We start from the raw sequence: 142,108 nt of genomic DNA, 5'->3' as shown, positions 1-142,108 counted from the left end.
TCATTTCTGCACAACCTGCAAACCCTGGGGGCTGTGGGCACCTGGGCAATGCCCAGGGCTCATAAACTAAATTATCCTTTCATTTCTGCACACCCTGGGACCCCTGGGGGCTATGGGCACCCGGGCACTGCCAGGACTCAAAATCCAAATTATCCTTTTATTTCTGCACACCCTGGGGCCCCAGGGATGCTGGGATGAGCCCAGGGTGTTTTGTTTCAGTTTCCAAAGGGTTAAAGGGAGCTGGAGCCTCACCAGGGAGGAGCAAGGAGCACCCCTGGAAAATCTGAGTCCCCCCAAGCTCTGGCTTGGTTTGGGCGCTGCTGAGTTCCCTCCCCACTCCCAGAGTGGTTCTGGGCTCAGTCCTGTTATAAATCCATATTCTGATGTTGGTTTTCACAAGCATTAAGATTAATATTATATATTATATGCTTTTGCTACGTCTTTTTCTCCTGCTAGCAAGTTTTAGGTGTAGGTCAAGAAGAATTTTGGGCACTGGGGCAATGTCTTGTCTGTGCAAAGCCAGAAAACCTCCAGGGAACGGGTGATGGGGCCCAGGCTGCTATCAACACTGACAGCCTGTGGAAGAAGGAAATCAGCCCAAATAAAAAGAAGAGAAATGAGAAATTAAAAACAAACGCACGTGCTCTAAACAGGCGGAGCTGGGGAGTGGCCATGCAAAGTAGTTCTTGGAAAAGTTTGAATATGCATTAAAACCCTACAGCAAAATGGGATAAAAGGGGTATTCCAGAGACACCAGGTGTGCTCCTGGCACCTGGCCATTTTAACCCTTCACTTTATTATCCTTGTCTCCTAATTGACTTTTTGTTTATTTTAAACCTTTTAAAATCGATCAAGCGGGTGAACCTGGTTTTCCACAGTCCCCAGCCTGGATCCCCTCAGGGATTCAGGTACAATCCCACCCCACTATTCCTCAAGTATTTGTCTGCTGTTCCTTAAGAGAGTTCTGCAGCCTGAGCAGGAGTTGGGATTTAATTCCAAACGCCAGGAATTGTGTGCTCAGGTCATTGAAGGCCCTTCCAGGGCTCCGTCAGGAAATGCCAGCTCCAGTCCTGGGAGGCAGTGGGAGCTGGGAGAGCAGAACAAAACCCTGAATTCAGCACAGCAAAACCCAGCAGGGCAATTCCAGCGAGCCTGGATAGCAGGAGAAGATTTTGTGGAAAGGCCCTGTACCCTCAGCAGTCGCTCCGTTGTAGGAAGCTGCTGCCAAATCTTCAGGAATTTCACTTGTAATTTGCCTCAGGAGCGTGGAAGCTGCTCCCAAACCTGTCCAGAGTGAATTCCAGAGGGGGAAAGGCAGGAATATCCCTGTGAGGTGGCCAGGGATGGCACTCTGGAATTCCTGGGAAACTCAGGAATATCCGTGTGAGGAGGGCAGGGATGGCACCTCTGGAATTCCTGGGAAATGCAGGAATATCCGTGTGAGGAGGGCAGGGATGGCATCTCTGGAATTCCTGGGAAACTCAGGAATATCCGTGTGAGGTGGGCAGGGATGGCAGGGATGGCACCTCTGGAATTCTGCCGTGCTGGGGGCACCAGCACAGCTCTGGCTCCTGCAGGTTTTGGCACCGCCCTGGACACTGGCTTTGGGCACTGCTCAGTCATTAACAGCCTCCTTTAATTACCCTCCTCCTCCTCCTCCTCCTCCTCCTCCTCCTCCTCCTCCTCAGGTGCTCTGGGGGAAGGCGCTGATTAAAATTCTGTGTCCTTCCCTTTTGAGAGCAGGGCTTATTAAAAGTGTAATTGTTCAAGGGGAGATGGAGCTTTGGGGATTCTGTTTATTTATCCAGAGAAGTTTTCCATTCATCTCCGTGGCTTTTGCCTCAGGCCTGTAAATCCAAGAGACAGCTCCAAACCCTCTCCATTTTTTCCCATTCCAGGCCACGTTGAAGGGCTGGGAGTGCTCCCCTGCTTTTGTGTCCAACAGGAAATCCTCAACAGCTTGGGCAAAACCAGATGAGACAAACCTGCAGTTATTTAAAACAGGGATTTAGAAAGGGCTGGAATTCTGGAATACAGATAATATTGGGAGTTAATGCATTTGCATTCATTGCTCTTCCAGGTTTTAGTAGCTTTTTATTAAATATTATTATCACATGGAATAGTGAGGAAACAGAGAAATAATGAAATTAATTCACTTTAGTTTCCCATTGTCCTCCAGACAAGACTGGATTCTCCCTTCATGTTCTTCCCCCCACCCTTTTGCCAATTTTGGGAACCTTGGCCATTGTGTTTTTTCTAAGAGAGGAGATTTAATCCTGGTTCTGTCCCGTTTCTCCCTGGCTGTGTTTTCCCCATTTTCCATAAGGTGTTTTGGCTGGCACTCCGAGCTGTGAAATAACAGCTGTAAAATCTCCTTGGTGACATTTCTGCAGAGGGGAAAAAATAAATCTGTCAGGGAAGAGATGCTCAGAAACACCAGCTTTGTCCTGGCTGATTCCCCCACGGCATGGGCCAGGGCAAATCTTCTGGGATTTGGGAATAGGAGACTTCTCCCTGTTTTATTCCCAGCCCCAAAGTGAATCTGCTGTTCCCCCCCTGGTGCAGAGCAACACAAACACTGCAGTTCCTGGGGTTGCCTCTCCTCAGCCAGGACTGTCAGACCTGGTGCTGTTTAAGGATTTTGAGATAAATTTTACCTCTGGGAAATCTCCAGGTATTTCATTACATTTCTGGAATAATTGTCCTCCCCTTTTGCTCATTTCTAGGGGGAAAGATAACACCTCTCTTTCATTAATGAGCCTTCTTTTATCTAAATCATTTAAATAGGAGGCCAGGTCCCTGCTCATCCTGCTGCAGTATAGGAGCCCTATCCTGGGCTAAGGACACTTCTAAATGAGATTTAATAATATAGCAGGACATTTAGCATATATTAATTAAATATCAGCAGATGGTGGGGAGAGCCCTTGCTGGGAGTGAGCGCAGAGGAATGGGAGAGCCACGTAATTACCCAAACCTGCAGAAACAATGGAGGTGCAATTACTTTTTTATTAACACATTAGACTAGACGAGGAATTTAATTACTGCCCAACTCCGGTTCTGCTCAGTGACAGAGCTGAGGGGGAGAGGAAGGGTGGGAAAGGGTCTGGAATCTGCTCTGGGACAGCAGCTCTGGCAGCCCAAGAGCTTGGAATGAATGCTGGGCATGAGGCTGGGAATAAGGCTCTGGTGGTCCCAAGCTGCACTCGTGGAGTGAACACGAAAATTGGTGTGAAATCTGGAAATATCATCAGCACAGGAATGTGAAATCTGGACATTTCTGAGTGCATCAGCACAGAAATCCCTGTGTGAAATCTGGACATTTCTGAGTATATCAGGACAGGAACCTCTTGTGAAATCTGGACATTTCTGAGTGTATCAGCACAGAAATCCCTGTGTGAAATCTGGAAATATCATCAGCACAGAAATGTGAAATCTGGACATTTCTGAGTGCATTAGCACAGAAATCCCTGTGTGAAATCTGGAAATTTCTGAGTGCATCAGCACAGGAATGGGAAATCTGGACATTTCTGAGTTCATCAGCTCATGAATACCTTGTGAAATCTGGATATTTCTGGGTGCATCAGCACAAAAATGTGAAATCCAGACATTTCTGGGTGCATCAGCACAGGAATGTGAAATCTGGACATTTCTGGGTGCATCAGCTCAGGAACCCCCTGTGAAATCTGGACATTTCTGAGTTCATCAGGTCATAAATCCCTTGTGAAATCTGGACATTTCTGGGTGCATCAGCACAGGAATCCCTGCTGGCACCATGGTGGCAGCCACACATTTGGAGTTCTTCCAGGTCAAAGAGGGAATTTTGTCCTTCCCTCCAAGCCAAGGTGCCCTCAAACCTCATTTGTGCCCCCCAAGTCCTTCCTGAGAGTTCCACCTTTGGCTGAACCACAAACATCTTAGGATTAAAATTCAGCTTTTCCAAGGATTGGCATAAAGCCCCTGGAGGCCTGGCAGGATTTGGGGTTTCCAGCCCATTTTCCAGCCCAGAGCTGCAGGCAGAGTCTGAGCACCACAGAGCTCCTGTCAGGAACCTGCTGAAGGATTTGGGATTCGGGTTGGTGGGGCTGCTCCTCCTGGCTCGAGAGGTGGGAGCACTCAGGATTGCAGCAGCTGGCTGAGCTGCCTCCCCTGAGACAGCAGTGCTTACACAAAAATAAATTAAACCCTTAATCCTGCAGACCTTTTTCCCTGCAAAATCCTCATTTGTGCCTTTTTCCAGGGCAAAGCAATATTTAGTGGCAGAAGCGGCTCTGTTAACTTATGTTGGTGGAGTCCCTGGTATATTCAACCTGACATAAAATGCCAAGAAATGGCCAAGAATGACATTTAAATGCATGGAATCGACAGCCCTACCTCTAGGTGTGGGTTTGCTGGAGCTTTTTTTTCCCTAAATAATAATGTAAAGCTACATTTGCCATCCAGTTCTGCTACCTTAAAGTACCTTGTTTGACATTTTACTGTGATGAGTGAACCTTTAACAAGGTCATTAGCTTTGAAGGATTTTTCTCCTGGGGCTGTGGCAAGCAGTTTATTCTAAATAGCCAGGAAGAGAGAATAAAATATAAATAAAAATAACACCATGTAACTGTGAAAGATTTCATTTGTAAAGAACATAAAGTGGAAGTCTCCACGAAATAATCCGGCCCTTCAAGAAGCCAGCAGTCACTGAAATGAATAAATCCAGGCACAGCAGAATAACTCCATAAAAATAACAACAAACTCCTCCAGGTTTATGGGAGAGGAGTCCCTGCACGGAGGGAGCTGGGGTAGGTCTGAGCCGTGACCATTCCTGGAATTGCCACTCAGCTGGAGAGGGAATGGGAGCAGAGTGAGGACAGGAAGGAAAATGCTCGGATTCTCACCTGGAAAGGGAATGGGGTGAGATCCTAACCCGTGTGTTTCTCGAATTTCTGTGTCTGCGAGCTCAGAGCTCCCCATTCCCAGTGCTTGGATTATGGATCAGGGAAGGCCAGAGGTGCTTGCTGTGGGTTCACCCCGAGCTGCAGGGCTCTAATGCTGACCTCACACAAACCCTGTGTGCAGGGACCCTGCAGCAGAGGGTTAAAATGAGATTATCCAGAAGCAATTCCAAGGGAACGATGTGGGAATTATAATATTATATAACATCCATATTATTCTATAATATTATATATATCATTATAGCCATAATATTTTATAACATTATATATATTGTAATATCCATAAGCAGGTCCAAGGGAATGATGTGGAAATTATAGCATTACATATTATATATGATAACATCCATAAAATTTTACAATATTATATATATATATTGTTATATCCATCATATTGTATAATATTATATATATTATAATATCCATAAGCAGGTCCAAGGGAATGATGTGGGAATTATAATATTATATATTATATATTATTATATCCATAATATCATATGTATTATAATATTCATAAGCAATTCCAAGGGAATGATGTGGAAATTATAGCATTACATATTATGTATTACAATATCCATAATATTGTATAATATTATATGTATTATAATATCCATAAGCAATTCCAAGGGAATGATGTGAGAATTATAATATTATATATTATATATTATTATATCCATAGTATTATATATATTATAATATCCATAAGCAATTCCAAGGGAATTATGTGGGAATTATAGAATTACATATTGTGTATTATAATATCCATAATATTGTATAATATTATATATATTATAATATCCATAAGGAATTCCAAGGGAATGATGTGCTCATCCTGCCTGGCTGTGCCTTCAGGAGGAACCAGACCGTGCTGCTCCATCCCTCCGGTGATTCCCTGACTTTTTCCCTGTTTTTTGCCCCGAATGGGAGAGCCCAGCTCCCGCTGGGGACCAGAGGGATCCCATTCCCAAGGCAGGGAAACACCGGCTGTCGATTTTCCTGGAGCTGCTGCTCTCCCAGGAGCTCCGTCCTTGCTGGAGCTGCCCCCAGACGAGCAGAGACACGAGCACAAAGGCGGATTTCAGGCAGGGAAAGCAGCAGGAATTCCATTTCCCATGTGATGCTGGCAGTGATTCCATGTGTCCCCATCCAAACAGGACCTGCCAGGCACCAACAGCTGAGTGGGACATCAAGGGAAGGACCCCAGACCTCGCCGTCACCTCCCCAGCAGCCCTGAGAGCAGGCAGAGAGCACGGCCTAATTAGCTGGCATCTCGTTAATTGCACTAGTTAGTCAGTGCTCATTATCACTGAGCATGAGGAGGAACTTTCAGATATTTATTTGCTGCCTGTAGCACGGGAAACAGCTCCTGTTTAATACACAAATATGTTGCCTCTTATCTCTGGTCTCACAAGGGATTTGTTTAACCAAGGCTCCGGCTGATACGAGCGGGCTTTTAAATTGAAAAATTGCAATTCATCCCCCCCCAAGTCTGATACAAGTCTTATCAGCAGGAGGAAGTGACACAAACATATCTCTTCTCCACGGCAGAGGAAGGATTAGAGCAGCAGAGGAGCCTCCATTGGGCGTCTCAGGAAGGGGAACAGGAGGAAAGCTCCGTCCTTCATGAGACAAAGAGCTGCTGCTGGGCCGGGCTTTGCAAAGCCGGGCACATCTGGGCTCCTGCTCAGGCCCAGATCGCTGCCGAATGTCAAAAACAGGGTCTGGACTCTTGATGGATGTTAAAAAGGCAAGTAGCCAAACTGTCAAAACCAGGGTCTGGACTCTTGATGGAGGTTAAAAAGGCAAGTAGCCAAACCCTTTATTTGATAACTTCAAAAAATACCAACAGGAATTGGAACCCAGGCTAGCCCGAATTCCCTCGATTGAGAACCCAAAGAGGAGAGCCCCAAACACGGCTGTGCACGAGGTTAAATACGGCCCGATCCCGGGGGAGGGGACAACCAGGGTCCAATGGGGGATCTCGGGAGGAGGAGTGAGGAGAGGCGGGTTCACTCTCGGGGTCTAATGGGGGATCTCAGGAGGAGTGAGGAGAGGCGGGTTCACTCTCGGGGAACAATGGGGGATCTCAGGAGGAGTGAGGAGAGGCGGGTTCACTCTCGGGGTCCAATGGGGGATCTCAGGAGGAGGAGTGAGGAGAGGCGGGTTCACTCTCGGGGTCCAATGGGGGATCTCAGGAGGAGTGAGGAGAGGCAGGTTCACTCTCGGGGTCCAATGGGGGATCTCAGGAGGAGGAGTGAGGAGAGGCGGGTTCACTCTCAGGGTCCAATGGGGGATCTCAGGAGGAGGAGTGAGGAGAGGCGGGTTCACTCTCAGGGAACAATGGGGGATCTCTGGAGGAGTGAGGAGAGGTGGGTTCACTCTCAGGGAACAATGGGGGATCTCAGGAGGAGGAGTGAGGAGAGGCGGGTTCACTCTCGGGGTCCAATGGGGGATCTCGGGAGGAGGAGTGAGGAGAGGCGGGTTCACTCTCGGGGTCCAGTGGGGGATCTCAGGAGGAGGAGTGAGGAGAGGCGGGTTCACTCTCGGGGTCCAATGGGGGATCTCAGGAGGAGTGAGGAGAGGCGGGTTCACTCTCAGGGAACAATGGGGGATCTCAGGAGGAGGAGTGAGGAGAGGCGGGTTCACTCTCGGGGTCCAATGGGGGATCTCGGGAGGAGGAGTGAGGAGAGGTGGTCACACTCTCGGGGTCCAATGGGGATACAATGGAGGTGGGAATGTAACATAACCACCAATAAAATATCAAAGCAGGAATGGTGGACATGGAAGGGTCTGGAAGAAGAGGTGGGGTTTACAATGATGGGTAGGGGGTAGGGGCAGGGTTAAGGTGATTGATAGGGAATGTTCAGGAAAACTAGGAGGCGTCTACATAATGGACAACTGGGGTCAAAACCAACACAGTTAATGGGGGGAACAAGAACATACCAACAAAACCAACAATTACAATCATCCAAACCCTAGTAACACTATATAAAAGAGTTCATTTAAAATACTTATATACTTATAGGTTCTGGGGGGTGAAAGGTGTGAAATAACAGGGAATGCAGAGGAACAGGAGATCGGGCATTTTCCATGTGGAGCCACCCCTGGAATGTCCTTGGGAGCCGCTCAGTTCCCGGGAATCAGGCACAGGAGTCCCCAGAAAATGGATTTTGTTACTTTAATCGCTTCCCCTCAGAATCCCCCGCTGGTTACGAGGGGTTTTAATGGGAGGACACTGGGAGGAGGAACAAAGGCCATGTTTGCTCCTTGCTCTGCTTTTTGATTGAGCTCCAGGCCCAGTCAGGCCTAATTAAGGCCCTTTGTTGCTCTCCGTGAGTTCTGCTGCAGGCCCGTGGGTCCAGACTCGTGATTTAATCATCCCAGGGATCGATGGGGGGATTTATGATTCGGCTGAAGGGAAACTTGGCAGAATGATAATGTGAAATACTCTCTGATAATCAATATGTGATGGGAAAGGGCTTGAAAGTGCAAAACTCTCCAGATCAGCTACAAGCAGCTGAATTTAGCAGCTTTTCAAAGGGATGGTGGTAAATATTCAAATCAAAAAAAGGGGCTCAGAACACGAGTTGCTATCTAAGACCTGTCAGTCTGAACTAGCTTTACATTACGTGGAGCTTTGAACTTAATTCCAGCTCCAAGGTGTACCACAGCTCCAGGGTGTAACATTTCCATGCCCTTGGACAGAAAACAGTAAATTCAGGGTCTTAATTACCCTGATAGACTTTGAGTATGGAGGGAAATTTATGTGAGATCTCTATTTCCCACTTAAAATTCCACGCCTGCACTTAACAGGGGAGTGGAATCATTCCCGGGTATGGAATTGCTTCAATCCATCCCAGTCTGGATCAGTTTTGCTCTCCTTGAAGGGAAGAGCAGCAATAACTCAATTAAAGTGACATTGTGCTCATGGTGGCTCGTGCCAGCTAATAAATACTCAGAGCTGTCGGTGCCACGTTGGGGCTCCTGCGCCGTGTTTGAAGAGCGGCACAATTTGACATTTCGTGTGCGCTAAATCTTCCCCGGCAGGCACCGTGAGCCATGAATGAAGTGTGGAAATGGGAACGGTGTCCTGGGGAGGAGGGGGACGTGTCCCACTCCTTGTGCCGAGTGCCTGCCAGGGCTGGTGGCACTGCGGGGTGGGCGCAAAGCCCCCGGGCCACACCGAACTGCGCTGGAACTTGTAATTCCTTGCAAATGGCTCTTCCTTCCAGAACAGTCTGCCTTATTCTAAATTAATTACCGGCACCTTTGTGATTTAATACCCTGTGTGAGGAGGAAGGTTTCCTTTCAGCCGCCTTCACTCCTCCACGCGGAATCGCTCCGCATCCCTGCAATCCCAGAATGTTTTACAAGCGGCCCTGCTCTGGCACAGACCTCCCCATCTGTTTGCTTGAATAATAATCAGCATTTCCATTCCGCCAGTGCCCTTTGTCCTGCCTGCTCTCTGCTCAGAACCATCTGCTCGCAATTGCAGGAATTCCAGGGCTGGAGCTGTGCCTTTGGCCTGCCTGGGGAGCCAGGGAGGTTTTTCCAGCTGTTGCCCGAATTCCTGGTTTGTTTTGCCAAGCAGGAGCTGGGTGTGAGCTCCCCTATCCCACGTGTGGGCCTGGCTGAACATCAGGGAGGGAAATCCCTGGATTTCAGGGCTCTGGGCTCTTCCTGCTGGTGTTTGGCTCTTCTCCAGAGGGGGAAAAGCTCCACGTGAGCAAAGGGAAGATCTCAGTGCCTGGGGCAGTCCTTGCCAGGAGCTGGTGCCAGCCAGGTGAGAACAGCGTCCACTGAAGGAATTGTGTGGGAGAACAATTAATAATTAATAATAATTATAATATTATATCTTATAATTAATAGTAATGGTTTTATGAACACAATATGATATAACAATTACATATTATATCATATCATATCATATCATATCATATCATATCATATCATATCATATCATATCTCCTATTATATCCTATTATATCCTATGATATGATATGATATCACATTATATTATATTATATCCCATTGTATTATATCCCATTGTATTACATGACATATTATACTATATAATATATTATATAATATAATATATTAGAATAATATAATAATAGAATATAATAATATATAATATTATATATATTATAATATATATTATATATATTATATATATATTATAGTATAGTATAGTATAGTATAGTATAGTATAGTATATTATAACAATAAGAATAATAATATTGTATTCCTGTTACTATTATTATTATTATCATCATCCTCCTATTTACATCCAGGCTTCCCACAGACCTTCCTTTGGCTAAATTCCATTAATCCTGACAGAACCCCTGGTTGTTTCCAGCTTTCCCTCAGTGTCTGGAGGTGTCTTTGCTGTGGCAGCAGGAAGGGTCACTGTGGAGCTCTCCCTGCCCTGGATCCTGCTCTCCTGTTCCTCCTGTGCCTTCCCTGCAGAGGGAAATGGGGAATTGGGAATTGTCGCTGTTCCTGCAGTTCCTGCAGCTCTCCGAGGATCCATCCTCGGTTTCCAGCACCAAACCAATTTCTGCACAGCTGTTTGTGCCTGGCAGTCACACCCTGAGCTCAGCGCTCTCCTCACCTTCTCCTCCTGCTCCCAGCAGGGTTGGAACCTGGGCTTCCACCTGGGGATGTCCAGAGGTGCCTCCCCAAGGAATCCTTGGATGAATCCCTGATTCTGCTCCATCCCAAAGCTGTGGAGGCCCCTGGGAGCGGTGGAAACCATTCATGTTGAGCGGGCTGCAGCCATGCTTTAAATGGAGAACAAATTCTCCTAATTGGTTTTTTTGGCAGATTTTCCGTGATAAATTATTCTCTAACTTTACAGCTCCTTAAATTGGGGTTTGTGGTGCTGTTTACAAACCCGCAGAAAGTGATGCCTGAGCAAATAGACAATGAAAGGGATCTTGTAAACCGCAGTTGTGTGTAATTGCTGCCTGGGAAGTGTTCATGGGGGAGAGAAAAGCCTTCCTCGCTCTTCCAGCTTTGACATTCAGACTGTAAATGTTTGCAAATCTGCCTCTCCCTGCCCTAATTATTTGTTGTTTGTGTGTTTGGGAAGGTTTGCAGGGCTGGTCCTGGTGTGACACCGCTCAGAAAATCTCTCCTGTCACAGCCCTGGGTCCTCCTGACTTGTGGGGGGAATTTGGGATGTTCCAGCCTGGGGGGCAGTGGATGTTTTTGTGTTTCCAGAGCTCTGTCTGTGCTTTTGCTGTGTTTCATCCTCGGAACTCACCGGCTGGAGCTGCCTCTGGCTCGGTTCTGCCCTGGGCACCCTGAGGTGAGGCTGGTTGTTCCTGCCCCAGCTTTGAGAGGAATTTGGAATGAAAAATGAGGATTCCCTGCCTTTGGTGTTGGGGTTTTGGGGCAGAAATGACCAATATCAGTGAAGTTCTCAGCCCTTCCTGCAGGACCCTGCTCCCTGCGGTCCCACAGGTGAGAGGGGACGGCTGGAGGTGAGTGGGGCCACCCGAGGCACTCCTGGTGTCACATCTGTGTCACATTTGTGCCACATCTGTGCCACATCTGCAGCTGGGAAACCTCCCCTGCCCAGGCCAGGGCCACGGCCACTTCCCAGTGGAGCAGAAAGCACCGGGAATGGGAAATCCTGGGAATGTCTGAGCCTCTCTGGGGCACTGTGGTGGGGCTGGGCTGTGCTCAGGACAGGGCGCAGGTGAAGGGACAGGAGCAGCAAATTCTCCTCTCTGATCCTCTCCAGGGCCTTTCCCCTTTGGTGTGATCCCACAGCTCCCAGACCTCCTCCAGAATGGGATCTGCTCCCGGGATTTGCCTGGGTTCTGCTGGGACACGAGGAGGGAGCCCCAGGCAAGGAGTGAATTCCCAGATTTATTGGGAATTCAGGGTTCTGCTCAGCCATTTCCTCAGGCAAGGAGTGAAATCCCAGGGTTTTTTTGGGAATTCAGGGTCCTGCTCTGCCATTTCCCTGAGCAAGGAGTGAATTCTGAGTTTTATTGGGAATTCAGGGTCCTGCTCTGCCATTTCCCTGAGCAAGGAGTGAATTCTGAGTTTTATTGGGAATTCAGGGTCCTGCTCTGCCATTTCCCTGAGCAAGGACTGAATTCCCAGATTTATTGGGAATTCAAGGTCCTGCTCAGCCATTTCCTCCGGCAAAGAGTGAATTCCCAGATTTATTGGGAATTCAGGGTCCTGCTCAGCCATTTCCCCAGGCAAGGAGTGAATTCCCAGGGATTTTTTGGGAATTCAGGGGGTTACAATGAAGTTATCAATGGCTTTGCATCTTTCCCCACAGCAGGAAAATCCCAGTCCAGCGCTCCTAAACCCCTTTTAAACCCTTTAAAAACCCTTTTAAACCCTTTAAAAACCCTTAAAAACCCTTTCTGAGCCACTCCAGGAGCCCCAGGGCTGTTCCCAGAGCTCAGCTAGGCTCTGCCAGCCTGGACTGACCCCACCCATGGCCAAGGAGCTGGAATTTCTCGACAAAACATCCCTAAAACCTCCAGCTCCCCTGGGATCCCAGCCCATGGAGCACTCCCAGGGTCAGGGTGAGACCAGAACAAACCCCAGCAGCTCCTGGATCTGCAACAAAACCCAGCCCAGGAAGTCTCTCCTGTGGGCAGAGAGTGGCAGGGCTGGTAATTTTGTGAATTGTATCATTAATAAAATATATTTTATTCTATTTGATGCTGGCTTTGGAAGGTTCCTGTATGATTATTACATTTTTAAGCATCGGATTTTTTATTTTTTTTCTAAAGGCTTTACTGGAGGCTAAATTGAGATCTAGCAGAAAATTCAAAGAGGTTCTGCTGAAATGCCATTAAAATTTTAACTTTATGTTCTTTCAGGGCTTTAAAAGTTATAGAGGCAAAGCAGTACAAGCCAAGAGGAATTTAACTATCAGATTTCTGCCTTCTGTAAGGGGCTGAGCTGCCAAAAAAGAGACAAATTCTCTGTTTTCTGAGAAAGATTGGGTAAAAGAAACCTCTGAGGAGCGAATCCTTGCCCATCCCTGACTCCAAGTGACACATCAGTGTCTGTGAGTGTTTAGAGCATCACAGGATGGGTTTAATTCCTAATTCTGAGCTATCAAAACCTGGGGAGAGAGATCCTTGCGGGCTCCTGGGCACCAGCATTCCCATTTAACACCTGTGCCCTGCTCACCGCTGGAATTCTGGCTGGAGCCTCTCCCTGGGCACTTCTGCTGCATCCAGGAAAAAAGAGGAATATCAGAGGCTGCAGTTGCTCCCCGCAGCGATGGCACAGGGCTTTTCATTTCACTGCTGGCCGCTGAAAAATTGATGAAGGAGCTTTTCTGCTGCCTCACGGAACTTCACTGGTGGCAGGGAAACGTTCCCTGGCTCTGGGAGGAGTTTGGGTGAAATCTCTCTGCTTTTAGCTCTTATTTAAGCCAAAAAAAAAGCACTTTACAGCGACCTGTGTGATTCTGTGCCATTGTTTTGTGTCGGTTTTGGGTTGTTCTGGGTTGTTTTGCATTGCTTTGGGTTGGTTTTGGTTGTTTTGGGTTGTTTTTGGTTGTTCTGAGTTGTTTTGGGGTTGTTTTGGGCTGGTTTTGGGTTGTTCTGGGTTGGTTTTGGGTAGTTTTGGGGTTTTTTGAGTTGGTTCTTGGTTGTTTTGAGTTGTTTTGGATCGTTCTGGGTTGTTTTGGGTTGTTTTTGGGTTGCTTTGAGTTGTTTTGGATTGTTTCTGGGTTGTTGAGGGTTGTTTTGGATTATTTTGGGTTGTTTTGGGTTGTTCTGGGTTGGTTTTGGGTTGCTTTTGGTTGTTTTGGGTTGTTCTGGGTTAGTTTTGGGTTGTTCTGGGTTGTTCTGGGTTGGTTTTGGGTTGCTTTTGGTTGTTTTGGGTTGTTCTGGGTTGTTCTGGGTTGGTTTTGGATTGCTCTGGGTTGTTCTGGGGTTGTTTTGGGTTGTTTTGGGGTCTTTTTGGGTTTTTTTGGAGTTGGTTCTGGGTTGTTTGGGGTTGTTTTTGGGTTGTTTGGAGTTGGTTTGGATTGTTTTGGGTTGTTCTGGTTTTGGGTTTGGGTTGTTTCTGGGTTGTTTTGGGTTGTTTGGGGTTGTTTGGGATTGTTTCAGGTTGTTTTGGGTTATTTTGGGTTGTTCTGCATTGTTTTTGGGTTGTTTTGGGTTGGTTTTGCATTGTTTTGGGTTGTTTTGTGTTGATTTTGCATTGTTTTGGGTTGTTCTGGGTTGGTTTTGGGTTGTTTTGAGTTGTTTTTGCTTTGTTCTGGGTTGATTTTGGGTTGTTTTTGGTTGTTTCAGGTTGTTCTGGGGTTTTTTTTTTGTTGTTTTGAGTTGTTTTTGCATTGTTTTGGGTTGTTTTGGGGGGTGTTTATTCACTCCTGGTTTTTTGGATGGAGGAATCAGCACATCCAGGAAACCCTGAGTGAGTGAGAGCAGGAGGGGCAGGAAGCAGAGTGGGAATTCTGCTCACTGTGCACAGCACAGGGCTCAACAGGTCTGAAAACATTCCTGAATCCAGGGCTTTTCTGGCCCATTTTAGAGCTCAAACAGAATTTCCCTCTCTCCTGCTCACTCTTTATGGGTTTTGTCCTACTTGTTCACACAACTGATTCTGAAATCTCAGCATCTTTGTTTTGACAGGGTCGAACATTCCCCTGGGGGTTCCAGGCATTCATGTGGAAAAGGGAACAAACAGTTCCTTGCTGCAGCAGGAACAACCCAAAATTCCTGTGGGCACTGCAGATCCTTGGGGTGCCTGGCCTGGCTCTAAACTGGTGTTACCAACTTGAATTATTGCCACCAGACAACAGGCTGAGTCTTGGAGTCATTCGTAATTCTTTTGTTTTCATAACAATAAAATGTTATAATAAACCAAAATTTTTGGAGAAAGGCAGTGGGAGGGGAGGCACTGGGATGGGGGCACAGGGAACTGCTCTTTGTCCCCTTTGGGTTTATTCCTTTTGCTGCTTCACATCTGCATTCCGTGGAAAATTGAAACACAAAACACATTTTTCTGGCACAAAATGCTCTGGTGCCGAAGGCAGAGCTGGATGAGCAAAGCCCTGAGTGCTGAGGCATCAAACAGGAGATTTTGCAATATATATATATATTTATAAATGTTACATCATACATCCAATATAGACACAGATCCTAAAACTGGAATTCCTGAAGCTCTGAACTCGTCATTTCCTGGCCCTCTCCTCAATGACATTCAACTGCTTCTTTACCTTGTCTTGCCCTTCAGCTGGAGCTGAATGGATTCTTGAATCCTGAAGGTTCGGGTCAGTAGGGAATCATCCTTTCCAGACACTGGTTTTTTTTTGGCAAATCACCAACAAAATCCCAGACTGGTGGTAGGTGAGGAGTTTTGTAGAAAACAAAGGGAAAGGGTCGTTCAGAGCCTTCCATGGGAGCACCGGGGACAGGGGGTCTGCAGGGGACTCTGTGCCACTGCTGCCCACAGGACCCAGCTGGGCAGGGGTGAACTGGCAGCAAACCCAGGGATTTACCCAGGAATGCTGTGAACTGAGCTGTGAACTGGCAGCAAACCCAGGGATTTACCCAGGAATGCTGTGAACTGAGCTCTGACCTGGGGTGGGACCTGGTTCCACCTCGGAGCTCATCCTGACATCACCCAGCTCCTGTCCACACACCCAGGAGGGAAACTGGGGCTGCTCCCAGCTGAGAAACCTTGGAGAGCTCAGAGCTGAGGAGCTGCTCTGCCTCACCCTCACCCAGCACTGCTGAGGCTCCTGGGGCTGGGTTTGTCAGCTCAGAGCTGGTGAAATTCCTGGTGCTGGGGCTGAGTTTATCAGCTCAGAGCTGGTGAAATTCCTGGTGCTGGGGCTGAGTTTATCAGCTCAGAGCTGCTGAGGTTCCTGGTGCTGGGGCTGAGTTTATCAGCTCAGAGCTGGTGAAATTCCTGGTGCTGGGGCTGAGTTTGTCAGCTCAGAGCAGTGAGGTTCCTGGTGCTGGGGCTGAGTTTATCAGCTCAGAGCTGGACCTGGCACCGAGTGAGCTCAGAGGAGCCTCCCTGATCCCTCCTGGCAGAGGTTTAACCTGGCTGAGTTTAACCCCAGTGCCTGTGCTGCCCTGCTCTGGGGACAGCTCTGGGGAGAGCAGGGGACAGCTTCAGCTCTGGGGACAGCTCTGGTGAGTGAGGGGACAGCTCTGGTGAGAGAGGGGACAGCTCCAGCTCTGGGGACAGCTCTGGTGAGTGAGGGGACAGCTCCAGCTCTGGGGACAGCTCCAGCTCCTGGGGACAGCTCCAGCTCTGGGGACAGCTCTGGTGAGAGCAGGGGACAGCTCTGGTGAGAGAGGGGACAGCTCCAGCTCTGAGGACAGCTCCATTGCAGCAGGGGACAGCTCCAGATCCTGGGGACAACTCTGGTGAGAGAGGGGACAGTTTCAGCTCCTGGGGACAGCTCCAGCTCTGGGGACAGCTCTAGTGAGAGCAGGGGACAGCTCCAGCTCTGGGGACAGCTCCAGCTCTGGGGACAGCTCCATCACAGTAGGGGACAGCTCCAGCTCCTGGGGACAGCTCCAGCTCTGGGGACAACTCTGGTGAGAGCAGGGGACAGCTCCAGCTCTGGGGACAGCTCCAGCTCTGGGGACAGCTCCAGCTCTGGGGACAGCTCTGGTGAGAGAGAGGACAGCTCCAGCTCTGGGGACAGCTCTGGTGAGAGCAGGGGACAGCTCCAGCTCTGGGGACAGCTCCAGCTCCTGGGGACAGCTCCAGCTCTGGGGACAGCTCTGGTGAGAGCAGGGGACAGCTCCAGCTCTGGGGACAGCTCCAGCTCTGGGGACAGCTCCATCACAGCAGGGACTCAGGGACACCTGGCAGGGTCCTGCTGTCCTGGGGATGAGGCTGAGGGGCTCTGATGTGTCTCTAACCCATCTCCCCCTCCCCAGCGCCCGCCCCGCGCTGTCTGAGCGGGCACGAGATGGATTTCCTGCAAATGGGATGCCAGCTCCATCGCTAAAAACCAGCTGCTGCAGGCGGCCGGGGTGAGATTTCCCTCCAGAGAGGGTTTTGTTCCAATTAGTGGCTGGAATTGATATTTTTTCCGAACATCTGTTCCCGCCTCTGCTGCCCTGATGCCGGTGGTGAGAATGTCGAGTGCGGCCGCCCAGCTTTTCCTCACCCAACTTCTCCAAACCTTGGCCACGGATGTTGTTTATGGCTCGCTCTGTTTTTCTTCTCCCTTTTATGGAGTCGCCTTTTCAGGCGTAATTAGAGTTTGTTGATGCAGATTTCTGGTGAGCAGCTGTGTCGGTTGTTTTGGGAAGTTCAAGGCTCTGCTTTGCAATGGGCTCCTAATGTTCATTAAAAACCTCAATCAGGCCAAAGGGAAAGGGATAAAAGGCAATTAAAACCCAGCCACGTCCTTGGCCAGGTAAACAAGAAGTGTGGTGAGACCTGGAAGCCTCCAATGGCTGATGGGCAACATTTCTTCTGAATCCCTGCCAAAAAGTTCATGTATAAAAATACTGAAATGTGCAGGGGATGGCACCTGCCTTATCTTTGTGAAAATTCTACACGATTTATTTCTGCTCCCTGTGTTCCCCAGCCGCCCTGTACCTGTGACAGGGCTCTGCTCTCACTCCGTGGGTCCTCAGCTTCCTGAGGAGTTTTTAAATGTTTATATTTAAAAGAATTCAAAGGCTTATTTCAAAGGCTTTCCATTTAAAAGGCTGGGGTTTGGATACTGCATCTGGGTTTATAGAAAGGGGTGGGAGGTTTCCCCTCTCACTCTGGAGCTCTCAGGATGGGTGAGTTCACATCTTGCGGTGTGGCTGAGGCAGGAGCTGGATTTAACCCAACATCTGGGGAGGTTCCTGGGGCTGCTTAGTGCAGAAAAAAAGGACTGAGAGCTCTGAAACTCTCCATGAGGAGAAGCAAATCCGTGCCTGGGGTGAAATCCGGGCGTGTTTTGTGTCAGTTCCCAGCCCCAGGTGCGGTGACACCTCGGATCTGCTGCTCCACACGAGGCTGACACGGAGATGATGAAAGCTTTGCTTTCAGACAGGAGCGTGTGCTGGCAATAAATCGTGTTCAGGGCTTGAACAAGGCAATGGAAGTTTTCTTCTTTTCCAGCTCCTCCACACTGGCAGCCCAGGCTGCTGTGAAATGCCTGAAATTCCCTTTGGTATAATTACATATTATAATATTGGTTATTCACAAATATTAAAATGAATGTTATGTGTATAAGGTTAGAAAACTTTGTTGTATTAATATAGTTCCTCCTCTTTCTGTTATTGATGAAACTCAGAAATAGTGATATAATACATATATGTGTTAGGCTATAACATGATATTTAAGCAAAAACTACTTTTGTTTGTATAACCCAGAGACTGAAAAGATTGTCAGAGACCCCCCTGCATTGTGAGATTATTTTATCCAGATTATTTATTTTATCCAGATGAAGACAGCGGTGACCAGAGCTCTGGGGGAGGAATTTATTGAACCTCTGTTACCAGGGAATGTGAGACTGAATGAGAAGATTGATCTATTGGGAAGGGGGTGAGTTAAAAACCAGACAAAGAAACATCTGAAACTTAAGAGAAATGTTTGAATCATGCATGAGAATTTGTGGATATGTAATAATGAATATGTAATAGGGTTCTGTTTTTAAGGGACAATCCTTCGTTAGTAAGGTGTGCTGAATGCAGAGACACCCGGCTGTATTTGTACATTTTACTTTATTTCTATCTCCTAATTGTCTATTATAGATACATATCATATTATTGGCTATTCACAAATATTAAAATGAATGTTTTATGTATAAGGTTAGAAAACTTTGTTATATTAATAGAGTTCCTATTTCTATTACTGATAAACTCAGAAATAGTGATATAATACATATATATGTTAGGATATAACATGATATTAAAGTACAAACTACTTTTGTTTGTATAACCCTGAGACTGAAAAGATTGTCAGAGACCCCCCTGCATTTTTTAATTGTCTAGTCCAGATGAGGACAGCTGTCCTCCAAGTCCTCCAGGGAGGAATTTATTGCACTCGCTATTGGAAAATGTAAAACCCAGTAGCGCCAAGAAGATTGATCTATTGGGAAGGGGGCAAGTTAAAAATTAAACAAAAAAACATCCAAAACTTAAAAAAAAGCCTGAATATGTATGAGAATTTATGGATATGTAGTAGGATTCTGTTTTTAAGGGACAATCCTTTGTTAGCAAGGTGTGCTCTCTTGGCTGAATGCAGAGACACCTGGGTTATTTTTACATTTTACCTTATTTTTATCTCCTGATTGTCTTTCTATTGAACATTTTAAATTCTATATAATAAATATGTGAACCTGGTTTTTCCTACCTTCCCAGGAAAAGGGAATGGGGATGGATTGTGGCCTGAGTCAGCCTTGCAGAGAGTCCAGGGAGCCCTCGGGGAGCGGGAATGGGGATGAGCTGGAGCAGCTCCAGCTTTACACGGCTCCTTCAGCTGCTGGAGTTCAGCTCAGAATTATCTGAATAATTGGAATAACCCAAATTATCAGAATTATCAGAATTATTGGAATTATCTGAGTTATTGAAATAACCTGAATTATCAGAATTATCAGAATTATTGGAATAACCTGAATTATCAGAATTATTGGAATTATCTGAATTATTGGAATAACCAGAATTATCAGAATTATCAAAATTATCAGAATTATCAGAACAATCTGAATTATTGGAATAACCCAAATTATCAGAATTATCAGAATTATTGGAATAACCCAAATTATCAGAATTATCAGAATTATTGGAATAACCCGAATTATCAGAATTATCTAAATTGTCTGAATTATCTGAATTATTGGAATAACCAGAATTATCTGAATTATTGGAATAACTGGAATTATCTGAATTATAGGAATTATTTGGATTATCAGAATTTTTAGAATTATCAGAATGATCTGAATTATCAGAATTATCAGAATTATTGGAATAACCCGAATTATCAGAATTATCTGAGTTATTGGAATAACCCGAATTATCAGAATTATCAGAATTACCCGAATTATCAGAATTATCAGAATAAACTGAATTATCAGAATTATCGGAAGAATCTGAATTATCGGATTTACCTGAGTTATCTGAATTATCTGAATTATCTGAATCCCAGCCCTGCAGAGGGTGTTTCCCTGTGTTCCCTGCATCTCCCGGGAGCTGGGCTGGATATTTTGGAGCCTGGAGGAAAATTCAGCCCCATCCCACAAGGGAATCTCTCCCTGCTGGGATCAGATCCCCGCACCCACACACAGATCCCTCCTTTTCCTCCCTTTCCCTCTTTAATTCCGCATTTTAGGCGCTTCTTCAATTCTTCAATTCCTTCAGTTAAACCCTGCAGGATCCGGATCCTGGATCTCTCCCGGCTCCAGGCAGGTGCTGGAAGCTGCTGAGGTCCCCTGGGACTTTTTGGGGAGATAAGAAACTCTGAATATCCCGGCTAATTATCCCGTGGGAATTGCGTTTATCTGCCAGCATCCAGGCAGAGGAACCCGTGAGTTCTGTAAAGCCTCCCAAGCTGAAGGTGACTGGTTTCGTTTTGGAGCACCAGCAGAATTCTCTCCTTTCCATAGCAACTGGAGCTGAACAGCAGAAATGGATGCTTGGTGAGATGTTCAGCTTTGCTTGAAGATTTTTTGACAAAAAAAAACGTGGTCGAAATGGACAAGTTTCTTCGTTTGTGTTAAATAATATCAAATATTAGTTCGGGACAGCCCGAGAGAAAAATCGCAAATATTCTTTGTTGTATTTTCTGTGCCATACAAATTTAGGGGTGAGAGCAGAAGAAAGGAATGGTTGGTGTAAGAAATCGCTGGAAAACAACAATGGAAGTGTGAAAGCAGGGACATTCACACCTTCTCGTGCTGCAGCTGCCAAGGAAATCCTTCCCAGGCACCAATCCAGTCCCTGGCAGCCCGTGAACTCTGCTGCCCTGCCTTGCAATATCACACATATTTTGAGATGATTTGGAAACGAAGCGTCTGCAAAATACAAGGGCTGCGAGTTCATCTTAAGGGGATTTTTTTATTCTCGCTCCTACGTGATGGCTTAGAAGAAAACGCTGATAATGACAGGAGCTGGGATGCCAAAATCAATGAACCGGTCTGGAGAATTTGGGATTTGGGGGCAAATGTTGTAGGGAAATACCTCTGTGGGAGGAGAACAAACCCACAGCACCTCAACAAACCCACAGCACCTCAATTCCCTCAAATAAAATAAACCCACAGCACCTCAATAAACCCACAGCACCTCAATTCCTTCAGTTAAACCCACAACACCTCAGCAAACCCACAGCACCTCAATTCCCTCAGTTAAACCCACAATATCTCAATTCCCTCAGTTAAAACAAACCCACAGCACCTCAACAAACCCACAGCACCTCAATTCCTTCAGCTAAACCCACAGCACCTCAATTCCCTCAACTAAAATAAACCCACAGCACCTCAATAAGCCCACAGCACCTCAATTCCCTCAGTTAAACCCACAATATCTCAATTCCCTCAACCAAAATAAACCCACAGCACCTCAACAAACCCACAGCACCTCAATTCCCTGTTAAAACAAACCCACAGCACCTCAAGAAACCCACAGCACCTCAATTCCCTCAGTTAAAATAAACCCACAAACCTCAATTCCCTCAGTTAAACCCACAGCACCTCAATTCCCTCAGTTAAAATAAACCCACAGCAGCTCAACAAACCCACAGCCCCTCAATTCCCTCGGTTAAATCCACAGCACCTCAATTCCTGAGTGTAAAACGCATCCACAGGGCCTCAGTTCCCTCAAAAGCACCCTCAGCACCTCAATTCCTCCGTTTAGAACGAGCCCACAGCACCTGGATTCCCACAGATTCTTGGTTCTAGGGCACCAAGGCCACTCAGATCCTCTCAATCTCCCTCCTCTCCATCAATAGATGGAGCTGGTTCCACACAAATCCATGGGAAGTCAATCCTGGGAGGCCTGACGGGCTCCTGCTGCCACCAGGATGAGAGGAAAACACATCAAACAGATCTGGCACCCCTTTTAAATCAGCTCTGTAACTGTTACCCCATCAAAATACACATGGATTGGAAGAAAGGGGATTTTTTAAGGACAAATTCGTTAAATTCTGATGAATTTCCATCACATACCTGCTACAGTGCTTGGGTTTATTTGGAATAATGTTTTTATCAGCTGCCAACTCCCTTTGGTGATTTTCTTTCATGATTTTTTTTTGGTTTTGAGATAAAACAATGCATTTTGGTGACTCTACTGATGACTCTGACACTTGCCCAGAAACCCTTCTCTCTTACAGCTGCAGTTTGAAATGTGTTTGGGGTCTGGATGAATTCCTCCTGGTACGATCCCACCATTTGTTGCTAATTTAATCACCACTACTGGTGTGAAACATCATGAGTTCATTTGGAAGGGTTGAATTCCCAGAAATTTTGGGTTGTCTCTCTATCCCTGGGTTTTTATTCTGAGGTCCCAGGAGCTGAGGTGGTTTTTGGGGGAGGACAGGAACAGCTCCTCCTGCTGCATCAGCTCTGGGCTGGACAGAGACACAGCTGGGCACATCTGGGCTGGCTGACTGGGAAATCAAAGGTTTGGTGAAAAAACCACTGAAATTGGATAATCCCAGGCTGGGACAGCTCTGCCTCACCTGGAACTGCTGCACAAAGCCAGGAGCCACCTCGGGCTGTTTGGGATGGAGGATGGGATCAAGGAAACCTCGCTGTGGCAATTCCCTCCCGCGGGCGGCTCCTGTTCCACGGGAGAGCATGGAACCAAATCCCAGAGCGGGTTAACCCTCTCCTCCCCACATCTCGGGAAGTGGGAGCTGGTTTGGGGAAGGAAACACCATCTTGGGAAGTGGTGGCTGTGTTTAGGGAAGGAAACACTCTCCTGGGAGGTGTTGGCTGTTTTGGGGAAGAAAGCACTGCCCTAGGAAGTGTTGGCTGTGTTTGGGGAGAGCAAACACCATCCTGGGAAGTGGTGGCTGTGTTTGGGGAAGCAAACACTGTCTTTGGAAGTGGTGGCTGGTTTTGGGAGAGCAAACACCATCCTGGGAAGCCTCAGCTGTTTTTGGGAGAGCAAACACCACCCCAGGAAGTGCTGGCTGTGTTTGAGGAAGCAAACACCATCCTGGGAAGCCTCAGCTGTTTTTGGGAGAGCAAACACCATCCTGGGAAGTGCTGGCTGTGTTTGAGGAAGCAAACACCATCCTGGGAAGCACCGGCTGTGTTTGGGAGAGCAAACACCATCCAGGGAAACCTCGGTTGTGTTTGGGGAAGCAGACACCATCCTGGGAAGTGTTGGCTGTTTTTGGGGAAGGAAACACCATCCTGGGAAGCCTCAGCCATTTCTGGGGGAGGAAACACCATCCTGGGAAGTGTTGGCTTTGTTTAGCGAAGCAAACACTGTCCTGGGAAGTGGTGGCTGTGTTTGGGACAGGAAACACCATTCTGGGAAGCCTCAGTTGTTTTTGGGGAAGGAAACACCATCCTGGGAAGTGATGACTGGTTTTGGGGAAGAAAACACCATCCCAGGAAGCCTCAGCTGTGTTTAGGAGAGCAAACACCATCCCGGGAAGCGCCGGCTGTGTTTGGAGAGCAAACATCCGTCCGTGGTTTTAATGGACCCTGCGGGCAGGTCCCCAGGAGCCCATCATCCCCCAGGAGTTCATTGATTCCCGTGTTTCTCCTCTAATAAATTGCAGCAGAGGAGCAAAACTTCCCTGGGTGAGGCAGCGGCTGCTCCTTCTCCCCGTGTGACCCCGGGAGAGGAAGGATCCTCGAGTGTGGCTCTCATCCTGTGCCCCCACAGCGACCTGACGGGGTTTGTTTAATAACATCCCCTTTGCTCTGGCAGGTAATCATGGGCTGGCCCAGATAGCATCACAAATCCGCTGCTTCCCGGGATCTTTATCAGCAGCACACGGCCACTGCCAGGACGTGGCTTTAATTAAAATGACAACGTGGGACAGCCGGGGTGAGATTCCCGGCCTGGCATCTCGGCAGCATCAGCCTGGAGAGGGACAGGCTAATAAATGGATTTTATCTGGGAGAGGGAGAAGGGAGAGAAGCGTTTTGCTGATACATTAATCAGCTGTTGCTGGATGGAACTTGCACCACACTCGAAGTTCGAGGGGAAGGGAGGTGTGAGGAACCTGTGGACTCTGCTGATGGATCAGCAAACCTAAAACTTAAAGCTAAAATGGAATGGGAGGCTAGAACTGAAACGGGACTGTTTACACCTCTCCTTTTGGCCATTAGTGATGGGAATTTTGGGTTTTGTGATGTAGAACATCACAAAATACCCCAGGGTTTTGGGAGCACAAAGGCCCCTGTGTCTGGGCTGGGCTGGTTGGGGCCTGGCTGTGATCTCACCACAGAAATGAGGATTGCAGCATTCCCAGGGCTGGTTTGGGAACAAAATGGGGCATTCCTGACTCACAGATCGGCAAATTGGCGGTTCAGGGATGAGGAAAGGCTGGATTTGCTCAGCCCTGGGAAAACAGCAGCGAGGAGAGGGATGTGCTGCCCATTCCTGCCCAGGACTGTGGCCCTGCAGTGCTGGGGCTCAGGAGGGATCTCTGAACCCTCCCTGCCCCAAATCTCCAGCACCTCTGGAATCCCCAGATCCAGGGGAAGGCTCCTCAGCTTCGTGCTGCTGCCAGGGAAACCAGGACAGGGAGGGAGAGCCTGGCCTTATCAGCAGCACGAGGCTGCTTATCAAAAACCCCACCTGCCCTCCAAACTCCACTGCCTCTGCTCCCACTCCCCAAATTCCCCTCGGTAAGAGCTCACTGTGCCTCCCTTTTCCAGCAGGATCAGCAGGAGCTGTGGTGATGGAAATGGGGAGGGATGGAAATGGTGGTGGTGGGTTCAGAAAAAGCCTGGGGATGCCACGCTGGAATTGATGATATCAGAAAAATTAATCCACAAGCACCAGAGGTTTATGTCCAAAAAGGAGACAGGAGTTCTTTTACTTTATTCCAATAAAGGGAGAGGCCATGGGCCATTCCCCTGGGGTCTCTCAGATTTTTGGAGGGCGCAGCCTCCTTTTTATCCAATTTCCCAGCCCATTGTCCCTTTCTCTCTTTTCCCATGGGCTGAGGTACTTGAGAGGTCCAGAATTCCCAGAACACCTGATACCTGGGATACCCCACAATGCATAATCCCTTCTTAATTCTTAACCCTTGTGGAGTTTTATGGTGTCAGTGGAACCCATCCCATCGTTCCTGTTATCTCTCAGTGATATCAGAGTGTTATCTCTCATCTTATCAGCAGCCCCACAGATTGTTTGTAAAGACAAACCTCCTTCCTCTCAATGAGGAGGCTCTGGGTCAGAGGTTGGACTCGAGGATCTCAAAGGTCTTTTCCAGCCCTGTTGTTTGTGTAAATTCTGTGAATTCAGGGGTCCCTGTAGGACGGGGCTGTGCAGCCGCAGCTCTCCGGGGCAGGGAGGTGCACAGGAGGTTCCCGGCTCATTTTGCAGCTTTTGAGGTTTCTTCCTCTCATCTGGGGCCGTTGCCAGCCTTTGAAGGTGTGGGGGGAGCTCTTCAAAGCAGAAGCTGCCCCCCAGCCAGTGCCAAAAGTTTTCCAGCACTAAGCATCTTCTAAATTGGAATTTCGTTCTCTCGGCGCCAGAACGCAAGCACGGAGCTCTGTGAATATCCCAAAGAACAAGAGATGACAATGGATGAAAAGGCACCGGGAATCAGCTGACTTAAGGGAAAATAATTACTTTTACTCAGCAAAGCTGAAGTTAATATTTTTGAAGCACTGAGTTGCCCGATAGAAACCTCCTCAGAGGATTTTTTTCCTTATTAATCTTAGCACTTTTTCTTGCTTTGTTTTATTCCTTTGCATGTATTCTGTAGCTTTTAAAAGCTAAATGAAAGTGATTTATATCCTGTCAGGACTGGCTTTGAAGTGAGAGGTTAAAGGAGATCTCTGCATGGCTGATATTTTGTGGGGTTTATTCCCTTGCTGGGGATCACGTTCTGAAAGGCTGATGTGATTCTCTGCCTCGGTGATATCACAGAACACAGCCGTGGGATTGGCTTGGATTTCCTTTTTCATATCAAGGTCGTGTCACTTGCAGTGCAGATTTCCCTGACACCACGCTGGCAGAGCTGGGTTCGTGTCTTACCCTGCAAAACTCCTGGATTTATTAAAATATGAGTGTTTACCAGCATGGGAAATACAAACTTCCTACTTAAAAATAAAATCCGTATTTTGATCTGAAAGCACCGGTGTCCTGAACTGGAGCCCTGCACATTTCCTGGGACTGGGAGAATTTTATTGCAAATCTCAGCTTGGCTCCAAATCCAAGAGCAATTTCCTGGCAGTCACATTCCCACCTTAAAATATAGTCCTGGCTTAGAAATGTGAGTCTCTTTGTCTTAGTTCATTACAGCCACCCTTTAAATAACCAGTAATTACCAGCCTTTAACCTTTCGTTCTAACCCGAGACAGCAGTTATTTAATATTATTTTACCTTAAGTGTTGAGGAAAGGAAAAAATCTGTATTTCAAAGCAATTTAGTCTTACGGTTTTATCATATGATCTGGGCTTTTAACAGCTTCATAATTATTCTTACCTGGGCTGTCTCCTTCTGCCTCCCTTCCCACAAATCTTCCTCACAGCAGGATCAGGGAATTGTCTCCTTCAGCTTCCTGGGCACAGGGCAGGAAGGGGAGCTGAGGCATGAAAGGGGACTCGGGGCAGAAAGGGGCTCGAAGCTGAAGGAAAAACTCCATGGAAAACCCTGAAATTCCCAAATTTGTTCACATCAGTCCACGCTCTGGGGTTTGTTGTGTTACATCTTTCACTAATTTATTGTAATGAGAGTTAAAATACATCAGTGATGGCCTTGGATGGTTCACCTGGGAGTTCTGAGGAAGGTTTGACCTTGAAGCCTTCCTGGAGAGGAGGGCTGGGAGCAGGGCAGGTAAATTCCAGCCTTTTGTCCAGGATAAAATCAAATTTCAGCGTCACAGCCGTCCCTGACCTGCCTGGGAATTGCAATCCAGGGGCTCTGCTCCTCCTATAATCGTGGAAGGAAACCTGGGTGTGATTAAATGCATTTAACTGCTCTGACTTTTTGGAATGACAAACACCAGAACCATGGCAGAAAAGGGTCCAGAGGTGATTTTTATGCAGTGTTTGGCTCCTGTGTGAAGGTAAATCACACCAAAGACATAAAATGTTGAACTTTAAATATTTCAAATCTATTGTAGGCAAAACTTGCCCTCCTTTTCCTGCCAGCAGTTGGAGCTGGGATGTATTTCCATTCAGTAGAGCAGATTTATTGGTAACTCTTAAGAGACTCTCAAGATTTGATTAATTTTTTGTATTTGCAGTAAGTTTTTCTGGTCAAACACCGACACCTGAAGCCTGGACAAGCCAGGCAAAACCGCACCCCACTTTGCTGGGTTCTTTTTCCTGAGCTCGGGGAGTTTTCCCTAAAGCCGGAGGAAATTCCGCTTTGTCTCCCAGCAAAGGCCGCTTGCAGAGCTCACCGCCTTTGGGCTGAGCAAAATTAAGCCAGGAAATGCTCGGTGCCCGAGCACGTTCCGGTGCCGGCTGCTTCCCTCTGCTGCACGGAGCCAGAAGTGCTCGGGAATGCCGAAATTCCAGCCCCTGATCCCACCGGAATGTCGGGATGCGATGGGGACCTGCCAGGTGTCCCTGTCCCCATCACCTTCCCCGTGTTTCTCTGGTCTGAAATGATTTGGAGCTTCAGGAACACCTCAGCTCCTCGCTGTGCCTCACACCTGAGCTCCCCGAGCCCAGTCCCCAGTTTGGGATGATTTGGGATAATTCCGAGCCCTGGGTGCCGGCCCAGCGGATCGAACGGGAACGACGAAGGGAAAGGTCCAGGGTCCTTTTCCTGCTGCTCCTGGGAAGTGGCCCTGGGTGGCCACTGCAGGAGCACCGGAGGAGCCCAGGAAGGGCAGAGGGGTGTTTAATTAAGGGCAGCCCTGTGTTAATTAGGGGGAAATAACGGGAGGTTTTTCCAGAGGGAAGCGGAACTGTGGCGTCAGCCCTGGACAATCCGGGCACGGGAGCGTCCCTGGCCAAGCCAAACGTGTTTGCAGTTTCATTTCAGTAAATTTTCAGGTTGCTGTGTCCTTCCCAGGCTCCTGGAGCTGCACAACATCCAGAGGAAATTCACATTTGGTCACTGATCTCTGACACAACCCTGGTGGAGAAACCCTCTGAGGTCACCGAGATGTGCCCATCCCTGTAACTTTTCTCTAAAAAAATCCTTTTTCTGTTTCTCTGTTTCTGCTGCATCTCTTCCGTATTTTTCTTTTTATTCTTGGATTTCTCAGCCTCCTTTGGACTGAATTCTTTTGGGATCCTCCCTGGTGGGGAGCCCTGCTTATCTCAGTTCTTATGATTCGAAGAAAACTCCCCAGCTCGTTAGAATCTTGTTTCTCGTGTTTATTAAAAGGTCATCACAAAACTTAACAGGTCTCTCCAGGCTGGTCACAAGGTTAATCTTTGCAATCTGGTACATTTCTTTCTTCTGATGGTACAAACAAGGCCTTGTGGCACACTTAGTGTCTGATGCACAAAATGGCCCTGAAATACACAGTTCATTTATCTTTATACCTATTTTTACCCAATTAACAACAGACACATGTATTATTTTCCTTAATGACCCAATGACCCATCACCTGTGTCCTGCACTTCGGCATTTTCTGTCCAATCACTCACTGTAACCCAAAAACCTCCAGGAGAAGAACATGAAGAAGAAAGAAGAGACAACACCCTAAATCCTCCATCTTATCACTTGTTCTCTAAACTAACTTTTTCACTCAGCAATTTAAAAAAACTTTCTAATCTACACACTCACACTTCTAGCTTCTTCCATCTAACTTTAACATTTGTTCTCATGTATCACCATGAAAACACGCTCATGAATTTCATGTTGTGTGAAATTCAGTGTTTTTCTGGATGTTTTAACTGAGTATCAGAAACAAGGGCACGCACTCTGTATCCCAGACTCCAACAATCCCCACCTTGTGCCCATCCCAGAGCTCTCAGTGCCACCTCCAGGCCTTCCTTATCTTCCCAATTATCCACAGCCCCTGGAGGTGCCAGCGGAGGTGGGAACAAAGCACGGGTTTGAAAAAGGGGGCTGGAATTAAATCATAGTGAAACAATAATGAATGCTGAAGTTGGAATTCTTCCTCGCCCTGTTGGAGGAAATGCCGCAGGTGAAATTTCAAGTGCAGCTGATTTCCCCAAATTACAAATCAAAGAGCAAATTAGGTATGAAAATTATGACATTTTCGAAATGCCTGGGTCTTATGATTCCTAAAATCAAGGAGTGGAATTCAGATGTTGTTTCCCCCCTGGATGCTGATGCACAGTTCCCCATCCTGAGCTCAGCCAACCACCCCAGCATTTCACTTTTTATCAGATCCACTTTGCTCTGCGCTCCCCATCGCTCTCTGGAACGAGCAAACACAGGGAAATGCAAATAATTGCATTGTGTTTCATCTTGGATTAATGAATTAAAAAATAATATAGATTTTCAGCTCATCAGAGCTGCTGGCTTGTGACAGATCAAATGGGGACTTCACTTGAAAGCAAGTGGTTGGGAATTGTTTAGAGAAACACCATGAGGGTTTTTAAAGAGTTTTTTTCTCATCTCTGAGGAGGATGAAGTTTATCTTCTGAAATAAAAGGGTTTCTATATATATATTTTTTTATTGATATGAAACAAAATAACAAAAAAAAACCTCAAGAGGACTGCAAAACCCAAATGGGAGCTGCAGTGATTAAACTGATTAAAGGCTGTCAGAGGTGTTCTGTTCAAATTCTGCAGTTCTCTCTGCCAGGGCTCCTTTTGGGCCTGGATCCAGTTTGTGTCTCGCTGCTCAGGGCAGAAATTTGCTGTTTTGTGAGATTTGCAAAGTCATATAGAGACACAGAGCCACGGAGGCTGTGTGCAGAGGAGGAAAAAATGATAAAACTTTTATTTGGTGCCGTGAATTTTGAGAATTCTGTGTTATGAACTTTGAAATTCTGCACTGTGAGCTGTGGGAATGCAGAGGGAATTCTGCCTGGAAGGGGCAGAAGGCCCCAGGAGGAGGCTGCGAGTGCACAGAACCCCCTGGGCTGGGGGAACACAAGAATCCCGGGCTGAGGAAGGAATTCCAGAGGCAGGGATGGGGAAAGGCTTGCAGAGAATATCCAAATATCCAGTCTGTGGTTTTATTGCCAGAGCAGGATCCTGGATGGGGCAGGGATGAGGGAATGTGCTCAGAGCTGATCTCCAATATCTGTTTTTATTGGTGGCTGGGCAGATTGAGATCCTGGATGGGGCAGGGATGAGGGAATGTGCTCAGAACTGATCTCCAATATCTGTTTTTATTGCTGGTTGGGCAGAGCAGGATCCTGGATGGGGCAGGGATGAGGGAATGTGCTCAGAACTGATCTCCAATATCTGTTTCTATTGCCAGCCTGGCAGAGCAGGATCCTGGACAGGGCAGGGATGAGGGAGTGTGCTCAGAGCTGATCTCCAATACCTGTTTCTATTGCTGGCTGGGCAGATTGAGATCCTGGATGGGGCAGGGATGAGGGAATGTGCTCAGAACTGATCTCCAATATCTGTTTCTATTGCTGGCTGGGCAGATTGAGATCCTGGATGGGGCAGGGATGAGGGAGTGTGTCCTGTAAACACCAGGGGATCCCAAACTCCGGCACTTCTGTGCGTCTGGGACAGCAGGGGCAGCTGGAGAGTGTCCCAAACTCAAGGGCAGAGGAAGAAAAAGCTGAATTTCAGCAGTTTTGGATATTCCTGGCATCCTGTGGAACCCAGCACTTTTATCTCTGCACAATCCATGCCTGGACAGCTCCTGGTGGCCAGGGCTGGCTCAGGGAGCTCCTGGTGGCCAGGGCTGGCTCACAGAGCTCCTGGTGGCCAGGGCTGGCTCACAGAGCTCCTGGTGGCCAGGGCTGGCTCAGGGAGCTCCTGGTGGCCAGGGCTGGCTCAGGGAGCTCCTGGTGGCCAGGGCTGGCTCAGGGAGCTCCTGGTGGCCAGGGCTGGCTCAGGGAGCTCCTGGTGGCCAGGGCTGGCTCAGGGAGCTCCTGGTGGCCAGGGCTGGCTCAGGGAGCTCCTGGTGGCCAGGGCTGGCTCAGGGAGCTCCTGGTGGCCAGGGCTGGCTCACAGAGCTCCTGGTGGCTGGGGCTGGCTCAGGGAGCTCCTGGTGGCCAGGGCTGGCTCCCAGAGCTCCTGGTGGCCAGGGCTGGCTCAGGGCTCCCAGGGGCGCTTTCCAGCTGGGATGTTCCTCCTGGGTCAAGGCATTCAAGAAAAGCCAAACCAAAACAAAATTCTCCTTTTGGATTTTTGTTTTTCCCTGGGGTTTTGATGCAGCTGCCTCAAAGTTCAGGCTCGGAGTTTCCAGGAAATGCAGGCTCCAGATGTGGAACGTGGGCCAGGCCTCCGTTCCTGGAATCACTGAAGTGCCCTGGTGTGCACAGAGCTTCACTCCCGTGTTTATTCTGCATTTTGATTTATTCTGCAGCAGCGCTTAAAGGACGGATCACTTCAGCTTGAGCTGCGCTCCACCCGCTCAGAAGAAGCTGCCTCACCCTGAGATTTTATTTTTGTGGAATATTCTGCTTATTTCCATTTCCAAGTGCGCTGATTGAAGCCACAGCTGCTGCCCTTATTTCTACTTTTGCTCTCTCCTTCCCCATCAGAGCTGCGTTATAAACTGAGGACTCGGTATTTTTATCTGAAGCACCAAACACAGACTCCGTGGCGTAGGCAAAAATCCATAATTAGTGGGGCTCGAGGCAGAAGTGGCTCTGTGTGCACCAGGAAGCGGCTGCTGACGTGGGCAGGCTCGCGAGGATGCTCTGCCACGTGAAAACTTCCCCTCCATGGGGTTTTTGTTTGCTTTGGGTTTTGTTTGGGGGTTTTAATTTTTATTTTTATTTTAATTTTAATTTTAATTTTTATTTAAATTTAAATTTTTAATTTTTAAATTTTATTTTCATTTTTATTTTCATTTTCATTTTTATTTTTACTTTTATTTTTAATTTTCATTTTTTATTTTTACTTTTATTTTTAATTTTCATTTTTACTTTTATTTTTAATTTTAATTTTTATTTTTATCTTCTTTTATTTTTATTTTTATTTTTATTTTTATTTTTATTTTTATTTTTATTTTCCTTGGCAGATTCGAACGCAGAGAAACGACCTAAGACCCTGTTGAAGAAAATGTATTTTTCATGTATTTTCTCCATGTTTTTGCCTCACTGTGAGCTCGAGCCTGGCAAACACGTGTTGGTGAGGGGATAAGGAATCTTCTGATGGGTGCTCAGATATTGATATTTTCTTTTCCCCCCTCTCTGTTAAAATTTTGTTTACAAATTCCTTTTGCTTTAATTATTTGTTTCCTCCTGAAGCCAGCACAAAGCAGGACCAGGAGCGGAGCCCGGCTCTTGAGATGGAACCGACCCTGCTGCCAGGCAGGGACTGCAAAGCTGCATTTTGTCAGTGGGAGCTGAGCCCCCCAAAGCTGAAACCGAGCAAGGTTTGGGGTCAGGGAGGCTGGGACAGGGAGAACTCAGGGCAGGGCAGGGATGGGATCAGCCCCAAACCCTGCTCTGGGCTGGGCCCCGATGGAAATGGAGCTGATTTCCAGAAGGGGGATGGAAATGGGGTTGATTTCCAAAAAGGGGTGGAAATGGGGTTGATTTCCAGAAGGGGGATGGAAATGGGGTTGATTTCCAGAAGGGGGATGGAAATGGAGTTGATTTCCAAAAAGGGGTGGAAATGGAGTTGATTTCCAAAAGGGGGATGGAAATGGAGTTGATTTCCAGAAGGGGATGGAAATGGAATTGATTTCCCAAAAGGGGATGGAAATGGGGTTGATTTCCAGAAGAGGGGTGGAAATGGAGTTGATTTCCAGAAGGGGGGTGGAAATGGAGTTGATTTCCAGAAGGGGGGTGGAAATGGAGTTGATTTCCAGAAGGGGATGGAAATGGAATTGATTTCCCAAAAGGGGATGGAAATGGGGTTGATTTCCAGAAGGGGGGTGGAAATGGAGTTGATTTCCAGAAGAGGGGTGGAAATGGAGCTGATTTCCAGAAGGGGGGTGGAAATGGAGTTCATTTCCCAGAGAAAGAGGAATGGACACACAATTGCAGCGTCTTGGCTGGAATCCTGCCGTGCTCCCCTCCCGCAGCCAGAATTCCGTGTGGGCACCGCGATACAAACACGGCCCAGCTGTTCCTGCCCCGTGCCGTGAGAATCTTCACTCCTGAGCGTCAAATCTCATGTTGTGCCTTCTCCTGCCCCATTACAGCGGGGTTTGTGTCCCACACAGCTCTGACACACACGATTCACTGTGGCTTTTCCCCTTCCCTCTGCCCTCCAAAGAAAACACCACCAGTCCCCAAATCCTGCATCCAAGGACAGAGCCTGGCAGAGCTGCTGCTCGTTATGACCATGATTCCTCCTCCAGCCCTGCCCCTCCCTTCAGGTGCTGCCTTTGCTTCCCATCCTCTCCCTGATCGGATTTATCCAGGGCAGAGCAGCAGTGGTTCCACTCGGGCAGAGCCAGGAGTTTATGGCCTTGGACCCTTGTGGCGCGTCCTGATCAGGTGTGGGATAAAAATATTGATGTGTAATTAGCTGGGGAAGGGAAACTGCTGCTGCTGCTGGCTAGAAACGGAATTTTAGATCACAGCCCCCTGCAATATTGATAACAACAGCCCAGAACAGGGCGGGTGGACTTGGGGGGCTTTTCATCCTGTTCCTGGTCACAGGAATGCGCTTTTTGGGGGTTTGGGCCCCAATGTGCGAGTTTAAAGGGCAGAGTGATGTGGGGAGAGTGGAGAGGGGCAGGGAGGGCGTGGGGCTGCACCCGGGTGTCACAGCCTGGGACAGCGGGGCTGCTTCCAGCGGCTCTCCCGGGGCGGGGCTGGGGGTCCCGCACCCCCGGTAGGGACAGGGCGGGGCTGGCCCTGGGAGTGTCCCCACCCCACTCACCTGGGCGTGTCCCCATCCCACTCACCTGGGAGTGTCCCACTCACCTGGGCGTGTCCCACTCACCTGGGTGTGTCCCCATCCCACTCACCTGGGTGTGTCCCCATCCCCCTCACCTGGGCGTGTCCCCATCCCACTCACCTGGGCGTGTCCCACTCACCTGGGTGTGTCCCCATCCCACTCACCTGGGCGTGTCCCACTCACCTGGGAGTGACCCACTCACCTGGGCATGTCCCCATCCCACTCACCTGGGAGTGTCCCACTCACCTGGCCGTGTCCCGCTCACCTGGGCGTGTCCCCATCCCGCTCACCTGGGTGTGACCCTACCCCACCCGCACCTGTGAGATCCCCAGCTCACCTGGGCGTGTCCCAGCTCACCTGGCTGCCCCTCCCCCGCCGCACTTTGGGGGGGGGGGGGGGGGGATGGGTGTGGGGGTGTCTCGCGTGTCCCCATCCTCCCCCCCCCCACCTGCGCGCGCGCCGCCGGCAGGACCCGCCCCGCGCGCCGCTAATTGGCTGCGGGGGGAGGGGCGGCTCATTAGTGATGCGGGCGCGCGCCGCGGCCCCGGAGTCGGCGGCGGCCGGAGCGGGGAGCGGAGCCCGCAGCGAGCCCCGGGAGCCGCATCCCCGGGAGCTGCATCCCCGGGAGCCCCGCAGCGCGGGCGGGAGGAGCGGGGAAAGCCCCCCAAAAACCCGGCGATTCTCTGGCTGGAGCTCGGCTCCGCATCCCCGGCTCCGCATCCCCGGCTCCGCATCCCCGGCTCCGCATCCCTGCTCCATCCCCGGCTCCATCCCCGGCGCTGCGGGCTCAGCATGGGCGGAGGAGCCCCGCGCCTGCACCGGCGGCTGCTGCTGCTGCTGGGGCTGTGCAGCTGGACGGCCGCGCTGCGAGGTAAGCCGGGCTCGTCCTGCCCTCCCCAGGGCGAGTGAGGGGCGAGGGGGTCCCACCGGTTGCTCCGGGGCGGGGGGAGCGCCGGAGGGTGGCGGAGCGGGGAGATGGCGAGGACCCGCCGCGAGAAACAGCCGCATCCCGGAGCCGGGAAAAACATCCGCTATCCCAGCGCCGGGAAAAATATCCGCTATCCAAGCGGCGGGGGAAGCACCCGCATCCCATCTCCCGGAGCATCACCCGCATCCCATCTCCCGGAGCATCACCCGCATCCCATCTCTCGGAGCATCACCAGCATCCCATCCCATTTCCCACAGCACCACCCGCATCCCATCCCATCTCCATGAGCATCACCCGCATCCCATCCCATCTCCCGGAGCATCACCCGCACCTCCGTGGGGACCGGAGGCGGCGGCGCCGAGCTGCTCTGCGGGGTCCCGGGCTGGTCCCGGGTTGCTCCTGCCGGTGGTCCTGGGCTGTTCCTGCCGGTGGTCCCAGGCTTGTCCCGGGCTGTTCCTGCCGGTGGTCCCGGGCTGGTCCCGGCGGCGGTCCCGGTTCCGCTCCCTGCAGCGCAGCATCCCCAGCTGCGCTCCGGGCACGGAGCGCACCGCGCTGTGCAGCAGCCGCAGCAGCCGCGGGCGTCCCGCGGGGCTCGGAGCCGGGGCTGGCTCTGCCTCCGGGCCCGGCCCCCGCTCGGGCTGTCCCGGGACGGGCTCCGGGAGGCTCCGGGACCCCGCGGGCAGCGCGGGCTCATCCCCTGGGTGCCTCTGGCTGACGCGCACACGCTGCTGGATCCGTTTCCCGTGCGCGAGGCGGGCGCTGGAGATGCTCCGAGTCCTTTTTTCTGTAATTTTATTTAACTTTTCCCCGGTAAATCACCGGAGGGCACTCACCCCTTCAGGGCACCCAGCCAGGGGATGTCACCCGCCCTCACCGGCCGGTGTCCCGCAGCCTCGGCGGGGCTGGCGGTGCGGGAATGTGCGGAGCGGTGTCTGCTGCGGGAGGCGGCTCCGTGCTCGGGCTCTGCGGTGCTCATCACGAGCGCTCCTTCCCGCACACGGAGCAGTCGGACTTTGCGGCTCCTCACAGATTCCTCTCGCTGGCTCCGCACCCAGAGGAGCTCTGCCTTCACCCGTCGTGTCTGCGCTTCCATTTTCCTTTGGATGCAACTGATGGGCTCCGCTCTCTGTAGGGGGAACCATCCTCAGGTCGCCACGGGCTCGTGCCAGCTCGCCACAGGTGCTGGAGCCTCCCTGGCCACCTCAGCCTCCGTGAATTACAGCTCCAGCAGAGGCAAAGCCGAGAGGATTTTGTGTAACAGACAAAATGTGCCCTTTTGGGGGTGTTTTGGGGGAGGGCAAAAACCCCAACCAGCGCACAGAAGCCCACCAGTTTATAGGGCAGTGAAATAAATGACGAGGGTAGAATGGAAAATAACATTTCCTGGTCTTTTATTATACTTTGATCGAGAAACATCGGTGCCTGCACAGGGAAACCTGTGCCTGAATCAATGATGGGGGTGCTCGGTGCCTTCTGTGCCGCCCACCTGGGAACCTCTGGCAGCTCCTGCTCCGCGGGCAGAGCGGTCAGGATCTGCAATTTCAGACCACGGGGCTGGAGGATGCTTCTGTTGCTGCCGAGTAACAAATTCCAGCTCTTTAATTAACAGTGGCCGGGTTGGACGGTTCACATTCTGGGCTGGGGCAGAGCTTTGGGCACGGCTGTGAGGCAGAGCCGTGATTTTGGGGCAGTTTGGTGGCGGTGCTGCCTGGTGCTCACTGGCAGCTCCGGCTGAAGCAGTGAAAGCTCAGCTACAAGCCCGGAGCTGTGAGGTTTTAGTTTATGAAGTTGTCTCAAATCTGCCTCAGAGACAGATTGTGCTCAGGTTTCTGTTCTGAGCGGGGATTAAAGACAAATGGAATGGTTGTAGAAACCGCTGGCATGGCATTTGAAATCTGTTGGAATGAAAATGCATGGATAGCTCTGGGCTTTTGTTTTTACAGGAAAAAATTGCCCAGACAGACTGGTAATTGGAGCAGAGAGTCACTAATATTTATTATCTCACTGATGCCTCCAAACTAATTTTGAGTCGCACATCTCTGAATAAAGATGTCTGTGAACATGAGCATTAATTCTGTGCCGCATCCTGATCCCGCAGCCTGGAGCTGTGGCTCACACGGTGCTCAGAGATCCGAGTGGATTTGGTGCTAAATGAGCATTGTTTGGGGATTTTCCTGCTCTCCCTGGCTTTGTCATGATGAAATGAAGCCACCCAAAGGAACGGGGTGGCTCTGTGGGCAGGGAGCTGTGGGAGCCGAGATCTCTGAGCGTTCCTGTCTTTTTCTGGAGTTTTGAATTGTTTTTTTTTGGCTCTGCTCACCGGAGAGCCGCGTGTTTACAGCGGCGCTGCCCAGCAGGACAAACCAGAGGAAAAACGCTGGGTTCGGGTAAAAACAGCAACTTCTGCTGATGTGGAAATGAGTCTGGAGGTGCGAGCTGTGCCCAGGTTGGCCCTTTTGTCTTGCATTTAATGATGTAAATTAGATGTAAATGACTTCATCCTAGCGGGGCTGGGATTCCATTGTGCGCCTGAGGATTCTGCAGTGCAGGAGCCGCCAGGGCCGCTTTGGGGGCTGCTGGTGCTTGGCTGTGCCCGTTTCTGCTCCAGGGGCAGGTCTGGGGTGTTTGGGGACGTTCAGCAGCTCCGGGTGAGACATTTCTGCTGCGCCAGCCCCAGCTGGGGTGTCCCTGTATTGATTTATCTGCTCTCCAAGTGTCATCAATAACCCAGCCCTGGGCTTGGCACAAAGGGGTGAGCACAAACCCAGGCAGGACCTGGCTGCTGTTGGAACCTCTCCTGGCTCCGCTCGAGTCACCCCACACAGACAATTCTGTATTTTGATCTCGTTAGGACCAAGTGTTCATTAAAATAACAACCACACGCTCTGCTCCGAGCCGTCCTCCCACTCCCCTGCAGTGCCTCGTGTGGGCTCCTCCGTCAATATTTACATTATTTAATTTGCAACTTCCCGGGAAATGAATAAACTCCCTTCCCCTGGGGGTTTGGGAGCTGCTCGGGGTCCGTTTCCCGTCTCTCCAGGATGACCCAGCTTTGCTGTCCTTTATAGGTAAGGACACCCAGGGTTGTTTTCTCCAAACCGTGGGGAATTTGGGACTCTGAAGAGCAGGATGGCAAATCTGGCCGTGCAGGAGTGCGTGGGTTGGAATTATTTTGTTCATTGGGTTTTTTCAGTCCTGTATTTTTTCCTGCATTTATTGCCAGGTTTGTGCTGTACCAGAATTTGGGAGAGAATTCAGGGATAAAGTGGCAAAGCCTGACTTTGGACAGGAACACGCTCCAGTTTGGTCTGGCTTAGAGCGGTTTGGTCTGGTTTGGAGTGGTTTGGTCTGTCTTAGAGCGGTTTGGTCTGGTTTGGAGCGGTTTGGTCTGTCTTAGAGCGGTTTGGTCTGGTTTGGAGCGGTTTGGTCTGGTTTAGAGCATTTTTGGTCTGGTTTGGAGCGTTTTGGTCTGGTTTGGAGCGTTTTGGTCTGGTTTGGAGCGTTTTGGTCTGGTTTAGAGTGTTTTGGTCTGGTTTAGAGTGTTTTGGTCTGGTTTAGAGTGTTTTGGTCTGGTTTAGAGCGGTTTTGGTCTGGTTTAGAGTGGTTTGGTCTGGTTTAGAGTGTTTTGGTCTGGTTTGGAGCGGTTTGGTCTGGTTTGGAGCGGTTTGGTCTGGTTTGGAGCGGTTTGTTGTGGTTTAGAGTGGTTTGGTCTGGTTTAGAGCAGTTTGGTCTGGTTTAGAGTGTTTTGGTTTGGTTTAGAGCGGTTTGGTGTGGTTTGGAGTGGCTTGTTCTGGCTTAGAGCAGTTTGGTCTGGTTTAGAGCAGTTTGGTCTGGTTTAGAGCACTGATCCTTGTCCTTTAACGTGCCAGGGGTGTTCCGAACACAAATAACGTGATTTATGTTAAAATGGAAAATCGCAGAGCCAAGGAGGCCTGGGGGCCGCTGGCTGTGGCTTCTCTGTATTTTTAGCCCTGCTTCTGGTTGAAGGTGGAGTCTGAGGGAAGGAGCAGAATGTTGACACCAGAGGCTGCTGTTTCAGAGGCTTTGGGAAGCTGCTGGAGCAGATGGCCACATTCATCTGCCTCAAACACGAAAATGCTTCATTTTCTATTTATATTTTTAATGGTCTGGCCGTGCCACGTGGCCGTGGCTCAGGGCAGGAGCACTGGGGAGGGGGGAGCTTTTGTGGCAATAAATCACATTTTGGAGCAGGAAAGGCTTCAGGGGAGCCTGAGCACCCAGAATTTACCTGCACAAAGGTGAGGGAGGTTTCCATCACCTTCCCCTCCCCACCCACCCTTTTGTGGCCTTTTGAACCACTCAGAAATGTTCTTAATAAAGAGATTTTATTAAGTCCAGTGACTTGCCCAATATTGTTTAGTGCCAAATACTTCTAGGAATTTCCATGCAGGGAATTACACTTAATTGCATTTCCACATCATCATCCCTAATGATTTTATTTTATTTAATTTATTTTATTTATTTATTTATTTAATTATTTTATTTTTAAATTTATTGTATTATATTTTTATTTTATTTTATTTTTCTATTTTATTTTATTTTTATATTTTATTTATATTTTATTTATATTTTATTTATATTTTATATATTTTATTTTATTTTTTATATTTTTTATATTTTATATTTTTATTTTATTTTTTTATATTTTATTTTATATTTTATTTTATTTTTCTGGCTGCTGTGGATATTTTTGACTTTTTTTCTTTCCTGTTTTCTTTTTTACATTTAAAAAAGACAGAGCTCAGTGAAGCCTTGATGCCCCAAGTCCATTCAGCTCCATCAGGTTCTCAACACTTCCCCTGGGAATCTCACCATGGCTGGAATTTCTCCACGGGGGAATTTTCCTGGGGGATTGAGGAGGCAGGAGGGGCAGCAGGGAACTCCAAGAAAATGTGGAATATTTTCAGGGTTCTGCTTGGAGGAGGAACAGGGACAAATAAATGGAGTTTTTCCAGGCAGGAAAGTGAAATTCCAGGTGTGCACCACCCCCACAGCTCCCGGGTGGCAGCCAGAGAATTCCTCCCTGGAGGCTGGGGTAAGATTTTGGGATGAGAGGCAGAATTCCCATCGATGTGCCCCAGCCTAAGGAGAAGGCCCTGATGTTCAGGATAAGCTTTTGGGATAATTTTGTTTGGGAGTTGTCACATCTTTGGCTCTTGGAGAGGACAGTGAGGTGTTTGGTTTGTTAAATACAACTTTATTTGATGTCTTAAGGAAACACAGCAGGAATTTCTGCCTGTCCTGCGTGGTCCCGTGGGCTCCCCCTCCCCAGCCTGGAAATCCTCCAGAGCAGGGGAAGCACAACAGCTGCTCCCAGGAAACAGGACTTGGGCAATATTTTGGGTTACTTTGGTATATTTTGGGTTGTATTTTTGACCCTTTCTTCTTTTCCAACCCCACAGAATTCCCACAGCTTGCACAGAGCAGGTTTGGGGCTGTTTTCTTCTCAAGCCTGTACAAGATCTGTGTTTGAAATGCTTCGTTAGAGGGACAAAACGCTCTTAGGGGATCCAAAAAGAGAGGGATCCATGGATGTTTTCCCTGCTGGCTGGGCAGGAAGGAGCCCCGTCAGGGCAGGAGTTGTTCCTGTTGTTTTGGGGGGGATCTCTGACGTTTCCCTGTTCCTGGTGCTGCTCTTGGGAGCGGTGGCAGGGACAGAGGGACAGAGGGACATTTCTGTGCCAGCCCAGCCCTGGCTCTGCGCTGGGCACAGGTGGCAGCCCCGGGGGTCTCTTGCCTGCTGAGGCAGAAAGGGAAGCGCTGCCTTTGACTCCTCTCCAAATGAGCAGGAACGAGCTTGGATTTAACCGAAAAAGGGAATTCTGTGCCCTGAGCTGGCTCGAGCTGGGGCTGAGCCTCACCCAGGTGTGAGAGAAGCGACACCTGAGGGTTGGGGGGAGCCTGGAGCTGTGTCTTGGCACTGTGAGCCCGTGCTGGTGGTGCTGGTCCTGCTCCAGCCCCATTCCTGTGGCATTTCCCAGCTCCCTGCCCCTCCTGGGCTCTGGGGGCACCTGAGAAACCTTTCCTGGGCCATGGAGCACCCAGAGAGCCCCTCCTGGTGATGGGGACACCCAGAGAGCCCCTCCTGAGCCATGGGGACACCCAGAGAGCCCCTCCTGGTGATGGGGACACCCAGAGAGCCCCTCCTGGGCCATGGAGCACCCAGAGAGCCCCTCCTGGGCCATGGGGACACCCAGGGAGCCCCTCCTGGGTGATGGGGACACCCAGAGAGCCCCTCCTGGGCTCTGGGGACACCCAGAGAGCCCCTCCTGGGCCATGGAGCACCCAGAGAGCCCCTCCTGGGCTCTGGGGACACCCAGAGAGCCCCCCTGGGCTCTGGGGACACCCAGAGAGCCCCTCCTGAGCATTGGGGACACCCAGAGAGCCCCTCCTGGGCTCTGGGGACACCCAGAGAGCCCCTCCTGGGCTCTGGGGACACCCAGAGAGCCCCTCCTGGGTGATGGGGACACCCAGAGAGCCCCTCCTGGGCTCTGGGGACACCCAGAGAGCCCCTCCTGGGCCATGGAGCACCCAGAGAGCCCCTCCTGGGCTCTGGGGACACCCAGAGAGCCCCCCTGGGCTCTGGGGACACCCAGAGAGCCCCTCCTGAGCATTGGGGACACCCAGAGAGCCCCTCCTGGGCTCTGGGGACACCCAGAGAGCCCCTCCTGGGCTCTGGGGACACCCAGAGAGCCCCTCCTGGGCCATGGGGACACCCAGAGAGCCCCCCCAGAGCCCTCCTGGCCCAGCAGGATACTGGAAATCCCTGGGAAGGCAGTGCCTGAGCCCAGCCAGGGCTGCAGGGCTTGGATTGACGGCCACGGAGCCCCTCAGGTCCTCCCCCAGCCGAGGAATCCCAGGGGATGAGGAGGGACAGAGCCTCCTCTCCTCAGAGGGCACCTCCGGCACGGGAAAAGGGTCCCTGACAAGGGGGAGTGCAGGGCACATGTGAAAAACAACATTTAACAATCACAAACCACGGTTTGTGGGGAGATCACAACGAGCCAGGGGCGCTTTGCTGCCATTTTTAGATCAGAAATGTTTTGGTCAATGCTGGTGTTGTAATCTCAAGGGTGTTTCTGAAGCAAACTCCCATTTGGGGCAGCGGATGTGATGTTTGGGCCTTTATTTTCCTCTGGCCATGAGTTCCACACCTGATGCAAGCACTGAAAACCCCTCAGAATCATTCCCTGATTGAACCTGATCGGGTTTTCCTGATTTAACCAAGACTTCCTCAAGATTTCCTCAAGTTTCCATGAGCTCCTGCACTGTGTCATGTTCAGCACCCTGGAGGGATCACGTTCAGCACCCTGGAGGGTTCATTTCAACACCCTGGAGGGTTCATTTCAGCCCCCTGGAGGGTTCATTTCAGCCCCTGGAGGGTTCATTTCAGCCCCTGGAGGGTTCATTTCAGACCCTGGAGGGTTCATTTCAGCCCCTGGAGGGTTCATTTCAACACCCTGGAGGGTTCATTTCAGCCCCTGGAGGGTTCATTTCAGCCCCTGGAGGGTTCATGTTGAGCACCCTGGAGGGTTCATTTCAGCCTCTGGAGGGTTCATTTCAGCCCCTGCAGGGTTCATTTCAACACCCTGGAGGGTTCATTTCAGCCCCTGGAGGGTTCATTTCAGCCCCTGGAGGGTTCATTTCAGCCCCTGGAGGGTTCATGTTGAGCACCCTGGAGGGTTCATTTCAGCCCCTGGAGGGTTCAACACCCTGGAGGGTTCATTTCAGCCCCTGGAGGGTTCATTTCAGCCCCTGGAGGGTTCAACACCATGGAGAGTTCATTTCAGCACTCTGGAGCATCCCCGAGCCCCAAATTTCCGAACGCCCGAGAGCCTCCAGGTGGAAAGGTTTTGTGATTTGTAGCTGAGCTTCTCTCTGCCTTGGGGTGGTTTTTGCCCTGGTTTGGGTGGCAGATTCCCTTCCCTTGCCTCTGGGATTAAGCCAGGTCTGAGTTTGGAAAGGGCGGCGGGTTGGAGCCAGAGAGGAATTTTGTGGATATTCCAGCAATTCTTCATGCGATGCATCCAAAAAAGTTTGGTTTTCACCAGAAACACAGGAAAACAAGAATGAACTCACCCCAGTTCATCACTGATGGCTTTTAGCCTGACTTTTGCACAGCTCTGTGCTTGTTCTGCAGTGCCAGAGCAGCTGCTGGGGGCAGGAAATGCCAACTTTGGATTTGAGCAGCGCCAGGTAAACCCGGCCTCCACCAACCCTCCCTGAACCACGGGAACTTGGGATCTTGCTCCTGGCGAGGCTTCCCGAGCACTCAGACACCTCTGAGGGAGGATTTTGGGAGGACAGGGAGCAGGATTTGGGAGGATTATTGTTGTGAGGCTTCTTTAAGACACGATTATTCCGTAAAGGCTTTTTCTCCTCTGTACAATGACGCGGAAACTGCTCGGAATTATCGGGGGTTTTTTAGTAAACAGACCCAGCGTGTTTTTCATTCTGTTTTGACTCCTCTCGGCCCCAGAGAGTCCGACATAAATCATATTTTGCCAGGGTTAGTTCCACACCTGGAGGCGAGAGGAGCCGGTGCCGTTCGCCCAGGGCTGTCGCTATCAGACATTTCTCTGTGTCAGCCTGGTCCTGGCAGATCAAACCCCGGAGCTGGAGCAGCTCTGAGCACCCCAATTCCCGTTTTCAGGAGCACCAAAACCCTGTCTGTGCCTGAGCTTGGAAAGGGAACCTCGGGGAATATTCTTGGTCTTCCCTGGCTTCTCAGAAAGGGATGAAAAGCAATTTTTTTTGGAGCCTTGAGCCCTCCAGTCTTGCCTTGGCAATGTTTAATGGCATTATCAGCACATCTGGGCTGGGCTGAGAAATGCCCTGGGAGCTCAGGGAGTTCATCCTGCCTGAAAACAGCTGGATTTAGGGCTGAGCTCCTCTGGGAGGCAGCCAGAGGTGGGGAGAGGATGGAATAAAAGGTGGAAAATTGGAGGTGGCTGCTGGGGAAAGGCTCAATTCCCCATCCAGAAGCACCAGTTCAATTCCCAATGCCCATTTTCCTGTGCTCATTGAGCCTCTGCTCCTCACTCCAACTTTTGGGAAAGGATTTTGGCGTTTGGGAGATGAGGAGAAAAAGAAAAGCTTATAACCCCTAAAACTGTGATTATTGAACTCATTTTCCCTCCTGGACAGCAGCTCTGGCTGGGAGTGTTGGGAATAAAACACCTCCTGATCCTTTTGGGGGCATTCAGAGGGGGCAGGGTGTGAGAAGTGCTGCAATCCCAAATTGTTGGAATGAGAGTTTATTTCAGCTTTTTATTAATTATTTTTATATATTTTTATTTTAAAAAAATGTTTTTCAAATATTTTAATTTTTTATTCATTTTTCGAATTATTTCTTAATCAGCAAACATCTGGAAGTGGCTGTCACTTGTTATAAAACAAAATAAAATCAGTTTTGAGCCCCCTGGTGAACGTTCCCATGGCTGAAATAGGGAAGAAAGGCAGAGGATGAGCTGGAGGATTTTCCTCCTTTTCCCAATAACCAATCCCTTCACACCTCCAGCGAAGGTGGGGGATGTTGGTGCTGGCACCTCCCTTCGTCTTTCCCCCAAAAGCAGAGGGTATTTCTGGGTTTGCAGTGATTGCTCCGAGGGGGTTCTGCTTCACAAAGCCCCAAAATCCAGGGAAATCCCGGCAGGGAAAATTGCTCCAGCCCCGATTCTGCGGCTGGAACCTCAGCAGAGATTTCCTTCCATGCTCCCAGGGGTGAGAACCACATTTGCAGGCGCACAGGAATAAAAATCTACCACCCTGCAGACAATTTTCATTAATTTCCCAATAACTTCATCTGTGTTGAGGAAGGTAAAATGGATCAAACCCTCAATGAGAAGGATTTTTTAGATAATCAAATCTTGGCACAGCCTCCCTGCCTTCTCCTGCAGACCGAGGGGCTGGGACGGTGCAGAGCATCTCAAAGGGACCAGTTTGAGTTTAATATCTCAAATTGCATTAAAATTAAAGCACAAAAATAGCCTCTCCTCAATTACAGCTGCAGCATGTGACTCCTCAGACCTATTTACTCAGTTTTTAAATCCTGCTGAAGTTGGGGCTGAGGATGTCAGAGGCTGTTCTGTGATAGATTTGGTGAGAACCAATTAGTCTTGGAGAGCAGCTGCTGATGTCACGGGCTCAGCTGGGAACAAAAGGGACTTTTTGGGAGCATTTGAGCAGAATTTTATCTAAAACCGCTGGATTAACACAACAAATGGAGCCATGGACTCTTCCCACTCAGTTTGCAGTGGAAGTGCTGAACGTGCAGAGGTTCCTATCCCTGTTTTCCTCTCTTCCCAGAAATTCACATCCCTGTTTTCCTCTCTTCCCAGAAATTCACATCCCTGTTTTCCTCTCTTCCCAGAGATTTCTATCCCTGTTTTCCTCTCTTCCCAGAGATTTCTATCCCTGTTTTCCTCTCTTCCCAGAGATTCCTATCCCTGTTTTCCTCTCTTCCCAGAGATTTCTATCCCTGTTTTCCTCTCTTCCCAGAGATTTCTATCCCTGTTTTCCTCTCTTCCCAGAGATTTCTATCCCTGTTTTCCTCTTTTCCCAGAGATTTCTATCCCTGTTTTCCTCTTTTCCCAGAGATTTCTATCCCTGTTTTCCTCTCTTCCCAGAGATTTCTATCCCTGTTTTCCTCTCTTCCCAGAGATTCTTTTCCCTGTTTTCCTCTCTTCCCAGAGATTTCTATCCCTGTTTTCCTCTTTTCCCAGAGATTCCTATCCCTGTTTTCCTCTCTTCCCAGAGATTTCCTGCTGCAGGCACAGGTCAGACCTTGGCGCTGGAAGTTTGGTTATCCCCAGGAGGCTTTGCCAGATGAAAAGCAGATTTTTGTTTACAGGATGCTGCACCCACAGCAATCCTCTGTGGTTAATTAGGCTTTAGGTAATTGGCACAATAGTGCTGCTTCACCTGGAGGTGCTGGAGCTTGGGGTTTTCTTTGTTCACACACCCTCAGAATAATAAATAAATAACCCAAATGTGCTGCAGGTTCCTTCCATCAGCAGCTGATTGACTGCAGGATGGGTTTGGGGCTCTCAGTGCGGACAATTAACACACCCCAGGCTGGGAGGGACTGCCCAGGGACCTAAAGCCAATCACCTTCTCTTTAATTAGCCCCAGAAATTTAATTTCATGCGCTCTTTTTGTGGAAAAATAAAAACCCAAAAGCTTTGGGGTGAGCAGAGCCCTTCCTTTCCCACCCAGACAGGGGAGAGCACCCGAGTGCTGGGCTCTGAATTCCAGCAGGGATTTGCTGTGAGACAGGAGCTGTGGGAATGAGGGGGGAAAGCATCAGGAATCTTTATTTGGACCATTCCAGGCTGTGTTCCTGCTGGATCCGCCTGTTCCCAGAGCTCTTTGGAAAGCCCTGAGATCAGATCTCCCGTCCTGGCTGCAGGAGCTCTGTGTTTGCAGGACCCTCCCCTGCTGAAAGGGGATTCAGGAATTTGGGGGAGCTGGGTGTTTCCTGTCCTGGGTGAGCTGGGTAAGAGTGGCTGGGTTTGTAACCACCAGGACACTGCTGCTCACATTCCAGGAGTCTGGGAGAAGAATTCCACAGCCTCGGGAAGGAGGGAAACTTCGGGATAAAGGAGCCTGGGGTGTGACTTCCCCCTCTGCCCTCAGTGTGGCTCCCTCAGAGGGTCCCAAAAACCCTCCTGGGGCTGGCAGCAAATCCTGCAGGGATTCTGGAGCAGGATAAATTGGCAGGGCTCTGGAGCAGGATAACCTGAAGGGATTCTGGAGCAGGATAACCTGAAGGGATTCTGGAGCAGGATAACCTGGAGGGATTCTGGAGCAGGATAAACTGGAGGGATTCTGGAGCAGGATAACCTGGAGGGATTCTGGAGCAGGATAACCTGGAGGGATTCTGGAGCAGGATAACCTGGAAGGATTCTGCAGCAGGATAACCTGGCAGGGATTCTGGAGCAGGATAACCTGGAGGGATTCTGGAGCAGGATAACCTGGCAGGATTCTGGAGCAGGATAGCCTGGAGGGATTCTGGAGCAGGATAACCTGGAGGGATTCTGGAGCAGGATAACCTGGCAGGGATTCTGGAGCAGGATAACCTGGCAGGATTCTGGAGCAGGATAGCCTGGAGGGATTCTGGAGCAGGATAACCTGGAGGGATTCTGGAGCAGGATAACCTGGAGGGATTCTGGAGCAGGATAACCTGGAGGGATTCTGGAGCAGGATAACCTGGAAGGATTCTGGAGCAGGATAACCTGGCAGGAATTCTGCAGCAGGATAACCTGGAGGGATTCTGGAGCAGGATAACCTGGCAGGGATTCTGGAGCAGGATAACCTGGAGGGATTCTGGAGCAGGATAACCTGGCAGGGATTCTGGAGCAGGATAACCTGGAGGGATTCTGGAGCAGGATAGCCTGGAGGAATTCTGGAGCAGGATAAACTGGAGGAATTCTGGAGCAGGATAACCTGGAAGGATTCTGGAGCAGGATAACCTGGAGGGATTCTGGAGCAGGATAACCTGGCAGGAAAAATCCCATCAAAGAGAACCTGGGATGGGTTGGAGGCTCTGCTGCTCGGGACGCAGAGAGGGTCTGAGCAGCACAGGGAGGTTTTTGGGGTGGTTTAAATGGAATCATTGGGAATGTCTGAGCTCCTCCTGAGTGTCCAGCCAGGCCGGTGGGGTGACAGGGATGTGTTCAGTGCTGGATCCCTGAGGTACAAAGAGGATTTTCCCCCTGGGAAGGGCTCCAGGTCAGGCAGGGAGGGAAGAGGAGCGAGCAGAGAATTCCAGAGCAGTTTGCTCACAGAGCATTGTCCTGCTGGGTTTCTTTTTTCCCTTTAAAGAGTGATTTAATTGCATATGAATTGAGGTTTTTCTGGGTTTATTTTTTCCCTTTCAAGAGTGATTTAATTGCATGTGAACTGAGGTTTTTTCCGCTGGATTACTGCTGTCAGTGGATTTCATCAAGCACGACCTCTGCCCTGCACCCCCTCTCCGGGGCTGGCACATGCCCCAAGCTGTTTAAGCGTGACATAATTGTCACCCCCTCGCTGTGCCCGGCTGCTCCTGCCTCTGGCACTGCTGCCACTCGCAAATGTCACAAACTGCCACCACAGGGAGGGCTCTGAAACCCTTCAGAGCCCAAACCCCTCTGAGGCAGCTCCAGAGCTCAGAGCCCTCCACAAGTCATTCAGGATGGGCCCTGTCTAAACAATTTCTAAACAATCGGAATTTTATTTTTATTTTTATTAGAATTTTATTTCTAATTTCTAAACAATTAGAAATAGAAACCTCCCAAGTGCTCTGGGGTTGGCAGCAATCCCATTTCCACGACTCAGGGTGGGATGGTGCCAACCCACGGGGACAGCCCAGGGACTGCTCTGAGGGGTGTGAAAAACCCACTGGGAATTTTATCTTCTCCCCTTTATTTGTGTTTCTGCCAGAGGATTGTGTCAAAGTTGGTGCTTTGCTGCTGTTTTCTGGCATTTTGGGGGGTTTAGGATGCTTTTAGGTTTTGGTCTTTTATGTTTTTAGGACCTTTCTGGTGTGGTAGCACTGACTCTCCAGAAGCCAATGCTGAGGGGACTTTTCCAGGTTTCTATTTTGGCTGAATCTCCCTCTCTGCCCCCTCTGCCTCCTCAGGCTTCTTGTTTTGGAATATTTGCTTTTTCTGATTTTTCTGCTCCTGGAGATTTTCCTTCCAGGTTGATTTTCAGAGTGTTTTCTTTGCTGTCCAGCTCTGACTGAAGTGCTCTTCCAGCCCTTGGCACTGGACATTCCAGGGATGGAAATATCACAGCTCCTGCCCTGAGTTCCCATTCCTTTTCTCTTTCCTCACTTCTTAAACTCCCTTTTCCCCCTGCCCCATTCCTGGCTTTTTCCCTCTTCTTTTCAAGTGGTGTTTTCAGATAATCCCTAAAATTCGTCAGTGCAGAAAAGGCCACTTTACAGGGTGCCTTTGGCTTAGGGACACAGAGAGAACATTGAAGCTTTGGGCTGAAATGCAGCAGGTTTGGGTCTGATTTTAAAAACTTTGACAGCGACCCGAGGCTTCCCTGGGCTGTGCCTGGATGGATCTGACCCAGGTAAACCTGAACCTGGGATAAATCTGCTTTTCCAGCGCTGTTTCAGCGAGCTGTGAGGGCCAAGGGTTGTGTTTAAATTAGTGTTCAGTTAAAATGTTTTATGGGTGCTGGTCTGAGTTCCTGCAAGCTCTGGCAAACGCAGGCAGTGCTGGGGTTTGCTCTTTATTTAACCTGGAAGGTGTCCTGAGGAATCCAGTCAGCTTCTTGGGGAGCTCTGGCAGTAAAACCTTCAGGAAATGGGGAATTTGGTGATTTACAGTGATATTTTCAGGCTGAGTGTTTGAGTTACCAACAGAAGCTGTGCCAGGGTTGGGTTTTGTGCTCGTGGGCTGTAAAATCTCCCTTTGCTGAGGCACAGAAACCTCTACACACAGCCCCAGCCCCAGCCCTGGTGGTTTTTAGGTTAAAACTGCAGGGCTGGAGCAGAGGAATTATTGATGGTGGAGGGAACAGAACCTTTCAGAGCTCAGGGCTGGGCCCAGCCCTGAAAAATCCCAATTCCTGCAGCTGCTCTGGCCTTGAACTCCTGGGTTTGTTGTTATTTTTTCTCTGTCTCTCTGCGTTCCCATTCAAAGCAGTGATGCTGTGGGAGGAACGAGGGGGATGAACACAGCTCTGAGTGCAGAACGAATTATTGTCCTTAAAGAAGATTAAAAGGAAAATCGAGTGCTTGTCCAGGCCCCTTTTATCTGTACCAGGAGCCAATTACTTAATTCAAGATGAAATTGGGTCTGGGCAGTATCAGAGCAGTGAAAAGCTGCCCTGGTAACATCTGGTCTGAAAATTCACCTCTGGATCTGGATCCATTTTCTCCTCATTACTCTGAGAGGATATTTGGCACGTACAAATTGAAACCAATTAAAACACTTGTTGACCTTCGAAATCGTTATTTATTCATAACAACTGAAATTGCCGTTGCTTGTAATCTAACTAATAATCCCATTTTAAATAATTGAAATAATCATTGAACTTAATTTAAAGTTGAATAATGTCTGTGGGAATAAATTGCATGAAACAGTGGTTTCATCAATAATATGTCAAAAGTCAATCAATATTTAGGTCTCAGAGCTCTGTTAATGGATGCTGATATTAAAAAAAATAACAACCTTCTTGGAGCAGTGAGATTTCCTCCTGGTCTGAACCCCTGGGACAGCTCTGGCAGGGAGGCTTTGCCAGAAGCCTGGAAACAAAGTCCTTGATTTTACACCTTTGAAGCACCAAAGCATCTTCAATATTAAAGGCTCAAATAAGGGAGGAATTCCAGAGGAATCCCAGGGAAGGATTTGCTGACAGAAATGTCTCTCGTGGAGGGTTTGTGGATTTCACTGGAAGATGGATTTCACTGGGAGATGGATTTCACTGGGAGATGGATTTCACTGGGAGATGGATTTCACTGGGAGATGGATTTCACTGGAAGATCTCATTCCCCCGCCGCAGTTCTGGAGGGAATCCCAGGTTTTGTTTTCCCTGCTGTAGCCGGGTTTGTGGAGGGGAGAAGCGGCAGGAGCAGGGGCACTGTGGCTGCCTCGGAGGGGTGAGAGTTCCCAATCCCTTCTGCAGAACCAGCAGCTCCTGCTGATGGTTTGTGGCAGCTCTGGATCTCCCTCCTCACCCAGGGCAGTTCAGAGGAGCCCAAACCTTTCTGGGAACCATGGAATGTCGATCTGCTATCACATGTGATGATCTGATGTCTGTAAAATGGTGTGGGGGGATCAAGATCCTGAGCTGGTTCCATAAATCCAGTTTATTCCTTTCTCTCCAGGTCCTGGGGCAGCTGCTCCCGAGGTGCTGCTGTGAAAGGGAGTGGAATTCCTGTGGGAGTGGAATTCCTGTGGGAGCCTGAGCCTGGGAAGGTGGGCCCCATTCCAGGCAGGAATTCTGTGGAAGGCTCAGCCCTGAACTGGGTTCTGAATTTCCCTCCAGTGGAGCCCAGCAAGGGTGGAATTGTGGATTGAGGCTGCCTGGGGGGGACAGAGGCTGTGCAGAGAGCAGGGGCTTCCCCCAGACTGCTGAAATCCCAGGATTTCTCCTTGTGAGGAGATACAGCAGGGAAAGGCTGAGTTTTCCTGCTCACCTGCCCAGGGTTTGCTCCTGGCAAGGCGGAAGCTGCTGGGTTTGTGCTTCCTCACCAGGGCAATCTCCCCTTTGTGCTGGGTTTTTTAATTTTTCTGGAGCCTTTCTGGCTTGCATGTTGGCATTTCTGTCACTGTTGTCTCTCTCACCCTCTCCTCGTGCCCTGCCGTGGAGCTTCTCCCTCCCCTTTGTCCCCACGGAAAATGAATTCTCAGGTCAGGTCTGCAGCCCTTGAGAAACAGCTGAAAGAGCTGGAAAACAACTTCAGGAGCAGATCAGCCGAGGTTCTGTGCTTCAGGAGCAGATCAGCCGAGGTGTTCTGTGCTTCAGGAGCAGATCAGCCGAGGTGTTCTGTGCTTCAGGAGCAGATCAGCCGAGGGTCTGTGCTTCAGGAGCAGATCAGCCGAGGTTCTGTGCTTCAGGAGCAGATCAGCCGAGGGTCTGTGCTTCAGGAGCAGATCAGCCGAGGTGTTCTGTGCTTCAGGAGCAGATCAGCTGAGGTTCTGTGGTGCACTTGGGTCCCTGAATGCATCCTGCAGGAATTTGTCTTGCCTGGCTCGGGAGTTTCCCAGCGGGCAGCGATTTCCAGTTCATTTGAAGCCTTGGCTCCGTGTCCTGGGGCGGGCAGGTGGGGCTGAGGGATCAGAGCCTGCTCCAGGAACCTCTGCACTTCTGAGTGCCCCTTGTCCCTCTGCCACCTGTCCAGGACAGGACAGAGAGCAAACTGAGAGGGATAATTCCATCAACACAGGGGTTTGGGAAGTCTGGTTCAGAGACTGGGGACTCCAGTAACCCACGTGCAACAAATAAAGCGTTTTTTACTTTTTCTTTTCCTTTAATTGGAATAGAACTGAAATCTCTCTGCCTCTCTCTCCTGGGTCACCAGGACTGCTCAGGATTTTTCCTGCTGCACTGAGCAGCAGCCCTGGAATATCAATGATTTTTATGAGGAGTTGGGAGCTCTTCCCCCGACACCTCGGGGACGCAGCACCGGGTTCTTTGTAAACTCTTTAATGGCAACAATTCCCTAAATCAAAGCAATCTGCGCTTCCCCATTTACAATTTCATTTCCAAGCACTAAAGCCTCATAAAAGGGTTTACAACACGGAGTCTTTGGCTGCTGTGAAGTTATCCAGCAGTGGTGCAGTGGCATTATCTTCAGTGGAGTATTTTATCTTTAAAATTATAAGGATTTGTTCTGCTCTCTTTTATGCAGAAATAGAATGCTAACAGATGCAAAGTTTATTTTTAAACTTGGCTAGGGGCTGAAAAAGCACATTTAGTGGAGGTGTCATTTGGTGCTCTGAATATATTTCAGGCTTTAATAGTAAAATATTTCAAAAAAAATTGCAGAGCTGATGATTTCTGTGGTGGAGGTGACACCGAGGGTGGACACAGAGAGTTTCCTTCCAGGGCTGCCCTTCCTGCCTGGATGTTGCTGGAGAAGCAGGTTATTATGAATTATTATTATTATTATTAATTAATAGGAGAGGTGTGAATGCAGCCATCCCTTCCAGGAGGTGCAGCCTCAGGATGGTGCTCCCAGATTTTGGGCAGGAAAGCAGCACTTTGGGGGTTATTTTTTTTGCTGGATTTTCCCTGGATTTGTGCTGCCAGGGCAGGGCTCTGCTCCCCTTTGCAATGTGCTGGGTATGAACATGGCACGTTGCCGTTTTCCTGGAGAAACCTCCATGAGCTCATTGCCTTTTAAAACACCTTTTCTTCCTTTTGAGCCTCAATCTCCCTTTCAGGAGAACTCGCTGGTGTCCTGGGGGAGGCTGAGCTGCTGTCCCCAGCTCTGCTCCAGGGAATCCTCCCCAAAACCCCGGGTCCCCGGGGAGGTTTCTGCCCCAGGGGAGTCGCTTTTCCACCAGGAACACGGAATTTGGGGATTTTGGGCGCTGCAGCAGCGGCTCCTGCTCGTCCCTGCTGGGTTCTGGGTGACCCAGGGGAGCTGGGAAGGGCCATTGGTGCCCTCCGTGCCCAGCTCAGCTCCCTCCTCCAGCAGGAGATGGGGATTCCTTTCAAATTCATTTCATTTCATTTCATTTCACCTTGGTTTTAAATTGTGTGTTGGGGCTTTGGGAAGGTCCTGAGGAGCACAGAGCTGAGCTGGGTTTGCTCTCCCCCTGAGCAGGGATTGGGGTGTGAAAGGTGAAGAATTCCTGCCACTGAACCTCCTTCCTCCCTGCGAGCTCCAGGCTGGCACTGCCAGAGGAGAATTCCCGTCCTGCCTGAGCTGGGGGAGGCAGGGCCGTGTCCATCCCTCCCAGGTTTGGGATAAACCCTCCATGCCAGGTTTGGGATAAACCCTCCATGCCAGGTTTTGGGGTAAATCCCCATCCCAGGTTTTGGGATAAATCCCCATCCCAGGTTTTGGGATCAATCCCCATCCCAGTTTTTGGGGTAGATCTCATCCCAGGTTTTGGGGTAAATCCCCATTCCAGGTTTTGGGGCAAATCCCCATCCCAGGTTTTGGGGTAGATCTCATCCCATGTTTTGGGATAAATCCCTATCCCCTGTTTTGGGGTAGATCTCATCCGAGGTTTTGGGGTAAATCCCCATCCTGTGTTTTGGGGTAAATCCCCATCCCAGGTTTTGGGATCAATCCCCATCCCAGTTTTTGGGGTAGATCTCATCCCATGTTTTGGGGTAAATCCCCATCCCAGGTTTTTTCATTCTTGGAATCCTTCCCTCACGGGAACTCAGCAGTCTAGCTGTTAATTCAGCTGAAACAGCAAGGCCTGGTTTTCTAATTATTTATTTTATTATTATTTATTATTTTTTGTGTTTTCTTTCACGAGGTTTTACCTGTGTGCAGCTCTGGGACCTCGTGCCAGAGCTGGGCTCAGACCCTGGGGCTCACCTCCAGCAGCCACCAAAGGTTTTCCCCCCAAACTGAGGATGGGAAGGGTTTCTTGAGCTGCTGTGGGGTTTTGGTGGTTTGGGTTTTTTGGTTGGTCTGCAGGGGGTTTGAGAGTGGGTGAACTTTAATTGACATTTATTATTCCTGTAATATTGTTGGTGCTGTCAAGGCTGGGAAATGTTGCATTCTGAGGGTAAATAGTGACTGGAAAAAGGACATTTTTGGTGCTGTTAAGGCTGGGAAGTGTCACATTTTGAGGGTAAATAGTGACTGGAAACAGGACATTTTTGGTGCTGTTAAGGCTGGGAAGTGTCACATTCTGAGGGTAAATAGTGACTGGAAACAGGACATTTTTGGTGCTGTCAAGGCTGGGAAATGTCGCATTTTGAGGGTAAATAGTGACTGGAAACAGGACATTTTTGGTGCTGTCAAGGCTGGAAAATGTCGCATTTTGAGGGTAAATAGTGACTGGAAACAGGACAGGAGAGCTGGCTGGCCCTGGTGGTGAGGGGACAGTGAGGACAAAGTAATTTCCCAGTTCCAGCAGATTTCAGGAGCCTGAGATGGGGTTGGGGCTCAGCTGGTGATGGGAGTGTTTGGGATCATCCAGCCTGACTGGCTGTGACAAGATAAAGAGAGATTAAGGAGGGAGGGAGTTGTGCTTTGCTGTCCTTATCAATCCCTCATTTCCAGGCTTTAACACTCCGAGGATTGAAGCTCATCCTCAAGGAGAAAAATGGTGGGATCAGTTTGGACTAAGCCCATCTTTGTCTCCTCTAAGAGCTCCTGAGTGGGATTTCAAATAGAAAATGAGCAAAACAGGGATTTTATCAAACCCCTGGGGTTTATTCTTAATTTTTTTTAAATTTTATTTCTTAAATCCAGGCTGTGGCAGGGCTGGTGTGTGGTTCTGGGAATCAGAGCTGAGGGGGATGCTGGCATTCCTCAGGAGCCTGGCTGTGCCCAAATCCTGCAGTTTCTCTGGTTTAGAGCAGAATTTGCTGTCTCCAGCCAGTTCTGGCTGAGGTTTTCCCATCTGTGCCTCTCCAGGTGGCTCAGGTGTGTGCTGCTCCCCACCCACCCAACAGGAATTTTTATTTATTCCTTGGGAAAACACTCCATGGTCCACATGAGCTGCTGGAGCTCCACAGATCACAGCACAGCGTCACTGGAGGAGGTCACAGAAACTGCAGGGACTCCAAATGAGCTTTAATCGTTGTGGAATAATGGAAATTATTTGTTATAAGTGACAGCGACCCCAGCAAAGCAGGGGAGCTGCAGGGAATGAGTGCAAGAGATGCAGAATTTCCTGCCTTGGGATCATCCCCAGGCCTCTGCCCCAGCCCCAGGGGCTGCAGGATGGGTGAGATTGTGATTAAAGCCCGGTGTTAATTGCGGATCCCAAACAGGGGAGAGGCAGAGAGGAGCACTCAGCTGTCAGCTCCCAGCCCCTGGCATATGGTTCCATTAAGATAAAGGAACAAAAGGCAATTTACAGTAACAGATGGGCTTGAACTCTTTCTGGAGCTGCTGAATACTTTTTAATTTTTAATTTACAACGACTCTTTCATACAGCATTGAAGCAACTCCTCTGTCGTGTTCTTTTAGCATCCACTGCTGGGGAAGGAGCGTGTGAGGAGCTCCGTGAGGGATGGAGCAGGCAGAGCTGGGCAAGGCTGGAATTCTGGAGCTGCAAAACACCGGGAGTGAGGGTGGGAGTGCAAATCCTGCCGGGAAAGCTCCAAGCCCACCTCTCACAGCACGGATGGTGCAGGAATTAGCTCAGGTCTGGCCCTGGTTTTGTCACCAAGCCCCAGAGCTTTTGCTCCGCGAGCAGATTTGGGGATTCCGGAGTGGAAATCTCCCACAGCTGATGCCGTGTCCCAGAGCCAGACAGATCCCCAGGGAGGGGCTGGAGCAGGGCTTTAATCCCCATCTGGTGCCTGGGATTGCCATCCCTGCAGGCTCAGTCCTGCCTGGGACAGGGACTGTGCCAGGAAATCAAAACTGGAGCTGGATCTCCTTCCCTCCTGCGAGGGGCTCCAGGATGCCCAAAGCTGCTTTTTCCTTCTTTAAATTCCAAATAAACCTGGTCAGGGCTGGGAGAAGCAGAACATGGATGTGGGCTTGGAAAAGGCCAAGAAGGCTGGCAGGGAAGCTCTGCAGCTGTGGATGCCTGGGAATGATTCCCACGGAATTCCTGGGGCTCTGCAGGTGCCTCTGCTCAGGTTGGGGTGTTTGGCCCTTTCCTGCCTTTCTGGGGGAATTCTGGAACATTCAGGAATGTTTTTGAGTGGTGTCTCCGTGGGCTGGGGATTGCTGAGCTCAGGGGAAACGCTGGGACACCAAACCCATCCCACTCCTGAGGGTCCCCGTGGGGCTCAGGGCTCCCTCTGGATATTCCCTCACCTGGCAGGGGGATCCCGCTGTCCTGAAAACACAGGAGCCCTTCCCAACCCCAAACCCGGGTCCTAAATGTGAGGATGAGGATGGGGCAGCAGGGACAGGAATGTGCCACAGCAAGGGCTCTGAGATGTGAATTAAACAGAATTTATTTGAGCCCTGGAAATGGGAGCTGCTTATCTGTCTGGGACAGGGTTAGTGAGGATCCGGGATAATCGGGAGCAGGAGGGAGCAGGGAAGGGAGAAGCCTCACACAGGGAGGGGATGGTGGGAAAAACCCCGGCTCTGAGCTCAGGAAGGAAAAACCTCCAGGCTGTGGGGGTGCCTTTTAAAAACATCTGTTTAAAAACATAGGACAGACAAAATTAAGGGGATAAAAAGCATTTTTTTAATTTTTTTTTTTATTTATTGAGGGGTCTTCAGGGATATTTAGGGCAGACCCCAAAATGGACAGCAGGTCACGGGTTTCCCACTTTTATAGGTTGGGTCCATTGGCACATTGGGGTTCATCTCCCAATTCCAGCTGCAGGGAATGAAGGGATTTCCCCCAAGTTTGCTGCCCCCAGCTCCCTTTTGTTTGCATCTCTGGGGCCTGAGGCAGTGAGGTGTCCTTGGCTGCCAGGCCTGGAGAGGAATTGCTGTGTCTGCCCAAAGTGGGGAGGCAGCAGCTGCTGCTGGGTGTGGAGTTTGGAGTTCCACACTGTCAGGAAAATTAATCCACAAACACCAGAGGTTTATGTCCAAAAAGGAGACAGAGGAGATCTTTTACTTTATTCCAATAAAGGAAGAGGCCATGGGCCATTCCCCTGGGGTCTCTCAGATTTTTGGAGGGCGCAGCCTCCTTTTTATCCTAATTCCCGGCCGCTTGTCCCTTCTCTCTTTCCCCATAGGCTGAGGGACTTGAGAGGTACAGAATTCCCAGAACACCTGATAGCTGGGGTACCTTCCCCCCCTCCCAATGCATAATCCCTTCTTAATTCTCAACTTTTGTGGAATTCGTGGTGCTCTTTCAGTGCCTCTTTGATCGTTTAGTGGAATCCATCCCATTGTTTCTGTTGTCTCTCACTGAGAGCTGCATCTTATCAGCAGACCCACAGCTTGTTTGTAAAGACAAACCCGTCATTCCTCTCAACACTAAAGAGCTGCATGGTCACGAATACCTGGGGAATGGAAAAGCTGGAACCCTGAGGCACTGGGGAGCTGGAATCAGCAGATGGAGGGACAGGGAAGAGGGAAGGGCTCCTGTGGCAGGGGAGAAAGGCGTTGTGAGAGTTCCTGCAGCTCTAGAGGGACATTCATTCCCAGGAAATCGCCCCAGAGCTGCTGAGTGAGGAGTGGGAAATGTTTCCAGGTACCCCAGGAGCTGGCTGGGATAAATTTGATGTTCTTTGGATTCCCACCTGATGTTCTTTGGCTCCCTGACCCTCAGCACAGCCCCTGGGCGGTGTCAGCACAGAAACTGCCCCGAATTCCAGGGACAGCCAGGAATAAATGAGGATTGTTCTGTTTGGTTCTGTCACCACCCCTTCTGCCATTGCTGCGGAGCTGTGGGAGCCCTTTCCCCACCAGAGGATGAGAGATAAATCCTCCCACTGCAGAGCTGGAGCAATCCATAAATGTTCTAATTGAGCAGGTACCAAACTGCCCCTGCAGTGTCCCCATCCCCTCAGGAGCTGGGACAAGCCTTGGCTGCTTCCAAACACCCCCAGAATCCAGGAATGGGCTTTTCTCTGGGACAGGAACTGCAGCTGCCTTTGGAAAACCAAAAAAAAACCCAAAAAAACCCAAACCCAATTCAGGAATTGTGTGGATAGTTCAGGAAATAATGGAAAGTTTCCCAACTGCTGTTGAGTTCATTGTGTGTTAGTTGGGCCCAGGAGAACAGCCACCACCTCCTGCAGTTGATTATGCAAATGTGGATAAATATGTGAATACCTATTCCAACTTTTTATCCTCTGCAATCTAATGTCTCCCCTGACACAATACTCTCAAATTATCTTCAGTGAGTAATGACTTGCATTTAGCATTTTACACCAAACTGTCATATAGATCATTTTCTGTAATACTTTACATAAATTAGGAATCCTCCCCCATGGAATGTGTGTGGCTGCCGGAGAGGTTTTTACAAGATTAAAAGTGCAAACAACACAATTCCGGTGTAATTTGGAAATCCATGAACGGAGTGAAGTGGGAAACGTGGAGGTGACAGCAAATTACGCTGCCATCAGTCAAAACCCTGCAGGAGCCCTTTGGCTTTCCCAAAATTGGGATTATTGCCTTTGGTGGGGCGGGCTGGTGGCTCGGGGTCATTATCCCGGGAATTGTTATCCCTGGAATTGTCATTCTGTGGCCCCCTGGCTCTCTCTGGGAGCTCCTGCGTTCACCTGAGGCAGGTTTGGGGTCTGTGGGGTGGAGGGGATGATGCTGGAGGAGGGAGCAGGGGCTGGGCTGGGCAGACTGGAGGTGCCACCCTGTGTTTGCTGGGAACGGGACCCCAGCAGCCGGTATTTTCCCCCAAACCAGCTAAATGTGGCTGAATCATCTGTTCCTTTGAGAGGCAGTGGGATTTTTGTTTCCCGTAATTATCATTTTAGCAACTTTCGGTGCCAGGCTAAACTTCACTGCTCATTTTCCCTGCCGGGATTCGCCTTGGGACGAGCTGGACCTGCAGGGTTTGGGGCCATCCCAGCCCCAGCCGCAGCTCCAGCAGCCCCAGAGCCGGATTGTTCCATGTGAAAAACGAGGTTCACATCATTTTTATAGAATTTAAAAGTTTAATTAAAAAACAATTAGGAGAAGAGAATAAAGTAAAGTGTACAGATAGGGCCGGGTGTCTCTGCATTCACCTCACTGACAAAGGATTGTCCCTTAAAAACAGAACCCTGCTACATATCCATAAATTCTCACACATATTCAGACATTCTGCTTAGGATCTTTGGGGTTCTTCTGTTCAGTTTTCTCTTGCCCCCTTCCCAATAGATCAGTCTTCTTGGTGCCATCGAGATTTACATTCCCTGATACCAGAAATGCAATAAATTCCTCCCCCAGAGTTCTGGTCACTGCTGTCCTCATCTGGGTAAGATAATTTACAAATGCAGGAGTTCTCCAGATATTTTTTTTTTCTCAGTCTTTGGTTTATACAAACAAAAGCAGTTTTTATTTTAATACTATGCCATAGCCTAACATATATGTATTATACCACTATTTCTAAATTTCATCAATAACAGAAATAAAGAAAACTGTATTAATACAACAAACTTTCTCATTCTTATACACATAACATTCATTTTAATATTTGCAAAAAGCCAACAACATAAAATGTATCTATAACATTCCAGGATTGTTCCATTCCAGGTGCCTCAGGGCTCGTCAGGAGGCAGAGGAAAGCACATTTATGTGCCTCAGTTTGGCACTGATGAATATTAAAGGCAGCAATTCCTGTCCCTGTCCCTTACCCCCTGTCCTGGCAGGAGCGGCTTTATTGCCACTAGCACAGGTGACATTTCACAGGGACAATGCAGGGGCCATAAAAGAGGAGTTTTAGGAAACAAACAGGGCCAGGCCATCCAAATTCTCCCCAGGGCAGCTGTGTTTTGTTTTACCTGTTTATGCTGCTACAGAGGCAGAGATAAAATGTTTATATTGCTTTTAAGAAGAGATAAAAAGTGCTGGGAGTGTGACTGCAGCCCAGGGAACGGCAGGAGCTTTAGGTGGTGCAGCTCCAGGGCCTGGGATCTTGTCCTGCAGCCCAGACAAGGTGAATTTATCCTGGAATTGATTCCTCCCCTGGAACAATATCCGCTGTTCCCCCAGCTCAGTTGGGATTTTATAAACCACGCTCCTGGTCCTGCAGCCGCTCCCAGCGGGAGGGCAGAGCACAGGGCAGAGCAATCCCTGCCCAGCGGCTGCAGCTCCAACAAATCGGTGTTTTGGGGCAGGAATGGCCAGGCAGGCCAAGTGCAGGGGACACGGGGCCACTTCTGATTTTTGATCACCCCCAGCTCCCCTCCTGCCTCAGCCTCTGCAGCACAAAGTTCCTGCTCAGGGGCTGGGGGCAAGGTTATCCAGACACAGCCAGGAGCCACCATCAGGCTCATTTTATGTTTTTTTTTTCTTAAAAAAGCACTTTTCTCGCTCCCCAGACGATGCCACTGCCGGTCAGAGAGCCGTGCTCTGGTGAAAATTCCCATTCTTGAGTCAAAGAAAGAGCAGACAAGAGTAAAACTGTATCTATTCCAAACAAAACTGATTTAAAATCCAGAGTTTCAAATTGAAATGGGATAAAAATGAGAAAGAAGAGCTTTGTTACTCTGTCACTCTTTGACATCACAGCCACTCACAAAAGGAGCAGTCCATTGTTACCTTAAAAACCAGACTTGATCCAGTTTGCATTTGAGGATTTTTATTGTAATTATGTGAAATTTCTCTGCCTTGCTCTCAGAAGCTCCAGCCAGAGACCAGCAGGACCTCATTAAAGATTGCTGAACAGTTTTTTTCCCCTCATTTTGCTACTTCCCTGCTGCTCCTTTTATCCCTTTCCCCCCGGTGCTTGTCAGGAGTTGTGTTGTGCATGGCTGAGCGTGGCAGGGCAGCACGTGGCCAAGGGAAAATTCTCCTTGAGGCCTCCACAACCTTGAATTTATGGCTGGGCTCTGCCAGCGAGCCCAGAGCCGGGCAGGGGTGGCTTTCCAAAGGCTTTGCTGCATCCTGGCTACGCAATTCCAGACAGGGAATTCTCCATCTCTGCTCAGAGTGGGACAGGAGCTCTGCCCTGGGCTGGGGGATATCCATCAGCCACAGAAATCCCGTGGATTTGGGATAATTTTGCTGCTGTTCCCTCTTTTGGTCTGTTCCTCCTGCTGTGCTGATGATTAAATTCCCCCAGAACCACCCAAGGAATTGCCACCTCCACCCTGGAATTCCAAATGGAGTTTTCCCAGGGAAACCACTGCTGCCCACAGTGGTTGTGTGGAATTCCAGGGAAAAGCAGGATTCCACTCCTGCTCCTCACCCCTGCAAAGCTCCTCGCTGCCAGCTCCAGGCTCTGGGATTCACATTCCAGCACTGGGAATATTGGATGTACCTGATGAGGAATTGCTGCTTGGTTGGGCTTTTTGGGCTTTTGCTTGGGATTTTTTCAAAGCTGGTTCCAGGTTCTCCTGACCAGAGAGCACTTGGAAAATCCAACCTCTGAGCATCCTTTTTTCCCTCTTCTGCTTCATTTTATGGCCAGAATTTATGCCACCATAAGGAAACCTTATTAAATATTCTCCATCCAGTGAGCATTAGTTAAAAACCAGATCAAGGAGGAGGTGGCCAGAATGGAAAATCCTCTCAGCCCTGTAAGATCCCCTGCAGCAGAACCCCTTCTCCTGCCCGAACTGCTTAATTCAGACACAGGGATTTCGTGGGGATATTTTTTTCCCTCGATATTATTCTTAATTAGCCCTCAAAAAACGAGACAGAATGTGCCTTTTGGGGCTCAGCTCAGGCTAATTAACAGTGTCTTCCACCAGATTTTGGGCTATTATTGCACTGCTGCTTCTCCCCGTAGGACACACATCCCCTGTTTGTGTAGTTAAGACTCCATAAAACCATAAAAAGGGCTGAATTTTGAACTCCAGAGTTTTCATAGCCCTTTTAAGGCTGGAAGAGGAGCAGCAGGGAGGTTTGAGCTGAGTGTCTGAGGCTGCTGCAGGGAGCTGTGCCTGGAGATCCATCCCCAGGATCACGGAGAGTTTCATCCCAACGGAATTTATTTATTTACCGAATTAAAAGCCCAGCAAGCACAGCCTGGGTGGTATTTCAGCACTTTTTATTGACTCCTGCTCCTCTGCACTAAAGCCCTGCCTGATGGAGGATGATGGATGGGCCGAGGGCTGGGCTTTGGCAAAGGTGAAATCCATCAGTGCTGATTTATTTATTTATGATTTCTTCTCCTGGCAGAGACAAAGCAGCTCCTGCTGGGGCTGGGGGTGCCCAGGGGGACCCTGAGGCCTGGCAGGGTCTGGCTTGGGGTGGGAACGAGGACAGGGCTCAGGTTTAACACCCAGCCCAGTGCTAGAGCTGATTCTGGACGTCCCTAAATCCCAAGATCCGTGTGTTTGGCTCCTGACTTAAATAAGACACAAAACTTCCCACCAGAGCGGGGCTGGCTGTGATTCCTGTGATTTCTGGTTTGTACTCAAATACCAGAGTTCCTAAACGCTGGCTGGGAATACCCAGAGCAGGACAATGCTGGGATCTGGGGTGATCTGATCCATGGTTTATTTGTGTTTGATGAGATCCTGGTGGCCAGCGGTGCCTCCTGCACCCGTGGCTTCTGCTTCCCGCAGGAGATGATGGAGTTTTGTGACGAGGAAAATGACTCAAAAATGTCACAGCACTGCCCTGATGAGGCCTTGTGATGTTAATCACATCACTGTTTTCTAACCTCACGTGTTTAAGTTCAGCCCAAGGGAACACCACTCATTTTTAGCACGTGTGCAAGAGCAAAGACAATCTCACAATCTCATTTTTACATGAAATGTGTCTCTTTTGTACCTGCTGATTTCTCAAGATCCAGGATGAAAGGTGGATGGAGTTTAAATGTTTTTATATCTCCTTTAAAATCTATAAACCACATGTTAAGCACACGTGAGATCTGTCACTGCCCTGTTCCTTGATGCTTTCAGATCTTTTCAGTGAGTCTTTTTTTATGGAAATGCCGATTTTTATCTCCATGTTGTTTATCTCCTCCTCGTTTCCAAATCAACCCTTGCCGTGATTTTGGCTATTTCCTGCAGCTCATGATTTCATAAATTCCTGTTCAGGCACTGCTGTTCCCTGCAAGACGAGATCAGAGCTGTCAGACTTGACAAATAAATCTCCAAGTCTTGGAACAAAAGGGCTCCGAGTCCCCGAGCAGGCTGTGAGCACGGGGTTAATAACGCTGCGAGAGGATGACTCAGGCAGCAGGGAAGTAACAAGTGATTTTATCATGCTGCAGATATGAAAAGGATATTGTTCACAGGGCACTGGAGCAGGGCTCTTGAATAATTCCAAGTTCTTCCCAGAGCTTTTCCTGGCAGATGAGCAGAGCGTGGGGGCAGAGCCCGGCTGGGGCTGTTGGCTGCGCCCGTGGGGTTCTGCAGGATCTGAGCGGGGCTGGCACATCCCAGGGGGGGATTCCTTCCCTCCCGAGGCTGGAAGGTGCCCAAGGAACAGGTGGAGGCGGAGGGGAGCAGGTTTCCATCCAGGAGAAGTTCTGGGACAGAGTAAATGAGGGATGGATGGATGGATGGATGGATGGATGGATGGATGGATGGATGGATGGATGGATGATGGATGGATGATGGATGGATGGATGGATGGATGATGGATGGATGGATGGATGATGGATGGATGGATGATGGATGGATGGATGGATGGATGGATGATGGATGGATGGATGATGGATGGATGGATGGATGGATGGATGGATGGATGGATGGATGGATGGATGGATGGATGATGGATGATGGATGGATGGATGATGGATGATGGATGGATGGATGATGGATGGATGGATGATGGATGGATGGATGGATGGATGGATGGATGGATGGATGGATGGATGATGGATGATGGATGGATGGATGGATGATGGATGGATGGATGGATGGATGGATGGATGGATGGATGACGGATGGATGGATGGATGGATGGATGATGGATGGATGGATGGATGGATGATGGATGGATGGATGGATGATGGATGGATGATGGATGATGGATGGATGGATGGATGGATGGATGGATGGATGGATGGATGGATGGATGATGGATGATGGATGGATGGATGGATGGATGATGGATGGATGGATGGATGGATGGATGGATGGATGGATGGATGATGGATGGATGATGGCTGGATGATGGATGATGGATGGATGATGGATGGATGATGGATGATGGATGGATGATGGATGGATGATGGATGGATGGATGGATGGATGGATGGATGGATGGATGATGGATGGATGGATGGATGGATGGATGATGGATGGATGGATGATGGATGGATGGATGGATGGATGGATGGATGGATGGATGGATGGATGATGGATGGATGATGGATGATGGATGGATGATGGATGATGGATGGATGGATGGATGGATGGATGATGGATGGATGGATGATGGATGGATGGATGGATGGATGGATGGATGATGGATGGATGGATGATGGATGGATGGATGGATGGATGGATGGATGGATGGATGATGGATGGATGATGGATGATGGATGGATGATGGATGATGGATGGATGGATGGATGGATGGATGATGGATGATGGATGGATGGATGGATGGATGGATGATGGATGATGGATGGATGATGGATGGATGGATGATGGATGATGGATGGATGATGGATGGATGGATGATGGATGATGGATGGATGATGGATGGATGGATGATGGATGGATGGATGATGGATGGATGGATGGATGATGGATGGATGGATGATGGATGGATGGATGGATGATGGATGGATGATGGATGATGGATGGATGGATGGATGGATGGATGGATGGATGGATGGATGGAAGCAGTTTGTTGAGATGAGTTCTCAGTGTCAGCTCCTGGGACACTCAGGGTGTATCTGTGAGGATGATTCCTGCTCAGCAGCTCTTTGGGATGGATGGGTGCAGTTTGTTGGGATGAGTTCTCAGTGTTGGCTCCTGGGACACTCAGGACGTGTCTGTGAGGATGATTCGTGCTCAGTAGCTCTTTGGGATGGATGGGAGCAGCTCTTTGGGATGGATGGGAGAAGTTTGTTGGGATGGATGGAAGCAGTTTGTTGGGATGGCTGGGAGCAGTTTGTTGGGATGGCTGGGAGCAGTTTGTTGGGATGGATGGGAGCAGTTTGTTGGGATGAGTTCTCAGTGTCAGCTCCTGGGATACTCAGGATGTGTCTGTGAGGATGATTCCTGCTCAGAATCCTGTCCCTGTCCAAGGCACAGCCCAGCAGCATTCCCAAGGCTCTTTAGGATCAGTTTAGAAGTGAGATGAAATCCTCTCCACTTTGTTCTGCCACTCAACAAAGCCCAGGGATGCCTTTGTGTCTGACAGGCCGTCTGAGCTGCTGAGGGAGGGCTTTGTACATCATTAATAACAAATTGTCACCGGTGTTCTTCCTCTCTGTTCTCTGCTCCCAACACGAGCCACGGGACCGTGTGAGGCTCGGGCAGAGCTGCTCCCACCGGGGACAAAACGCTGAGAGCTCCAGCCCCAGAGCAGATTTACCCCCCTTTGCTGGAGGTGTCTCCCTTAACTCGTGCATGTCCCAGGGACTGCGCACTGCTGTGCCTCGCTCCGCTCCCCGCCGTGCTGATCAGGGGATCCAGCTGGGAAGCAGCAGGAATTGGAAGTTTTCCAGCATGGACACATTGCAGGGAGCCTGTTCTGTCAGAGCAGCTCCCGGTGCTGCTGCTCCCGTGGGGGAGGCACAGGGAGGCCGGAGATTCCAGCTCTTCCTCATGTGTCCCAATCCTGCCCTGAGCAGAGCTGGATATTCTGCCGGGGGTGGCAGCGGCCGGGGGGCTCAGGAACCCCAGAGAACAATTCCCAAATTAACCAGAGTGGGAAAGGAGTTGAGCACAAGCTGCAAGTCAAGCACGTGCTTCAGTCCCATTGACTTTTTAACAGCAGGCTGAGAGCTGCTCGCAGCTAAATCAGAGCTAAATCAGAGCTAAATCAGAGCTAGATCAGAGCTAAATCAGAGCTAAATCAGAGCTAGATCAGAGCTAGATCAGAGCTAAATCAGAGCTAAATCAGAGCTAAATCAGAGCTAAATCAGAGCTAGATCAGAGCTAGATCAGAGCTGAATCGGAGCTGAATCAGAGCTGAATCGGAGCTAAATCAGAGCTGAAATGGAGCTGAATCAGAGCTGAATTTGGGCTGAATCAGAGCTGAAATGGAGCTAAATCAGAGCTAAATCAGAGCTAGATCAGAGCTAGATCAGAGCTAAATCGGAGCTGAATCAGAGCTGAATCGGAGCTAAATCAGAGCTGAAATGGAGCTGAATCAGAGCAGAATCAGAGCTAAATCAGAGCTGAAATGGAGCTAAATCAGAGCTGAATTGGAGCTGAATCAGAGCTGAAATGGAGCTGAATCAGAGCTGAAATGGAGCTAAATCAGAGCTGAAATGGAGCTAAATCAGAGCTGAATTGGAGCTGAATCAGAGCAGAATCAGAGCTAAATCAGAGCTAGGTTGGAGCTGAATCAGAGCTGAATCGGAGCCGAATCAGAGTTAAATTAGAGCAAGATTGGAGCTAAATCTGAGCCAGATTTGAGCTAAATCAGAGCTGAATCAGAGATGAATTGGAGCTAAATCAGAGTTAGATTGGAGGAAATCAGAGCCAGATAGGAGCTAAATTTGAACTGATTCAGAGCTAAATCAGGAACAGATCAGAGCTGAATCAGAGCTAGATTTGAGGTGAATCAGAGCAGAATCAGAGCTAAATCAGAGCTAGATTGGAGCTGAATCAGAGCAGAATCAGAGCTAGATTGGAGCTGAAGGGGAGCTGAAGGGGAGCTGGAGGGCTGCTGGCACCAGCTCGGGTTATCTGTAGCTCTCAGCCAGTGCCAGGAAGGGAAGGCTCCAGCCAGGCTTGGGCTGCTGCTGCAGGAGCCGAGCCAGCCTCACCTGCAGGAGCTCCCCAGAGGAGCAGCAGCGAGCTGAGAACTGGGACAGCATCCAAAAACCAGGGGTGTAAACACGGATTCCAAAGGGATCCGTGCTGGGAGTGCAGCAGGGTGTAAACATTCCCGTGGAGAACGATGGAACCGCGGAAAAACCACTGGATCAACAGCCTGCTCTCCATCCTGAGCGCTGGGCTGCAGTGGGAGCGGCTCCCAGAAGAGCTGGATCCTCACCCACCACCCAGGCTGAGGTTTATTACCCCTGATAAACCCCACGTGTCCCAACACTGAGGAACTCAGCTGGAATATCATGTTCGGGGAGCTGGAAGGAGATGGATTTTAATGTCATACTCCATAATTTTTGACATGCTGGGGGGAAAGAATGGGAGTGTTGTGGGATGTTATTGCTGCTTTTTGTTTTGGTGAGTTGTGAGAGCGCAGAGGGGGCCGCTCGCCCTCTTCCCCTGCCCTGTTAGGGACAAAAAAAAGCAGATTTTCATCAGGTTTCCAGCTCTGGGTGATATAACCCGCCCCAGCATTCAGTCCCAAGGTCTGTATTCTGTATTTCTGAGCCATTCTGCATCCAGCCCCCGGGCTGCATTACAGGGAGCGATGCTGCCTCTCCAGCCATCAGCCTCCACTTCCAAATTGGAATATTCCCGCTCCTAATGGCACGAAAACCCCTGCAAATGGGTGCTTGTTCAACATAAAAATTACCAGCAATTTGAGGATAAGTCATGGAGGATGTAATGACTTGTATTACAAGGTTCAGGAAAATTGAAGTGTGAATTGGGATCTGAAGGGGCGGCTTTGTTCTCACCAGGAGCTCAGTCCTGAGCCGGACCTGAGGAAAATCACTGCCCTCCCTTCCCCAGAGCCTTTTATCTGCTGGAAAAGCTGTTTGGGCCGTGGTGTTCCCTCTCCCACGCAGAAAAGAAATTGGGGTTGTTAACTGAGCAATAGCAGGCGAAATTCTGATTTCATGGAAGAAAAAAAAAAAAAAAAAGTAAAAATATTCCTTTAGAAATCAACCCAAATTCTCACCTTTAAAGTTTCCTCCAGTCTTAGGGGATAAAGGAGGTTCTCAGGATGCTGGGCTGACCCTTCCTGAAATGCTGAAGCAAAAGGGGTTGGTGTTCCCTGACCCCACAGACAGGAATTTTTCCCGTCAGCAAATGCTGGAGATCCCAAAGCTGGTGTCACCTTCAGGTCCCTTCATGGAGATCTGGAAAATTCTGTAGAATTTTTTAAAATTCACAGAAAAAAATTCATCGTAAAAGCCTTGTAGAGATTCTGTAAAAGATCAGAAACAGCAATATTGAGTAAAACTGCTCAAAACCAAAGTGAGAATGGGGAAGGGGGAGCTGGGACACCGGGGAGGGCTTGTCTTTGAGGGGAGCTGGGGAAGGGAACTGGAGCTCTCCAAGGTGGGCCCGAGGATTTCAGCGCAGGGAATGCGGCTGGGAAATGAGGATCCTTTGGAATCCGTGTTCGCACCAGCTGGAAATCCGCCGGGTCTTTACCATGACAAAAGCAGCCCCAGCCTAAAATGCCCTTCTGTGTGAGAAGCAGCATGGAGCAGGATATGGAAAAGATTTCTCACAAAGTAGCTTGTGATTCAGATGGAAAATGTCAGGTTTTGAAAATTATTAATCTTTGTGCTGCACAAAGCCGTCAGCTGTAGGGGCGTTGGGTGTGGGAGGTTCCTGCGGGAGAGCGTTTCCAAATGGGGTTTTTTGGGGGCTGTTTTCCTCTTTCCCTTTGTTTTTTTGGGGGTATTCTTTTGTTCCTTCCCCCACGGGGGGCTGAGTAAACAGGCAGCTGAAGCTGCTGCTGGGGACAGCAAGGGAGGGGAGGGAGGGGAGGGGGTGACAGCAGAGTCAGGGGAGCGGCAGCACCCCAAGCGTGATTCACCGCCAGGGAAACGGAGCGCGGGGAGAGCGGGAATGGCTTCGGGAAGGGGGGAATGACTCCTGGGAATGGTCTGGGCAGGTTTCTCCCAGAAATGGGGCTGGGCTGTGGATGAGCCAGGATGGATCTGGTGGCTCCGTCCTGCTCGCCCTGCAGGGCTCAGGGGCTCAACAAAATCCACCGTTCCCATCAATTTCTGAGCGCCTTCCAAAAAACCCACTGTGCGTGGAGACCGGGGTCATCTGATTAAGCAAATGTGGCAAATCAGAGGGGGAAGGTTCCAGAAAGGGCCCTGGGGAAGCCCTGGGTGTCCCAGGTATCTGCAGAGAGCTTTTCCCTCCCTCCCACACCAGGGACAGCTCCTGGGGCTGCTGGGGCTGGCTTTGCTCTCCCATTCCATGGGGATATCTCTGCTCCCGGTGCTTTATCCAAAGTTACCTGATGGGAAAGGGAAGAGTGAAAGAAGAACTGCAAAACGTGCCCTTATCTAAACAATTAACACCGAAATCCGATCATGTCCTAGTGCAGAAAACAGCTGCTGGGAGCTACAAACATCAATGAATCCAAAGCCTCACAGGTCTGTAAAGACATCGTTTAACAATAGGCTTCACTATTTAATTTTAATTGCATGGAGGTTTTGTTTCAGGATTAATTTGTAGCTGAAAAAGCACAAAATGAGCAGCAGAACAGGCTGGGTGTGGAACCCAAAACTGCTCCAGTGCCCAGCTGCCCTCCTTGGTTTGCTGTGTTCAGCTGCAGCAAACACAACATTAAAATATTCCTTGAACGTCACTTGTTGCTTTGATGGAATTTACAGAGAGATCTAAAAAATCTGTGGCTCAGTCTCTCTGCATGTGTAGAAAACATCAATTAATTGGATCTTTCCTGTTGTAAGGGACACTGAACACCTCATAAACTGGACAGAAATCTCAAATTTGTTTTGTAAGAAAAAACATTTTACATTTTACAGCCCAAACCTTATTGTTTAGTTGCAGATAAAGGTTGTTTCCCCAATCACAATGAAATAAAAATTCAGAATATCAAGATCCATCATTAAATTCAATTTGTGCAAAGTGCAACAAGGACTGGAAATTCCTGCAAGTACAGGATTTTACAGGAATTGGGAAATCTGGGTTCCAAATCGTCTCCTCTAAACTCCTATTTAAATTGGGCACTGAATGTTGGAATTATGTCTATTAATACTTAATGGGCCCAATTTTCTCAGCAATTCAGAGTCACCTGAAGGAGCAGAAGGAGCTGCAGCTTTCCTCAGCCCAGATTTAATGAGCTCATCAGGGATGTAAGGCTCAGTTGTTGAGAGTTGCACTGTGATGTCTTACTCGGCCACTGAGTGTCCCTAAATTGTAATTTCATCGTTTATTATTGCTGTGCTCTCGAGCTGGCGGCACTGGAAGGAGGCCCCGTTTTTGGAGCCTGGTTTCTCACTCAGCCTGGCTGAAGTGAAGCTGAATTTCTCTCTGAGCTCGTGTTGTGGGGTGTTTTTTTCCCAAATGAGCATTTCCGTATCGTTGTCTCAGTAATTAAGATTAACTGAAGCCAGGTCTCATCAGGGACACAACTCTGGGAACACGGCAAGAATCCACCTTAGCAGCAGGACATAAATTTGGAGTAGGAGAGGAGTTAATCTGGGGAGTCCCCTCCTTGCCTCGCTCATCCCTCTCTCCTGGAAGTTTGGCAGCACTGGGAGGGGTTCATGGTTTGAATTCAGCCTGGGAGGAGGATCAGGGTGAACTCTGTGCCCTGCAGAGTCTCTGCTGGGCAATAAACAGGAATTCTGATGTTCTGGAGAGAAATGTTCCGCGAGGTTCCGTGGCTGGAGTTGCTGAGGGCAGCGGGTTGGGGCAGAGCCGTGTCCCCAGGAGCAGGGCAGGGCTGTCCCTGGGGTCACTGTGAGGGGCTGTGCTGGGGCCAGGAGCTGCTGGGGGTCCCTGAGGGATGGGATCTCCTCTTCCCTCTGTTCCTGAGTCTCCCTGAGCAGAGACCACAGCCCCTGCCCCATCCCTGGCTCTCATTTCCTTGATTCCTTTATATAAAAACACAGAATACAGGAGGGCAGGGATTCCCAGCTCGTTCCTGGGGTGTGGAACCGGCTCTGGCTGAACACGGGGATGTGTGGGAGGGAAAGCTCCTCTTGTGTTGGGAATTGTCCCGGTGGAAGCAGCGGTTCCAAGCCCAGGTTCCAGGTTCCAGGCTGGAATTCCCCCCTGGCAGGGGCTCAGGTTGGAGTCTGATCCCAGCAAGGTTGCTGTGCTGGGGAGAAGTTTGATACTCCTCACACACCCCGTGCTGGGACACTTCTGGTTACAGATCCATCTGTTTGGGATGCTGGAGAATCCTTTTTCCCTTTAAAGATTTATATTGCTTGCATATTGCTCAAAGGGAAAAAAAAAACTAGATGTTAAATAAATGCATGAAAGATCCTTCAAGTTTTTAACCCACTTAATATTTAATAAATGTAATAGATCATTTTTATAAATAAGTGTGGCTCAGATATAAATAAATTCAGGCTCCAGAAGGGATTACAATAGGATGCACATTCATCTCTGTGGCGCAGGAGGGGCCAGCAATGTTTTATCAACAAATTAATCCTTGCTGGGGAAAATAAATGCCCTCCCCTCCTGTGGCCAGGGATGAGGTGGTTGGCAGAAAGTCCCTTATTAAATTCCATGGAATTGGAAGCGTTCATGAAATGGTTCTGACATTCTCAGAATGGTTCTGACAGAGCCAGAGGAGAATGAAGGCCGGAATTTGTGGGTAAAGGTGGGATGTGTTAAACTCCCTCTCCTTTCTAGGAACAAAGGTGTGAGTGAGCCAGGAGCGGGAGCTGGGGAGAGGAGACAGAGGGAGGGAATGGGGCTGGGAAAGGGATGTGCAGGAGCAGCATCCTGGGTGTGCCAGCACAGGCACAGCCAGCAGGGTGACACTCAGCTTTGGGTGACAAACACGGGTGTGGAGCAGGGGAAAGCAGTGCCAGAAATGTCTGGGGATGTCTGGGGAGCGGAGAGCTCCACTGGGACCAGGGTGAGCTCCCGGCAGGGACAGGAGGAGCTCCAGCCTTGGCTTCGTTTCCAGGGCCAGAGGAGAGCCCAGGGCTGCTCCCAGCTCCTCCTGTCCCTCTGAGTCCCTCCCTGAGCCCGGGCAGAGTTTGTCCCTTCCCCAGTGACCTCCAGGCTGGCTCTGGGGCCAGAGGGAACAGAGGGAGCTCCCCTCTGCCAGCCCCGGGGTGATCCCAGCAGCCCCGAGCTGGAGCAGAGCTGACAGCCTCGAGTGTCCCACCCTGGCGATTTTTAACACCCGGATAAGCGGGGTTCGTGTGCCTGAAGATCTCCAGCACGCTGCTGGGGCAGGACAATATCCCAGATTGATTTCCACAACTTATCGCACGTTCGTTTTTTGGAGTTTCCACTGCGGAAAATCGCCGGGAGGGATGGATTTTGTCTTCCTCAGCTGGCAGAACAATTTTCCACCTGTCACCCAAATATTTGATGGGAAGGATTATGGCAGAGCCACTGGAAGTTTATCCTTTATATCCACGGGAAGCAGGAGGGTCTGGAGAAGTTAATGTGGGATATCAGGGGGTGAGAGGGAGCTGCAGCACTTGTGGATCTCAGTATGGGCTGGGAATTTGGGAGAGAGCACAGGAACACGGGAATGAGCTGGGCTGGGAATTCAGGAGAGCGCAGGAACACGGGAATGAGCTGGGCTGGGAATTCAGGAGAGCGCAGGAACATGGGAATGAGCTGGGCTGGGAATTCAGGAGAGAGCACGGGAACACAGGAATGAGCTGGGCTGGGAATTTGAGAGAGAGCACGGGAACACGGGAATGAGCTGGGCTGGGAATTTGGGAGAGCACAGGAACACGGGAATGAGCTGGGCTGGGAATTTGAGAGAGCACAGGAACACGGGAATGAGCTGGGCTGGGAATTTGGGAGAGCACAGGAACACGGGAATGAGCTGGGCTGGGAATTTGGGAGAGGGACGGGAACACAGGAATGAGCTGGGCTGGGAATTTGGGAGAGCACAGGAACGTGGGAATGAGCTGGGCTGGGAATTTGGGAGAGGGACGGGAATTCAGGAATGAGCTGGGCTGGGAATTCGGGAGAGGGACGGGAATTCAGGAATGAGCTGGGCTGGGAATTTGGGAGAGCACAGGAACATGGGAATGAGCTGGGCTGGGAATTCGGGAGAGGGACGGGAATTCAGGAATGAGCTGGGCTGGGAATTTGGGAGAGAGCACAGGAACACAGGAATGAGCTGGGCTGGGAATTCGGGAGAGGGACGGGAATTCAGAAATGAGCTGGGCTGGGAATTCGGGAGAGGGACGGGAACACGGGAATGAGCTGGGCTGGGAATTCGGGAGAGAGCACGGGAACACGGGAATGAGCTGGGCTGGGAATTCGGGAGAGGGACGGGAATTCAGAAATGAGCTGGGCTGGGAATTCGGGAGAGGGACGGGAACACGGGAATGAGCTGGGCTGGGAATTCGGGAGAGGGACGGGAATTCAGGAATGAGCTGGGCTGGGAATTCGGGAGAGGGACGGGAACACGGGAATGAGCTGGGCTGGGAATTCGGGAGAGGGACGGGAATTCAGGAATGAGCTGGGCTGGGAATTTGGGAGAGGGACGGGAACACGGGAATGAGCTGGGCTGGGAATTCGGGAGAGAGCACAGGAACACGGGAATGAGCTGGGCTGGGAATTTGAGAGTGACGGGAACACGGGAATGAGCTGGGCTGGGGTTTTACAGATCCCTGGATCCCCACCAGAGCTCCCTGAGGAGTGCTGGGTTTGCTGAGGGTTTCATTGATCTATCGAGAATTCACTGATTTATTGAGAATTCACTGATTTATTGAGAATTCACTGATTTATTGAGAATTCATTGATTTATGGTTCATTTATCATTCATGGTCTCAATTAATCAGAGAACCCTATTGAGGGTTCACTGATTAATTGAGAACTCATAGATTTATTGAGGGTTCATTGGTTTATTGAGGGTTCATTGATTTACTGAGAGTTCATAGATTTATTGAAGGGTTCATCAATAAATTGAGTGTTCATTGATTAATTAAGGGTGCACTGATTTATTGAGGAATTTGATGATTAATTGTTCATTGATTTATTGAGGGATTCACTGATTAATTGAGGGGTTCATTGATTAATTGAGGGTTCATTCATTTATTGAGAGTTCACCGATTTATTGAGGGTTCTTCCTCACAGGGAAAATTGTAAACACCCAGTAAGAAATCCACTGTATTGTTGGGAAAGGGCATTTGAAGTTCATTAATGAAACTAAATCTGGCTTTGGGCTGTACAGCAGCCAGGAAGAAAATCAGGAATTCTGCTGAAAGCACAGAAAAAATAGGAACAAATGGAGATGAGCAAGCTGGTGTGGTGGAAGGTCCCCTGCCCGTGGCAGGGGTGGGATGGGATGAGCTGGGAGTTCCCTTTGGAGTGGATTTGTTTCTGGGTCTCCCATCTCTCCAAATTTAGTCTGTGCTAAATTCCCTGTCCTGGGGCCTCAGCAAACCCCCCAGCCAGGGGAAGCAGCAGAGGCATTAAAGGATTTCACGTGGGCAACAAAATCTGCCATTCCCATCAATTTCTGAGCGCTTTCCAAAAAACCCACTTTGCGTGGGGACCGGGGTCATCTGATTAAGCAAATGTAGGCAAATCTCACCGAGCTGCTTTTCTGACTGAATAATGACTCAAATTTCATCATGGAAACCGTTCCAGGCATGAGGAAATTCTCTATTCTGGATCAGGCTTTTTATTTTTCCATGCCCTGACTTCCCTGGCAAGCTGAGCACACGTGGGAAAGGCACTTGGATTTATTTGGGGGAAATCCTGGCTGCAGGGGTCGGAGGCCAGCAGGGATCAGCGGTGCTGGACACATGGAAAGGGAGGAATGTGAATATTTGGGATATTGGGCATCTCCAGTCGTGTTTCTGCTCCTGAATGGGCCTGTCCAAAGGAGGGGCTGGGATGTTTCCAGCTGGGAAAAGGCTTTTTTCTTCTGGATTGGGGCAGAAAACATCCAAAGCAGGAGGGAATAACCCAGTGCTGCTGCCAGCATTTGTAAATGGGAAAAGGAAACAAAGAGGGAGGAATTAATGAGCTGGACAAGGAGCTTGGAGGGACCTGGGAATGTTTGTATGTGGGAATGGCTCCTGCAGGAGGAATTGCTTCAGGGCAGTGCCATAAATCAGGGAAAATCCCAAACCCTGGGCAGAGAGGGAAATCCAAAACCTTGGGAAGAGAGGGAAATCCCAAATTCCCGAAGAGAGAGAAATCCCAAACTCCAACAGAGAGGGAAATCCCAAACCCCAAACCCTGGGCATAGAGGGAAATCCAAAACCTTGGCAGAGAGAGAAATCCCAAACTCCAGCAGAGAGGGAAAACCCAAATCCCAAACCCTGGCAGAGAGGGAAATCCCAAACCCCAGCAGAGGAAGAAATCCCAAACCTCAGACAGAGAGGGAAATCCCAAATCCCAGCAGAGAGGGAAATCCCAAATCCCAAATCCCAAAACCCAAACCCCAGCAGAGAGGGAAAAGAGCTCCCTCTGATCCCAGGGCTGCTGGATCAGAGAGGGGAATTCAGCCCCGTTTGGGAATTTTAGAGCTTTGTTTCTCTAGTACCAAAATGTGTAAAAGAAGTTGTGTTCAGACCCTTGGGAAAAGTCTCTGCACAATTTATTGCCAGATTTATTTGTATTTATCATGAGTAACTCTGTTTGTTGGGGACACTTTAACTTTTGGTTTTGTTTTTTTGTTTGTTTGTTTTGGGGTTTTTTGATGCAGAAAGAATAATGCTGCTCACTTTAAATAATTCTTAATTTGAAGAAAAAAAAAAAGAGTTCAGAATTCACAGTTTTTCACTGTTTAAGATCTCATTTTAACATCTAAATTATCCTAATCAGTTTTGAAATACTGACTCATCCCTGTCTGCTGCTGTCCAGATCTCCTAATGTGTTCTGACAACAGCAGTGTGTTTATTTCAGAGAGGAATTTAATGCTTCTTCCTAACTTTTTTTTTCCCCTCCTTTCTTTTTCATTTCTATTATTGTCATAAAAAGATTTAAAGTCCCTTTTGGCCTCGCGTGCAGAGCATAAAACACAAAACCCTTCCTGAAAGGTAATTTTCCAGGAATGAAAAGCACAAGAATTGTGTGTCAGGCTTTGCTCTTCTGTCATTTGCTGCTGCTACAAAACAGCTTTTTTTGTGTAGTTCTGAAGGGCCTGAATGGCAAAAACTGACATGGAAAACCTCAGGGATTTGCAGTCAGCCCCTGGGAAAGTTCCAGCAGCTTCCAGTGGAGTGTGAATTCCAGTTGGGGCACAAGAAAAGCGATCACAAGAGGAAGAGGCTTTGAGGTAAAATCCTGAGTGTTGAGGGCACTTTAGGAGAGGGGAAAATGTTCTTTATCCAGGAACGTTGTGCTGATTCCACCTGGGAATTCAGAACACCCTGAAACGAGGAATTCAGGCAATTCCATTTGTAAAATCCAGCAAGATCTGTCCGTGGGTGTGAGGAGGAATCATTCCTGCTTTGGACCTGCTGGCTGGATTTTCAAAGGAAAGTGGTGAAGGGAAAAGATGCACCTGCATTTTCCTGGTCACCTGAGAGGTTTCCATCGGGAAGGAGCCACTCCCAGCCCCAAAATCTGCCTGACACCCAAGAAAAGCCAGACCACTCAATCCAGACACAACCTGCCAGGAGAAATCCTCCCTGGATGTCAGTGGGGCTGGGATTGCCTCCTCTCTGCCTTGCCCTAAATAGCAAATTCAGTGGAATAACTCGGGGTCACTGGGAGTTCTCCAGCTGGGTGATCCTTCCGGACTCAGCTGCTGCTCTGCCTCCACTCCAGCACTGCTGCAGCCTGGGATTTCCCAGCCTCTCCAAAAATCTTATGACATTTTTTTGTTATTTCCTATAAAACTCAGATTTAATAAAGCCTGCAGGGACGCAGCGTTGCTGAAGACTGACAAGATGGAAATTGGCATCAATGTTGGGGAGTAAAACGCTGAAAGTTGTGATAATATTTTATAAAGCACCCTGAGAAGGGCTTGAAAGCGCTGAACTCGTTTGAAGGTGGCTGTGATTCCCCAGCACAGCTCGGGGAGTGTTTGCACACAGAGCTCCGTGCTGAGGGACAGCTCCGGGATTTAATAGAAATAAAACACCGTTCTTGTTAGTCTGGCATCTCCTAGACAAGGGAAAGGTTTCATTTTCCTTCACAGCACCACAACTTCCCTCTCATCCGCCTTAATTTCACTGCTTTGGGTTCGGTCACCTCCCTGGTGCCCTCGGCTGTTCCCTGTCTGGTCCCAGCTCCTGCCATCCTCACACTCATCACCCCATCCCGACCGCGTGTGCTCGGTGCTCTCTGCTCCTCCTGCAGAAATCAATCCCTTCTCACTCAGATTTGTTCCTTTCCTCTGAATTCCGGCCAAAAACTGACAAAGTGCTGAAATAAACCGCAGCGCTGCCGGAGATCAGTGGGAATTTCCCGGGTTTGACAGGATTTGACGGGATGGGCGTTGTTCTAAAGGCAAAGCCTCTGCTCCAGCGCCTCTGGAATTCAGGAGCGGAGGGCCCTGGGCTCATCCCCTGCTGGAGGAATTCCCTTGGCCTGATGGCAGCTGGGGATCACAGTCCTGAGAGGATGTGCAGGAGCGGTGAAAGCTTCTCCACTCACATCCTGCAGCTTCTGAACCCCCAGGTCCCACCTGCGGGGCAGTTTTCTGCTGGTTTGTGGCACTTTGAAGCTCTTACACTTCAATTATTTGATTTTTTTCCTCTGTGTGCGTTTGGCCTCGCAAAGCCCAGCCCAGCAGCTCTGCAGGCACTCCTGGAGTAAAACCCATCCTAAATAAAACCCAGAGCTGGTTTCTCCCTCCAGCAGTAAAACGGGACTGCAGAAGAAACGTGAAAAACGTGACTTTTCCTTTGGTTGCCTTGCAGGAAATGAGAACAGCGAGACCCTGCCCGAGTCCATCCCCTCGGCCCCGGGGACCCTGCCCCATTTCCTGGAGGAGCCGGACGATTCCTACATCATCAAGAGCAACCCCATCGTGCTGCGCTGCCGGGCCGTGCCCGCCATGCAGATCTTCTTCAAGTGCAACGGGGACTGGGTGCACCAGAACGAGCACGTGTCCCTCGAGAGCCTGGACGAGGCCACAGGTGAGCCAGGAGCTGCTCCCGGACACATCCCAGCGGGAATCCCAGCGGGAATCCCAGCGGGAATCCCAGCGGGAATCCCAGCTCCAACCCCGCCAGGAGCTCTGCAGGGAACCGGGCTTCCTCTGGTTCAGTTTGGAGCAGGAGCTGGAAATGGGGAAACTCCAGTTTTTATGGGATTTTTGTGGGGTTGGACCCTGGAGTTTGCCCCCAGTCCCAGCTTTTATGGGATTTTTATGGAATTTTTGTTGATTTGGACCCTGGAGTTTGCCCCCAATCCCAGTTTTTATGGGATTTTTGTTGGGTTGGACAATGGACTTTGTCCCCAATCCCAGTTTTTATGGGATTTTTCTTGGGTTGGACCCTGGAGTTTGCCCCCAGTCCCAGCTTTTATGGGATTCTTATTGGTTTGGACCCTGGAGTTTGCCCCAATCCCAGTTTTTATGGGATTTTTGTTGGGTTGGACCCTGGAGTTTGCCCCCAGTCCCAGTTTTGATGGGATTTTTGTGGGATTTTTGTTGGGTTGGACAATGGAGTTTGCCCCCAGCCCCAGTTTTTATGGGATTTTTATGGGATTTTTGTTGGGCTGGACCCTGGAGTTTGTCCCCAGCCCCAGCCAGGGCAGGAATTGAGTTGGAATAACCCGAGCAGGAGAGTTCCACAGTGTCCAGTGGGTGTGGAAGAGAAGAAGAGGAGAAGGGAGATGTTTGGGAGTGATCAGGAGATTTTATCAGCTCCGAGCAGAGCCTGGAGCCTTTCTCATTTAGCTGATAAGTATTGCAGACCAATTTAATGCTGTGGCTCCACAATTCTGGTTGTTATTGCTTTCTCCCCTCTCCCCTCCCAGCATTGCTAGGCAACCCCCAGCCTTGGCAGCAGCGCTCTGTGTACAACACCTTCTCCAGCAACACAAGAAATTCCTTTTTTAGAGGCAAAAACGCCATTTAAAAAGAAGTTGCACCTCCTAAAGTAGTGCTTGGCATTCTTTTGAAGTGACACATTCTGAAGAAATTTCGTATTAAAGGGTTTTTTTGTTTTTTTTTTTGTAAATGCTAATCTGAATGAATTTTAATTTTTGCAGTTACCTTTTCAGAAATAATTTAATAGGCATAACCTTTACTTCTGAAGGCACTGCTGAATCAATATGGGAGAAATGTCGTCCCTAAAAGCTTTCCTTCCATATGGTTACGGCAAATCTCTCTGTGAGTGCTGCAATTATGTTTTCTAAGCTTTGGGTTAATAACAGAACAAACCAAGATTGGTAACACGAGGTGGGGTTTAAAGGACATTGCTGAGGTTTGAGACCCAGAGCAACAGAGTTGGATCATGGATGGTTTGGACTGGGAGAAAATCCAGATCCAATCCCTGGTTCCGTGGGCAGCTCCCCTGAGCACAGGAACGCTGCAGGGTCGGGCTGAGCCCAGGGCTGGAGGTGCCCCAAAGGTCTGGACCCAAAACACAGCGTGGAGCAGGCAGGGCAGTGCCCAGGAGTCCCAAGGTGCCAGGATGGTCCTCAGGGCACAGAAATGCAGAGGGAGGCAGCGCTGAAGGGAATTCTCTCACCACGATCCCCATCCATAGCCAGGAATCAGCCTGGCACTCTTCCTCAGCCTCCAGGAGCAGCAGCTGTTGGAGTTTTTGGTGTGGATGTGCCCTCGTTTCTGGAGTCCAGCCTGTCCCCAGGCACAGCCCAGCTCTGCTGCCCTGGGGGCTCCAGCTGGGAAAAACCGCTCTGGGATTTGTGCCAAAAACGGGATTTTGGTTAAAGGGGATTCTGGGGCCTCGCTGCACCGAAAGGCTCCGACCCTCCCCATCCTTCCACTGCCCGTGTGGGATCCAAACGCTGGATGTGGAGAAGGGAAGAGCAGCCAGCAGAGCCCCAGGCTGGAGGAGGCTTGTGCTGGATGGAGGGGACGTGTCCGAGCAGCCGTGGGGGCTCCTGGCGGAGGGGACGCGCTGGGGGAGCCCCAGGCAGGGACTCCCCACGCTCAGCTTTGTCACCAGCACAGGCACAGAGCCCAGGATTTCACGATTTTGGTTTTACAGGAGAGGAATAAAAACCTCAGAGTAGCCCAGGAGTGTCTGTGAGGAGGAGCAGCAGGACAGGGAGGGTTTTGCAGCGCTGCTGCCTGGGGATGTCTGGAAGGTTTTGCCTGGAGTGTCCCTGTGGTGTTTTTGCTGCTCTGCCTCTGCTTTTCCTGTTTATTCCCAAGCATGGCAGAGCAGGGACTTTGTTCTCTCTGTGCTCTGCCTCATCAAGGGAGAGCCGAGCTCGTGGATGCTGCTGTGATGAAGGTCTGGTAATTAAGTGCTGATTAATTTCCCTCTGCTGCATTTCCTGCACACTCCAGACCCTGCCCGGCTATTTCAGGCTGGGGTTCAGCAGAGGCTCAGCCCCGCTCGCAGAGTTTCCTTGTCTGATAACTGGAAGGATTACAGCCATAACTGCTGTCAGTGTTTTTCTCATTTAAACAAATAAAGCTGACAAATGCCGAAGTTCTCTGCAGCTCCGTTGTGTTTAGTACACGGAGAGCAATTATTCATCTGCTGCCAGCACCGGTCTGTGCAGCTCGAGCATCCAGCAGAGCCCATTAGCATTTCAGTGCCACAGCCAGCACTTGATATTCTGCACGGCTCTACTGTAAAACAAAAGATGATGGTTCTAATTTGCACAATAATTTAAAGGGTTGGGCTGGCGGTGCTTATTGGAGTTATTGGAGTCGCAGGTAAAATGTCGCTGTGGTTTATGAGGTGCCTGCTTTGATCTGCATGGATTTTTCAGCCGGTGTCACTCCCCATGAACGATTTTCCCGAGGTGCAGAGGGGAGGTGGATGTGTTTGCTGGTGAAATACGGGGGTGATAAATGGAGAATATTCCTCACCTCCCGATAGGTTTGTTTGCTGTCGTTGTTCCTAAAACAAATGGAAATTGCTGTACTTTCTCCATAAACAAAGCACAACTCCCCCCAAAGACCCCCTGCTCTCCAGAGGTCCCGTCCAACCCCAACAATTCCGAGATTCTGCAGTTTTGGATGCATTCAATTTGTCCATGGGTGAATTGGGAGACCTTTAAGAGGACCTGAATTCCTACCTGGCCCATTCTCAAAACGCTGAACCACCAGCTTCCCCAAACCGTGCGCTCTTTGTTTGCCACACTAAATGCAGGCTGATTTATAGATTAATTAAACGCCGTGTCAATGAAAGGAAGAGCTGGGCTGGAGAATATTCCACCTTAATAAATCTGGAGCTGTAAATGCCTGAATTCACTGACGCCTGCTCAGAAATTTGCAGCACCCAGGAGCCAAGAAATGGCTTCAGCTTCTCCAAAATTCATCATCAAGTGATGACTTCTTTTTGTTGGGTATCAAAATCCTGTCGTTGTGAGCAGGGGCTGTGCTGGGGCAGCTCCCACACCTCTGTCTGTGTTTGCTGCTCCCAAAATCCCCAGAGCAGCTCGGGAGTGAAGGGAGCAGGGGTTCAGTGGGGTCAGCACAGCTCTGCATGATCCAGGGAGGGATTTTCCCCTCGGGAAGCTGCTCCTGGTGGGAATGGGATCCCAAACCCTCAACCCTGCTCTGTCCCCAGCACTCCCATCCTCTTGGAGGGAACAGAAGCTCCAGTGATGGAGCTTCTCTCAACTTAAACCTGTACAGACCACTCTGCAGAACATTTTAATGCCAGAATCCAAGGATTTCTGGCTGGCAGAGCAGGGATGGTTTTGTTTAGGGGGTGCATTTTCCTGGCAGGGTCTCTGGCAGAGCCTTTGTTCCTCAGGGTTTGTTGTCACCGTGTCAGGAAATAAAGGGAGGCTTTGTAAACAGTTTTGTTTAAAACAGCATCAACACGGGGGAAAACAAAATGCAAATAAAAGCAGCCAAGAAACCTGTGTTTGTTTGTTGCAGGGGGAATAAATATTTGAGGGACTGAAGGGATTCTGGAGACAACTTGGGGAGCTGTCAAGGGTTTGTCCCTGTCTCTGGGTTTCATTGTAAGCCAGCCTTAATGAAAAGAAGAAAAAATCCCCTTTTCCTGTGGCTGGAAAAGTATCAAATATTCTGTATTTTTGTACAGGATTTAAAGCTTGTCTGAGCTTCCCCTTTTGGAGCATCCCCAGTGAACCCTGTCCCTGCTCCTGCCAGAGGAGCACAGCGACTTCCCAGTGCCTTTGAGGAGTGGCTGCCCAGCTGTTAATGATGCCTGAGATTAAGTGGAAGCCAATTTTTATGGAGTTCAGGTTTAGAATTCTTGCTGCTTTATAAACTCCACAGGCATGAAATACGGCGAGATTGGGTTTGCCTCCATTTCCAGTGGAGGGGAAATAACTGCCTGGGGACTGCACCGGAGGAGAGAGGAGCAAGAACAAGGCCTGAATGTTTTCTATTTTCATTTAATGTTTTTCTGACTCTTTCAAATGGTTCCCAGTGCCAGGTTTGGCTTGGATTTCCTCTCCCCAGGCTGTCATGGCAGGTGGCTGCAGGTCTGGGGAATATCCCAGGGGTGCCACACAAAAAGTGTGGGAGGATTCTGGAGGTCTGGAATTTACACTCCTGGTGTGAGGGGCCACGGTGCTCAGCTCCCCCAGGGCTTGAGACAGGTTTGACAGGGCATGGAGATGTCATTTAAAGACATTTTTATTGCACCTGATTGAATTCCAGACAAACATCCTGGGTGAAGGATTCTGAGGGAGGAGCTGCAGAGATCATGGTGGGGGCAATTCCTGGAGCCCAGTGCCTTATGAGCACTCATCTTACAGAATTTCACCAGTGGCACTAATTGCTGTGAAGTAATTTTGGCTTTTCCCTGGCTGCAAGGGGCAGTGCTGGTGGAAGGGCAGGTTTGGGTGATGTGTGGAATAAAAGGACCCCTATAACTCACAGAGTAGTTATAAGAGCAGGTATGAATTTATTCAGCACTGAGGTGCATGGGGATATCTCCTCCAAAAAGCATGCACACCTTTTTGATTGGGTTTTCCCTTTTTATCCTTTACAGACCAGGTTTACACCTAATACATATTAATTCCCTAACCCCCCCTGTCTTCACTTCATATTACAATTAGCCCCGTTCCCCTTTCAGTCCTTTGGCCGCTTTTTGGGACTTCAAATCCATTTCTTCCGGCTTAGGGTCCAGGAATCTCCTTTATTCTGTGGTGCTTTTGTCTTTGCATCTTGTTTGTGTGTTCCAGCTCCTGATCTCATCTTGCAGTCTGACTCTTTTTTCTGTTCTTGTGGATTAGGGTGTCAGGGTCTGGGTTTTGTCAGACACCCCTTTTAGTCAAGCATTTCTTCCTAATTCTTAATTTCTCTGTTTCATGGGTGCCTCGGCCTCGCCTCGCTGCCTGTCCCTGCTGACTCTGCCTCTCCCCAGGGCTGAAGGTGCGGGAGGTTTCCATCAATGTCACGAGGCAGCAGGTGGAGGATTTCCATGGCCCTGAGGATTACTGGTGCCAGTGCGTGGCCTGGAGCCACCTGGGCACCTCCAAGAGCAGGAAGGCGTCGGTGCGCATCGCTTGTGAGTAAATCCCGCTTTTCTGGGGCTCTGAGGGCTGGCAGTGCTGGGTTTGGGGTTAAACTTCCATGGATGTGGTCAGGCAGGAACAAGCCAGGAACCACAGGAGTCAGCAGAGATAAAAACACCTTGGTGATAAACCCATCCCCAGGAGGCTGCCACGGGAACCCTGCAGGGCCCTGAGCTGCTGATGGCAGGGAACAAACGATGGAGCTGCTGACCCTGGAGACTTCAGGGAAGGGGGGGATGATCTTCCACTCCTCACGCCCTTGATGTGCTGTGGGGTCATCACTCCCCTCCCACAGACCCTGCTGGGGGCTGCAGAAAGGGGAAATGCTCTGAATGCCAGGGGACAGCAGAGACACAGCCCCAAACACAGCTGCCACCAGGAGCTGCTCCAAGCCTCATCCCATTCTTGGAATCAGACCTGGGATGTTCTCCTGGCAGAAGCAGAGCCTGACACCGCCCGTGCCAGCAGAGAATTCAGGATTGCTTCCCCCAGCCTGTGGTGAACCCTTTTCCTTTGAACCCCCAGCTCAGATCTTCCCTTTCCTCTCCTGGGAAAGGAGGTGCAGCCTGCAAAAAGCTGGGAGAAATGTTCCCTGGGAGAGGAGGGCAGGAGCAAAGGCTGAACCTGAAGGGAGACTTTGCAGGGAGTGTTCCAGCAGTTCCTGACAATTTAAAAAGGTGTCTTTTAGCAGGGTAAACATTTGACAGGATAAAACAAACATTTGTCAGAAGTAAAAGGACAGTGTAAGAAAACCTTCATTTAATTAATGGCAGAGTTTTTTGTTGGCTGATTCAGTCTGAATGTCTAAATACGTGTAAATTCAATTTTTTATTTCACTGCATTAACTGTCGTAACACTGAGCCAATAATTCCCCTGCATTGCCGAGCTGAAAGGACCTTTATCTGAATTGAATTTTTATTGACTTTTCTCCGCGCTGTGATTTCCCAGCCCCACAAAATGGCAATCTGAGCCAGGCTCAGCAGGAGCAGCAGGAGTCTTTCACTGTGGGGTCAGCTCTTCTTGCCAGTGCCCCCGAGACCCCATTAACCCCACAGCGCTCTGGAGAGGCTCTTCAGCTGGGCCTGGAGTGTTCTGGGGGAGCCTGGAGGCTTTGTGTGGGAGCTGAGCTCCTCTCTGCCCGTTCCCGGGCTGTTTCTGCTCAAAGCCGAGTGTTTTGGTGGGAAAAGCAGCAGTTTGGGAGGGCAGAGGTGAAGGGGTTCCTCAGGCACAGCAGAAACATCCTGGGGTGGGATTTATGGCTTAGGGAACACCCTGGGAGGGTCAGGGATGAGACCCTGCAGGTCCAACCTCTGACAGAGCCCAGAACATTCTCCCAGCACCTCTGGGATGGGCACTGAGGAAACGGCGGCTTCATTTCATCCCTTTATTTCAATTTTTCACCGAAATCCCGAAGTTTCTGAATTGTGAGGCAAGTCCAGAGTGTTGCAGCACTTTATATTTCTCCGAAGAAGCAGGTGAGTATTTCTTTGTGATAGTGGGGAAGGCAGAGCAAAGGGATCCTGCTCCATTTTTCACCCTAATAAAGGCATTTGTAGGCACAAGCGCAGGCCGGCTGTTAATGAATGCCTTTTTAAAGAGAGCGCTGGAAAATAAATTGGTTGTCTGTGGAGGGAAAAAAATCAACATTAAGAAAGAATCATGGAAAGGAGCATGAGGGACTGTGAGCATCTCCCTGCAGCCAGCAGCCTGCTCAGATGGGTCTGGGTGGTTTTGGGAATCGCTCTATTTCATCAGCTGTGAGCAGGGCAGCAAATGAAGTCAGTAAATCCCCACTGTGGGACACTGGGAACACGAGGAGAGTTCCTAAAGGAACCTCCTCCAGCAGGAAGGCACATCCCTGAGGGTTTGCTTCGCTTCCACAGCGAGGGGACTCCAGGTATTCCTGGGAAAGATCCAGGCTGGATCCAGGTGTGCTTTGTGTCTGTTCTGCTCTGCCCAGGCACCCAGAGGTGCTGCAGCACTGCCAGACACTCCTGAAGCTCAGTTTGCACCGGGGCAGCCGTGCCTGCAGTTTGTCCCCAGCCTGGAGTCCGGTCACAGGTTGGACCTGATGATTTCAAAGGTCTCTTTTGACCTGGTTCATTCTGGGATTCTGTGAATTGCTCCCAGCCCCTTCCTCCTCCTCCCTGCAGCTGTCGGGGTGAGATCTGCCCAGAGCAGGGTATCAGACGCTGCTCTGAGCAGGACAGGGCCCAGCCAGGCTGGATTCTCTCACTCCCAATCCTGTTCCAACGCCCTCAATTCACCCACAGCCCCTGGGGATCCCCCCTTGTTCCTGCTCTGAGCTCTCCAGTACTGGGAAGGTTCTGGAGATGGGAGGCACGGCTGGAACCTGGGCCTGGGCACTCTGGAACTGCTCATGTCAAACACAGACAGCCTTGGAGAGTGGAGGAATGGGAACACAGCTGAAGGTGGTGGGATACAGGGATCCAGGGTGTCCTGGAGCTCTGGGGTGCCCAGTGCCACACTGGGAGTGCCAGGGTCACTCACCCCACACCCCTCGAGCTTTGGGGCAGGAGTGCCAGTGGTGAGGAATTCTTGCACCCAAGGAGTGCCAGAGGTGAGGAATTCTCAAACCCAAGGAGTGCCAGTGGTGAGGAATTCTTGCACCCAAAGAGTGCCAGTGGTGAGGAATTCTTGCACCCAAGGAGTGCCAGAGGTGATGAATTCTTTGTCCAACCCTGCAGATCTACGGAAGAACTTTGAGCAAGACCCCCAGGGCAAGGAGGTTCCCATCGAGGGGATGATTGTCCTGCACTGCCGGCCCCCCGAGGGCGTCCCTGCGGCCGAGGTGAGGTTTGGGATGGGCACAGGGGCACAGGGAAAAGCTTTGGGATGGGGGAAGGATGGGGGAAACAAAGAGCTCAGCTCCTGTGTGGTGCTGGAGGCGCTGGTGCAGGGCTCTTCTCCCCCAGAACGCTTCAAGTGTCCTTTTTCCATTTGCTAGGTTCACAGAAGTGTGGCTTTTTATTCAAATTCTGGACTGTTTGCTGAGAAATCCTGCTTTTCAGACAATTTTCAAGTCCTGTGCTTCCAAACTGAAAGCAGATTGTTGCACATTTTCCCAGGAATTACTTTTCCCCTCGAAAAACAAGACAAAGTAAAAGGCGAACCTAAAAATATTATGATAAATGGTTGCTGGGGAGAGAAAATCTGCTGCAAGTAATAATTTGGTGGGGTTTGGCTTAGCTTTAAACAGGCTTTTTGTGATGAGAGCTGGATCTTAACAGGAAAACGATGGGGAAGCCTTAAAACGGCAATAACCAGGCTGCTCTTGGAGGGAGAGGTTCGAAGTGGGTTGTGTTTAAAAATCCACTGCAGGGGCTTTAAAACCCAAGGAAATGTTGAATTTTAATTGCACCCTGCAGTTCTCTCCAGCACCTTCTGGGGAATGACAGCACTTGGATCACTCAGGAGTTGGTTTTGCCCCTTATCCCCAGCGTGGCTGGGGTTGGTAATAACTGAAGGAAGAAAAGGAAAATAGACCCCAGAGAAATGTGTGCTTTTAGTTAATGAGAAGGGATTGCAGCAGATGTCCCTGGAAATAAAGAGGAGAAATGCAGAGACACCATCAGTGAGGCAGAAGTGCTAAAGGAGAGGAAAATGAGGCAGAGATGGGCTCAGTGAGTGGCTGGATTTGTGTCCAGGTTTCTGGTGTGCTTTACTCTGTCAGTCCAATTTCTGCTCCGACCTTCTCCTCAGCTCTGTGGTATTTTCACTCATTACCAGGAAAATGGATGTTGCATTGCAGAGAATTGCCAGGATTGCTGGATGTGTGCTCTGGAAAATGGATCTGGTTTGTAGATAAAACAAAGCTCCACAGGTGTGACTCCCCAAACATCCTCGGTCTGATTGAATTTTATTGAGAATTTTAGATTTCTTTGAACTGGCAGCTTTACATTCCCCACTTAAACAGGGAGTCTGTCTTCTATGGAAGGCAGGAATTATGTCCAATGAAAACATGACATTTTAATTGCTTGCTCCAGATAAAAGTGGTGGAGTTCCAAACGAACCCTGATTTACTGCTGTTGACAGTAAAATTGTTATTGCTGCTAATAAAGCTGGTAAATCTCACCAGGTCAGATTTGCTTTGCCCATTAAAACATCCCATAAAGGCTCGGGCTAATTCTGGGCTCATCGAGGTAAAGAGTCTGCTGCAAATAATTCAGCATCTTTAGAAAGTGGGTCAAACACGTTAAAGCAGCCCTGGCTCTGGGCTGGGGGGATAAACTCAGCTTTATTTCCAAATTAAAGGACAGCGTGCCCTGATTAACACAGGGCTGGGGAACAACTGGGCCACAAAACTCCCTCAGCCACTGCTCCGCTTTTCCGTGGGTGCTGAGGGCTTCAAACCCCAGCGCTGGCAGCCAGTCCCTGGTTCTGATCCAGGAATTGATCTCATTAGACTTTGGATGCAGCTCTGGATGGAAATACAGGGCTGAAAATACCTCGGGACAAAGGAGCTCGTCTGGTGTTCCATGAGATGCAAAGTGGGAGCTGACTGGGGCATTGTCGGTGTTTGTTCAACCCAGAGCCAGATGGAAACGGGAGGGAAGGAGGCTCCAGCCCATCCCTGCTCCGTGCCAGAGCCTCTCCCTCAGCGAGGGTTTGGTTATTCCAAGTGGAGAACTTCAGGAATGCTGTTAGAGTTTGGTTATTCCAAGTGGAGAACTTCAGGAATGCTGTTAGAGTTTGGTTATTCCAAGTGGAGAACTTCAGGAATGCTGTTAGAGTTTGGTTATTCCAACAGAGAGCTCCAGGAATGCTGCTAGAGTTTGGTTATTCCAGAGCTCCAGGAATGCTGTTAGAGTTTGGTTATTCCAAATGCAGAGCTCCAGGAATGCTGTTAGAGTTTGGTTATTCCAGAGCTCCAGGAATGCTGTTAGGGTTTGGTTATTCCAGCAGAGAGCTCCAGGAATGCTGTTAGAGTTTGGTTATTCCAGAGCTCCAGGAACACTGTTAGAGTTTGGTTCTTTCAGCAGAGAGCTCCAGGAACACAGTTAGAGTTTGGTTATCCCAAAAGAGAGCTCCAGGAATGCTGTATTCCCACAATCCAGACACATTCCCTGTGCTTGCCTCCACCCCTCAGGGCTGGGGAGGGCTGGCCCAGGGCAGCCTCTGAGCATCCCCTGCAGTTCAGACACTTCACACCTGGAGTGAAACCCAGGTTCAGCCCGGTTAGTTATGGGAACCATCATCAGGGGTAGGGTCTTCTTCCCTGGAATTGTTTTATCTGGACCTGGAGGTGCTGAAACTCCCTTAAACCTGAAGCCAGAAGCTTTAAAAGTAAATGTTCTTGACCTACACTAGAGCCTGGTGTGGAAATTCCTGCCATCAGCCCTGCAGGTGTGGAAGGCAGGGATATTTTCTAGTGGTGGCTGGCACAGTTTCCTTGCAGTTACCTTGGATTAACTCCGCAGGATGGAGAACCTTTCTTTCCCACTGTTCCTCTCCCCATTCTGGCCACTGTTCAGATCCTCTCACCTGGCACTGATGCTGCCTTGGCTGGTTGAGCTCCCAGCAGCTCCTGGTGCTTGTTAGGGAATCTCTCATCCTCTCCCAGGGTGCTGATGGCACTGTGTGCCCTCAGGCCCACCCCTGGCCCTGCCTTTGTGCAGGAACGGGAATTTGGGGATTTTCCTGGGCAGCCCAGGGTGCCTCCCTGTGCTAATCCCATGATTCAGTTATTTAGTTCTGGGGTGGGGCAGCAGGGATTGCACAGGGATCCCAATCCCAGCTCCCGGGAGGGTGTTTAGGCAGAATTCCTGCAAATGAAGTTTTGTTGGGAGCAGTGTCTGTTGCTGCCATCTGTTCCAGAAGGAGAGAGCAGCAATGGGAATACCCAGATTAAGTTTGCTTTTACACATGTTCATTTCTGCACACAGCAAGGATAAAACCAGTCAGGAGAATTTGGATTAAAGGGCTGGATCCACAGTCTGAGCGTATCTGAAGCAAAAACAGCTCAAAACCCAGTTTGTGTAAATGAATTTCCCAGCAGTGGAAGCTGGTGTGACTCTGAGGCTGCTCTGCTCACACAGCTCAGTGTGGTCAATGGTCTTTAAGCTGAGTAACACAGCAGTGAGAGCAAAATCCAGGGATTACAAACAGGGAGCAGCAAAACTCCAATTCAGCTCTGCCAGGGCTGCCTCGGGAGCCCCAGACCCGGCTGGGCAAGCCCAGGGTGAGGTTGCTGTGCCCCGGCTCCCTCATCCCAGCACATCCCAGCACATCCCAGCTGCTCCTGCTGGCCACACCTGGAGAGAGCCGGGGCCAGGAGCAGCTCCCTGAGCCTGCAGCCCTTTCCCAAGGATCTGATGGGACTCACATGGAGCCACAGTCCCCCTCTGGTGCTGGAGCTCTGTGGGTGTGCCTGGGCTTGGGAACACCAAATCCTCCTGTGGCAGTGGGGAGAACTGAGTGACTGAGGTGCTGCCTCGTGTGTTACCCCTTCAAATCGTCAGGATAACCTTGGGGAATGCTGAAAGCATCCTGGATCCAGGGACAGGCACCTCCCTCTAAGTGACAACTCCATGTACCCCGTCCTGGAGCTGCTGCTTTTCCAGGGCAGATCCAGCTCAGCTGCCCTCAGCCTCTCTGCAGCCCACCCTGGATGTATTTCTGATCCTATAACCCACCCTGGATGTATTTCTGCCCCTATAGACCACCCTGGATGTATTTCTGACCCTATAACCCACCCTGGATGTATTTTTGCCCCTAAAACCCACCCTGGATGTATTTCTGCCCCTATAGCCCACCCTGGATGTTTTTCTGATCCTATAACCCACTCTGGATGTATTTTTGCCCCTATAGCCCACCCTGTATTTATTGCTGTTCCTGCAGCCCCTCGGGATTTATTTCTGCCCCTATAACCCACCCTGGATGTATTTCTGCCCCTATAACCCACCCTGGGTTTATTTCTGCCCCTATAGCCCATCCTGGGTTTATTTCTGCCCCTATAGCCCATCCTGGGTTTATTTCTGCCCCTGCACTCTTTGGGAGCAGGTTTTCCATCTCCAGAGTTCTCTACAAAGCAGGCAATGAGATGCTTTTACACAGCTCTGCTTTGGGGAGGTGCTGGGCTTTGGGGCACCCTGGGTGCATCAACACAGCAGTAAAAGAGGAAGAAAACCCAAATTCTGGTGCTGGGCAGGCTGGAAAAGGCTTTGAAATCCTCTTCTCACGCATTTACATAGCAAGCAGAGAGAGCTGGTGAGCAGCTGTGCTTGCAGGCATCGGCACCCAACCCAAATAAATTCAGTTTTTATGAGTTAAGCATGGAAATGAAAAAGAAAATTCAGCATTTAAATAGAGCAGCTGAAAATCCCCCACTGAAGCAAATGTTGATTCAAGTCTGGAGAGTCTCTGCTGGCACGGGCTCGGTGGGACTGGAGCCCTTCCCCTCACCATTGTTATAGATAGATTTTATATTGTTGGCTTTTCGCAAATATTAAAATGAATGTTATGTGTATAAGAATGGAAATTTTTGTTGTATTAATATAGTTTTCTTTATTTCTGTTATTGATGAAATTTAGAAATAGTGGTATAATACATATATGTTAGGCTATGGCATAGTATTAAAATAAAAACTGCTTTTGTTTGTATAACCCAAAGACTGAGAAAAAAAAAATAGCTGGAGAACTCCTGCATTTGTAAACTCTCTTACCCAGATGAGGACAGCAGTGACCAGAACTCTGGGGGGAGGAATTTATTGCATTTCTGGTATCAGGGAATGTAAATCTCAATGGCACCAAGAAGATTGATCTATTGGGAAACGGGCAAGAGAAAACTAAACAGAAGAACCCCAAAGATCCTAAGCAGAATGTCTAAATATGTGTGAGAATTTATGGATATGTAGCAGGGTTCTGTTTTTAAGGGACAATCCTTTGTCAGTGAGGTGAATGCAGAGACACCCGGCCCTATCTGTATACTTTATTTTATTTTTTCTCCTAATTGCTTTTTTTATTAAACTTTTAAATTCTATAAAAACTATGTGAACCTCATTTTTCACACCATTGATGGGAGCTGGGCTGGGCAGGAGTCAGCTCTGGGTTCCATTCCCAGGGGAATATTTGGGAAGTGTGTGCAGGAATTGTGTCCCGTGGCTCGGGGTGAGCTCCTGAGGGCCAGGGGGACCCTCAGGGACCCTCTGGGGACCTGGCCCTGGGCCTGGCTGGGCCCTGGGGTGCTTCACTCCAGAGGAAACTGTGAAAAACGAGGTTCACATAGTTTTTATAGAATTTAAAAGTTTAATAACAAAAACAATTAGGAGAAAAAATAAAGTAAAGTATACAGATAGGGCCGGGTGTCTCTGCATTCACCTCACTGACAAAGGATTGTCCCTTAAAAACAGAACCCTGCTACAGATCCATAAATTCTCACACATATTCACACATTCTGCTTAGGATCTTTGGTGTTCTTCTGTTTAGTTTTCTCTTGCCCCCTTCACAATAGATCAATCTTCTTGGTGCCATTGAGATTTACATTCCCTGATACCAGAAATGCAATAAATTCCTCCCCCAGAGTTCTGGTCACTGCTGTCCTCATCTGGGTAAGAGAGTTTACAAAAGGAAAAAGAAAGTGTCCCTAGCTATCTTTTTCAGTCTTTGGGTTATACAGACAAAAGCAGTTTTTGTTTTAATGCTATGTCATAGCTTAACATATATGTATTATACCACTATTTCTAAATTTCATCAATAACAGAAATAAAAAAAACTATATTAATACAACAAAAATTTCCATTCTTATACACATAACATTCATTTTAATATTTGCAAAAAGCCAACAATATAAAATGTATCTATAACAAATTCTGACCTTTTTATAGGCACTGCTGCATTCTGTACAGCACAGGATAGAAAAAGAGCTTTTGTTCCTTCTCTTTCTTTCTCTTTTGTTCCTCTCCTCAAGTGAATTTCATGACACATCCTTTCTTTATCTTCTTAGCTGACCTTTTAGTGTTTCTTTAAATAGGTTTTCTCCAGTCTGTGCCCTCTTCAGTTTCTTGAAACTCTTCATTTTTGGGGGAGAAGGCACAAAAAAGAAAGACTGGGGTGGTGTTTGGTACTGATGGCGTGTGAGAAGAGTTTGAGGTGATCCCACGTTGTGTAAAGTCCTTCCCTTGCAGGGCCCAGAGACCTGAGCTCAGCCAGGTGAGCTTACCCAGCTGCTTCTCAGAGCTCTCAGCTTTAAATCATCCCCAGGTGCTCTGGAGAATGAGGTTGTGAGCTCCTAAACGGCTCCAGAGCCCTCACCCCTGAGACCCCCCTTGTGTGTGATGTTCTGTGTCCCTGACTGGGCTCAGAGCTGCTCATCCCCATCTCCCACTGTCCTGAGCAGCTCTGGAGGGATTTCACACCCACAGTGCTGGCAGCTCACCCGTCACCCCTTCACCCCTCTGTGCTCCCCCAGCTCGGCACTGGGGTTTCCTGGGGTCAGTGACAGCAGCGTTTCCTCTGCAGTGAGGAGCAGGGACAGCTCTGTTGTCACCCTGAGCAGCTCTGGAGGGATTTCACACCCACTGGCAGCTCACCCCTTCATCCCTTCATCCCTCCATGCTCCCCCAGCTCGGCACAGGGCTTTCCCTCTCTCTGGGCTGAGCTGGGGTCGGTGACAGCAGCGTTTCCTCTGCAGTGAGGAGCAGGGACAGCTCTGTTGTCACCCTGAGCAGCTCTGGAGTGTGAAAAATGAGGTTCACATAGTTTTTATAGAATTTAAAAGTTTAATAAAAAAGACAATTAGGAGAAAAAATAAAGTAAAGTATACAGATAGGGCCGGGTGTCTCTGCATTCACCTCACTGACAAAGGATTGTCCCTTAAAAACAGAACCCTGCTACATATCCATAAATTCTCACACATATTCAGACATTCTGCTTAGGATCTTTGGGGTTCTTCTGTTTAGTTTTCTCTTGCCCCCTTCCCAATAGATCAATCTTCTTGGTGCCATCGAGATTTACATTCCCTGATACCAGAAATGCAATAAATTCCTCCCCCAGAGTTCTGGTCACTGCTGTCCTCATCTGGATAACAGAGTTTACAAACACAGGAGTTCTCCAGCTATTTTTTTTTCCTCAGTCTTTGGGTTATACAAACAAAAGCAGTTTTTGTTTTAATACTATGCCATAGCCTAACATATATGTATTATACCACTATTTCTAAGTTTCATCAATAACAGAAATAAAGAAAACTGTATTAATACAACCAAATTTCTCATTCTTATACACATAACATTCATTTTCATATTTGTGAAAAGCCATCAATATAAAATGTATCTACAACAGGAGGAACCAGGCTGAGTGACAGGTCCTGCAGCAGGCAGCAAACACAATAAATTCCACCCTCCTCGCTGCTTCACTGCCGGTAATTCCTTCCACCGCCTGCTTCCTCCAGCCCTGGGGCTGCTGTCAAAGCACGGCTGAGCTGTAACCTGGAAAATCCGTGGTCAACACCCATTTAATGAAGTTTGGGATAATCTCTGGGTTGTGTGTTCGGCCTTATTAGTGCTTCAGAGTGTAAAATATTAATTCTGTCGGGTACAGCAGCAAAAAAAAAAGTGTTTTTGTAGGTGATAATCCTTCAGGCAGGTGTGCTGGGGTTGCTGGGGGAGCGTCACTGCTGCCTCCTCCAGCGGTGACGAACGTGCTTCAGAGTTCTCAGCTGTCAGGGCTTGTTCCTGTTTCATTCAGTGGGCTTGAAAATCAGGTTTGTAAATGTTCCCTTGACTGGACAGGGAGCTGCCATTCCCTGCACTGGGGTGAAGCTGCAGGAGTTGTTTGGTCACCTCCTTGAGGCCTGGGTGTGATGTGGAAATGAAATCTGCAGGAGTGAGACGGAGAAATGGGGCTGTGAAATGGGGCTGACGCTCCCCCAGGGTGGGGGGTTCATAAATTCTGTCACCATTTCCCTCTCCTGTCCCTCAGCAATGTCCCTGCCCTGCTCTTACAGTGCCACATAACCCTGACACAAGAGATAAATGTTCCTAAACCTCAGGCTTTCAAATTAATAAACCCAAACACAAGTTTTAGCTGGCTGGACTCTGCTTATCTTTACCTGAACGGTGCTGAGGGGCTTTGGAGCTGCAGGGAGAAGCTGGGGGAGCCAATTCCCAGCTGGAAATCTTGGGATGGAGAGGGGAGCAGGAGCTGGGGGAGCCAATTCCCGGCTGGAAATCTTGGGATGGAGAGGGGAGCAGCAGCAGGAGCTGGAGGAGCCAATTCCCAGCTGGAAATCTTGGGATGGAGAGGGGAGCAGCAGCAGGAGCTGGGGGAGGTAATTCCCACCTGGAAATCTTGGGATGGAGAGGGGAGCAGCAGCAGGAGCTGGGGGAGCGAATTCCCACCTGGAAATCTTGGGATGGAGAAGGGAGCAGCAGCAGGAGCCAATTCCCAGCTGGAAATCTTGGGATGGAGAGGGGAGCAGCAGGAGGAGCTGGGGGAGCCAATTCCCAGCTGGAAATCTTGGGATGGAGAGGGGAGCAGCAGGAGGAGCTGGAGGAGCCAATTCCCACCTGGAAATCTTGGGATGGAGAAGAGAACAGCAGCCAAGCCCATTGTGAGGCACGAGGTGCAAACCTGAGCCTTGAAATTCACCCTAAATCCCTTTCCTACGAATGTCCCCTCAGACCAAAGCTGGAATTTGAACATTGGCAGGAACTCGCAGCTCTCCCGACACCTCCTGTCTGCTCCGCTCCTGGTGCAGTTCTCAGAGTTTCTGGTTCTTTTTGTTTGCTTTGTTTTTGTTTTGGGTTTGGGTTTCTTTTGTAATAAAAGGGCAGCTGTTGTGCTAAACGATTGCTGATAGTTTACTGTTACTGAACTATTACTGTTGAGTGCTCTGCAGAGGTTTGTGAAATACTCTGAAATATCTTTATCACATAATATATGCATATATTTAAGATTTAAATGTGTTGTATCCACCGCTGCTTTCTCAAATGTTTAACACAGATTCTGACATTTTAATGGAGTGCTGTAGACGTTCCCAGGAATATCTGCCTGAGCTCCAAGGGTTTATTTACCGCCAGGGCTTTTAATGGAAATGTAAAAGCATTTCTCTTCTGGGCAGCACACATTCCACCGTGAGCACATCAACACAATGCGAAACCCACATAAAATTCAAAAGCTGCGAGGACTCCAGAAGCAGCGAGAGGCTGTTTTACATAGGTTTGTGTATTTATGGGGCTGGCACACGCTCGCTAAAATGGGCAGGATAATGGGGCTGCAGTAAAACACCCCGGCAAAGCAGGCTGAGAGTTGCAGCCTGCCATCAATCCTGCTGCAGCCACAGAGCAGGGTGGGATTGCTCCGTGCAAACAGCCTGCATTTGTCCAGGTGCTTATGGATCCTGCCTCTGCAATAGCAATATTTGCTTTGCTTTTAAGGGGTATTAGTTACAAGTACAATAAATGTGCTTCGTTTCTCACCAGAGATATTTCACTCTCAGGACCCAGCCCGGGAATGTGCAATGTCTCGTCTATGATTGATCTGATATTTAGATTGCGATTTTTAGCTGCTTTTAAGAGCAAATTCATAATTTTTATGGTTTCCCATTCAGCAAAGATTGAGAGCTGTCGTAGCTCGTCCAGGACATGCTGGTCTGCACTGATTTTATAACGAGGGGGTCTAATGATGTGTCAGCCTCTTTATTCTATAAAACCTCAGTTAAAGCTGTTTTGTTTGAGGTGCTTGTTGTGGACAGCACAAAACCAGTTCCATTTCCACATTCCATTTATTTTATGTTCTGTTACACCTTCAGCCACACTCTGCCCTTCCTCACCCACTGCTCCAGGTGTTCCCATTCTGTGATTTATTCTGGCAGCAGGGGAATTTGGGGTGATTTGAGCTCCAGGAGTGGTCAGGACTCCCCAGGGCTGAGGGCTGAGCTGCTCCTCCAGCCTGGAGCTGCTCCAGCCCTTCCTGGGCTCCACAGCCACCCCCAGGTCCTGCTGGGCTGTCCCCTGTTCCCCTGTCCTCCAGTGCCCCCAGTGCATTAAATCTGCCACCCCATTTACCCCTGCACCCCCTACCCCAGCCAGTGGCACTTGCAGCAGCACCTCCAGGTGCCTCTCCTGCTGATCTTGTCCATTTTGCAGCTGTGAAAAACGAGGTTCACATAATTTTTATAGGATTTAAAAGTTTAATAAAAAAAACAATTAGGAGAAAAAAATAAAGTATACAGATACAGCCGGGTGTCTCTGCATTCACCTCACTGACAAAGGATTGTCCCTTAAAAACAGAACCCTGCTACATATCCATAAATTCTCACACATATTCAGACATTCTGCTTAGGATCTTTGGTGTTCTTCTGTTTAGTTTTCTCTTGCCCCCTTCCCAATAGATCAATCTTCTTGGTGCCATTGAGATTTACATTCCCTGATACCAGAAATGCAATAAATTCCTCCCCCAGAGTTCTGGTCACTGCTGTCCTCATCTGGGTAAGAGAGTTTACAAATGCAGGAGTTCTCCAGCTATTTTTTTTTCCTCAGTCTTTGGGTTATACAAACAAAAGCAGTTTTTATTTTAATACTATGCCATAGCCTAACATATATGTATTATACCACTATTTCTAAATTTCATCAATAACAGAAATAAAGAAAACTGTATCAATACAACAAACTTTCTCATTCTTATACACATAACATTCACTTTAATATTTGCGAAAAGCCAACAATATAAAATGTATCTACAACAGCCCTTGGGGGCACTCCAGTCCCTGCACATCTCCCCTTTAGTGGGCACAGCCCTCGGGTGAGCGGCTGTGCCGCCTCTCAGGCAGGCAGGGGAGCTGTGCCCGGGGTTTTCTTCCAGCAGGAAAAATGTTTGTTTTCCTTCTGAGATTTGGCTGGTTGTGAATAAATCAATACAGCCAGGAGGTAGCGAGGTCATGAAATAGAAATGCTGGAGCAAAGCACTTCTGAATTAGATTGCTAAACTGAGAAGAAAAAAGACGGGAGATAACTTTGTAGTTCCCCTGAATAGATAATTCCTTTTTATACAGACATGTGCTCTGGGGCCTCTCTGGGTTTGATGTGCTGCTTTGCAGTGGTGTGTGTTTTCTCTTGCCCTGTTGTCAGAAATGTTTTTAATTTTGAATGCTTGAACATGAAAGGATAAGTTGTGAGACTTTATCATTGTGTTTGTAATCATGGGGAATGATTGTGTGAGCGAGTCCTGCAGGGATTTGGGGAGTTCACGGTGAGGGAGGTGGGGACTGAAGCAGCTGGAGGCCCCACCAGTGGTGACACTGAAATGCTTTAATGGTTCGGGAATGTTCTGCCTCTGGGCACAGAGATCAACACCTCTTTAATCGTAACCAGCATTAACAGAGAAAGCAGGAAAGTTGTGAATCTGGTGCCTGTTGCATCCAGTTCTCAGTGGCACAGCCAAGTGTCCCACATTTGTTAACTAACAATTGTATTTCTGTAGAGTTTGGGGTTAAATACCGCTTCCAGTGTGGCCACAAAGATGATTCTCTAATGAATCCAAAGGTGTTCAGTGATCTCTCAGGTCCCTCCCAACCCAGACCTCACAGCTGACCCCATCTGAAGGCTGCTAACAAAAGGAACATCATCAGGTATCGATGCTGGCCCAGAACGTGAGAGAACAGTGGAAATACAGCCCTGGCAGGCTTTGGTTTCAATTACTGAAAGCTTCCTGTGATGATCTCCTTATCTCCGAGCATTTCCTGTATAAATGTGATCCTGCCTATCAGGACACCACGTTAGCAAAACCCTGCAAACATCATCACCAGCAGCCTTATCTAAAGAGATAATTCAGTGTCAGCAGCACTTGAATTACCGTCCAAAATCTGCGCACTGAGAACCGGTTTGGAATGAGATCCGTGGATTTCTCTGTATCCTTCAACCCGGAGCTATTTAGCAAAACAAAAGTTGAGGATCAGCTGCTCACCTGCACTGCTGAGCTTTGCAGGGACAGGGATTTGAGCTGCAGCAGGATAATTTATCTCTGCTCACCATCAAATCATTGAAGTCAGGCCATGTGTGTGCTCTGTCCCACTGGGAAACTCCCATCCCTAATGACCTTTGGGGTTATTAATGCTGATTTGTTCATCATTTGTGCATGGAGATAAAAAACAGCGCTCCAGTTTATGGTAGACACTCCAAAAATAGGGATAAAGATAAACTTATCTGGGATCTGATGATGTCTTTACCAAGCAGACAAGGTACCATTAGCAGTGGCATTTTTAGCAATGGCTCCTCATCCCAGGGATCCAAAATAGCCTGGCTGAGTCAGCTCCTTGCCCACCTCTACCACTATAAATTGATGCACACGTCCAGGCTGTCACCTCTCCCTGTACACTGATTCCAAATCATATTTTAATTGCATTTTGATGCAGTCCCTCCCCTGGTGGCCTGAGCTCCCCTCTCTGGATCTTCTGTCAGTGTGAGAGTTTGGGATTTCAGAGGAGGAGCTGTGGCCTGGGGTGGCCACAAATGAGGATTTCTCCCCTTGCTGGTGGAGGTTTGTGCAGCAAAGCCTCCCTGCCCGCCCTGCAAGGGAAATAACAACACAGGAATGGGCTTGGAGGTCTCAGCTGATCCCTCTGGCCACCACCAAGTGCATCCCCTCAGGGCAGAGCCTCCTCCAGCTCCCCCAGCACCGCCCAGCCTGATTTATGGGTTAGTCAGCGTGTCAGATTCCTGTAATGAGATTATATATTCAATCTAATGAAGGAAAAATATGCTTACCAGCCTGGTGTGACAGTGCTGTGATTAAATGATTCAAGAACAGAGTTCCCTCAGTGGATTAATTAAAAAAAAAATGCAGCAGGTACAGCTGACCTGCTCCGGGTGTTGTGAGGGGCTCTGGCACAGGATTAATGGCTTGTGATGGTGTTGATAAAATAATGACAATAAAGGCAGGGAGGAGCGTGTGAAGCTCTTGGGTTGATGTTAAACCCCTCCTGTGGGTTTAACATGATCTGTGCTGGTGGAGGTTTCCCCTCCTGGTTTGAGTCCCAGGGTGGAAAGGAAAATAAAAGTGTAACAAAGGCTCTTGGAATGGGGGGCGCCTGCCCTGCCCATCCCCATCCTAATTCCAGCCAGAACACTGAGGAAGATCCCTCCAGCTTGAATTTTGAGGAGCAGGAGTTCCATGTTTGAGGAAAGTGAAGAGTTTTTTGCTGCTTTTCCACCTGAGAGAGGGAGAAAAGCATCACCGTGCACTGTGCTACCAGAGCCCTTTGTGCTGTCCTGGGTCACCTTCCCCATCTCAAACCCTGGGACTGGGAGCTGCCTCGGGGGCTCAGCTGAGATTCTGGTTGGAATCTCAAACAAGGTCACCAAAAAGAGCCAAAAATTCAGTCCCAGGTTTGGGATGTTTGAATGTCCGTCAGAGCAAATGGTGAGGAACTCTCAGTGGATGAGTTGGGATCAGTTTTGTTTTTCAGGGAGAAGAGTTCTCTAACTCCCATAATCTGCCCAGGCTCTGGGGTGCTGAGCTGATTTTACTCTGATAATGCCATAAGCTGGTCTGTGATAATTGCTTTCTGTAACTGGGACAATTTATGATGATGCTAATTGGGCTGCTGCCACCCAGGGAGGGGCTGAGTTAATCCCTGCCTGTCCTGGAGCTGCAGATCCTGATGTGATCAGCCCTCCTTGGAAACTGAGGGGGGGGGTTAATTCTGAGCAGATTGAATTTCAGATGAAAAAAACCCCAGATCTTTTTCTACCAACCTACAGCATTTTATATCAGGTTTAAAGTCTGGTTCCAGATCATCAGACTAATTCTTAAAGGGAAAAGGTTTAATTCTGTTACAAGCAGCTCTGTGATCTCCACAGTGAGGGAAGGGAACTCTGAGGAATTCTGAGTTTGCTCTTCAGACGCTGCAGCCCAGACCCCACGGCTCATCCCAGTGGGGAGATGTTTTAGGTTCTGCTTTTATTTTCCCTGGTTGCTCTGTGAGTGTTTGTGCGGGGGCTGAAGTTTGCCAAAGGTTACATCCCTGCCAGTGACAAACATCTTTTGTCATCACGACTCCTTTAAATGTATTTTTATCCCATAAATCCATCCCTTGGTTCCCCATCTTTGAAAGCCTCCATCTGCTGAGGCAGAGCAGGGGATGGCCTTGGATAAACCTGGTTTTCCTCAGGGGAGGGGGGCTGGAGTGAGGGGAGCACTGGCAGTGCCATCCTCCCTGACGGATCAGGCTTTGATCTCACGTCCCGGCACTTTGGTGTTTATGTTCCGTCTGTTTAATGTTCTCCCTTCGCCGGAATCATCCTTCTTTTAAATGCTCTGCTTTACTGTAAATGTTTTAATGTTTTCTGCTCGCCAAACCCCACATTCCCAGACTCAGCAAGCACAGGATGAGCTCCCTCCAAGGGTGAGGGTGACAGGAACGGGGACCCTGAACCCCTCTCCCCACCCCAAAAATCCCCTGGCCTGAGGAGAGTCAAAATTTATAAACACACTTGTGAAATAATGAACTCTGGGAATGCTGGCCGTGTTTGTCATTTCTCTGCCCATTTCACTGCATATAAAGTGTGTTCACCATCGAACTCCTGTCACTTGATTTATGCCCGTGTGGCTGCTCCATAATTTAAATTGAATTCCTAATTTCTCTCCTGAAACCCCCTCAGATAATTACTGTTAAGGTTAACTGCAGAAGGGGAACTGAATAGTCAGTGGATTAGTTGGTTGTTCTGAGTCTTAGACCACAGGAAAAGGGAACACAATCCGGGGGATATTGTCCAGGGAAGGGTTTGGCATGGCTGGAAAAGCTCTGGCACAGCTGGAACAAACTCCCGGGGATATTGTCCAGGGAAAGCTCTGTCATGGCTGGAACACACTCCCAGGGAAAGGTCTGGCATGGCTGGAACACACTCCTAGGGATATTGTCCAGGGAAATGTTTGGCATGGCTGGAGCAAACTCCCAGGGATATTGTCCAGGGAAAGCTCTGGCACAGCTGGAACACACTCCCAGGAAAGGTCTGGCACAGCTGGAGCAAAGTCCCGGGGATATTTTCCAGGGAAAGCTCTGGCACAGCTGGTTTTAGCACAGCTGCTTGGTCCCTGTCTCCGAGCTGTGGCCAGGCTCTTGCAGGCACAGGGGAAGTGTCCCCTGGCTGGGAGGGAGGGTTGTGGGAGGACAGAGAGATGGCAAAGGGATCACAGAGCTCCAATCTTTCCCCCACTTTCAGTGTGAAAGGTGTGAATTGAACCTCGCCCTCAGGTAGCTCACATTTGCACAGATGTGCCAAATCATGATCTAATTCCATTGCCACCGTGTAGGATGAGGTGCCCCAGACCTGGAGCCTTTTCCAGGTGGGTTTGCAGCCCTTGGCCAGGATGTGCAGGGCTGGATCCATCCCAGCAAAGCCGGGAGTGCTGCTGTGGAGGGGAATCTGCTGCCTGGCACCAAATGTAATTGGCTTTGATGGTCAGTGTTTGCAGATTTGTTTAGGAACTGGAAAATGTACAAATTGCAGCCCATCTGCGCAGAGCGGAGTGCTAATGAATGCCTGCAGCTACCACAGCCATAAGCTCATTACCACAAAGTTCCAAGTCCTTCCACAAGTTGCTAAACAAGGTTATTCATCTGAACGGAGTGGAGAAGGGAGTTTGACTGCAGGGCACAGCCAGAGCTCCTCCAGATCTAGAAAAGCTATTAGAAAAACCCCCCGTTCTTTGGTCTTTTAATAGAATCCGTTGATTTTATTTCTATTTTTAATTTTGCTCTCCTGTGGCAGCAGCTTGCCATGCCTTAACTATTTTCTGTTAAGGTTTGGAGTGGAAAGGCGCCTTGCGGGTGACTCCTGGGTGTGCTCAGAGACGCTGGGTGGTGAACTGGAGGAGATGGATTGGAACACATCGTACACAGCGTTTCAGGGGCTTTATGGACCGTGGCAGCAGACACTAATGGTCTCTGTTCTCTGGGTGTTTGTGTCAGCTGGGAATCTGTTATGATGACTCGGCTCTTCCTCTGCGTGCCATGTCAGGCCATTTCATCTTCCTGTTTCTTCACAAAAAAAGTGGAATTAATAATACTTATTATCTGTTTTATAGAACTGGTATTTGTCCAAGTGTTTGAACATCCAATGCATGGTGCAGCAGGAGCAATATGTAAAAATATTTCCTATTCTCTCTTGGCTGAGGTTTTATTCCACGTTCCTTGAGGAAAAATCAGCTTTTCTGAGTTACCAGCCAAAGGAAGCATTTCCCCATCCAGTTAAGGAGGTCATAAGGCCTTTGGCCTGCTCCACATTTTCCTGTGCTCCTCCCTGCCAGGTGGAGTGGCTGAAGAACGAGGAGCCCATCGATTCCAACCTGGACGAGAACATCGACACCAGGGCCGACCACAACCTCATCATCCGCCAGGCGCGCCTGTCCGACTCGGGCAACTACACCTGCATGGCTGCCAACATCGTGGCCAAGAGGAGGAGCCTGTCAGCCACCGTGGTGGTCTATGGTCAGTGAGGGGCTGGGGGTGAAGAGCAGGAGCCTGTGGGCCACCATGGTGGTCTGTGGTCAGTGAGAGGGGGTGGGGGCCAAGAGCAGGAGCCTGTGGGCCACCGTGGTGGTCTGTGGTCAGTGACAGGGGCTGGGGGTGAAGAGCAGGAGCCTGTGGGCCACCGTGGTGGTCTGTGGTCAGTGAGAGGGTTGGGGGCCAAGAGCAGGAACCTATGAGCCATTGTGGTGGTCTGTGGTCAGGGAGAGGGGGTGGGGGCCAAGAGCAGGAACCTGTGAGCCACCGTGGTGGTCTATGGTCAGTGAGAGGGTTGGGGGCCAAGAGCAGGAACCTGTGGGCCACCGTGGTGGTGTGTGGTCAGTGACAGGGGCTGGGGGCCAAGAGCAGGAACCTGTGGGCCACCGTGGTGGTGTGTGGTCAGTGAGAGGGGGTGGAGGCCAAGAGCAGGAGCCTGTGGGCCACCGTGGTGGTCTGTGGTCAGTGACAGGGGCTGGGGGGAGAGGTGGCTGTGCCTGCGTGGCTGATTTGAATTGTGGCTGCTATTGCTGCGCTGATCCCTCACAGCATCACCCAGCCAAGCCCGTTCCGCTGGCATGGGTTGGGTTTGGTGCTGGGGGGCTCTGGCACGGCCCCACAGCCCCCCCGTGTTGGTGTTTTGCAGTGAACGGGGGCTGGTCCTCGTGGACGGAGTGGTCCAGCTGCAACGCGCGCTGCGGCCGGGGCTGGCAGAAACGCTCGCGCACCTGCACCAACCCCGCGCCCCTCAACGGGGGAGCCTTCTGCGAGGGCATGTCCGTGCAGAAAATCACCTGCACCTCCCTCTGCCCCGGTGAGTCCCCACAGGGCTCTGGGGGCCGCGCTCACGGGAGAGCTTTCAGAGGGAAGCGGCCGGCAGGGAGTTGGGAAGGGAAAGGGAAATGGAGGGAGCTGGGAAGGGAAAGGGAAATGGAGGGAGTTGGGAAGGGAAAGGGAAATGGAGGGAGTTGGGAAGGGAAAGGGAAATGGAGGGAGTTGGGAAGGGAAAGGGAAATGCAGCTGCGGTTAGGCCCAGCCTGGGTGGGTGTGAGTGCAGTGTCAGGCACCTGTGGCCAGGCTGGAACTGACCCTGGCACTGCCAAAACCCTGCCAGGACAGCCACTGGCTCAGGGGGAGAAATCAGGGAGCTGGGTGGGGGCCTGGGGTTCGTTTAGGGGGGAGCTGATGTTAACAACACCAGAAACACAGAAACCTGAGCTGAGAACTTGGTTAAATGCATTATTTATCTCGCCAATTTTGCTCTGGAGTGCGTTAGAGGTGAAGTTATGGATGGGAGAGGTGAAACGAGCGCTGCTGCAGGAGCTGAGGTGGCACAGGCAGGGCTGACCGTGTTCCCTGCCCGCAGTGGACGGCAGCTGGGAGGTGTGGAGCGAGTGGTCAGTGTGCAGCCCCGAGTGCGAGCACCTGAGGGTGCGGGAATGCGCCGCGCCCGCCCCGCGCAACGGCGGCAAGCACTGCGAGGGCCTGAGCCAGGAGTCCGAGAACTGCACCGAGGGGCTCTGCATCCAAGGTGAGCTGCCACGGGGCTGGGCACGGGATTTGGGATTGGCCTGAGACATGGGCTGAAGGCCAGGGAACCTGTGAGGGTGGGACTCGTGTCCAAACTATTCCCGTGAAAAGGGAGGTGGTTTTCCGTGCAGAGTTTGAAATTTTCCAGGTGGCTGGATTTGTGTTGCGTGTTCTTTGCCTGTGAACGATCAGATGATGCTAAAATCCCAGATCCAGGGGGTTTGCAGGGTGTAACTCCGACCTCCAGAAACAAATGTTCTCCTCAGCCTCTGCCTTTCCTTGCAAGCAAATGGGCAAAGCCCCCCCAGGAGAGCTGCGGGTGCAGGAGCCGGTCAAGGTCGGAGTTTCTCCTTTAGCAGGAGCTAAACCCAAGCAAATCTGCAGCTCCCTGGGAAAGGCTTTGCCCTTCACCAGTGTCTGGGAAGCATCTGGAAGCTGCTGCTGTCCCCAGCGCAGGGAGCTGGGCAGAGCAGCCCTGCAGCTGCGCAGGCTCCGCGTGCGGGAGGAATTTGTGGGTTTATCCCTGCCCTGAGCCTGCTCCTGTCCCTGTGGAGGGGCTGTCACCTCGTCAGGTGCAACTGCAGCCCTGGGAGCCATCCGGAGTGCCAGGGCTGGGAGATGCTGCAAATAAGGATGTGTCTGTTTTCTGTAATGTTGTGTTTAGCCAGCCCTCTGTCCTTTCTATGGTTCTGCATTGCCTTCTCTTCTAAACAAAATGCACTCTCTTCTTTTGCCCTGAGATTTTAATATTTTCCCGGCGACAGGGAGCATCCTGTGTATTTATTCAGGCTTCAGAGATGCCTGAGCTGAGACCTTCCATCAGATTTTGCTGGGGTCTGCTGGGAGGGGACACTCAGCACTCTAGCTCTGGATTCCTGCACTTAAAATTCCCAGGGCTACAGAACAGCTCCAAGATGTCCAAGGACAGAAATGAAATTTAATTTTTTTTTTTTTCCCTGTGTTTTAAGTAAATAACCAGAGAGAGTTTGGGAGCAGTGTCATTCACCCAGCTCTCAGGGACTGTGCTGGGTGTTTCCTGGGGTCTCTCCTCCCTGTGCATTGCTGAGGGCTGGATCAATCCCGGATCCATCCCAGTGTCCATCGGCATATCCATGGGAGCTGGCAGAAGGATGTGTGGGAAGGGCGTGAGGAGCAGCAGCTGAGGCTGCACGGTGGGGGTGTGACAGCCAGAGGGGACCTGCCACCCCCTGGGCTCTGTCGTGGTGTCCCCAGGTCAGCTGGAGGTGGCCCCACTGCCTGCAGGGACACAGTGAGTGGGAAACGTTCCTGTCCTGCCCAAACTCCCCCTTTTCTCATTTGGGCTCCTGTGGGTCACTGCCACACCTCAGCCGTGCCTGGGGCACAGGGACAGAGCCACGACCGTGCCAGGGAGCCTCTGGCACTGGGGGAGCCGGGTCAGCTCTGCCCTGCGAGGCCCCTGGGGCTCACACAAACTCCTTCCCTCCTTCTCCTGCGCCAGGGAGGCCCTGGAGCCACAGAATGCTGGAGTGGTTTGGGTGGGAAGGGACCCTAAAGCCCTCCAGTCCCACTCTCCTCCATGGAGACACTTTCCATGGACACCTTCCCCCATCCCAGGTGGCTCCCAGCCCCATCCAGCACCCCCAGGCCCTGCTCCAAGAGCTGAATTTTCGTGTGGGTTCAGCTGGACCGGAGCATTCCGTGTCTCCAGGTGTGATCCTGTCTCTCCCTCGTGGCTCAAGCTGTCCCCATGTCCTCGTGTCACGTTGTTCTTAGGGCTGTAATTGCTTTCTCAGCTAACAGGAATTGATGCAATTACCCTGTTTTTTAAAAATCTCTTCTCCCCTGTTCATCTTCCAGTATGTGCCTTTCCTGCTCCGCTTCTCATCCCGTGGGGAATTGTGGAGGAAATGCAGCCCTGAGCCACAGCAAAGCAATCTCTTGGAGGTTTTTTATCAGGCACAACTCGTTAACTTTGCTCCTTCTGTGAGGCAAAAATAGAAACATTCCTTTGGTTAACAAATAAGGACTGAGCTGAAAGGGAGGATGGGAATGGAGGATGCCAGGGAAGAACCAGCCTGGATCTGGCTGGGATAAATCCTGATCCTTGGGATGAATGTTCAGATCTGGACATAGTGAATGAAACAGGGATAAAATGGATCAGCTCTGAGGTTCTTTATTGTGTCCCTGACCAGAGAGTTTGGGAATAACCCCAAGACACCACAGGGGAACATCCCAGTGCTCCCCTTGGCCTTGGATTCCCTGGGTGGATCCCCATGGCCCAGCCCTTACTGAGGAGCAACTTTTCCTTCAAGGAATTTCTCCTGGAACTTGTAACACTTGTGTAGACCCAAACTTAGTCCCAGGAGGAAGATTCATGTGAGGTTTGGTAGAGATGAAAAGTTTCCAGGGCTACCAGATCGATTCCCAGGGATGCAAAGGTCACTTTGACCCCAGACGCTCCCAGCACCTCCCTGCTTTCCTGCATGTTTGTTCTCCCAGGGTTTATTCCCTCCCAGTATTCCCAGCTGGATTCTTTGCCAGGATGGACTTCTCTCTCGCTCCTGCAGAGGTGAAAGCTTTCTTTTTGCTCAATAAAAGAGAAGGGGTTTTTTTTGAGAGCTTTTTGTTTTACTTTTATCTGCTTGCTTTAAAGTTATTTTTCCTGACTTCAAAACCTATTGATTTCTTCTCCCAGTGCCCAAAACCAAAACAAACAAGCAGGGCCACAAGGACTGACCTGCAAACATGTTTTTACTAATGCTCCCCAAATAATCACAAAACAATCACAAATCATTTCATTTTCCATTTTCCAAGCAGCGCTGCTGCTGTTGCCAGGAGGCTCCTGGATCCAGGAATCTCCATTTTCATGGGAAGTGCTTTTCCCTTTGCAGTTTGGTGCAGACAGCACCTGCCAGCAGCAGGGAAGGGTTTGCTCCACTGCAGACTCGGCTCTGACCCTGCTCTCTGGGTGCTTTTGTGCCTCATTTTCCTGCAAAACCAACACCAGCCTTGGGCAGGGAAAGAAGAAACTCATCCCACCAGGGTTTTGGTCAAAAAAGCCAAAATCCAACCATCTTCTGGGTTGAGTATTTCTAAACTAAGCACCCTCACAAACATTAAAATGAAGAGAAGGAGCCTCGTAATCCACCTGAGTCTCCCAATTTTAGGGATTCCTTTGGCAGGTTTTAGGTTGTAAATGGTGACTCAGGTGCTTGGCAGGAGGGAGGCAGAGAAGACTCATTTTTGAGTCCCATAGAAAACTCCTTTTATCCCACATTTTCCATCTGTTGGGGGCACGTGGATGTGTGCATTCATATACACACAGAGAGGTGCCATTATTGGGGGTGTTTAGGTACAAAAAATGTGAATAAACTGGGCATTTTTATAGCTTATAACTAATTTAAGTGCCCATCACCAGCATTCCATACATCAAACACACAAAGGGATCATTAATTCTGACCTGAGTCTCTTTGCCAATGATCCAGTGCAAGGTATTGAACTTCCTTCTCGCTGAGGTGTAAATAAACAACAGCATCCAATAGAGCCAACAAATAACCTGAATTAACCAAGTGAGAAATTGCTGCAAAGGAACTTCCTGAAAGGGATTAGGAAAAAAAAAAAAAAAAAAAAGAAAAAAAAAAAAGAAGATGAAGAGAAAAACATGGACAACATAAAATATTCATATTGTCAGCAAACGAGGAGAAAATGTTTCATTTATAGAGTGAGACAGAAGCAATATAGGAAATAGATATGCTCCATGTAAATTTATTAAGTGCAACTTTCTCTCTTTCTCTCTCTCTCTCTCCCTCTCAGATAAAATACCTCTTCATGAAATAAAATCCCAAAGTAAGTTCTTTTTTTTCTCTTGTAAATATGATTTTCCTCATCTTCTCTGCCGTTTGGGTTATTTGTTTAGGAGCTAAGTAGGAGCCAAGGTTTTATGCGAGGCTTTAGCATCTGCTGAAAGCATCTTTGGTGCACTCTGTGATCCCAGGTTCAGCATGAGCCTGGGGAATGCTCATCCCCAGCAATTTCTGTCTGACAGGGAGCCCTGCTCGGCTTGGCATCCATCTCTGCAGCGCCTGGAATTAGGAAAACAGCAATTAATGCAGGAGTTTGGGGTTTTTGGTGCAGATCTGCTTGGGCTGCGGGCTCTGACCTTGCTTGGCATCCATCTCTGCAGCGCCTGGAATCAGGAAAACAGCAATTAATGCAGAAGTTTGGGGTTTTTGGTGCAGATCTGCTTGGGCTGTGGGCTCTGACCTTGCTCAGTTCCCTCCTGGCTCAGCTGGAGGGTGTTTCTGTGCCGTTCCCTGTGCCTGGGGATCATCTCAGGGCTATTCTGGGGCTCCTGTCCTGCACCTGCAGCTCTGCCCGACCCCAGCAGGGACTGGCACCGGGGCCAAGGCACAGGATGAGAGGGAACAGCCTGGAGCCGGGCCAGGGCTGGAGCTCAGCAGGAATTCCCTGTGGAAAGGGCTGCAGAGCAGCGGCAGGGGCTGCGCAGGAGGTGCCCGGAGGTGGCACCTGGGCCAGGGTTGGAGCTCAGCAGGAATTCCCTGTGGAAAGGGCTGCAGAGCAGCAGCAGGGGCTGTGCAGGAGGTGCCCAGAGGTGGCACCTGGGCCAGGGCTGGTGCTGACCATGCTGGTCCTTGGTCATCTCCAGGGGTTTTTCCACCCTTGGCGATTCTGTGATTTTACATTCCTGGTTCCTATTTTCCTAGGGATACCCAAAATCAGTTTAGGGAGCTGCAAAAGGTGCTGAGGATGCCTTGAACCCTTCTGCTTTGGGTTTGTCTGGGGGTCCCCAGAATCAGCCCTGGTGGGGCCCCTGGGGCCGCTCTGTGCCAGCCTGGGCTCAGGCACTGGGTTCACTTTCTTGTCTGTGCAGTTTCATTTCATAGAGAAAATGGAGAGAACCTCAGCCAAATCACTGGGTTTTCTGATTTACCCAAAAACGAGCTGCAGTGGGATTGATCTGAGCTCTGAGAGGCCCGGAGATGGAAAGGGCTCAGTCCCACCCTGGGGCAGGGACACAGAGCTCAGCTCCTGCTGCTCAGGGAGCAGGAAATGCTCCAGGACTTCCCAACTCATCAGGGATGCAGAATCAAAGCCAATTATGAAGATAATTGAGGGACAACCTGTTCCACAGAATGATATCTGACCGAGTCCCTGACTTGTGCTCCGAGTGAGGAGAAGGACTTTGGGCTGTGGGAGTGATGGGGAACTCGGGAAGGGGAGCTGGAAGAACCTGTGGGATCTCCTGCCCAGATCCCGGGATCTCCTCTCCCTGCTGGAGCTGGGGAAGTGGGCCCTGCACAGCTCCTGCAAAGCACTCCTTGCAAATGAGATAATTTAATCAATTACATCTCCTAATGCACTAAACCAAATGTTTCATTTTCTGCTCCTGCACATCTTAAATTATCTTCAGGTGCTTTATGAAACTTAATCATAGTTAATAGAAACTTCATTACCATCAAATGTGCTTTCAATAAATGTTGTGTAACAGTGGCAGGAGGTGGAGTGACAAATGGGCTGCAATTATCACAAACATGGATCCTGGAGCAGAGAGGGATAAAACTCCTGGTGCCTGCCAGGGTCCCGCCCGCCCCTGGGCCGGGAGGCTGCAGCTCATTAAGGAGTAATTGGTGGACTATAAATGTTTGCTTTTCTAGTTTGTTTGCTCGGTTTCCACTTTGTTCTCTTCTGGGAAAAAATAGAAGCAGACCTCACCCTGCTCCCCCAGACTTCCCACGCCTTCCGCCTTCCCTTAACTTCTCATCTCCCACGGAAGGAGTTCTCCAAAAGAAAAGATCAGAAGGTGAAGAGGTAAAAATTACTTTAAAAACCCCCAGCGGTCGTTTCTAAAGAAACACCAAAATCCTAAACCAAAAAGAAAGACTCCTTTCTCGTGGAGTTGTGTTCCATGGGAATAATTCTGAGTCACTCTGGGTTTGCCCTTTTAGCATAAAGCTGTTTAAAAGCCCCGTAAATGCTGAAAAGGATCCTTGGCCTGTGAACTCTGCGCTCCCCTGAGGCTGTGCTGGGTTTTCCTGGCAGTCCTGGGATCACCTGGGGGACTCTGACAGGTGCTCCAAGCAACGACCAATTTATTCCAGGGAAGGAACCTCAGGAAGAACTCCTGTGAGAGCTTTTAATCATAAAATTTATAGACCAGTGTCCAATTCAAGCTCTGGAGATACTTCAGAGTCAATGAAAAGAAAATTCTTCTCCTCAGAAAGATTTTGCTTGAGTCAAACAGCTCCCATTTTTTTTTTATTCCGTGCCCTCCCTCTCATCTTTAACCTATGTACAACAGTTTAAAAGTGGGAAAGTGGAATTGCCTGACATGGGAATCGATGGAAAAGGAGATGCTGAGGCACTTGAAGAGATTTAGAGTCAGAATTGCAGTTGCAGTGAGCCCCTGAGGAGTGGCTCCTGCTCTGCTTTGGAGGGCAGCACATCAGCTCTGGGTTCTCCCCCATTGCTGTCCTGGGGGCTGGAAGTTTTTCCTGCCAGGATATTTCTGCACCTCTCAGACTCGATGATTTATCATCCCAGCAAGGCAGGAGGGGTAATTCACATTTTCAGCACTTTTCCTTTTCAAAGCAATGATCCAAAGGGAAGAGTTAAAGATGCTTTGTGGTGCAATAACCACGAGCTCTCGATGGCTCCCTGGGAAGGGAAAGACCCCAATTGTTCCTGAGATCCTGGAGATCCATCCCCTCCCTCCTTCTGCCTCATTCATTGCTCTAATTACCCACAGAAATTAAGTCAACAATAGCGTTTCATAATTAATTCCCTGTAACAACAAAGCAACTTGGGAATAGGAAATTGGAAGAAATAGAAATGTAATTATTGTCTGTACTCCCCTTTCTGCACCTGGTGCCAGGGAACAAAGCAGAGCTGTGGAAATGGGGCTTTGGATTGGAGTTTGTGTTGTTTTGGTGTGATTTGAGACATTTCCAGTTTGCCTTTGTGACCCTGGGGCTTTGCATTTGCTTTTTCTGTCTGGCCTCTCCCATTGTTACATTGTCAGCCAGTATTTCACTCTCTGCAATGCCTAACTGAGCCTAAAACGCTTAAAATTCTCTTTACAGCATTTTTCAAGGGGGGGAACTCATGGAAAAAAAAAAAAAAAAAGGCTTCAGAAAAAAAACCAAACACTTCTCTTTTAGGGATTGATTTGGTAGAACTGTTGGCAATGGAATTGTTCTAGGAAGCTGAATTTTGTAACCTTACGAGTTTGTTCAATGTGGTTTCCTGACCTGCCACAGAAGGTGGTTCCTCCTCAAGGCTGATGTTTCCATGAAAACTTTGTGATTTTTCTTCCTCCTTCCCAGCAAGCTGTGAATGTGTTAAAAGCAGAACCATTTTTCATTTGGAGATTCCTTGAAAACATAGCAGAAATTCTGCAGGAGTATTTTCTTGGTTAAATGGTTCTGGTGCTGGAAAACTGATATAAAAGATGTATTTTGGGTTGAGTGGGGTGCTGGAATCTCATGGTTGGGGTTGACTGGGACCAGCTGGAGAGTGGGGACGAGAGGGCTGTTTTCTGTTGAGGATGTTTGAACCAACCCTTTGGCTGTACTTCTGTCTGGAGCTCCCAGCTGAAATTCAGCTTGTTCCCAGTGCCTGGAGCGGGGTTTGGGGCCTGGGGGTCCGGGTGCTGCCACTGCTGGGGCTGTTCCCTGCTGGGAGGGAGCTGTGAGTGCCCAGCCCTTTCCCAGCACATCTCGCTGGGGCTGGCAGCACTTTCCAGACGCTTCTTTTTTGTGAGGAAGTGTTGAGCCAAGGAAACGCTGCCCAGAGGTGCTCGTTCCTTTCATCTCGACAGTCTGAGGTTTCATGTTCGTTTTCAAAACTCAGCTAAAATGAAATTGTCCCCTCATGTCCTCCCCTGTCCCCCGTGTCCCCTGTCCCCCATATCCTCTCCTGTCCCGTATCCCCTGTCCCCCCATGTTCACCTGCCATGTCCCCGTGCTCTGAGCATGTTGTGTCCCCTGTCCATGTCCCCACACTCTGACCGTGTTGTGTCCCCTGTCCCCCCCATGTCCCCATGCCATGTCCCCATGCTCTGAGCGTGTTGTGTCCCCTGCCATGTCCCCACACTCTGAGTGTGTTGTGTCCCCTGTCCATGTCCCCATGCTTTGTGCTGTGTCCCCTGTCCATGTCCCCACACTCTGAGCATGTTGTGTCCCCTGTCCATGTCCCCACACTCTGAGCATGTTGTGTCCCCTGTCCATGTCCCCACACTCTGAGCATGTTGTGTCCCCTGTCCATGTCCCCACACTCTGAGCATGTTGTGTCCCCTGTCCATGTCCCCACACTCTGAGCATGTTGTGTCCCCTGTCCATGTCCCCACACTCTGAGCATGTTGTGTCCCCTGTCCATGTCCCCATGCTTTGTGCTGTGTCCCCTGTCCATGTCCCCACACTCTGAGCATGTTGTGTCCCCTGTCCCCGCACTCTGAGCGTGTTGTGTCCCCGTCCCCACACTCTGAGCATGTTGTGTCCCTTGTCCCCCTGCCATGTCCCCACACTCTGTGTTGTGTCCCCTGTCCATGTCCCCGCACTCTGAGTGTGTTGTGTCCCGTCCCCACACTCTGAGCGTGTTGAGTCCCTTGTCCCCCTGTCCCTGTCCCCGCACTCTGAGCGTGTTGTGTCCCCCTGTGTCCCCTGCCATGTCCCCACACTCTGAGCGTGTTGTGTCCCTTGTCCCCCTGTCCATGTCCCCACACTCTGTGTTGTGTCCCCATGCTGTGTCCCCGCACTCTGACTGTGTTGTGTCCCCTGTCCCCACACTCTGAGCATGTTCTGTCCCTTGTCCCTCTGTCCATGTCCTCACACTCTGTGCTGTGTCCCCTGTCCCTGTCCCCACTCTCTGAGCGTGTTGTGTCCCCTGTCCCCACTCTCTGAGCGTGTTGTGTCCCCTGTTCCCACTCTCTGAGCGTGTTGTGTCCCCTGTCCCCACTCTCTGAGCGTGTTGTGTCCCCTGTTCCCACTCTCTGAGCGTGTTGTGTCCCCTGTGTCCCCTGTCCCCACTCTCTGAGCGTGTTGTGTCCCCTGTCCCCACTCTCTGAGCGTGTTGTGTCTCCTGTCCCCACTCTCTGAGCGTGTTGTGTCCCCTGTCCCCACTCTCTGAGCGTGTTGTGTCTCCTGTCCCCACTCTCTGAGCGTGTTGTGTCCCCTGTCCCCACTCTCTGAGCGTGTTGTGTCTCCTGTCCCCACTCTCTGAACATGTTGTGTTCCCTGTCCCCACTCTCTGAGCGTGTTGTGTCCCCACAGATGTGGAGCGCAGCGGGGCCATCGCGCTGTACTCGGGGCTGGCGGCGGCGGTGCTGGCGGTGGCCGTGCTGGCGCTGGGGGTGACCCTGTACCGGCGCAGTCAGAGTGAGTACGGCGTGGATGTCATTGATTCCTCTGCACTCACGGGAGGCTTCCAGACTTTTAATTTTAAAACAGTCAGACAAGGTTAGTGCGGCGATTTCCTCTCCTTCTCTGCAGAGCTCCCACTGCTCAGGCACGCCTGCATTTGGGGAGGGGGGTTTGGGGCAGCCAGGGACCCTGGAACTGGCTCTGCTCTGTCCCACAAACACAGAATCCTTCTTGGCCACGCTCCAGATGCTTTAGAAATGCCGTCCCCAGCTCCTACACTGATTTAGGAAAAACTAAACAAAGCGACCAAAGCAGCTCAAGCTCAGGCAACAGAGCCGTAGTTCCTCCTGTTCTGTCACAGCCCTTTCCTCCACTCCAATAAAAGGGATTATTCCTTTACTGATAATCTGAGACCCAGCTGGAAGTGTTTTGTAACCCCAGTTTTGTCACTGGGGTCTGTGGGAAATAAATGTGTGTAAGACTGGACCCCCAAAGCTCTAGAAAAAAAACACCAGTGCCAAAAAACGTGGACAAAACGTTAACTAAAAACAGCGCTCAGGTTTTCAGGAATGTTATTCCCTTTGAACAGGAAGGCGGGGAGGGAGAGAAACGGGGATGAAAGCAGGATGTTTATTGATTCCGTGCTGCCATTCTACCTCAGACCTGCCTGATTGTGGGTGGGTGGGAGCGTGGGTGAGGTGTGAAAGTGTCCCCATGTCTGTTCTCTCTTCAGAAAAGGGAAATATGTTGCAGAGTTTGTTTGGGGGGTTTGGTGGTGTTGTTTTTACAGTTTCTTTATTTCCTGGAGACGTCCTCACCAAGCATGACTTGCAAGAAATTGGGAAAAGGGCTTGGCAGACAAGGACATTTGAAGGAGGTTCACTCATCCATTTCTAAATCCAGACCTTTAATTAGGGCTGTGTAACTCTCAATGACTGTGTCAAACAAACATTTTCCTTTGTGGTTCAGTTTGAATCTTGTTTTGAGTCTGGGGAATTGTTTGCTTGGCTTAATGCTGAAAACCTTTCATTCTGGATGCTCTGAAAATCCCCAACTAAACAACCAAGGAAAAAGACCCCACCACAAAACCAAACAGCCAGAGGATTCAGGCCCTAAATCCATCCAGTGCTTATTTCTCAGAGTGTCTTCTGAGGGAAAACGCCTCAAAATGAATAACTGTGGTGTCTTCCCCTGTATCACTCTTGTCCCACTTCTCTTTCAGCCCAGTTCCCCTCAGGCATGAAGTTGTGGGTTTGTGTGAAAGGTCTGCAGGAAGATGTTGTCACCCAGTGGGGTTTAATGTAAGGAAAGAAAACAAGGAGAGAGGAAAAAGGCAAACACACAAATGTGAATCCAAACAAAGGAGGCTCCTCCTTGGATTCCTGCACTCTGGAGCTGCCTGAGGTGTGGCAAGCATGAGGTGTCAGATCTTTGCACCAGTTCCTCTGTCCTCTAACGTGGTCTGGTGTGAGTTTGGGCTCTGAGAGCTCGGGGAGGGCAGAGCGAGCCCCAGAGGGGACGGGAGAATGTGGGAAGGGATTCCTGCGGCGTCCCCTCCACCCTCGCCAAGCGCTGCTCCTGTCCCCACAGGTAACTCCCTGCTCCTGAACTCGTCCCTGCAGCCCGAGCTGACGGTCAGCAGGACCTACAGCGGCCCCATCTGCCTGCAGGACCCCCTGGACAAGGAGCTGATGACGGAGTCGTCCCTGTTCAACCCCCTGGCCGACATCAAGGTCAAGGTGCAGAGCTCCTTCATGGTGTCCCTGGGCGTCACCGACAGGGCCGAGTACCACGGCAAGGCCCACCCCGGGACCTTCCCCCACGGCAACCCCAGGCCCTTTGGGACGATCCAGGCCAGGAACAAGGCCATGTTCATCCAGAACCTGGCCTCCATCTCCAGCAGCAGCGAGCTGAGGAGCTCGGCCCTGTTCGGGCACCTGGGGGGCCGCCTGGTGGTCCCAAACACAGGTGGGTGGCTCCTTTCTCATGAAAGCACATAAAAGAATTTGAGATTAGGCTGCCTGATGTACTGTTTTAGAACTAAATTTTTTTTAAAAAATGCCAGGAAAGAAGAAGTAGGGGCCCCATTAATGCAAATTTTGGGAAGTAGGGCACGTTGCCCACACAGGACACGAGTGATCAGAGGGAAGCCTGGGCTGAGGACTGAAGAGGCATTATGCCTATTTGAACTGTTTTAAATTACTGCCTCTCTTGATGTCTTCAGCATGAAAGCCACATTAATCAAAGCTGTGCCTTGCTTGGATCCTGCTCCAAAGGAAAGGCTCCCCGGGAAGGGTCGATGCTGGATCAGAATCTTACATAAGGGCTCACGTTCCAGCAGCAGCTCCAGCCCCACAGCCCTGCCTGGGGGGCACAGGGACAGCAGCCAGGCCTGGGGACAGTCCCACACCCACCAGGCTCCTGCTCCCTCCTGCCTTGCTGTTTTCCCCTTTTCTGGAGCAAAAAGCTCCCCAGATTCCCGCAGTGGGGCCCTTCCTGTCAGCCCTGTCCCAGGCTGGGCGCTGGGATCTGCTCCCTCTGCTCTGTGTCAGGAGTTTGGGGAGCTCAGGGCTTTGTGGGATGTGTTCCAGCCCTGCAGGATTGTTTGTGAATGAGCTGAACAGCAGATCAGAGCCCAGCAAAGGCTGCCAGGGTCACGGCCCTCAGCTGCACCCCAGGGCTGTGTTTGCATCACCCCAAATCCCAGTCCTCATCTTGGGCATTTCCTCTCCCCTAAAGGCAGCACAAAAAGCCAGATACCCCAGCTAGGGGTTATCAGCCTTCGACTCCAGTGACATTTATCCACTTTAAATTCAGCTCTGGTTTTGTTTGACCAGTGGCTCCAGGATTATCTGCTGCTCTCTGGTTGAACTGGATGATTTAGAGCTTTATCCTTCATGTCCCACAAAACGGGTGCTTTAAAGGTTACCATAAAAACCGTGGTTTGTGTTTAGAGAGGATTGATAACAGTGACAGTCCAGGCATGCACAACGTGTGGAATGTTTTCATTTCTCTACAGACCAGTTTTGTGCTGAGGAAGGAACATTGCAGAGGCACTAAGTTAAGGCATGAATTAAGAATTCCCTCATGCTGTATATTTAGCTACTTTATGTAATGATAGTCCCATCAATTAGATTATTAAAATATGTATTTGGTCCACTTGCAATTTATGTAATTCTTGCAGCATTTATGTAAGATCAGCTGTGCCAAGCAGTTGTAAATTCCAGTGTGATGGAGTCAGTGCCTTGCTGAGGCTCTGCATCGTGTGACAGATACAAAGCCAAACACATTCCCCCTCTCCTGAGAGCGAGATAAAGCAGTTTAATTCCAGTGGTGCCCAGTGGAAAGCTCCCTCCTTAACTTCTGATCCAGCTGGTGGTGTCAAAGGAGAATGGGATCACTTGGACGCAGGAGCTGGGATGTGTGGGAGCAAAGGGGTGATCGCCCTGCAGGAGCTCTCCATGGTGAGACTCCCTGGGATCCCACAATGACCAGGTTTGATTTCAAAGCTGGAAAGAGGCAAGGAGCTCTCAAGAAGCCTTTTGGGAAATGTCTTTTCCTTGAATGGCAAAGTGACAGCTTTATTTCCTTTGGTGATTTATGTTCCTTTCCATCTGCTGATGTTGCCATGAGAAGCAGGAATTCGGGGGAATGTTCAGCAGCTCCCTCGGGGTTGTGTTCCCTGCCCTTCCCAAGGGTCAGTCCTGCCCTTGTTCTTTTCCAGGGGTCAGCCTGTTGATTCCACACGGAGCAATTCCAGAGGAGAGTTCCTGGGAAATCTACCTGGCCATCACCCAGAAGGAGTCCAGGTGAGAGATCCAGGGTCACGGATCTGCCTCCTTTGGGTCGGGATGGAACGTGCAGGAGTCACTCCCGGTCCCCACTGCTGGGGTGACCACCCTGAAACGGACACAGAAATGTTCTTGGAGTGCTGCTCCTGTGAAATCCATGGAATTCTTGTGCCTGCTGCTCCCTTCTCCCCTCCCTGCTCAGGAGGAACTCAGCAGCTGCACCTCAGGCTCCAGGGGTGCTTCCATGGATTTTTAGCCTGAGAATCCTACAGACACTTGGAAGCACTGAGGCTCCAGCAGAATTTATTAATATGACACTTGGGAAAGGAAAAAAAAGAAATTGGCCTTTTCTAGTTACCTTGTTGTTTTTTCTTTTCCCCCCTGCAGTCTCCCTCTCACCAACACTTGTAGACACAGACTGAGGGAGGGTTGGAACGTTCCAGCCTCTCTTTAGCAGGAACAGTGTTTGCAAAGTGCATTTTCTGAGCAGCTACAGCTGCATGTCAGGCTGTCACCATGGGCACTGGAATGGGGTATCCAAGTCAGACTGGGCTTTTCTCCTTTTTACATCCTGGTTTTATTGTCATATCTTCTTATTTTTATCTTGGTTGAGGTCCTTTCCCTAATTTTTACATTGGTTGAGGTTCCTCCTCTCATTTTTCATCTTGGAAACAGCATTTGCTTTTCATTTGAAGAGGGAACTGCATGCCCAGTAATTTAGAAGCTAATCACGGGGATCACACGACCCAGATGAATTAAAATACAACCAAACAGCAACAAAACCTTCAGGGCAAGAGGGTTCAATTGCTGGTTCAGTGTCCAAGGGAGTCTCCTCCACTCTGGCACCGCTCCTGCCCAGGGATTTATTCCAAGAGATGCAGAAACCACGTGGCTGTGGGGATGGGTTCAGTTGCTGGAGTGGGAGAGAAGAGCAGATTACACATCTCTAGAAGTCAGCAGAGAGGCTGCAGCTCTTCCTTCAGCCCAGGTGAACCCCTGGAGCTCAGCTGTGCTGGTGGCATCTCCCCTGCCTGTCCCAGAGCCACACTGGGCCACTCCCAAATCCACAGCCCCGTCCCCGAGTCTGTAAAAGTCATTGAGCTCGTTCCTCCTTCAGAATACAAATGGGTTTTCAAAGCAGGGAGATCACACTCAATCTGGAAAAATTTATGAGCCTGTGTGTTTTAAACCATAATTTGTTTTATCTTCGCTCCTGTGAAAATATTGTTGATGGCAGCGTTTGAAGGCAGAGCACGGTGGGGATGGGACCAGCTGGTGCTCGAAACGGGGCTGGCTGGCACAGAGCAATTTCAGTGCTGGATTTGGGTTAAACAAATTGAAATGTATTTTAAATACCAGAGTCCTAAACTGACCAGCCGCTGATTGGAGTTAGATGGGGTCTAATGGGTTTGTTTCATCTCCAGCTGCTGCTTCCACGTGAAACGAGCAGAAATGAGCAGATGAGGGAGGTGCTTGGATTTGAACTGAAATATTTTCAGTGAATTCTCACTCCTGACAGCCACTCTTGTCTTTGCTGCCCCAAGCCTGGAGCCGGAGGGCCCCGAGGTGCTGCTGGGGCCCGAGGTGAGCTGCGGGCCCCCCGAGCTGGCTGTGAGCACCCCGTGTGCCCTGAGCATCCCTCACTGCGCCCACGCCGACCCCCAGCACTGGAGCATCCACCTCAAACGCAGGACGCAGCAGGGGAAGTGGGAGGTAAGCCCAGAGCCCACCATGGACATGGAATTAGTCCTCAGCCCACCCTGTTACTCCTTGTGCAGAGATTCTGGCAGGGATAGACACAGGGAGACATCTGAGAGAAACAATTACAGCAGAAAGGGTTTGCATTTTGGGAAGAAGCAGCAGAATTGGTTTTGGGGTGTTTTACCAAGATGTGCAAAAGTTTATGGCTACAAAGGCCAGCCCTGGATGCCACAGCTGCAGCCTGGCCTGTCTTGTCCCTCCCTGAGCCCCTGCCTGGCTTTTGCTCTGTTTTCAACCATTCCAGTCCCATTTGCATAATTCAGATTTACTCAGCCCTTGGGCAGCTCCAGCAGCGCTGGCCTCAAACAGCCCGGGCCACTGAGGAGAGGGACACGGGGACAGAGTCACACAGGGACACGGGGACAGAGGGACACGGGGACGGAGTCACACGGGGACATGGGGACAGAGGGACACAGGGACATGAGGACAGAGTCACACAGGGACACAGGGACATTGTCACATAGGGACAGAGTCACATAGGGACATGGGGACACAGGGACAGAGGGACAGAGTCACACGGGCACACAGGGACACAGGGACATGGGGACACAGGGACAGAGTCACACGGGGACACAGGGACATAGGGACACAGGGACAGAGGGACAGAGTCACACAGGGACGGAGTCACACGGGGACATGGGGACAGAGGGACACAGGGACATGGGGACAGAGTCACACGGGGACATGGGGACAGAGGGACAGAGTCACACGGGCACACAGGGACATGGGGACACAGGGACAGAGGGACAGAGTCACACAGGGGCACAGGGACAGAGGGACAGAGTCACACGGGCACACAGGGACACAGGGACATGGGAACAGAGGGACAGAGTCACACAGGGACATGGGGACACAGGGACAGAGTCACACGGGGACACAGGGACATAGGGACAGAGTCACACAGGGACAGAGTCACATGGGCACACAGGGACAGAGGGACAGAGTCACATGGGCACACGGACACAGGGACATGGGGACACAGGGACAGAGTCACATGGGCACACAGGGACAGAGGGACAGAGTCACAGCGGCACACGGACACAGGGACATGGGGACACAGGGACAGAGTCACATGGGCACACAGGGACAGAGGGACACAGGGACACAGGGACAGAGTCACACAGGGACAGAGTCACACATGGACATGGGGACACAGGGACAGAGTCACATGGGCACACAGGGACACAGGGACAGAGTCACACAGGCACGCAGGGCAGGACTGAGCAGCAGAGGCAGAGCAGAGGGAGTTTTTGAGGAAGGTGAACGTGGCTGTAATGGGTGTTCTGGAAATCAAACCCCAGCCATTGTTCAAGGTTTGCTTATTGACTTTAACCTTCAAGGTAATTTTTTAACTTGACATTGGGGGGAAAAATTAGGCAGAAAGTCAAGAGCACTTGAAAAAAGCTGCTAAAATTGCTTAGGCATCATCATTATTATTGTATGTACACAGCGAGCTCTGCTCAGGGCACGGCCATAAATCCTCCTGCTGACTCAGGGCTAAATTGGGAATATTTACTCAGGGAAGCCGTCCCCCTTCTCCCCTTCCCCGAGAGTGCAGCCTGGCTCCCAGCAACACTGCATTCCAGTTGAATAAAAATAAACAATTAATGCCATGACTCCTATTGTCGAGGCCTATTGATCCGACTTCGCTTTATTCTTTTTAAACCTGAATTTCATTTTGCAGGAAGTGATGTCTGTGGAAGAGGAAACTACTTCTTGCTACTGCCTGTTGGATCCTTATGCCTGTCACATTCTCTTAAACAGCTTTGGAACTTATGCCCTAATTGGGGAACCCATCTCTGACTGCGCCGTTCGACAGCTGAAAGTCGCCGTTTTTGGCTGCCTGTCTTGCAATTCTCTGGATTACAATCTGAGGGTTTATTGTGTGGATAACACCCCTTGTGCATTCCAGGTAAATGGCTTCGCTTTGCTCCTCTGGGCTTTGCTTATTTTCCCATGAAATGCTGACATCCTTTCACCCCCCTGGGCAACCCCAGCCTCAACCCAAGGAGAATACTGGAATTTTTAAGCACTGCTGCACCATTAGAATAAATCACTCAATTTCCCTGCAGGTGTGGATTTACACTGGGAGCTTTAGGGCAGCCAAACTCTCTTATTTGCTCTCTCAAATTTTTTACCCACATTCTCAACTACCCAAACTCACCCAGCCCTGCTTTACAAAAATTCAATTATCCAGCATTTCCTCTTAAAAAAAACAAAAACCAACCCAATCCCCATGTGGCAATTGAGATGAGAATGATTTTCCTGCACCGTGTTCCAGGACAAAACAATTCTCTGGCTTTTGGTAAACTCAGGAGCTTTAACAAAATGCTGTTCTTTGGGGAGCTGAAACGCAAAGAGTTGTGAGATGAATTTTTCCTTCCTTTTGCTGTCGCACAGGAATGGAAACACGGCTCTGACTGAAGCACACGCTGCTGTCTCTGTGCTTCTAATAAAAGCCAAGGCACCAAAAGGATTGTTAGAGGCTCACAATGGCTTTGTAATTATCCTCTTTATAACACTTAGACAATTAGCGGGTACCAGTGTCTTCCTGATGAGTCTGGAGGAAATGATCAGAAGAATAATTACCAGTTCTCTGCGTTCCCAGGGTGTTTGTAGATAGTGAGACAACCGTGCATTCACGGAACGATGCAGCCCCTAAAAGCAAGTCAATATTAGTGGGGAAGATGGGGAATTACAGAGCTTTTTGGATAAAACACCAGAGCTGGGGTTGCCAAGCTGTGTTTGACAGTGAATCCTGCATGGGGCAGGTTTATGTACGAGCCAGAATTCCTTTGGTTTTGACTTTTTCCCTGTGTGAAAACTCTCCTTGTTCCTCCAGCAGCTGAGGTGGGTCTTTGTGAAGTTCTGAGTGTGCTGGGAAGCTCCTGGCCCTCAAAATCCAAGAGAACCAAGTCCTTTGTGATTTTCCCAAATGCTGCTGCTGTGGGAGGAGTCCCACGCCTGCCAATGCAGCCAGAGCAGCACTCACAGAACCTTCCAGAACATCCAACATACCCAAGGAGGTTTGAGAATAGTTAAATAATCTGCTCCCTTTGTGGCTGGAAAGCAAAAACCGAAGTCTCCCTGCCTTCATATGAACCCAACCACCAGGGGTTAAACCAACCTAAACACCTGTAAAAATTGGTTTATAATGGAAATCTGTTAGTGCAGTTTCAGAGAGGTCGAGCATTGAATTTTCAGAAGGTCACAATGGTTCCAGGGGCTCCTTTGGTCCTAACAAGCCCTAAAGCCCTTTGGTGGACACAGATTTGATATAATTTTTGTGGATTAAGAAAGGTAATTTGGAAGCACTGCTTGCCTGCTGATTTTTAAAGACTTCTGCAACCTTTCCTTCCTCACTGGTGTTTTTACTGCAACAGCACAGGAATAAACATTGCTTAAGTACAGGCAGGGGTGATCTTTTCCTGCCATTATGTTTTAAATTCACAGAATTACATAAAAAATTCACTTGGAACAGAGCTCTGGAGGGCTGTAGTGCAAACCCCTGCCCAGAGTCTGCCCTTCACACTGCTCAGGTCTTGTCCAGCGATTCTGGCAGTGCCCCAGAGGTGGGAAATGGAAGTGAATGATTTCACCTGAAGTGTCTGAGGGCTCTGCAAAGCCCTGAGAAGTTCCTCAGCAGAGCTGCTCTTGAGTCCAGCTGTGCTGGGCTGCTCTGGGGGTGTTGGAGAGGAGAGACAGCCAAAAATTCAGTGTCCAACCCCCATTTTCTGCCCAGAAATGGGGCTGCCCAAAGCCAGACTTTGGGGCAATGGAAATGCCAAACCCACGAGAGAAACTCTGCCGTGTTCAGCACCCCGGGGGAACCTGGCACCTCCACAGAGAGGGATTTTCACTGCTTTGGGGCTTGTTCCTAACACTGAAAACATTCTCTTCTCCTCCCTTGCAGGAAGTGGTTTCGGATGAAAGACTCCAAGGGGGGCAATTGCTGGAGGAACCCAAACTTTTGCATTTTAAAGGCAACACCTGCAGCCTGCAGATCTCAGTGCTGGACGTCCCTCCCTTCCTGTGGAGAATCAAACCCTTCACTGCCTGTCAGGTACCTGGCATTTCACCTGCTCCCCCTGCCCTGGGGGGCAGAACCCAAATGAACCCAGGTTCCTTTTATTTAAAAAGCTGTAAGCCTCCCAAGCATTTAACAAAAACATGTTGCCTTTTGATTCTGACAAACACAGATTTCGTTTATACCAGACTGCTGTAAATTTGTCATTTTACAGAAGTGCTTGTGCTTTCCCTCATTTCAGTTGCCTCCAACAGAATGCAAATATTCCTCCTGTTCAAACTTAACCACTCCTCAAGATGTTTCTAATATCTGTCATTCCAGTTTTGATATAACTGTGGAAATATGGCTAAAAATGACATTTAAATGTAACCATGAGTTAAAATCACAGCACACAGAGACCAAGTATTAGAACTGAAGAGCAGCAAATTGGTTTTTCTCTTCTCCATTAATTGAAGAGGCTGTTGAAAACTGAAAAGGAAAAATCAAAACAAAATAAGAATTTCCAAGGATTTTGGTGACTGGAAATCCTAAGGAATGTGCTGGCACATGGAGTGGGCTGGTTTTAAAATACAGCACTCAATTAGAATGTACAATCTCCCTTCTCCCAGAAGCAGAGACACAATTATCCTTCCTCCAGGATTTTGGCAAAAACCCTGTTTTAAAAGTGTTGCCACGTTCCCCAAAACATGAGGGTAATGGGCTCTGAAAGTTATAAACACAGAGCCAGGGAAAGCCTCTCCTCGTTAGCAGCGTGGGGATAATTTGGGCTACAACTTAAAAAATGGTTTAAATTAATCCTTTTCAGCTTCTTAGGGAGAAGAACTTTTCAGTGTTTTGTTTGTTCTTCTCGCTCACGTGTGTTTTAAAAGCCAAACCAAGCAGGGTCAGGATGGCCCAGTTCTCCAGCAGAGACCTGCCAGAGTGTGCCCAAAATAAAATCAAATCCGAGGAGTTTCCTCTCAATGCAGCAAATTCACTTCTGCCCTCACCAGATTATAGAGCTCCATACTTTGATTAATTTATTGTCTCCTAATCCCTTGTCCAAACACGAGGAATAAATGTCTGTGACAGGCTGGAATTGAACCTCCAAGTGCCACTTAGAGCCTGATCAGAGCAGGGACTCAGGGCTGGAACAAAGCCTGTGCAAAACCCCTGCTGCCAGAACGGGCTGACACAGCGCTGCCCTGGCCCAGAGGAATATTTACATTTTATAGCTGAGTGTAACTGGGATGGCTTGGACAGCTCAGAAACACAATCACTGCTCCTCAGAGGAGCTGCAGAACCTCCCCTGGCTCTGTGCTTCCCTCGCAGTGAAAAGTCTGGTGACAGCTCTGGTTTGGTTCCAGCCTCTTTATAGAGAAAAAAATCTATTTTTGCACGTGGAGTTTCTTCCAGTGTTCCCTGGGCTCCTCTCCTACGTCCCACCCTGTGAGAGCAGCTGCTTGTGCTGCCTGGCAGGAACAACTGAACGCAGCCTGTTCCAGGAATGTCTCTGGTCCACCAGCAGCACCTCCCCGGGCAGCGTGGGGAGGGGAGATTGGTGGAAATGATGTCTCAGACAAGCAGCCATCCTGCTCCAGGGCCAGAGCAGATAAATAAATCACGCTGAGGAGCTGCTGGAAGGCAGCTGGTGGCAGGTGGCACCAGGATTCCTGCAGGCTCTGCTCAGAGCCTGTGTCTGTCCTGGCCTGGCAGGAGCAGCTCCCAGGGCTGGGCTCCCTTCCCCTGTGCATGGGAACAGCAGGAGCTGGGCAGGCACCTCGGGGTGTTCAGAGCAGCTTTTGCCTCCCATCCTGCATCTCCTGCAGGATCCAGCTCTGCCTGGGCCATGAGATGATTTACAGCCCCTCTGTCTGCAAGGAGCTTAATTACAAACGCAGAATGGAGCTGAAAGCATCTCTGGAAACTCCAACCACTCATTGTTCCAGCACTCCTTGCTGCTCTGCATTGTTTCACGCAGCTCCTTTCAGCTGAGTGATTCTTCCACTCGGAGTGAAAGCAGAGATGATCACCCTGAAAAAAATCTAATTACAGTTTCTCCACTCATAACATTTTGCTAACGTTTCCTTTACCAGTGTGTGCATCTCACTACTGCTGCTGCTCCCAGCCTGGGGCTGGGGAAGGCAGGGAAGGCTGCCAGGGCCAGGACAGTTCTCAGAGGGAAATTCCTAATTCCTTTGGGGTGGAGAAGGGAAGGCTGCCAGGGCCAGGACAGTTCTGTGTTCCTTTCCTTGGATTCTGGTTACAAGGTGATTCCAAGGAGACACAGACAGGGCGAGGGGGAGGAAGTGAAGGCATATTTAAGTATCTTTAAGAATGTTTTTTAAGAGTTTCCCATTACTCATTGCCCCAGATGAGCCCTGAGCTCTCGGTCACTGCGACACCTCAGCGTTCATGAACGCAATCCTCACTTTCTGGCTTTGTGCTGTTTGGGGCTGGAGGGGACGTGCCTGAGCTGGTCCCAGCAGAGCAGGACGTGGCTGTTTCCCCCCTGGCCGTGTCCCCTGTCCCTGACGTGTCCCCATCCCGCAGGAGGTGCCGTTCTCCCGCGTGTGGCGCGGCAGCCCCCGGCCCCTGCTCGGCGCCTTCTCCCTGGAGCGCTTCAGCCCCGCCACCAGCCAGCTGTGCTGCACCGTGTGCGTCCGGCAGCTGCAGGGCCACGAGCAGCTCCTGCACGTCCAGACCTCCGTCCTCGAGGTAAAGCCTTGGGCAGCCCCTGCTCTGTGGGGCGGGATGCTCACAGAACAGAATCCCGGGGTGGGATGGGTTGGGTTGGGTTGGGTTGGGTTGGGTTGGGTTGGGTTAAGTTGGGTTGGGTTGGGTTGGGTTGGGTTGGAAGGACCTCAAAGCCCATCCAGTGCCACCCCTGCCATGGGCAGGGCCACCTTCCACCATCCCAGGTTGCTCCAAGCCCCTTGGACCCTTCCAGGGACGGGGCACCACCTCTCTGTGCACCAGTTCCCTCCCTGGTTCTGTCCTTTCCTCGTGTAGGTTTTGCTCAAAGCTGGAACCAGTCTTTAAAGCCTTGCAGATCCCATTTCCAGCAGAAATCGAGGCACAGACACTGCAGCACTAACAATAATTTATCACTAATTTAATGATTTATTGTTCGAGTTGGTGGTTGCAGTTTTCTAACGAGAAGCTCTTGCAGAGCGCTGAGGGTTGGGGACAGGGGTACAAACTGTGTCTCGTGGGGACTGGGCCCTGCTCGTGGCTAAAGGAAATCAGAGCTACAGCTGAGCGAGCTGCTGCTCTGACAACAGCCATGAGAACTTCAGCAGCTGCGCTTTTTTAGGTTACTGAGCATCTTTGTTGATTAATCTGGATTAATGGTTCTGGATTAGAGCTCTACACCCATAAATGCTCTGAGCAGGGAGTGCAGCAGCTGGACAAGAGCAGCACGAACATCATCCTGTGTAAAAACTCCTCAGAACTGGCCAAGTGCTTTCTGCTCCTTTATCCTTATTTCATAAAACCCCCCTGTCGCTCTCTCTGTGTCTCCAGCCCGTGCTGCTGCTGCTGCTGCCTTGCTCTCCCTCTCTGCTGTGTTTTTAAGGGCCCTGTCTGTATACAAGTCCCCAGAGCATGTTCCAGTTCTGCTTCAAGCAGATTTGCTGCTGTGGAAAGCTTTCTCATGCCTATCTCCAGCAGTGATTGAAGAGGGAGGATAATTTGACTGCAAAATAAATCTGTAAGTGACAACTCCCCCCCGGAGCTGCTCCGTGCGTGACAATCCCCGGAGCGCCCGGGTCGCTGTGCTTATCTCACACGGGCAGGGCAGGAGCATCTCCTGCTCTGCATCTTGAGCAGAGCCCAGGGCAGAGCTGCAGCACCCAGTGCCGAGCCTGGGGATGTGTCACAAATGTTGGATGGAGGCTGCACCATCACTGCTGGTTGGTATTGATGCTGTGTCACTCTCCGATGAGTAATGCACTGAAATTTGACTCTGTTATGCAAGACTGGTGTGATTCCACGGGAAAAGAGGGGCCAGATCCACAAGGACCCGGATTCCAGAGAGGCTGGGAGAGCTGAGGTGCTTACAGAATTCAGGTGTTTAAAAAAGCCTAAAGAGAGAAACATAAATTTGTGTGTCCAGGGGTTTAATCAATTAAAGATTTAGAAAGCCAGCACTGCTCTATAACAGAAAAATAACCATGAAAGAAAACTCGTGGAAGGAAAATAACAGCATTTTAAAGGTTTTTATGCACAATCCTTGTGATGTTCTAGGTGTTCTTTCACAAATCACAAAAGCACCTCTTAGCTCAGTCGTTTTCTGTTGTCAATTCAAGCGACGGGAGGAATCCCAGGTTTGATTCTTTCCCTGCTTTGCCTTCCCGTTCCCTGCAGGCTGAGAGAGAAAACATCACCTTCTTTGGGCACGAGGACAGCGCCTTCCCTGCCCAGCTGGGCCCCAAGGCGTTCAAGATCCCGCGCTCCATCCGGCAGCGCATCTGCGCCACCTTCGACACGCCCGGCGCCAAGGGCAAGGACTGGCAGCTGCTGGCCCAGAAGAACAGCATCAGCAGGTGATGATGGCAGTGATGGCAGTGACGCCTTCAGCTCTGCCCTGGAGATTTTCCAGGCTCTGCACTGCCCCAGGGTGTGACTCTGAGCCCCACATAAAGCGTCAGCGAGTTCTCCTCAGTTCCAGCCACACCAAACCTGCTCCAGCCCCAGCACCAAGGACACCGTGACAGCCTCAGGCCCAAAAAGTGTAACCAGCAGCGAGCTGAGGAGAGCAGACTGGGAGGGTGGCACTTCCTAATCTTCATAACCTTCATAATCTTCATAACCTTCATAATCTTCATAATCTTCATAATCTTCATAATCTTCATAATCTGTAATTGGACAATTCATCCCAATATGGAAATGGACCAAAACTTATAAAAATGTGAAAATTCGTGGCTCAGAGTCCCCCTTGGGTCCACCTTGGGTCCCCCTTGGGTGCACCTTGGCTGGAGCCACAGCCAGGCTCCTGCACTGCCCAAGGTGCGTCCTTTGAAGGATTTTTAACAAATCCCCAATTTATTCCTTTTCCTCCATCCAGCCTCTGTTCCAGGGAGCCTCTCAAGGCATCAGCAGCGCCCTGGGCAGGGGGTTTGGCCCTGGAGCAGGAATTATCAGCTGCTCAGGGTTGGTTTGCCACTGTCAGGGCTGTGGGTGAATTAAGGGCTCTCAGGGCTCATTTCAGCTGCTCAGAGCTGTCAGCTCCTCCTGCTGGGCTGGACATTCTTCTGTCCACCCTCAAGGCTGCAGGAGGATTTTGTCCATCATGGAAACTGTTGTTCAAAGCACTTAGGAGGCTGCACATTCCCCCCAGACAAATCCCCTTGGCTCTCATGGGTGCATTTCTTATTCCAAAATGAACCCTGCAGATTTTTTTTTTTTTTTTTAAGGGAAAGACATCCTTAAAAGAGACAGTCGTGCTCTAGTGTTAGGAGTAATAATATTATGATGATTAAAACTGAAAGATGCTGTAAAAACCAATTTACTTCTTACTTTGCTTTTTCTGCTTGGCTAAATTAAATTGGTGGAGGCAGCTCCCTCACAAAAATATTTTCTGATTGTCACAAACTCTATAAATATGTTCCCAGGAGGGCAGAGGAATGCTTAAATCAAGCAAAGTAACTTTCCATTGCCTTCTTGCTTTGCATGGGAACCTCAATAAACCACATCTGACCCAAAGGAAAAAGAGTTTTGGATAAACCCAAAACTTTGTTTTACCAAATTCTATACAAATCACCCCTGCAGGGTCCTAAAAATGGCACATGAACAAAACAGAAAATCACAGATAAAAGGTGGTGAGTCTTTGCATAAGCACAAGCATCAAGTGCTGTAAATCCTTCTCCCTGTCAAATCCTGGCTGTATTTCCTAGTGATGCTTCCCAGAAGGGATAATCCCATCCCAGGGGCAGCACTGCTGGGCCTAGGGACACCCTGGGCTTGTGGTCACTGTCCTTGTGCTGGGCAGGTGCCATACCCTGGGCTCATGGTCACTGTCCCGGGGCTGGGCAGGTGCCACACCCTGGGCTCGTGGTCATTGTCCCTGGGCAGGTGCCACACCCTGGGCTCGTGGTCACTGTCCTTGTGCTGGGCAGGTGCCACACCCTGGGCTCGTGGTCACTGTCCCTGGGCTGGGCAGGTGCCACACCCTGGGCTCGTGGTCACTGTCCCTGGGCAGGTGCCATACCCTGGGCTCATGGTCACTGTCCCTGGGCTGGGCAGGTGCCACACCCTGGGCTCGTGGTCACTGTCCCTGGGCTGGGCAGGTGCCACATGAGGAGCCACCACCTCCAGGGGTTCCTCAGCTCATGCCCCAGCTGTGCTGGAGGGTTTTTTTCCCAAGCACATGGATCGTGCTGGGTACAGGGCACAGCTGCAGCGCGGGCTGCTCCTCATCCCTCTTTCCCTCCCTTCCCTGCAGGAATCTCTCCTTCTTCGCCGCCCAGAGCAGCCCCTCCGCCGTCATCCTGGACCTGTGGGAGGCGCGGCACCAGCACGACGGGGACCTGGACTCGCTGGCCTGTGCCCTGGAGGAGATTGGAAGGACACACTCCAAGCTCTCAGAGGTGGCAGAGCCCGAGCTGGAGGAGCCCGAGTTCCCCGGCAGCAGGAACGGGCTCTAGTCCCCCTGCCCCGCCAGGACACGCGGCCAGCCCGACCCCGAGCCTGGGCCAGGGGACTGCAGGGGTCGTGCCCGTGGGGATGGAACTCACCCCACAACAGTGGCACTGGGAGGAGCAGAAGCAGCCCTGCTAAAAACCCTCCAGCGATGAGGAAATCAAGCTTCTCCCTGTCCTCCTCCACTTAAAATCCATCTTTTGGTGCCCCAAACAAAGCTGCACTTGTGCCAGTCCCGGGGCAGGAGGGAGAGAGACACAGAGCCATAAGAGGTAAATGTTGTTGTGTGTTTAGGAACAGTCATGTTCATGTAATGCCTAGTGAAAATCAACAAATAATGTTGGATATTCCGAGCCACTGGAGGTTAGTCCTGGTTAAAAGGCTTCTCACTTCGAGAGTGGTTTAAAATCCCATCACGTTGTCACTTTATGTCTGCTACAGGAAAAAAACTGAAAATTTGGCCTTATCCTGTTCAGATGTTTGAGGAATTAGAAGATCTCATCATTATTTCATATCATGTGTATTCCAAATAATTTGTTGTGAAAATTCAGCCCCTTAATGAATGTACATTTGCTGCAGAGCTTTGCTGCCTGCTCTGTCACCAAAATTCCAGAACAAACCCCTTTTCTCTGAGACTGGGGGGTGTGCACACGCAAGAGGAATTTTCTAATTTTCTACGTCTGCAAACTTTCTTAGTCAAAAACTGTCTTTGGGGGTGGATTTAAATAACCAAATAACACACGGGAAATTTCCAGCCCGGTTTTAGCAAGTTGAGACATTTATTTTTATTACTTCTGGCTCTGTGGCTGAGCTGAAGGTGAAGGCAATCAGCACAGCTTCATTTTGGTTTGGCTTCAGATTGAAACCACAAACCCACACGGCACTGCCAACACTGGCCTTGATTTTGTTGCACAATTTGGGAATTTCACAGGATGCAAAGCTGGCTGGGTTACCTTGGTTTCGTTACAAATCTTTACAATCGTTACAAATACCGCCAAAATGGGAATCAAACCAGAGAATTCACCTCGTTTTTTACCCATTCCATACAAATATGATTTATGTCTTCAACCAAACCAAAAAGAGCTGTCACTGTGAGCGAGGGCCTGGTGGAGCAGGTGTGGAGCCGAATTTCAGCATTATTTTGATCATTCTTTTCACTCACATCCTTCACCGTAGCCGAGGTGCTCCCCAGTCCGTGTGGCTGCCGGGGCACAGTCAGGAAAAACAGGAACAGAAATGAGGCTTTGGGAGCTTTGTGGAAATGCAGGAAAGCCAAAACAAGGATCTGGGGGCTGTTTTAGGCTCGTGTTTGGCTGTGAGCAGCACGACAGCCCCCAGGGCAGGTCCGGTCTGGAACTATTCCCTCACCCAGTGAAGTGTGAAAATCTCAACAACAACAACAACAACAACAACTCTGTCCTTGCTCCTGCTGCTCCGAAATCCGCTGCCTGCCCAGCTCAGGAATAGGCTGAGACTTGGAAATCCTGAGACGTGGAAATGCTGAGAGCTGTGCAAGCATTTCCTGCAGCTCAGCATCTCCTGCAGCCTGGCAGGAGGCTCCTGGTGCAGGGGCTCCAGCAGATTTAGGGGCAGACAGAAATACCGGCTGCAAGCTGTCACTGCTTTTAGCAGCACATGCTCCTCGCAGGGCTGGAATGATATCTCCAGTGACTGCCAGTCCTCCTCCTCAGAAACCTGTTCTTCGTTGGACAAAATGTCAGGCATTACAAAAACAAAACAAGGGATGGCATCCAGGGAGCCAGCGCCGAGCTGCCGTTGTCGGGGAAACCAGCCCCAGTCTGTCTCCTGCAGGGAATTTGTTCTCAGAGCAGCTCTGCTGTGGAGCAGGCTGGGTTTGTGTCCCCCAGCACAGCCCCAGGTGCTGCAGGGCTGCTCCCCAGAGCTGCATCCCCCCAGAGCTGCATCCCCCCAGAGCTCCATCCCCTCCCAGAGCTGCATCCCCCCCCCCAGATCTGCATCCCCCCAGAGCTGCATCCCCCCAGAGCTGCATCCCCCCAGAGCTCCATCCCCTCCCAGAGCTGCATCCCCCTCCAGAGCTGTGTCCCCCCCCAGAGCTCCATTCCCCCAGAGCTCCATTCCCCCAGATCTGCATCCCCCAGAGCTGCATTCCCCAGAGCTGCACATCCCCCAGAGCTGCATCCCCCCCCAGATCTGCATCCCCCAGAGCTGCATTCCCCCATAGCTGCATCCTCCCCCAGAGCTGCATCCCCCCCCAGAGCTGCATCCCATCCAAAGCTGCATCCCCCCAGAGCTGCATCCCCCAGAGCTGCATCCCCCAGAGCTCCATCCCCCCCCACCAGAGCTCCATCCCCCCAGAGCTGCATCCCCCAGAGCTGCATCCCCCAGAGCTGCATCCCCCAAAGCTGTGTCCCCCCCAGAGCTGCATCCCCCAGAGCTCTGTGTCCCAAAGCAGCTCTGTGGCCCCTCCAGCCCTTTCTCTGGGAGCACCCATGGCTCTGGGCAGCCCTGGCAGCTCTGCAGGACCCCCAGGGCAGGACCCCCAGCTCAGGGGGACCCCCAGCTCTGCAGGACCCCCAGGGCAGGACCCCCAGTTCTGCAGGACACCCCAGATCAGGGGGACCCCCAGTTCAGGGGAATCCCGAGCTCTGCAGAACTCCCAGGGCAGGACCCCCAGCTCAGGGGGACCCCAGCCCCACACCAGAATCCCAGTTCCACCCACAGCCCCATGGAGTTCATGTCCCAAATGGAGTAAATGTCCAAACTGGACAATTCCAATTCCCAAATTCCCCAACTCTTCCCCCGTGGCCGGGGCAGGGCTCAGTTGGGTTTTGCCCTTTAGGTTTTGTTCCCTGGTTTTCCTCCTCTTGCTAAAGCAGCTCTTTGTTGCTGATCTCACTCTTTGAGAACCTGAATCAACAGCTCTTGCGTTTTCCTTTGTATTCCTGTTTTGATGCTCTTGTGTTCTTCAAATGAACAAGAAACGCCCCAAATATTTATTTCCTTTCTCCCTTTCTCTTAAAAAGACCATTTTTGGAAATCTGTGCTTGTATTTATATGATTTGACCCAAAATACAGATGTGGAAGAGCACCTGGAAAAGGATTAGAGGCCAGAAATTAAAAATTCATTCCTTTTTCCTGTTGTATAAATTATGATATTTGAAAAACAATTTTCCCCAACTAGGGAGTAAAAGAAAGAGAAATGTGATTTTGCCCCCTGTAGATTCCACATGGCTGCCCTGGCTCTGCTCAGGGGAAAGAGCCATTCTGATTTTACATCACCAAAGAATCTGCTTTAATAGATTTTCATCTTCCTGAGCACTTTGCCCAGGTATTTCTGAGCCATGAGTCATTGCAGGCTAATGGCTGCATTTTAAAAACGACTCCCAGCTCCGCCAGCACCATAAAGCTCATTTCCATTCCGTACCGCCCTGCACTCCCACAGAAATTTTATTGGGATTTTTGTAATAGATTAAAAGATACCAACACAATTCTCCTAAAATCCGGGGAACTGGATTGGATGGAAATGACTTTTGCCATTGTTTTTATCCCTGGCTACAGCTGTTCTCCCCCTCTCTGGCCTGGGCACCGCTGGCTTTCAGAGAATCTTATTCTGCATCAATCACCAAAAAGGGATCTTGCAGGGTCCAGGATATTCACATCACACCCCAAGTCCATTCTTCTTTTCCACCTGCAAGGCAGTGCTGTGTGAGTTTTAAATCATTCAGTAACTGATCAATTCCAGGGAATATTTTCCACAAGATGAAGACACAGCTCAGGTCCGTGGCGAGTTAAACAAGGGAGGGGCCGGGCTGGGCTCCTGGTCACCACCTGAACCTTCTTTTTCAGGCTGTTTCTGCCTGTAAAACACAGACTGCAGCAAAGAGCTGCCTTGGTTCTTGGCTGGTAATTAAAAACAGGAAATGGGATTTGAAATCCTTGACAACCAGGGATGATCTCCAGCTCTGCCTCTCTGGCCTTTCCTGGGCTGATTCCCCCAGGGAGTTCTCACGGCAGGAGAGGGTGAACATCCCTCACCCAGAGCCTGCCGGGGAATGTTTGCCAGGGGTTGTTCATTCCCGGGATGAGCTTTGGTGAAATTCCTGCCTGGACACCGCTCCTGCTCCAGCAGAGATTCCTGTGACAGCACATGAAACACAAACTGTCCTTCCTTGAACAAATCACGGTGGTCTGCTTAAAATTATTTACAGATTCCTGAGTAAATGCAGTAACAGAGTGCACACAGTTCCTGCAGCCACCAGTGCTGCTGATCGTGACCCATCCCCAGGAACGCACAGCCCTGCCTTTCCTCATTGCCAAAACCAGCAGAAACAGCAGCAAAAACCTCGTTTTCAACACAGCCAGAACGAAATTAATCACTCTGGGACCAAAGGTCTCTTGGAGCATCGTTGGGTGGCGGCAGTGGCTGCAGGGCAGGAGGCAGAGCTGCTGCTCTGCTCCTGCCTCGTGTGAAGGAGACCCTGCCCCAGCCCCTGCCCGTGTCCCAGCCCCTGCCCGTGTCCCAGCCCCTTCCCCAGGCCCTGCCCCAGCCCCTGCCCGTGTCCCAGCCCCTTCCCCAGACCCTGCCCCTTCCCCAGCCCCTGCCCCAGGCCCTGCCCCAGGCCCTGCCCCTTTCCCAGCCCCTGCCCCTTCCCCAGACCCTGCCCCAGCCCCTGCCCGTGTCCCAGCCCCTGCCCCAGCCCCTGCCCGTGTCCCAGCCCCTTCCCCAGACCCTGCCCAAGCCCCTTCCCCAGACCCTTCCCCAGCCCCTGCCCGTGTCCCAGCCCCTGCTCGTGTCCCAGCGCTGTGACTGTACCCCAGAGCTGTGGCTGTACCCCAGAGCTGTGGCTGTACCCCAGAGCTGTGGCTGTGCCCAGAGCTGTGACTGTGTCCCCAGGGCTGTGACTGTGTCCCCAGAGCTGTGACTGTGCCCAGAGCTGTGGCTGTGCCCAGAGCTGTGGCTGTCCCCAGAGCTGTGGCTGTCCCCAGAGCTGTGGCTGTACCCCCAGAGCTGTGGCTGTGCCAGCTGCCCCATGAGCCCCTGTGTCACACTGTAACCTGTGTCACCCTGTCACCCCTGTCACCCTGTCACCCCTGTCACCTCTGTCACCCTGTCACCTGTGTCACCCTGTCACCTCTGTCACCCCTGTCACCTCTGTCACCCCTGTCACCCTGTCACCCCACACAGACCCCACTGCCCAGCCCAGGACCGCACTCAGTGAAGTTCAGGGTGCCCTGAGCCACTCCTGGCACGGTGGGAGGGGAAGGTTTGGGGTTTCCTCCCAAACCCACCCGGGACTGAGCTGTGGGAACATCCAAGCCCTGCATTCCCCACACTGGAACTGGGACTATTGACCTCTGGTGGGGATATCTCCCCAAGAATTCCTTCAGGTGACCCCATTCGGGCACTGGAGGGGGAGGGAGGGATATTTTTAGGTGGAACTGTCAATTTTTGTGTCCTTTCCCCTCTCAACCTAAAGCCCAGTGGGCACGGCTGAGCCTCACCCAGCTGGGCAGGGCACACCCAGAGCCTGGGCTCCCAAGCCAGCTTTGGGAATTCCAGCTGACCCCTGCACTCCTCCCACCCCATCCCAATTCCCAGCTGATAAATGGCTACAAAGACGCTCAATGTGCACCTTCTGTGGCTTTGGGGGAGGTGAAATGTGCTGCTGCTTGCTCTGGTGAGACTCTGAGCAATGTCAGACCAGAGATAACAAAATTCCCATTGCATTTTCAACCTCCAGAACGCTGGACCAGCTCTTGGGTGAAAACGGGAGTAGGAACTTCAACCCAATCCAACACAAAATATAAATAATTCCTAAAAGAGAAACCCCCCCCAGAATTATTCCTCTAGAGAGGTCTCTTTTCTCTTCTGCTCTATTTTTGCAATGAATAGGTTGTGAAAAGGTCGTTCCTTGGCTGCTCTGCCTGAGCATCCCTCCCTGCCCCGGGCTCGGCGTGTTTGGGGTGAAGGAGGGCAGAGCTTTGGACCCTTTCTTTAGGATGAAGCTGAAGGAGTGGGGAAGGGAGACAGAACATGGAATTAAAAGCATGGCCTTGGCTTCATACCACACTTTCTGTGCCTTGTTCTATCAATGTAAATTCTGAATGTTGTACAGTGAAAATACTTGGGAAAGACTCCTTGGAAAAGGCTGCACTGGCTTCTTTTTTCAGCACATGTACATATATAAATATATATACATATATATATTTGGTAATGCCAACCAGCTGTGTTCTATTGTCCTGGAGAAGTCAAAGTGGACACTTTGGATGTTTTCTGTAGTTTCAGAGCTGTATGGCCCCGGCCTTTGGACAGAGATGTACAGATGGGAATTATGGATATCAGCTATTTATGAATAAAGAGTCTTTTACTGACACTGGCCCTGCTGTGCTTTCACTGCTGGGGCCAAACGAGATTTGGGGGTGGCCTTGTGCTTTTAAATCATTCCTTTAATTGAGAGCAGTGGTGAAAGGCCCCCAAATCCCATCCCAGAGACTGAAGTGGGGAGACAAAGCCCCCAGGATGTTCCCAGCATTAACCCCGAGTGGTGACAATGAGATCCTGGCCATTTATCACCCTGAGGGATAAAAAATGTCATTAATCCACACAGAGCAGAGGTATGGGACAGGTGTGATGGAGCAGGAGAATCCTGCAGCGTTCCCCTGCCTGCTCTGGAGCTGCTCCCAGCCAGCCCCATCATCAGGGCCCTGGGAGCCCCCCAAAACCTGCCCTGATTTATTGTGTTCAGGGAGGTCGTGGCACGGCGCCTTCGGGAACAAACACCTGAAAATGAAAGTTCTCCCAAGAGCTGGGTTCCAAAATCCCCAGTTTTGTGTGGGATCTGGTGGTGGGACGGGCTGGGCTGTGCAGGAGGGCTCGGAGCTCCCCAGCAGCTGCTCCGAGGGTGATTTCCCTACAAAATTAGGGAGAGAGGCTCTAAAGAGCAGCCACTGAAATCAGGGGGAGAGCTGAGAAATTCTCATGGTGGGAAAAAAAACATCCCTGTCTGTGAGTGTGAAAAAATCAAATATCAGCAGGTGGTGGCCAGCAGGGAGGGCAGAGCCTGCGCTGGGAACATCCAGGATGTTCCAGGGACATTCCAGGACATCCCAGGACATTCCAGGGACATTCCAGGATATTCCAGGGGCATCCCAGGATATCCCAGGACATTCCAGGGTCATTCCAGGGACATTCCAGGACATTCCAGGGACATCCCAGGACATCCCAGAGGCATCCCAGGATGTTCCAGGGACATCCCAGGATATTCCAGGGACATCCCAGGACATTCCAGGACATCCCAGATCATTCCAGGGACATCCCAGATCATTCCAGGAGCATCCCAGGATGTTCCAGGGACATCCCACGACATCCCAGGACATTCCACGGACATTCCAAGGACATTCCAGGAGCATCCCAGGACATCCCAGGGACATTCCAGGGGCACAGCCATCCCCAGCAGGGGTGTGGGGTCCCAGCCTCACCCCCTCCCCACGGGGGGAGCAGCTCATTAAATCCATAAATAAATCATCAAATCATGAAATCTTCCAGCAAGGTGATTTTATTGGGGGCTGAGATTTAGTGCCCCATTCCTCAGCTGCCCTTATTCCCCTGTAGGTGTTAATGGCCTTTTCTCTTGTTATATAATCCTGTCAGGAGTGTAAAAATGTCTCTCAGCACTGCCGGGGTGTAAATCTGGCCGGGTGGTGACAGTGCTGAGTGCGGGTGGCAGCAGCCCCGGCCTGTCCCCTGTCACTGCCAGCACAGAGGGAGATTTAATGAGGCCATAAAGCAGAATGGCACGAGCCGGGCTGATGGGGATTATTTTCATTAACATTCCCAAGATCTGGGTTGGGTGGGACAATAAATTACAGCAGCTGAGCAGAAATGACCCGCTGGATTATTCAAGACTTTTCAGGAACGCGGGGAGAGCAGCAGGGCTGGGGAAAAATTCCCACAGCAAAAAGAATTCCTGTGTGCCCTCAAAGCTCTGCTCACCAAACTGAGCTCAGCTCTGGAGTGGGGAGAGGAGAGACTTTGCAGCTCATTTGACTTTGAGCAGAGAAAAATCAAATATTCCCATCAAACCTGGAGCAGGTTGGTGGCAAAGAGCTCTGAGTTCCCAATGCAGAGCCCTAAATCAACAGCAGTGAAGTGAAATTAAAATAAAATAAAATAAAATAAAATAAAATTAAATTAAATTAAATTAAATTAAATTAAATTAAATTAAATTAAATTAAATTAAATAATAAAATAAAATAAAATAAAATAAAAATAAAATTTAAAAAATAAAATTTAAAAATAAAATTAAATAAAAATTAAAATTAAAAAATAATAAAATAAATAAAAATAAAATAAAAAAATAAAAATTAAAATAAATACAAAATAAAATAAAATTAAAATAAAATTAAAATAAAATTTAAATTAAAATAAAATAAAAAAAAATAAAATAAAATAAATTAAAAATATAAATATAAATAAAATAAAGTTTAAAAATAAAAATAAAATAAAATAAAATAAAATAAAATAAAATAAAATAAAATAAAATAAAATAAAATAAAATAAAATAAAATAAAATAAAATAAAATAAAATAAAATAAAATAAAAGATAGTGCTTTCCCCACAGAAGCATTTTCCCCTCAGAGCACTCACAGCTCTCCTTTGTTTGATCCCATCTCAAGCTCTGGGCAGTTTCTGAAGCCTCACCTGGAACACAAACTGACCTTAAAGCTTCCAAAAATCTTCCCAAAGCCAGGCCCAGGCTTCCCCAGCGCTGAGAAGCAGCTGAAGCGCCGCTGTCACTGCTGGGACAGCTCGGGCTAGAAAAATGGGATTTTTAAAGGTGCTAATTAGCAGCGGAACTCTTGTGAGGAATGTCAGGCGGTCTGGGGGTGAGGAACACCCCTGAGAGCAGGACCCTCCTTTCCTCAGCCCCCCTCGGTGGATGGAGGGATAAATCCCCCCTCATTACCTGGAATCCTTCCCGTTCCTGCTCAGACACTTGCCCAGGGCCAGCAATTATTTACTGCTCATTACCAATCTCCTGTCAGACTCGGGGAGCTGGGGCTGAGCAGGAAAGGAGGAACGGAGATCCTGGAAACACCAACAGCATTCAAATTCCAGGGAAGAAAAAGTCCCTTAAGCTCCTGCTCCTTTACAAACTCACCCCTCCTGAAAGGATTTGCCTCCATCAGAGCAATTTACCTGTGACAGAGCTGAAACCTCTGCATTCAACAATTAAAATTGTGAATTTGGGAAAGGTGCTGTGATTTCTGTCCCTGCATCCTGGCCATCACTAATTATTTCTGTTTCGTTCTGCTGCTGCGGAAGGCACTCAGAGCTCCCTGCAAACGCCAGGCTCATTAAAGCCCCGCTCCAGAGCTCACAGAGAATACAGCAAAAAAGTTTACACCAAAAAAAAAAAGGATTCTGCTCTTTAAAAAGTGCATTTCCCCCCGATTCTCTGTGAAAAATGAGTTATACCCCAGCTCATTTTCCTGAACAGCTGACGGGTCCTTTAGGAAATATCCTGGACAAGCAGAGCCCGTTTTTTCCACACTTATTTTAATCCCAGTACCTGGTGCTATTAGAGATTTATTATTTTATTACAGATAAAAAAAGGAAATGAGGCAGCAGAGGTTGTTACTGGGGACCCTGCTGGAGCAATGAGGGCAGCAGCCTCACCTCGGGCTGGCTGGAATTGAAATTTTGGGGCTGAATTAATTCCGAGCCCAGCTGGGAAATGCTGCCTGTGCCCTGCAGGGCTGGAAACGTCTCCTGCCATTAATAGAAAAGGGAAGGGGTGGTACCTGGGCAGAGCAGGGAACACATGGAATAAAAACCTTCCCTGGGCTCCTGACAGGCCGAGGGATGCTCCTGTTGGCTTTGCAGGAGGAATTTCACAGCTCCCTCCGTCATTCCCAGCACTTCCAGGATTTTTGTTATGTCTAACCAGGAAAACCAACTCATTACCTCCATCAGTGCTCCAGCAGCACCGGAGTGTTCTGAGGGGTTCACAGAATAGTTTAGAAAGCAGGGAGAAGTTGAAATGCAGGGAGAAGCTGAAATGCAGGGAGAAGCTGAAATGCAGGGAGATTTTGAAATGCAGGGAGAAGTTGAAATGCAGGGAGAAGCTGAAATGCAGCGTTTTCCCCTCCCCAGCAGCTGTGTTTGTGGGAAGATGGGCTGGACTCGGGGCAAGGCCTGTGCCAGGCACAGACAGGTGGGATTGGAGCTGCAGAAAACTCGGGAATGATCCAGACACGGCTCCTCCTGCTCCCCCTGAGCCTCTGCTCACCCAGCCTGGGTGTCAGGAGCCTCGTGGTGCTGTCACACCAGTGCTGAGCTCTGCCTGCTCAGGGCAGCCTCATCCCTCATCAATTCTGCAGCCACAACCAAGGGCTGCCCATCAGAGACTGATTCCTCCCAGCCCACTGACCCTTCCTCCGAGGCCTTTTATTCAAGCTAGACTAAACCCATCCTAGCAATTGTTAATTGTTAATTGTTAATTGTTAATTGTTGATATTCCGGGCTCCTGCAGCCCTGGAGGAGTGGAGTGAGGCAGCACAGCAGGAATCAAAGGCACCAGCAGAGCCTGAACCTGGTGATCCTCAGAGCAGAGCCACACCAGGATCCTCCCATTCCACCGAGAGCCTGAACCTGGTGATCCTCACAGCAGAGCCACCCCGGGATCCTCACATTCTATCAAGGGCTGAACCTGGTGATCCTCAGAGCAGAGCCACACTGGGATCCTCACATTCCATTGAGGGCTGAACCTGGTGATCCTCACAGCCAGAGCCACACTGGGATCCTCACATTCCACCGAGGGCTGAACCTGGTGATGTTCACAGCAGAGCCACACCGGGATCTTCACATTCCACCGAGGGCTGAACCTGGTGATCCTCACATTCCACCGAGGGCTGAACCTGGTGATCCTCAGAACAGAGCCACCCTGGGATCCTCACATTCCATCGCGGGCTGTCCAAATCCGCCTGGGAGCAGCAGCCAGGGAGGGGTTTGGGCTCCCCAGAGACACCTCAGAGCCCAAAGCCATCCCCGGCTGCCTCGGGAGCAGCAGGGGTTTGTAGGTGGGAGAGCTCCGTTTGGCTGAGGGAATAAAGGGGGGATGATTTTGCTGTGCCTTGGGGAGGTTTCAAGGGGGAATCTCTCAGTCAGGACACAGATCACACACCAAGGGCTGGAGGGGAGCACTCTGGTGAAGAACCCAAGCCACACTCAGAGGTGACAGAACATTTCCTGTCCTCTGCTCGGCCGCCTTTGGATGTGCAGGTGAATAAACCTCGCACGGATCAGAGCCTGAGCCAGCCCCGAGCACCCGAGGCACCAAACCTGGCACTTCTTGTGCCAAGAGCGACATCTCCGACCCAAAGGTGTCCCCAACCCAAAGGTGTCCCCAACCCAAAGGTGTCCCTGTCCCAAAGGTGTCCCCAACCCAAAGGTGTCCCCAACCCAAAGGTGTCCCTGTCCCAAAGGTGTCCCTCACCCAAAGGTGTCCCCGACCCAAAGGTGTCCCCGACCCAAAGGTGTCCCTGTCCCAAAGGTGTCCCTGACCCAAAGGTGTCCCCGACCCAAAGGTGTCCCTGTCCCAAAGGTGTCCCCAACCCAAAGGTGTCCCCAACCCAAAGGTGTCCCTGTCCCAAAGGTGTCCCCGACCCAAAGGTGTCCCCAAACCAAAGGTGTCCCCGTCCCAAAGGTGTCCCTGACCCAAAGGTGTCCCCAACCCAAAGGTGTCCCCAACCCAAAGGTGTCCCCAACCCACAGGTGTCCCCAACCCACAGGTGTCCCCGACCCAAAGGTGTCCCCAGCCCTCAGCTCCAGCATCTCCCGTTTCCCTGCTCCTCACAGGGAGCCCTTCCCTGGGCAGGGCTGGGCTGTGCCTGGGGTTGATCCTGAGTTATTTCCCTGCAGAACGAGCCCCACAGTGGGATGCCACATCCCGGGATCTGGGATGG

General features: G+C 49.9%; 1 protein-coding gene across 1 annotated transcript; it reads left to right on the top strand.

The window, feature by feature from the left end:
* Nucleotides 1-34,712: 34,712 nt before the first annotated feature.
* Nucleotides 34,713-132,061, top strand: UNC5D (unc-5 netrin receptor D). Its single transcript, XM_058859465.1, has 17 exons — nt 34,713-34,829; nt 77,879-78,097; nt 83,459-83,602; nt 86,318-86,421; nt 102,875-103,055; nt 103,717-103,884; nt 104,437-104,601; nt 108,396-108,428; nt 113,870-114,055; nt 115,550-115,927; nt 117,684-117,768; nt 119,295-119,463; nt 121,196-121,423; nt 123,425-123,574; nt 126,071-126,235; nt 127,886-128,064; nt 129,963-132,061. The coding sequence occupies exons 1-17, from the start codon at nt 34,751-34,753 to the stop codon at nt 130,162-130,164; spliced, it is 2,835 nt and encodes a 944-aa protein (XP_058715448.1). The 5' UTR covers nt 34,713-34,750; the 3' UTR covers nt 130,165-132,061.
* Nucleotides 132,062-142,108: the final 10,047 nt, after the last annotated feature.

Source organism: Poecile atricapillus, chromosome 29 (assembly GCF_030490865.1).
Source record: "Poecile atricapillus isolate bPoeAtr1 chromosome 29, bPoeAtr1.hap1, whole genome shotgun sequence".
NCBI classification, from domain to species: domain Eukaryota; kingdom Metazoa; phylum Chordata; class Aves; order Passeriformes; family Paridae; genus Poecile; species Poecile atricapillus.
The sequence above is the reverse complement of the archived record's forward strand: the minus strand, read 5'-3'. Positions and strand labels throughout refer to the sequence as shown.

What these genes read in the sequence shown, in the direction of transcription:
- UNC5D (XM_058859465.1), top strand. Translation starts at nt 34,751, where the DNA reads ATGGGCGGAGGAGCCCCGCGCCTGCACCGGCGGCTGCTGCTGCTGCTG. An exon ending in TCCAGACCTCCGTCCTCGAG is followed by an intron (nt 126,236 to 127,885) that starts GTAAAGCCTTGG and finishes CGTTCCCTGCAG; the next exon opens with GCTGAGAGAGAAAACATCAC. An exon ending in CAGAAGAACAGCATCAGCAG is followed by an intron (nt 128,065 to 129,962) that starts GTGATGATGGCA and finishes CCTTCCCTGCAG; the next exon opens with GAATCTCTCCTTCTTCGCCG.